This window comes from Aquarana catesbeiana, linkage group LG03, assembly GCF_042186555.1.
Source record: "Aquarana catesbeiana isolate 2022-GZ linkage group LG03, ASM4218655v1, whole genome shotgun sequence".
Taxonomy (NCBI): domain Eukaryota; kingdom Metazoa; phylum Chordata; class Amphibia; order Anura; family Ranidae; genus Aquarana; species Aquarana catesbeiana.
In genome coordinates this window covers 705,477,993-705,622,171 of record NC_133326.1, presented here as the reverse complement: position 1 = coordinate 705,622,171, position 144,179 = coordinate 705,477,993, and the positions used below count along the sequence as shown (strand labels likewise).

At 44.7% G+C, this 144,179-nt stretch overlaps 1 protein-coding gene across 1 annotated transcript; it reads left to right on the top strand.

The window, feature by feature from the left end:
* The first annotated feature begins 50,852 nt into the window (after positions 1-50,852).
* On the top strand, positions 50,853-141,751 carry LOC141133614 (proteinase-activated receptor 1-like). Its single transcript, XM_073623091.1, has 3 exons — positions 50,853-50,999; positions 118,704-118,730; positions 140,311-141,751. The coding sequence occupies exons 1-3, from the start codon at positions 50,864-50,866 to the stop codon at positions 141,288-141,290; spliced, it is 1,143 nt and encodes a 380-aa protein (XP_073479192.1). The 5' UTR covers positions 50,853-50,863; the 3' UTR covers positions 141,291-141,751.
* Positions 141,752-144,179: the final 2,428 nt, after the last annotated feature.

Here is a 144,179-nt window from a genome sequence, read left to right as displayed (position 1 = left end):
CCATTAGTACAGACCCCCCCATTAGTACAGACCCACACATTAGTACAGACCCCCCCTTCATTAGTACCGACCCCATTAGTACAGACCCCCCCATTAGTACAGACCCCCCTCCATTAGTACAGACCCCACAGGACAGACCCCCTCTCCATTAGTACAGACCCCCCTCCATTAGTACAGACCCCCTCTCCATTAGTACAGACCCCCTCTCCATTAGTACAGACCCCCCTCCATTAGTACAGACCCCCCAGGACAGACCCCACTCCATTAGTACAGACCCCCCAGGACAGACTCCCTCTCCATTAGTACAGACCCCCCTCCATTAGTACAGACCCCCAGTACAGACCCCCCATTAGTACAGACCCCCCCTCCATTAGTACAGACCCCATTAGTACAGACCCCCTCTCCATTAGTACAGACCCCACCTCCATTAATACAGACCCCCCCCATTAGTACAGACCCCCCCAGGACAGACCCCCCTCCATTAGTACAGACCCCCCATTAGTACAGACCCCTCCTCCATTAGTACAGACCCCATTAGTACAGACACCCTCTCCATTAGTACAGACCCCCCTCCATTAGTACAGACCCCCCAGGACAGACCCCCCTCCGTTAGTACAGAACCCCCCCATTAGTACAGACCCCCCATTAGTACAGACCCCCCTCCATTAGTACAGACCCCATTAGTACAGACCCCCCTCCATGAGTACAGACCCCCCTCCATTAGTACAGACCCCCCTCCATTAGTACAGACCCCCCCATTAGTACAGCCCCCCATTATTAGTACAGCCCCCTCCATTAGTACAGCCCCCCATTAGTACAGACCCCCCCATTAGTACAGCCCCCCATTAGTACAGCCCCCCTCCATTAGTACAGACCCCCCAGGATGGACCCCCCTCCATTAGTACAGAACCCCCCCATTAGTACAGACCCCCCATTAGTACAGACCCCCCTCCATTAGTACAGACCCCATTAGTACAGACCCCCCTCCATTAGTACAGACCCCCCTCCATTAGTACAGACCCCCCCCATTATCAGTACATCCCCCTCCATTAGTACAGCCCCCATTAGTACAGACCCCCCATTAGTACAGCCCCCATTAGTACAGCCCCCCTCCATTAGTACAGCCCCCCTTAGTACAGACCCCCCATTAGTACAGCCCCCATTAGTACAGCCCCCCTCCATTAGTACAGCCCCCCTCTATTAGTACAGCCCCCCTCCATTAGTACAGCCCCCCTCCATTAGTACAGCCCCCCCTCCATTAGTACAGTACAGACCCCCCCTCCATTAGGGTACATAAATACACCTGGGCGGCAGCTGGAGAGGAGAGGACAGTGTGCAGCCAGCCGTGCCACCCGGGTGGAGAGCAGAGCAGATCAAAGCAGGCAGGAGTGGGAGACACAGAGAGGAGAATGTGTCAGGCACGGATCGCTCCTCCGCTCCCCCCGCGCGACATCACTGTGCTGCTGGTCTCTCTCCATGCAGAGACCAGCCGCTCTGCTTCCGATGTCATCTCCGGCTGGCAGCTGCTCTCTTTCTCTGACAGGAGGAGGGACTTGAGCAGCAAACAGCGGCGCCTTTCTTCTTGGAAAACCGCCGGACACAATCAAGAGGAGGAGGAGGAGGGAAGGGAGCACTCTGGTGCTTCAGTGCCCCCACCTCTCTGGCGCCTGGGTGCACTGCACCCCGTGCACCCCATCTAGGATCGGCCCTGCCTCCATGGACTCGGGCAGGGCCCCCCCATCTGCGAGCCCAGAGAAGAGGGTTGTGAGTCTAGGTGCCAGGAGCTCTATATGCTGGGCATAAAACTCTGTGGGTAGGTCGTCCACACCTGGGGTCTTACCACTCTGCAGACTTCCTATCGCTGCCTGAACCTCCTCCAAAGAGATATCCTCATCTAGTTGGGTCCTGTGGACCTCAGACAAAGTCGGGAATGGGACGTTGTCTAAGTATTCCTGCAATTCAGGTGGGGTGGTACAGGTCCTCGAGGTGTACAGATCCTGGAAAAAGCTAAAAAATCTAGAGCTGATATCCTCAGGAGAGGACAATAACAACCCTTGGGCATCCCGAATATTCGCAATGTGTGTGGAACCCTTCCATCCCTTAGCCAACCAAGCCAGAAGCCTGCCATTTGTATTACCATATTCAAATACCCTCTGCTTGGAGTACAACATGGACTTTTTAGTTTGTTTCACATTGTACAGGGATAAGTCTCTCAGTGCCCTCTGCCATGTCACATGACCATCTGCACTAGGGGATGCAACATATGCTGCCTCACACCTTGCCGCCTCCCCCTCCAGTTGTTCCAGGGACCGAGAAGCCTCTCTCTGCAACAATGAAATGCGGGATATGTATTCTCCCCTTATCCAGGCTTTAAACGTGTCCCACAGGGTTATAGCATTAGCTGAGTCCACATTTGAGAGCCAAAAATTACATATAGCCTCCGTCACTAAGGACCTTTTAAACCCTCTAACATTCCAGGAGTTAATTGAAATGTTAGTCATTAAAGCGGGGGGTCCACCTACATCAACCTAAAAAAAAAATATTAAAAGCCAGCAGCTACAAATACTGCAGCTGCTGACTTTTAATACATGGCCACTTACCTGTCCCAGGGTCCAGCGATGTCGGCAGGCGACGCCGAGAACCCTCTTGGTTCTCGGCAGCTGCCGCCACCATCCTAGGTGAGGCAATCAGAAAGTGAAGCGTTGCGGCTTCACTTCTCGGTTCCCTACTGCGCATGCGCGAGTCGCTTCATGCGCATCGTAACTGGTCCATCGTAACTGGTCCCCGCTATCTCCTGGGAGCTGTGTGTTTCCCAGGAGACAGCGCGGATGACAGGAAGAGGCATAGACCCCCATGGGAGTCTATGCCGGAAGTGGGTGCAAATACCTGTCTTAGACAGGTATCTGCACCCCCCTCCCCCCTGAAAGGTGCCAAATGTGACACCAGAGGGGGGGAGGGTTCCGAAAAGCGGAAGTTCCATTTTTGTGTGGAACTTCGCTTTAATTAGCAGGTGATGGATAAATAGCCATGATCCGCATGTCCCCTCCTCCCACCAACGGGACCCAAGAGGCAGAGATCCGACCCAACAGACCTCCACATACCTAGCGGACCACCATAATCTGTACGGCAACATATTATAGAAGAGCTTGTAAGAGTAATCATGCACATAGGATATCGCATTTCTCCAGCAATGGTAAAGCAACTCCAAAAACATTAAAGTTAAAACCCCCAATATCTGCAATGGCAGAAAACCTTGCCCCCTCCCCGCATCCCCCACAACAATTGGCGATGCATACTATCCCTTAACCCCAACTGTTAGAACTGTTCAGAGGACGTGAACTTAAAGCAGAGAGCTGTTGCCTAACAGAACAACAGAGATGCTGGTTAGATGTTGTGTCAAAGTTCTCCTGGTTGAACCAGGGGTATATATCTTAGTTGCATGTAGAGACGTGGAACCTAATATCTTACAGTTATAGTTCAAGTAAACCAGGTTTGTTGGCCCGCTTCAAAGCCCAGATTATAAATGCAATTTCACTCCATAACCAGGGGAGGTGTTGCTCCAGCGTTAATGTCTGCCTGCAAGAGAATAAACCGCTTCTCCGATGGTGGCCATCTTATGGTCAGTCAGGGCAAGGATAAGACCACCATAGGGCACATAGACTGTCCCCCAATAGTTAGCATCTTATGGCTATAATACACAGCCCAGACAGGACTGCAAACCACCTGCATCTGTATAGTTAATAACCATCAGCCGCTTGCAAGTAAGGGGCATCTGAGATGACGGCCATGCATTAGAATCTTGGCCCCTTGATCGTTGATAACTGTAAGAGCCAGGAGCAGACACAGTCTCCGTACCTCACAGCCACAAACAGCATAAGCAAAACAACAAAAGAAAGAACACAGTGCATTCGGCGGCCCCGCTAGGGAGTCAACTATGCTGGATACTGTCAAAGCGGGGAGCACACACTGGAGCGACTCCATTTAGAGAGGAGCAAACATGACAGTGTACATTGAGATTCAAAGCAGGCATCGCAAAACAAAAAAAAATTTAAAAGGGTCACATGGCACAAGTAGGTTCCTAAAGGATCAGCTGAATCTTTCCCATTAATGGAGGGGAGGCAGGGACTCCAGCCACGCAGCAGCTTCTTGAGATGAAGTAAAGAATTTTACAGATTCTCCATCCTGCACCCTCAACTTAGCTTGGGAAGAGGACGCTGTATTTGATATTTCTTGCCCGAAGCCCCACTTTAACCTGATCAAAGGACCTTCTTAACTTCTGGGTCTCAAGGGAGTAATCCGGGAAGAATAGCAGTTTCCCATTTTGATATTTCACCTCACCCGCTCTTCGAGCTGCCCGAAGTATTTCATCCCGGTCCCTGAAGTTTAACATTCGAAATATTAGGGCGCGGAGTTAGATCCAGGTGGTCCAGGGACCGGAGGGATCCTGTGAGCGCGTTCCACAGTGAAGTAGGGGGAGAACTGGGCATCCGGTAGTATGGCTCGCAGGAGCTCCTCCACAAACACCGTCAGAATTTTCCCCTCCACTCCCTCCGGGATACCCACTATCTGGAGGTTGTTCCTCCTGTTTCTGTTCTCCGTGTCATCGAACTTGTATTCCAAGGCTCGGACTTTAGTTTGTAGGGTGCGGATGGACACTGCATGCTCTCCCATGGCATCCTCAGCCTGGCCGACTCTCTGCTCCGTATCCGAAACCCTCGAGAGGAGCTTGTCAATGTCCTGCCGTATGAGGCCAACATCTAATTGCACCGCCTCAGTCTTGTTGGTCAGGGTCGCCTGACAGGAGGCAATCACCGCCATCACCTCCTGAAAGCCGAGCTGGTTCTCCGTCGTGGAATCCTGCATCACTGTCTGTGACGCCATGCTGCGTACAATGCCCGACCGGCCCGCCACGTGGGGAGACTCTTTCAGGGTTATAGCCTCCTCAGTCTGTGGAAAACTGAGCTTTTTCCCCCTGTGTCTTGTCCTGTATGACATCCGGAACAAAACTGGGTAGATTTAAGGGCAAAAGATCAACCGGGAGCAGGATAAGTATAAGATATCCAGCAGAGCTGGTTGCTGCATCCTCTCAGGTTGCCATCTTGGTCACGCCCCCAGCACCAGCACTTTAACTCAGTGGCACCTTCTGCTCACTGTCACATCTATGTCCACATTATTCACTTTATTTTATGAATATCCGATTTTATTTATTAGGTCTAATGCACTTCCTGGTGTTTCTTTATGTTTTGGTATAATTCTTTGATAGTACCTTTTCACTTTTTTGCATGCAACTTTTTATTGCTAGTATTTATTATTGCATTTTTTATTTATTTTTTTGCACATTCACATTTTTGCACTATTGTACTTTAGCAACTCTTTAGGGGATGAAGATGCATGCATATCGCATGATCCCCCCTTTCACTATTGTGTTACTTTGCACCTCCATCACTTTTTATCACTTCCCTCACTTTTCCTGGGCACAGACACTTTGATTAGAGCCCAAATAAAGTTATAATCTGAGGGGATATTTATTTTCTCCAAATAAAATCATGATGTACAGTGATATATATATATCTTTAGTAATCTGTACGAAATAAACTAATACATACACTTTTTTAGTAACTTTTATAAAAAATTTAAAAAGAAAGTTAGAAAATTTATTTTCTTCTTTCTCTCCTGAAATAAATTGCTCTTTGCTTCTTACTCTATATATAAAAATGATATGCATTTGGGTTAGAGCATTGATATAATCTAATACATTTCAATACATATACAATATACTAATTTTTATCCTCATCGTAACTTTCAGGTGCCCTGTTTCTCCTTTTCCCTCCTCCGGCCTTGTACGTGGGGGGCACCTTTTATCTGTGACCACTTGCAAGCCTCACGGGTCGGTTTTGCCGCCCCATTGAGGATGCAGGTAGGGAAGACTTTTCAGCAGAATCCAGGATCACAAGTGGGGGAATCTTCTGTTTTCTTTTATGCTATTTTAAAGAAGTCTCCAGATAAACGAGTCCACACGGTATAGATGGTAAATATAAAGTGACTACCTCAGATTAATACATGTATAAGATATATTAAATAATACTAAAATGTTGTTTTTTCTGATGTACTCATAGAAATATAAGGACCCCCTGAGGAAGACCATGACCCAATAAGGTCAAAATGTATTGGGGCTTTTTCCAAACATCTGATAATATAACCATGTTCAACATTGCAGGTAGCATCGTTAGATGCATACCCCCTATAATAATTTTCAAACATTACTAATTGTCTGATCTGTTATCCAACCCATTGTGTCTCGTATCTTGTAAACCGAAGCTCATGTTTTAAATCTTTGTACTGTTTAATCTATGTCCAGTGTATTTTGTTAATAAAATCTATTTTTTGTATAAAACTCTTTTCGATTTATATTTGCTGCTAAAAAACCCCAAGGGGAACCTTCAATCTTTTTTGCAAATATCTGTCTCGGGGTGTGCAGCCTTATCTGACTCTTTATAGATGTCATCCTATGTTATCGACACAATTCTAATCTTTTTGGCTCTATACACCACCGCAATGGATTTGAAATGAAACAAACAAGATGCGCTTTAACTGCAGACTTTCAGCTTTAATTCAAGGGTATTTACATTGAAATCAGGTGAACATGTAGGAATTACAACAGTTTGTATATGTGCCTCCCACTTTTTTTTTTTTTTTTTTAAATCCAACAAACTTTTATTTAGTTTTCAAAGGTACATTACATGCATGTTTCTCCTTGTTATTTGCATTGAATCTTGACACCAACATGTTTTATTAATACATTAATAAACTCCTGATATTGTAGCCTTTCAGAGACCCGTTTATCTGTACGGTCTACAGGTCTAATATCTCACATTCCTCTTTATTAATGCACATATCACCGTCTCATCCAACATTTATTCCCAATAGTCTGTCTGCTACCAAATCTACCGGGGCCAGTCCCGGTACGTCCAACCACAGTACCCACAACCTTTCAAACATATGCGAACTACCTCTATGTTGGTATATCATTTTTTCCTTTTTTAAGCACTGCACCTATATTCTCAATCCATTCCTTCGTATTAGGAGGAGCCTCAGACCGCCAATGTATCATGATTAATTTTTTCGCCTGGAATAAAACCCTGTGTATTGCCTCTCTACAGTGTTCTTTCCATTCGTATTCCTCCAGAGCACCCAAGAGGCAAGCTCTCGGGTCCTGTGGGAGGGACACCTTAAATACCGAGTTAACTGTATTTACTACACCAGCCCAGTAGGTATGTAGTTTGGGACAGCGCCATAGCATATGAATAAGACTCCCATGATCTCTTTTACATCTAGTGCATATGGGATCAAGCTGAGGGTTCATCAAGTGAAGCCTATGTGGCGTGTAATACGTTCGTAAGAGAATGTACAATTGGGTCAATCTTTGGACACACTCAATGAACCCACTGCCTGAAAAATTTCCTCCCACTGTTCCCCGTCTAATTGCCGGGCATCTGCTTCCCACCTCTCCCTCACCCTCAAAGGATGCTGCCTCATCACGGATTGCAACAGGATAGCATAGCATTGGGAAATAAATCCTTTGGATGAGGCCGCATCCTCCAGAAGGCTGAATACAGGAGTCTGGGATAGGTGCCAGTCAAAGGAGCGACCCTGCGCCACCACTGCGTGGCTAAGCTGCATGTTTTGAAAATACATTGAGGATGGGAGGCCATATATTGCCCTCAGATCCTCAAAGGGGCGTAGCACCCCATTACGAAATATTTGTTTGAGATGTGTAATTCCAAACTGCTTCCACCTGGCTCCATTCTGCAATTTGGCCAGCTCAGTATACGTATCATTCAGCCATATGGGACTATAGTCTGTATAACCATCTGCATTCTGAATGTATTTAGCTTTGTTCCATATATTTTGTATTAAGCTAAAGGTTGGATATTTTTTATGAGGTTTTGTAAATGCCAAGGCTTCCAACGCCATGGGAACAAACAGGTCCCCTACCTACGGTATGCAGTAGTAGTTTATGTGCAGAACTCTGTACCCGGATCCCTGCCTCCACTGATGGTGGAAACATGCCAATGAGGTGCTGTAGCTGAGACGCCAAATAATACAGCCATGGGTTCAGCAATGCCAAGCCCCCGCTGTCTTTAGGGCTCTGCAAATGTTCCAGTTTTATCCTCGGATTTTTATCTTTCCATATGAGGCTACGAAAGATGGCATTAACAGTATGGAACAATTTCAGTGGTATAACAATGGGGGAGTAATGGAGAAAATATAATAGTTGGGGCATTAGTATCATCCTAATTAGATTTACCCTCCCTGCCACCGAGAGGGAGAGTGATTTCCAAGTTTTAACCTTGTCCCGGAATCCTAATAGCAGGGGAGAGACATTCTGATGTAGAAAGTCCCTTGGATTAGCTGTAATTTGAATCACCAGGTATTTAAAGGACTTAGCTAAGAGTAAAGGGCAGGCTGGATTAACTATCTGCGTGTCGTCCCCGTCCAATAGGAGAAAAGCAGACTTTGACCAATTAATAAGTAGGCCCGAAAATCCTCCAAATCTAGATATGGTGGACATGGCCTCCCTAAGGGAGGTATCCGTGTCCCCCAGCAGAAGAAGAGTGTCATCCGCATAAAGCATGACCTTCCCCTGCATGCCACCATAGCAGAAGCCTCTAATGTGTTGATTTGCCCTAATATCGGCTCAATTGCCAGTGCGAAGAGGAGGGGAGACAGGGGACAACCCTGCCTCGTTCCCCTCCTCAGCGCAAAGTTCCGTGACAAGGAGCCAAAGCTCCTAATGGCTGCCTGTGGCTGACTGTATAGGAGCTTTACCCACGAGATATCATTTGGACCAAACAGTATTGACCAAAGGTAGTTCCAGTCTATGCTGTCGAACGCCTTTGTGGCGTCCAGTGACAGCAGCGCTCTACTGCCCATGTTGTCTGCCCGTGATTGCATATTGAGGAACAGTCTCCTCAAATTGATTGCGGTAGATTTATTGGGCATGAAACCAGCTTGGTCATCATGTACAATAAATGTTACCACTCCGTTTAGGCGTATTGCCAATGCTTTTGCTAAAATCTTAATGTCCCTTTGAAGCAATGAAATTGGGTGGTACGCCCCAGGGTCTACAGGGTCTTTGCCCGGTTTTAGCAGTAAAACTATATTTGCTTTGGACAAGGAGGTGGGAAGGATAGCACTTTCTCTGGCCTCATTGAAACAAGCGTGGTAACAGTTCCTCAGAGTAATGTTTATACACCTCTATGGGTATCCCATCCTCCCCTGGAGCCTTGCAGTTGGGGAAAGTGCCAACCGCCTCCTGCAACTCTTCTACTGTCAGCGGGGCTTCTAACTGTGCTCTTTGATCTTCGAACAATACGGGGAAATCAATGTAGTTCAGGTATAGATCCAAGTCTTCTTGGGTATATGCCGTGTCAGGACTATATAAAGTCTCATAAAAAACAGTTAGTTCCTGCATAATCAGTTCAGGCTGACTCACCAAATTACCCATTTGAGATCTAATAGCTCCTATTACAGGCGAGCATTGGTGGGAGTTCGCAATCCTCACCAAAAGGCGACCAGTTTTATCACCCTCCTCAAAGAACGCCTGTTTTGTGAAAAACCTCTTCTTCTCGGCCGAGGAGGAGAGCAGGTGTTGATAGGCAGACAGTGCCACCTGCCATGCCTCCTTGGTCAAATCAGAAGGATTGGCAATATATTCTTGCTCCTTTGTCTGAACCCATGCCTCAACTTCCACCTTAAGAGTGGATGATGCATGTTTTACCTTGTTCATTTCCCTTATCAATATTCCCTAAGCCTTAAAAATGTCCCATTGTTCTACCTTAGAAGCATCCTGATCCTGGGTGTCAAAAAACTCTCGCATGCTTCGCACTATCCCCTCATGTGAGCGGAATAATTTCAGCCAATAGGCATTGAATTTCCAGGGGGCCTTAGGAAATGTGGATGGCGGTGCCACCAGGACCTGGATCACCAAGGGAGAGTGGTCCGATACACTACGGAGTCTATGTATAATATCAGCTACAAACGGGAGCATGCTCAAGTTTCTGACCCCCAGGTCAATTCTGGACAGACATCCGTGTGTCTTAGAAAAGCATGTAAACTATCTGGCCCCCGGGTTACGATGCCGCCAGATATCCACCCAGCCCACCTCTTGCAACAACCGCACCAGGGGAGTACTCCTGGAGAGGGCAGAGGGTCTAGGGCTATCCGCCACCTGGTCCAAACAGCAATTGAAATCCCCAATCACGAGCAGTGGCACATCCGGCCTGCCGTCCAAAAATGTTAGGAGGAGCAGTAGTACAGCTGACGTGAACGGCGGAGGAATGTATACACATGATAGCACACATATCAAGGTATTAAGTCTGCAATGGATAAACACAAATCTCCGTTCCGTGTCTATGACACTATCAAACTCCTGGTAGTCCAGGGCTCCATGAATTAGTACACTTACCCCCTAGAAAAGGAGGTATGTGTAGAGAGATAGGCTTTCCCCACCCAGGAGTATCTCAAAAAGCACACTGTCTCTGCTGTCAAGTGGGTCTCCTGAAAACATATTACTCCGGGAAGGAATTTCTTCAAGCACATAAAAAGCATGGTGCATTTCAAGGGGGAATGTAGGCCTCTTACATTCCATGATGTTATAGGGACCTTAGCCATGCTTGGTAGTATCAAAAGTTACTTGACAGGATGGTTGTGCGGTTAGGCATACATACATTCTCCTGGGCAGGAATATCTTCATCTTCCTCTGGTTGTTTTCTCTGAAAGTTCCAATGTGAGAGTAGGCTCTGCGCCCGTGTCTGTTGCAATGCACCTTTTTTGGCCAATAACTTGCCAAAGGGAAAAAAAGGGGTGGACTATAACAACAGCCCCAACTGGTCTACGAACTTCGCTTTCTGCCAACAGGGCAGTCACAACTTTTTTGGGCGACATGCCATCGCCTGCACTGTCAAAAAACAGCTTTTGCATGAACAAATTGCAATTTGTATTCGCTCTCCTCATATTATGCAATATATTGTCCCCCAGCCAGGGAGTATCCTCTTATCTTGAATGCAGGGAAATTCCCCTGAACTAAATATACGTAGCAAAGCTACTGACAGTTTAATTGTGTGTACCTCTATGACCATTCATGTTTCAGACATCAGTCTTCATCCTCATGTGCTCTTCTTTTTAATTCATGCTCATTACGTTCTAGCCATGCTGAGGCCTCTTTTGCTGACTCAAAGAACTGTGCTTGGCCCCTAACTGCTATCCGGAGCTTTGCAGAGTAAAGCATGGCATAGGGTAGTTGCAGGATCCTATGCCGGCGTTTGACGTCTGTAAATTTGGCTCTGCGCCTCTGGACTTCTGCTGAAAAATCTGGGTAGAAGGACACCCTAGTTCCATTATGTTGAATATTCGCTTGTTCTCTCGCTTGACGCAGCACTGTCTCTCTGTCTGGGTAGTAAAATAATGGTGCCAGAATGGACCTGGGAAGGCCCCCGGCGGAGGCGGACGTGATGGCACCCTGTGTGCGCGCTCCACCACGAAGAAGGGCGAGAATGCATTTTTGCCAAATATTTCAATCAGCCAGTTCTCCACATAAGCAGTGGGATCCCTACCTTTCACCTTCTCTGGCAATCCCACTATACGGACATTATTACGTCGCAAACGGTTTTCTAAATCTTCAGCGTGATCGTTTGCATCACGCGCCATCTGTAGCACCATTTTGGTATCTTGGGCTATGGGCTGCATATGGTCCTCCATGTCGCTGACTCTGCTCTCCACAGCAGTGGTACGTTCACAGATTTTCTGGAGGTCCTGTCTTAACAGAGACACGTCCTCCCTGAGGCCCCCAAACTGTTCCTTTAAAGTGTTAATGGACGCTGTGCAGATATTCACCGCTTTAAGAATGTCAGCAAGTGTGGGCTGTGCTGCGTCTTGTGCGTCTGGGGTCAGGGAATCTTCCAACATGGTTTCTACCTGCTCCCCCTCCTCCTCTCCCCAGTGATCAGGGGCCAAGGCTTGCTGCATGCTGGGCTGTTTATGCTGTGTATCCCCCGAGCGGAATAACTGCTCAGACCCCAGGCTCCCAGCTAACTTCTGGGTATAATAAACTATGTCCTTAGGGGGATCTTTTCTGGGAGGTTTGGGCAGCTTACTTGCTTTAGAGGTCTGTTTGTCCTGGCCTCATGGTGTCCCCTTCACAGAGAGCGCGGCAGCGCCATCTTGGAGCTCCGGTCCGGAACTTTCTCCCTGTCCTTTGCAGGTCATTCCTCTGGTGCAGAGGGCTGGCGGCGGTTCCCCAGGGTTCTCTGGGTCACAGGCTTGCTGCATGTATCAATTACAACTCGATTGGGTGGCTGGGGAAGGATCGGTAACGGATTAACTCCGGGAGCTGTGAGAGATGCTTCCTCTCACATGCCTGTCCTGGCCACGCCCCTGCCTCCCACTTTTTAAGGGACCAAAAGTAATGGGACAGATTAACAATCATCCATCAAACTTTCACTTTTTAATACTTGTTTTCATATCCTTTGCAGTCAATTACAGCCTGAAGTCTGGAACGCATAGACATCACCATACGCTGGGTTTCCTCCCTGGTGATGCTCTGCCAGGCCTCTACTGCAACTGTCTTCAGTTTGTGCTTGTTCTTGGGGCATTTTTCCTTCAGTTTTGTCTTCAGCAAGTGAAATGCATGCTCAATCGGATTCACGCCATGACACTACCACCACCATGCTTCACTGATGAGGTGGTATGCTTTGAATCATGAGCAGTTCCTTTCCTTCTCCATCTTCCCATCACTCTGGTACAAGTTGATCTTGGTCTCATCTGCCCATAGGATGTTGTTCCAGAACTGTGAATGCTTTTTTAGATGTTGTTGGGCAAACTCTAATCTGGCCTTCCTGTTTTTGAGGCTTACCAATGGTTTACATCTTGTGGTGAACCCTCTGTATTCACTCTGGTGAAGTCTTCTCTTGATTGTTGACTTTGACACACATTCACCTACCTCCTGGAGCGTGTTCTTGATCTGGCCAACTGTTGTGAAGGGTGTTTTCTTCACCAGGGAAAGAATTCTTCAGTCATCCACCACAGTTGTTTTCCGTGGTCTTCCGAGTCTTTTGGTGTTGCTGAGCTCACTGGTGCGTTCTTTCTTTTTAAGGATGTTCCAAACAGTTGATTTGGCCCCACCTAATGTTTTTGCTATCTCTCTGATGGGTTTGTTTTGTTTTTACAGCCTAATATGGCTAATGGCTTGCTTCACTGATAGTGACAGCTCTTTGGATCTCATATTGAGAGTTGACAGCAACAGATTCCAAATGCAAATAGCACACTTGAAATGAACTCTGGACCTTTCATCTGCTCCTTGTAAATGGGATAATGAGGGAATAACACACACCTGGCCATGAGGAAAGAAAAAGATCCTGGATGGCCGCACACCATAGAAGGCATCTTTATTTAATGAAGAAATGAAATCTAAATGCAGTCACCTCATGTACAGGGAGGAACAGGAAAGATAGCTAACATGTTTCACGCCCCATCATGGCGCTTATTCGTAGCTGAATGATTAAAGTTTGATCATGGGTATATATAGGGACTTCAGGTTTTGATAGCCAATCCAGAGACGGTCTCAAATAGAGACCTGCCCACATAATCAAACTCTAGAATGACACCCAAGAGATAGGAGACATCTGGGATGTGAAGTTGAATCTTAAATCAAAAATTGAAGACAAGATAATATGACAATATAATAATGCCTATAAAGGTCCACCAAACTAAAAAAAATTTTACTAAGTGAACCATTGCGCATATATATATGTATATACATGAGCTAGACACATGATTATTTTTAATGTTTGCATTATTCAACTTCTCCCATTGTGTACATCCATAACATAAAATTTACAGGACAACATGAACCAAAATCATTTTGAATCTCTATATAAAGCCCACTGCGGGTAATACTCTTCTGCGTGCAGACTCTAGCCATCCGACCCATACCATCAAAAGTATTCCAATGGGCCAACTTCTAAGGCTGAAAAGTCTATGCACCAGACAAATAGATTTTGAACAGGAGGCCATACATATGTCAGCTAGATTTGAAGCTAGGGGTTACCCCAGGTCAGCTATCAATAGGGCTTTGTCCATTGCAAATAAAACACCTCGTGCCAATTTGCTAATGGACAAACCCAGTAACCACAGTAGACGGAATCGATCAGAAAAATCCCATTTTGTTCCAACATTTTCCACTCCGTACAGTGCTGAATTTCATAAAATTAAGAAAATAGTCACCAAATATCTGCCGGTGTTGTCTAAGGCATACGTATGCTATCAAGGAAAGCACCTTATTTAGGTGGACTTTTGTCCCCTAGCCTTTACATTAGCAAAAAACAAACTGCTCATTGGCTGCAGTTTAAGGTCACATTGACTCCCACAATATTTCACATATATGTGTGTCTATCTTGATACTTAGCCTAAATTTATTCAGTATATGACGTAATGCTCCCTGGTTTATATTTGTCAGTGGCCATCTCTCACTTCGATTTTTTGTTTTTTGTTCTTTGTTCTTCCGATTTGCTATCAATTTTGTATTTTTCATGTTTTTTTTATTTTATGCGATTTTTTGTGATTTTTTTGTGATTTTGCGACTTTTTGCGATTTGTGCATTTTTTATGGGTTTTTTTTTTATTTTTTGCGATTTGATACATATTTGGTGAGCCATTGCTGTTTGTGATCTACTTAGAGCCTGGAAGTTTAAATTATCGCTTTTGTAACAAAATTATCATCTTAATCATGTTATTGCACCAAGTATAGAGAGACTATGTCTCCTACACATCTACCCACACAATATCTGTTGATTTTCTAGGGTTCTTTGAGATACAACTGGAAAAATCAGTACCGTGACCACCTTTCCCATCAATTACAGATACAACGAGATCATTGCTCTTTGTTTACTGTTCCTTGCATAGCCATTCAGGTAATATTTATAGATCTCTATAAATTTTGGACCACCGTCTGAAGTTTACGTTAGTTAGCACATATAGCTAGTCTATTAAAAAGATGTTCACGTAACTCCTTTAGGGTCCCTCTTTATTTTCCCACCTTTTCCATGCACCATTTAAATGCTTCCCCATCGGATGATGATTTTCTGTCTTTTTCTTCTCTTTTTTTCTTGGCCGTTTGTTGCAAATTTGAGATATAGTTTTTGTTTATGAATCCAATATGAATGGATTCCAGATGTTGTCGAATGGGGTTTGCGTTCTTCTTGAGTGCATGGATTTATGTGGGAATAATGATTTATACATAATAATTTTTAAACGAAAAATAAGGTTTTATTTACACAATTTCAAATGTAATTAGGTTTATACATGTAGCAGGGACACATTTTTGATGTAACTTAATGTTAGTGTTATATCTTATCCTCTGGCGCCATCTAGCGGCCAAAGTACAAAAGGACTGGATCTTTAGTTTTTTTTTTTACTGTTCAGGAATTTGACATGGAAGTGTTCTGTTTGTTTCCATTTGGACATTAATTTGACCTACCCACAATGCTCAGTGACTCCCACAAATCTCAGGGAACAGAACTACATTGTGGGGAGACTATAAAAGGGCTGGGAGCGGCCATCTTAGGTCTCTTGGACACGCATGGCCAGCCTGGAAGGATCTGTGTGAGGTCTCCAGCACAGCGCGGCCTACCTTCATTGGAACAGAGATCCAAGCAGCGGTATTGTGACATCCCACAGAGCTGGACTGACTATGGGGCAAGACTGGGAAGGAGCCAGAGGAGCCCGTTGTAGTCATCTGGGAGTTCCGGAGTGTCTTGTGGAGAGAAGCGGAGCATGGCAGCAGTGCCGGCCGGCCGGAGACAGTACCCTACACATCAGAACGGAGTCTTCTGACAACACTGTCCTGGTTGGGTGAGAGGGCTGTTGCCCACAAGTTCCTTGATGCACTTTTATACACACGTGTACACAAGACAGAGTTGCTGGGATCCATAGTCCCACAAGCAGATTCAAGAGGAATTAGTACTGAGTCTTTGGCATCAAAGTTAGTTAAAGTGCCATGGCACCAGAGCCTGGCTTTCATCTTTTCAGCATACTTTGATAAGGAATCATTAACCCTTGGATTACAAAATTACCTTGTTGCTAGCAGAAGAAAAGAAGATAAAGGAGGACTGTTGAGTAACACATAAGGCCTTGGGTTATTTTACTATATCAGGGCAGTGTGATATTACAGGGGGGAGCTCCCTAGTGTTGTATTATACTTGATTAAGTTAGTCATTTGATTTAGTACAGCTTTAAGCGTGCAGGAAATAGGACAGTTCTTAGAGTGAGATACACTCACTCTGACAGTATCCTATTTACTTTGTTATACCTCTCATATATTACTTCAGACATTATACACCTGTATTGTACCTTTGTAAAGTTTAGTTGTCTGTCAGACTATGTTGGTCTGATAGTACAACCATTGTAGTTTAACCTTTCTAATACAACAACAGTAAATACGGTTATTATTTAAGTACAACTGTGTGAGTGTTGTTCTACTCTTCATCACCAGCCAAGAGGAGGTTAAGGTAACTACAAACAGGTATATTATATTGAGCATTGTGGATTTGCCTTTAAGACTTTGGTTTGACTGCACACTATCACACCAAAGCTGTGTCAGGGGGACTGAGATATTCAAGGGGGTATAAAGCAGAGTACAGGCCCAAATTACTCAGCAGCTCCTTCGGGGGTCCATGCTACATACATTTCAGGATGATGTGTATAAATATATGCAGTTACCAAGACATTATTGATAGTGCTGGGAATAGGATTATTGGTATTTTCACATCAATTTCATGTATATGTTATTTTGCGATTTTGCGATTTTGTATGGTTTCAGCATGTTTTACATTTTTATGAATTTTGTTTATCATCATTTATACACAAGTTTTCCTTTGAGATTATTTATCATTTATGATTTGAAAATTAGCGTTGTTACTTTGTACTTTGTTAATGTTTAATATTGTTTTAGTATTTATCATGGTCTTTATCTCAAGCTTATGGATGTACACAATGGGAGAAGTTGAATAATGCGAACATTAAAAATAATCATGTGTCAGAGGGCGTGGTTTGGTGCCACTCCAAGATGGACGCGTAGTTCTGGAGCTCCCATCCATGAGGTCCAGCTTCTTTGGCATACCAGCACATGAGATCCCACTGCTATGGTGAGAACATCCCACAGTGCTTCAGCAACCAGGTCCCGATCCCCACGGAGCCAAGAAACCCAGCTTGACAGGCACATTCCTGAGATCTTTCGATCCCGGCCTAGAGGAAGGATGCAGGCCTCACATACAGCCTCCTCAAATACGGCATACTCCCCGAGTGACAGCCCCCACCGCTCCGGAGCCCAGAGCCCATCAGGAACGGGGACAGAACGGAGACACCCCCCCCGCTGTAAACCTTGACGATCTACACAGTGTGGCGGCTGATATTAGGAACACTCTTATGGCGGCCATTTCGGACATGAGGTCTGACCTACAGGCCATTTCACTCGGGGTAGAAGAGGTAGAAGTGACGCAGGCACGCCAGGAATCATCCCTTTGCCATGTACAACAGATCACTGAGTCCCACGCCGTTTATCTGAGAGACATTAATCATCATATGGAGGATCTCGATAACCTCCGGGTAAGGGGAGTCCCACAATCGATCAAACCCAATCAACTCTCTCAAACGGTCGCATCCATCTTTAATGACCTACTTGAGAGACCTCAAGACACTCCGGTCGCTTTTGAATGTATTCACAGAGCACTACGCCCAAGGGGAAGAGACACAGACCCCCAGGGACACGGTCTGCTGTCTAAAAGATTTCTCACTTAAGGAAGAAATCTTGCGAGCATCCAGAAACCGCAACCAACTATCCTTCCAAGGCTCAAGCATCAAGATATACCAGGACCTTTCAAATATCACTCTGCCACGGAGGCGCGAACTAAGGCCATTGCTGAACATACTAAGAGCCAGATCTATAATCTACAGATGGAAGTTTCCATTTGGTCTTGCAGCATCACACCTAGGCCGCACAGCTCTTCTTAGGGTCCCAGAAGACCTGGAACATTTTTGTTCCACTCTGGATATTCCAGCGGTTGCCCTGCCCGACTGGTATAGCAAATTCCGTTTCCCCCAGATGCAAAGAGCCACATCAATGGATGGCATTGCCGAGGTGGGCAACTTCAATCTTGGTCGCTGCCGCCCTCATCCAGCGCCTCCCCATTCTCCACTGCGAGACCCAGGTATGCCACGGAACGGTAGCCCCACGGCCTCCCCTGCACACCGCAGGGCCCGTATCACCTAAACGGGCAACCATGCCTCCTTTCTTCGGTAATACATGACGCAGGAAGGTTAACACCAAGTTCTACACTCCTCTTTTTATACCACAGATGCCTGTGAGAGACAAGACGAACTGCTGCCAAGCACTCTAATGCTACCTCGTGATCCCAGATAATATCTTTATTCCGTTCACTGGAGATATACCCACCTGTCCCTTTATCACCAACCCCATAACTCAGCCGGATTGAGACATTGACATTGCACTCTTAAGCAGTTAACCTTGCACTGAGAGAAGCTACAATCCCCAGCTTTCGTTCTACCTCCCTCCTTCACTTCCACTACAAATTGAGAGACATACATCCGACACCGGACACAAAAAGCAACTCAACGTTCCCCACTAAAGAAGGAAATATACGGACTGAGTCAATCACCCTGTTCTGTCCATGTCGTTTTAGAACATAATTTGACCTCCTGCCGAACAGGAGGATGGGAAGATGGGTTTTTTCAGCTTCCAACAGTTTTATACCTATCCATGGTTCCAGACAGCAACAGCAATAAGGACGAGAGTTCTCCTTCGAAAATTACCTCAAGGACATTTGGAGTACTTAAATATCCATCTTCATTTCTCCCTCTCCCCTTCCCTCTTTTTCTTCCTTATTCCTCTATTTCTTCTCTTCTTCCTGTGCCCCCTTCTTGTTATCTCTACTCTGAAACGTCTCTTCACATCTGCTACTGCCATTACCCACATCTCTTCTGCCGTTCTTAATGCTTCTCTCAACAGTGTAATCTAGAGCTATCACAATATGCTCAATTGGCATGCATTTACCCTCCCTCTTTCTCCTGTTCTAGATATCTCTATCAATTACCACTAAAACCATGGACTGGAAGCCGAGAGGGACATGCTCAGGTAAGAAATTTGCATCAGCACAACTCACCCTCACACACATATTGTCCAGAGGACCTAATTCTTCCTCCTAACCAGAACACAACGCACATCCTCACACTCGATTCAAGGGGATCTGCAAACAGAGTGAATCTCACTGGACCAAGACTGAGCATGTCCCCCTCGGACCCAGAGATGTCCAGTATAGGATTTTCTATTATTCTCACAGATATCCCTTTAATTCTTATGCATTTAATTCTTAATTCTTAATGTTACAGTTGAATTTGCAAGTTATATTACAACTTATGCCTCTCACCCCACCCTGTGTCATGTAGACTGTAAACCCCCAGTTAGTGCTCACAATTGTTAAACACCCTACGTCTCAGCTACTTAGTTAAAAAGTAGTAATCTAACACCTGATGTAACTCGATCTGACTCCACTGAATCACCTAATTGGGTCTGGAGGGCAAACGAACCTGTTGAGAATAGATTCCATATTTTTAAACATACATGCGGGAATGTACAGAGGGGAGATATAAAATAGATAGAGCAGATAGAGAAATAGATAGAGCAGTTTGGGGAGAAGGATCATTTTGACTAAGTTAATGCGGCCCATAACTCCCAAGGGGAGTCTGGACCAAATTTGTGTTTTGTTTTTAAGGAGATTGTAGATCGGTTCAATATTGAGAGGTGTGTATTCAGGGAGGGAACGTGAGCATTGTATACCTAGATATTTGAAACTGCTAGTCCTTACTAGGGGGAGGGCCGCTTCTTCGGGCGTGGGGGCAGAAAGGTTGATGGGGTGAATCAGGGATTTGTCCCAATTGACTTGCAGCCCAGAGAAGCTACCAAACCGTTGAATCAAATGTAATGCCGCTGTCAGGGAGGGGCCTGCATCCTCTAAATATAGAAGCATATCGTCTGCATAAAGGCTAAGTACTTCGGTCACCTGTCCAAGGCGGAGGCCCTTGATGTTGGGATGTGCCCTAATGGCGATAGCCAAGGGTTCTACGGCTAACGCGTACAGTAAAGGGGATATGGGGCATCCCTGGCGGGTTCCGCGGGTCAGGGTAAAAGTATCAGATATCTTGCCGTCGACCTGGATCTGGGCGGTGGGAGCCTGGTATAGGAGTTGGAGCCACCTGATGAAATTGGGCCCAAAGCCGAATCTGCAGAGACATTCCCACAGGTAGCTCCACTCCCTGGACCCGAAGTTGTCATGTGTGGCTTGAAGATTCATGAACAGTCTCCGAAGGTTAAATGCTGTATTTTTGTTAGGCATAAAGCCGGTCTGGTCAGCGTGTATGAGGCTCAATATCACTTTATTGAGCCTTAGGGCAAGAATTTTTGCTAGTATTTTAACATCCAATTGTAAAAGGGAGATGGGGCGATATGATTCAGGGTATAGAGGGTCCTTGCCTGGTTTCGGGATGAGGACAATGAGGGCTTCGTTCATGGAACATGGGAGAATACTAGAGTCAAAGATGTGGGAATATAGGGCCTGTAGCTTAGGGAGGAGAATCTCTTGGAATTGGGTGTAAAACTCTAGGAGTAGGCTGTCCGAGCCGGGAGCCTTGGATGCAGGGAGACTCGCCATCGCCTCCTGTATGCAGTCCTCGGTGATGGGTGCCTCCAGAAGCTCAATTTGGGTTTCAGTTAGGGAGGGAAAGTGTACAGTCTGTAAGAAGGAGCACAATTCGTCCTGGGAATAGTTGGTCTTTGATGTGTATAAGTCCACGTAAAATCGTCTGAATTCCTGAACTACTTGTGCAGAGTCTGTAAGTGTGGATCCAGACTCCGAACGGAAATGAACCACCACAGGGGGACTATGATCTAAGTGGGCCATGTAAGCCAAAAGCTTCCCGGCCCGCTCACCATGTTCGAATATTTTCTGTTTACTAAAGAATATTCCTCTTTTTGCTTTTTCAAAATGCAAGTGATCTGTAAGCCTAGATTGTAAGCGAAGTTGGGCGCAATTAGAGGGCGAGGGGTCTGTGAGAAAGAGCTGTTCAAGGGAGCCTAGCCGTTCCTTAGCCTGTTGCAGGAGTATTTTAGAGGAGGCTTTGTGTCTGTTGACCCTTATAGAGAGGATTGAGCGGGCATGCAATTTGAATGCCTCCCATACAAGCCCGACAGACGCCGACCCCGCATTGGAGAGAAAATAGTAGGTCCATTCTTGCTGTATGGCCTCCAAGTCTGGAAGAACTGTGAGCCAGAAAGGGTTCAGTCTCCACATGCGGGTCGGAGGGGCCGAGGGCAGGCGGAGGGTGATCCAGTAAGGTGAATGGTCTGATAAAATCCTGGCCCCGAACCCCGCTTCAAGGATGTCCGGGATCAGGGCAGAGGAAACCAGGATCATGTCTATGCGGTACATGGCAGCCTGCGAGGGGGTGAAGCACGAGAATGCAGCAGTGGTGGGGTGTTTGAATCTCCAGGTGTCCGTCATTGCAAACTCCAGGAGAAATCTCCCAAACCTAGTCGGTGTGGAACGGGCGTGTGTTGTACCAGGTGGGTGGAATCTGTCAAGGGGAGGGTCTATGACCATATTGAAATCCCCAATCCACATGGTGGGCACTGTAGGATGTTGAGCCATAAAAGCCAATCCATCCTTGAGAGCAGCAAATTCAAATGGCGGGGAATGGATTAACACATCAAGCCCCCCAATGGTGGCGTGCAGGAACAGATACCTGCCCTGCTGATCTGACCGCATATTGTGAAGTTGAAATTGGACAGTTTTAGCAATTATAATGGCAACCCTTCTCGAGTTATTGGTGTAAGGGGCTTGGTAAATCCAACCAATCCAAGGCTTTTTAAGTGCCAGCTGTAATTGGCCCGTAATGTGACTCTCTACGAGAATGGATATGTCCGCCACATTTGTTTGAGTTGGGAGAGGACGGCAAGGCAATTGGGTTTAGTCCGCAGCCCCCGCACATTCCAGGTGACCAGCTTTAGAGATGCCATGTTGTCAGTGGAGATATGAGAGCATGCAGCCAGATCAGAGGGGGTAGACCGCCCCCACACCCACAACAGTTCAAATGTCCACACACAAGAATATGCATATAGACAATTATATTACAACCTTTGTGCTGGGTCACCGCAGGTAGGGTCACAGGAGCCACAGAGCAGCTGTGTGAGACCGGCGGTGAGCCATACCAAGAAGGACTTAAATAAACACAGTACATTGCAGACAGGAGTACAAAAAGTGCAACAGTAAGTATATCAGGTACCATATTGATAAGAAATAAAAAGAGAAAAAGAGAAAAGAAACTAAAAACAGAAAATACTTGAACCTTGGCAACGCTGGACCAGCATGGCTTAATAAACTTGTGGCAGTCCTCCACGGCCGTGGGGACTGTAGCTGGCCAGGGAAACAGTTCTTGGGGGGCAGCGAGGTGCACCAATGTCGACAGGGGAGAGGCATTGGTGCGGTCCCGACTGTCCCTGGGGACGAACAAAAGTCATGAGAAGTGCAATTCGATGCTAAAAAGACCAGTATCTGAATATGTGGGTAAGTGCGAACATCATTCTCCTATGTGGCAGATCACAAATATTTTGCGGGGACACAAGGCAGATTTTCAGGTGTCCAGAGTGACGGCATGTACAATACATGGCGGGTAGAGGAGGAAGATGTCAGACCGCATATAGTGATCACCAGGGGAACATAGTCGAGATGGAGGGGGGCAAGTATGCAATAGAACATGACTCACTGAAAGTGAAGATGTCATCAAGGGTGAAGGACTCGGATTCCCAGTTCCAAATCTTGCAGCTGTAAGGGAGATAATCTGGAAAATTAAGACGGTGCAACTGCATCTAGTCGCTCCAACCATGAAATGACCGCGAAGGGGTCCTCAAAGAAGTGGGCTTTTCCGTCCCGGATCACTCGGAGACGTGCTGGAAATAACATGGCATAGGGGAGATGGCGGCTGCGTAACTGGCGCTTGGCTTCCGTAAATTGTGCCGCTTCTTTTGGACCTCAGCGGAAAAGTCCGGGTAAACCGCAATGTGCTTGTCTACAAATTTGATGTTGCCTTTTTTGTGGGTGAGGCGTAAAATTGTGTCACGGTCACGATAGTTAAGGAGCTTTGCAATGAAAGTCCGCGGGGGGGCTCCAGGCGGCGGGGGTCTCGCAGCCAGTCGATGCGCCCGCTCCACCACAAACGTGGAGGAGAATGCCTCCCTGCCATAGTTGGTAATGAGGAGGTTCTCTAAAAATGTAGGGGGATCCGATCCCTCCGCTCTCTCCGGTAGTCCTACGAAGCGGAGGTTGCAGCGGCGGAGTCTGTTCTCCATGTCGTCCTGTTTGCTGAGAACGACATTTAGCTGGTATTGAAGCCTTTTGGTGGTGACCTGCAATGGAGAGATGTCGTCCTCCGCCTGCCCAATCCTGCGCTTCGCTTCAGACACCCTCTCCCGCAGTTTGTGAACATCCTGGTGGATCAGGGAGATATCGACCTTGACCTCCTCTATTTTAGAGGTGAGGGTAGTCTGGCAGAGGGAGACGGCTTCGAGAATGCGCGCTGTGTCGCCTGTGAGAGGAGCCTCCTCCGCGGCCGAGGATGGAGCGCCATCTTCACCAGCCGCGTCCCGCTCCTCGTGGCGATATTTGTTCAGCTTGGCCAGTGCTCCCGGGGCTCGTTTCGGCGGTGACATGGGCACAGGGGGTACACTGCCAGGTGAGGGTGTTGTGTGCCAAGTAAGGAAGGTGATATTGTCCCAAAGGATTGCTATTTAGGATGTGGTTAAGCCGGAGCTCTTAGTCTGCACTCCCTATTCCATGCAGCTTCAGGCTACGCCCCCTTCTGAGACACTATTACATAGATTCTCAGTACCCTTAGTACCTCATACCCTATATGGACTCTCCACATCTGACTTCCTTCCCCAATCCACTGACATATTCCCTCACCATAGTAAGCAAATACACTCTTATTGTCGGGAACACCCACTGGGAACCTTATCCTGCCTATCGAAACCCAGACAAAATAACCAGGAAATTACCCACTTAGCCTATTCGACCTCTCTGGGACACAGGACTTCCTCCTCTGGTTGAACGACACTTACCACCCCCACCACCAGTGGACTCAGGTAGATACCGCTGATCCATACCGGTTCCCTCAGACTCTGTAAGTCGGACTGCAGGCCAATTCCCACAACCGGTACAACCCCCGGATTACCCCTTTCATACTCAACACCCACACCCCCGCCTTACATTACCCTCTCTCTCCCTACCCTCTTCCCTATAACTCTCCTCCCCCCTCCATCCTCTGCCCTCTCCTTACCTGCCCCCTCGTCTCTGACTTCCCCGTTGGAACTCAACAAATCCGGTAACCCGCAGCTCGACTAGGAAACAATGGCACCCCTCCGAACACCGACCGCTACTCTCTCTTTTTGAAAATACTTTCTCTTGAAGTGAAAGGATTAAATATCCCTGAAAAGCGCTCGCAGCTGCTAGCCCACATGCGCAGCGCGAAGGCAGATGTAGTTTTTCTTCAGGAGACCCATTTCTGCTGTAAAAAAGTTCCTAGACTGACAAACCATTCTTTCCCCCACAGCTATCATGCTACTTCCCCAACCTCAAAAACTAAAGGAGTTTCCATACTCCTTTCCAAAAATGTACCCCTGCAAGTTACGGACACCCTTCTAGATGATCAGGGCAGGTTCATCTTCCTTAAAGGCACACTTAGAAACAGGCCAATCACCCTTGCAAACATATATAGCCCCAACACTTCCCAAGTCCCCTTTCTCCGAACAGTGACAAGAAAGCTGACAACCTTCCAGGAAGGTCTCTTAGTTTTGGGGAGTGACCTCAATGTCCCCTTAGACCCTCTAATAGACACCTCCACAGGCAAATCTCATTTGCCTTACCGGGCTCTGAAGCAAATCAAGTGCTGCCTCCAAGACCTGTCTCTCCACGATGCATGGTGCACTCTCCACCCAAAAGACAAAGACTTTACCTTCTTCTCTGCCCCTCACAACAAATAATCCTGCATTGACTACCTGTTTATCTCACAACAAGACCTCCCAACTTAGAAAGCAGCAACCATAGACCCTATGACACTCTCGGATCATCATCCCATCTCCATGACACTCACTTTTCCAGATACACTTAACCGAACGTACATATGGAAGTTAGCTCATACACATCTAGCCATGCAGTTACATTTAACATTCTATTATATGATCTGGGTCTCTGACACCTATCTGTTAGCATGCAATAGAAATGTGTATTCTCAGAATATCCCCCCCCCCCCTCATACACAGACCATACACTCTCAAAAAAAAAAAAAAAAAAAGGGGGGAAAGTTTAACCCTACCATAATATGTCTTATTCCGCGTCTCTTACCATCTCTCCTTCTCTGACCAATTGTGAGGAGGTACTATACTCTGTCCATCTAGACCAGTGTTTCTCAACTCCAGTCCTCAAGGCGCACCAACAGGTCATATTTTCAGGATTTCCCTCAGATGAAATGGCTGTGGTAATTACTAAGGCAGTGATACTGATTAAATCACCTGTGCAAAATAATGGTAAGCCTGAAAACATGACCTGTTGGGGCGCCTTGAGGACTGGAGTTGAGAAACACTGATCTAGACCATGCATTAGCTGACTGATTACTCAATCCCTCCTCTATTACCTTTCTCTCCTCCATGGCACGCATCTCCGCCATCTCACTCTCCCATTCCATCATAGAGGGCATATTTGTCTTTTTCCATTTTCTGGCTATGCAAGTACGTGCTGCTGTCAAGAAATATTTTAATATACCTTTCTTTATGCTTTTCAAAGAGCCCGGTATCATAGACAAGATCGCTATTTGTACATCTGGGTAAAGATCTTTATCAGTCATATCTCTGTAGATTTCAAAGATTTTTTGCCAGAATGGCTGTATTTTGGGACAATAATACCATATGTGAGACATTGTGCCTCGAGCTGTATGACATCTCCAACATTCCTCATTATTGATCGTGCTTATCTTATGTAGATCCACAGGGCATTTGTACCATCTGGCTAAGATCTTATAGTTCCTTTCTTGATGTCTAATAGATAATGATAATTTATGAGTTATTGTAATAGCTTTATCCCATTTGCTCTTAGGAAACTCCATACCCAGTTCTCTTTCCCATTTCTTAGTATAGGGTATATCTTGGTTTTGACCTTCAATATTCAGGATCCTATATATCTTTGATAAGACATGTGTCGGTCTCTCTGATTGAATAAGAATTTTTTCTAATGAAGTTAAGGATCTGTCCAAAACAGCTTCTTTTGTTAAGGACAAAATGTATCCATGGCGTAGGCCATGCAGCATCCATTTATTTTTATGTTCTTCTCCCATATTTTCTAGTGGGAGAATTTTTCCCCCCTCCATCGTTTCCACTATCCTAGTGGCTTGATCACTTTTCCATTTAAGAAATGGCTTAACATCCCTAGTAAGTGGGAATTCTGGGTTACTAAATAATGGGGTCATAGGCCCTCTAAGGGTTGAACCATATCCCTTTTTTAACATTGTATCCCAGGCTTTCATTGTCGAGACTACTAAGAGCGGCATATGTCCTTCCAGCGGTCTTAATTCCTTTTTAATCCATGGCAGAGATTTCAATTTTAAACCTGTTATCTCTTCTTCTAAACTCACCCATTGCTTATTGTTACCATTATGAAACCAGTCTACTATTCTGGTAACCATTATTGCTTTAAGGTACATTGCTATATCAGGGAGGGTAAGGCCCCCATGTTCTTTGGGTTTATTTAACACTCTTCTACTGATTCTAGGCGTCTTGCCAGCCCATATAAATTGCCCAATTATCCTACGGAGCCTATTCAAGATGTTTGAAGCCGGAAATATAGGGATTGTTTGCAGGATATATAATATTTTGGGGAGTATATCCATTTTTATAATATTTATCCTACCCATCCAAGAAAATGTGCCTTTTTCATATTGCTGGAGAGTTTTCATTATTTTATGCATTATTGGGACATAATTAAGATTCTCTAGTTTCTTCAAATCGTTGGGGATGAGTACGCCGAGGTATTTAATGGCACATTCTTGCCATTTAAAGGAAAAGTTCTCTTTAAGCAGCTCTACCACGCTCTTTGGCATATTGATATTCATTATTTCTGATTTAGTGTAGTTCACTTTAAAATTACTTAACGTACCAAAACGATCAAATTCTGCTATTAGATTAGGTAGTGTTATCAGAGGATTTGTAATATACAGCAAGATATCGTCTGCATATACAGACATCTTATACTCTATTTCCCCCACTTTTATTCCTTGTATATCTTTATTACCTCTAATCGCTCTTAATAAGTGCTCCATTACAAGTATGTATAAGATTGGAGATAGTGGGCATCCTTGCCTAGTTCCATTTGATATACATATTTCTTCCGATAGGCCCCCGTTCACCCGAATCTTAGCCGTTGGATGCTGGTAAAGGGCCATGATTTTATCCAACATTACAGAGCCCACCCCCCACTGCATCAATGTCCCTTAGCTCCTACATTTTTAACGGACGCACTAAACGTACAAGAGATTCGTTCCTGCTTAAGGGACTATTTCTTCGAAAACTTCACCCCAGACACATCCACCCTGACACAATTGGAGGCTCATAAATGCGTCATATACGGAAAACTGATATCCCTAGCAGCCTCTGTCAAGAAAGCGAAGAAAGCTAAACTATCCAACTTATTCACAAAACTGAAGAAACTTGAGGCCCTACATAAACATACTCTCAACAAACTCACTCGAAACTTACTGAGACTCGCACACTTATTAAAGAGGAACTGCACCACAATTTAAAGAAAAAATTCATTCTATCTCACAAACTCTTTTACGAGTTTGGAAAAAAGAGTGGCCACCTTCTTGCACTAGCACTACGTAAGAAAAAAGCCAATAACACGATTTACCAGTTACACTCTACTACTGGAAAACCTCTCACACACAATGACGACATAGCAAAGGAATTTGAAAAATATTATTCCTCCCTCTACGACCTTCGCACTTCCGACCCCACCTCGATCCCAGCCTCCTTTGAGATATAGAAACATTGACTCGTTCTTAGAACAATATGCCCCAGGGAAAATACCCCATGATACAGTAGCAACCCTTGATTCGCCGATCACCACCACAGAATAGGAACAGGCAATTAAACAGCTTAAACCTGGAAAGAGCCCAGGCCCAGACGGTCTTTCTGCAGTATACTATAAGACATTTTCCAACACTCTCCAAAACCCCTTCCTTAAAACCTTCAACTCTCTCTCCCCTTCAAATCCCCTCACAAGGGGAATGCTGGAAGCTCACATTGTGGTCATTCCCAAAGAAGGTAAAGACCCTTCTCAAACGGGAAACTACAGACCAATCTCACTGTTAAATGTTGACATAAAAATATTTTCCAAGATACTAGCCAATAGATTGTTACCCCTCCTTCCCTCCATCATTTCCCAAGACCAAGCAGGATTTATCCCTGGACGCGAAGCTAGGGACAACTTCAGTAAAGCAATCAACTTACACCATCTGATAACCCAAACAAAGCAAAGCGGCTTCTACCTGTCACTAGATGCGGAGAAGGCGTTTGACAGAGTGTCCTGGGATTACATGTCGGCAGTTCTACAAGCCATAGGACTTGGTCCTCGTATGACTGAGCTGATCCTATCGTTATATGGAAGTCCCTCCGCTAAAGTGAGGGTCAATGGCACTCTGTCAGACGCCTTTCCTATCCGCAACGGAACAAGACAGGGCTGCCCCCTGTCACCTATTCTCTTTGTACTTACCCTCAAACCCTTCCTCCGCAAACTCAAACTTAACCCAGTCATAAAGGGAATCCAATCACCAGAGAAGGAGTACAAATATGCCGCATACGCAAATGACATACTGTTGTTCCTCACACAACTACATTACCAATACTATTATCCGAATTTTAAGCACTTCCAAACCCTCTCTAACTTAAAGATTAATCTCACTAAATCTTTTGCACTAAACATATCACTACCCCAACGCCAAGTAGACCAATGCAAGGAGAATTTTCCTTTTCAATGGAAACAGGATTTGATCACCTACCTAGGCATTCAAATCCCCTCCAAACTTTCAGACCTATATACAAAAAATCACCTCCCCCTCTTAAATAAACTAACTTCAGACCTCAAAACCTGGAACAAACCAATATTTTCCTGGTTCGGTAGGGCGACCATACTGAAGATGAATGCTCTTCCAAGAATCTTATACCTATTATAGACGATCCCGATACAGTTCCCCCTTCCTTCTTCAAAACATACAGACAGATATGCTCCAATTTCCTGTGGGGAAAACACAGACATAGAATTAGTAACAACCAACTCACCCGCCCGAAAAATCTAGGAGGCATAGGCCTTCCGAACATCCTTCACTACCACACCGCCACCCACCTTGCCAGGATAGTGGACTGGAATGTCCACACCCAACAGAAAGACTGGGTCTCTTTAGAAGCCTCCTTCACGAAATTACCCCTGAGCTCACCCCCTTGGACAGTTCTCTTCTGGAGTTCCTGGTGGGAAGGACAAACAGGCTCAATAAAAGAGTTAAATGCTGAAATGAACCTCACCCTTGTGACAGGAAAGTTCTTCCATCGGGCACAGGGTGGCAGGCTGGTCCATTCCTGCAAATCAGGGGACAAAAAAGAGAAAGAACACATGCTGCAACTTCCCAGCAGTCTATGTGGCTCATTCCATGCATTCTGTGACTCCTCACAGTCCTCTTTAGGCATAGAAACGAGGATCGGGCAACCTCATGGTCCCCTCCTTCTTCCCTGGAGACCGAATAACACTGCTTTGGCCGACCCACCCTGAACACAAGTACCCGGTCTCTATAAATCGATCTCCCAAGATTCCATTCCTCATGAATGTCTCAGTCTTGCAACCGCAATGGCTTGGGAATGTGTAGGTAGTCCCAGACTAGGTTGTCCTTTCATTCCTCCCGGAAGCTCTCTACTATGTTCATAGTCTAGGAAGGGACATATGGGAAGTCCAGGCCCCACTCCAGGTAACTTGGTAACTCTTTAGGATTCCCTGTTCCCTGAAGAATGCAGGTATCTGAGGCCCTCACAACCCACTGATGTTAGGTGGGCGCTCTGGTCTGGGTAGTGGAAGGCCTGTTTAGAAAGAGCTGCCGGCTACTTGTCAGGGTTCCTGTGGCTTGCTCAGGCCTCACTGCTGGCTCTGGCCCTTCTCCACTGTCAAGGACTTGGGATTCCCCAGTTTACCACTCCTCTTTAGAGTCTTCGCTAGGGGACGACCACTCCACCAACCTTTCAAGAGACCCAAGCTTCTCCTGCACTCTGGGGGAACCCCAATCAATGACCCAGCCCTTGCTTTCCCCGTCCAGCTCCCCTAAAGGCGCACTTTCCTCTGGCAAACGCTCCCCCCGGACAGGGATGGCAAGGGACTTATAGCTGGCCGGCTCTTCAGGGGTTGCATCTGGCTCCTGCATGGCAGTACTTACAGTCGCTAGGCCCCTGGCCAGGCCACAGGTCACAACAGTCTCTCCTCCATCAATGTCCTCATTATTCATGGAGGGGTCTCCAGGCCACAACTCCACTCAGCCTTTAGGGGGTGATTCCAGGCCCTCTCCGGCCTTCCGGTTCTTCCGCGGCTGTATACTACAGAGTCCAGATAGCAGGTCTACAGTGTAGTACTGTGGCTCTTGCTGGATGGGTCCCAGCCATGTGAGTGGCTCCCCACAATGGCCACACTGGGCCCAAGCAGTGACCACCACGGCCAGAATCCGGCAAAATGGACAGAGCAGGCAGAGTCACTCCGCTACATCAATCACTCCCAGGGCGAACTCTCCACAGTGCTCCAGCTGGACACCGGTGTCCACCAGTGCCCACTCCTGCATATCAGGCAACCATCGTAGGGTAGGTAGCAGCCGACTACCCTCCGCCATCTTCCTCTGCCCCGTGGTGTCGGCTGCTAGCAGGAAACTTTTGGTCTTCTCCAGGGCGTGGCACCGCCCCCTCGCTTCCAGATAGGCTGGTGCCTGTGGAACTGATAGGCAGGCTCCTCCCTGGGCACACAGCTGTAACCCCTTGTTGAACATACTGAAGCTGGCAGGCATGCTGACACTAGCAGGACTTGTCCAGGCATGTCGCTCGGCACCGACTGTGCCCAAGCAACTAAGGGCAGATGACCGCTGACTTGTCCGGTGGTTGCCGTTAGCAACAGTAAAGATTGTAGCCAATGCCTCCCTGTAGAGACCTGGTATAACATAGGCACCCGCAAGCTTCTTCTGATCACCCCCGGGCAACAGTGGACATTCTCAGGCTTATTTTACTGTCTTTATCAGGGGTTTGGAGCAAAGTTCAAGATGTCGAGCATTAGCAAAAAGAGAAAGCAAAAAAGTACTCTTGCGCACAGGTGTGTTGGCTAGAAAGTCCCAAGGGTTCAAGAAGGACTATGGATTTCGGCCTTGCTGCTCTCAGAGGATGGGATTGTCCTAGTATTAAACGAAAAGAAAAAAGAGAGCGCACCAGCCTAGTGCATTATCCTTGACAGATTTATTTAATTAAAAGCAAAATAAAAACTACTCACAAAGGTCGAAGAAAAATTCGCATAGCAATGGCGCAGAGGCAATTATTTCAGTGGTAGCAGTTTTCCAGGTCCCAGGAAGGAGGCATACGGACTACTGCTGGCTAACGCGTTTCGAAGGTAACCCTTCTTCATCAGAGCCTTCGCAGCATTAGCAAAACGCTGGACGTATTTGTAATCCACAGTGAAACGTCCAGTAATAGCAGAACGCTGGACATATTTGTAATTCATAGGCACGGTAACCCGGCGTGGTTTCCACGGGTAAAAGCACATAGTGAACAGTTCCTAAATTGCAGGATTGGTACAAGTGTCCGTCTCAGCACCGGTTGGGGCAACTGGGTAGCAGGAACAATAAGTAGCGACAGTCCTTGCTGGTTACAATGGATATTGGCACTTGTTACAGCACTAAAACAGTATACAGAGCACACAAGTCCTTCCCTTGAGTTCAACCCTCAATGGTGGCAGAGCAAAAAGTTCCTCGGCTCGGTCAACCTCAGTTGCTAGGGGCAATAACTGGCAAATTACCTGTTAACAGGTGGTCCCAGGATGAGCCCCCAAATGTAGCTGTACCCCCATAGGGGTGGCTTAGTGATGTGACCCACCTGTCACCCTGCCCAGCCAGGCATTCGCTTCCAGACACTCCAAGACAATGAACAAGTCCATCAGCTTTTTTTTTTGTATTTTATTGAGGGATTAGAACTTGGATGGGGTTAAGGAATTCATGGGATGCCCAGAAAAAGATTCTTGCATGGTTTGGAACATTTTAGAACTCTCCTCCTGCACAACACTTGCTGCAGACTATCTCTCCTTCTCCCTCTAGCACAATTCTTCAGGTACAGCTAACACATGGTTAGGCATGATAGTGGTTTCAGCCAAGCCTTAGCAAAAGTGCCTTATTACAGGCAGGGTCCGCGGGCCCCTATTGTTTAGCAAATTAAAGTTCTGATGTTGGCTGCCATCTTTGGTGGACTACTGCTCCTAGGCAGTCCTCTTCAGTCTCTGACATCCCTCCTGGCTGCAGTTGCCTGCTTTCACCGCCCTTGACACCACAGTCCTTACTGGCTCTACATCCATCTCAGTTTGTATCCTCCCAATCCGCTCTGGCATGCCTCCCCCAGTGTTCCTGGCTGTGTATCACCCACCAACACCTGGTGGATCCCTCCTGGAGACTTGCCCAGCAGTATTCCCCGCTGTCCTCTCCTGTTCCTGTTCAGGACACCCCTTGGGTTGTGTGGGGTTCCTGTTCAGCTGTGAGCCCCTGGCCCAAGGTCACCCCCCCAGACTGGGGGACTTCCTCAAAGGCCTCGACAGCCTAACACTCCATCTCCAGTTCTTTCACCTCAAACAACTCCTTCCCAGCTGGGCTGACCCTAGGTATTTAAGGAGGCCTGCCCCCTGCCAATCAAGGTTGGGGATTGGTCAGTGCTCCTTAGAACACCCCAGATAGCCACACCCTTCTTCCACTCCTTCCTTCTAGAAGCCTCTAGAATCAGAAGGGAGGTAACCGAAAGATGAAGCCAGCTTTCAGTCACCAGCCTGCTCCCAGCCCTACAGATCAAAACAATCAGGCCTAGCTTTTGGCTAGGTCTGCTTAATCTTACCTGCTCTCTCAAAAATCTCACTCAAGCACCTATACTAGGTAGAGGGTGCTACACTACCAATAGTTTAATGTTCATGTAACACTGCTTGTACTACAAAAAAGTGTATGGGGACCTGGGTACTGCCCCCAGGGGACATGTATCAAAACAAAAAAAATAGTTTTTAAAACTGACATTTTTTCAGGAGTAGTGATTTTAAGAATGCTTAAAGTGAAACAATAAAAATAAAATATTCCTTTAAATATCGTGCCTGGGGGTCCCCTTAGTCTGCCTGTAAAGTAGCACATTTTTCCCATGTTTATAAAAGTACTGCAGCAAAATTACATTTCTAGAGGAAAAAATTTACATAAAAAATAATTTAAAAAAACTGTGTGGGTCCCCCCCCCCAGTCCATACTAGGCCCTTTGGGTCTGGTATGGATATTAAGGTGAACTCCACGCCAACATTTAAAGAAAAAATGGCGTGGGGGTCCCCCCCAAAGTTCATACCATACCATACAAAAAAACGTCATGCATTTCTTAATTCTGTCACAGGGCTCCCCTTAACCACTTCAATACACTATATTATATATTGTTCACTGCACTATATACCCTGCACTGTATTATATATACTACACTGAGTGCACTATATACTCTGAACTGCAGTATATACAGTGCCTTGCAAAAGTATTCACCTCCTTGACATTTTTCGTGTTTTATTCCCTCACAACCTGGAATTAACATGGATTGTTTGAGGATTTGCATCCTTTAATTTACAAAACATGCCCACAATTTTTTTTATTGTGAAGCAAACAACAAACAGGACAAAATAACAGAAAAAGTCAATATGCATAACTATGCACACCCCCTAAATTCAATACTTTGTAGAGCCACCTTTTTGCGGCTATCACAGCTCCAAGTCGCTTTGGATAAGTCTCTATGAGCTTGCCACATCTTACCTCTGGGATTTTTGCCCATTCCTCCTTGCAAAACTGCTCCAGCTCCTTCAAGTTGGATGGTTTGCGCTCGTGAACACAATCTTTAAGTCTGACCACAGATTTTCTAATGGATTGAGGTCTGGGCTTTGACTAAGCCATTCCAACACATATGACTAAAAAACATAAAAGTCTTGTACCTTTTCAATTGTCCACAAGATGGCACTATATCAACTTATGTCCTTTATAACACACATATGACTAAAAACAAAAGTTGTCAGTGCTACATACTCCCCCTGCTCTAAATCTTTGGTCCCCAAAGATATGTAAGACCTTGTTTCTGCTACACATCTTAGCCTCTAAACGAGTGCACAGGACTGACAGAGGAGCCTCCCACCAATTCTCAGGTGTTGGAAAGCTATTCTGTGTACCCACAACTGTCACCTTAGTATCAGATACAGATGTGTCAAGGGGTGAAACAGGGCTCTCATTGTCCAGATTGACTGAAGAGGAACTAGGCTCATCAACTTTCCTTTTGCTGGTAACCTTTGTTATCTCAGAACACTCGCCCAAAGTATCATAGGTTAGTCTCTTGGGTGGGCAAATGTTCCTCTTTCCCCTTTGTTCTTTTGGTGTGCCCTCTATTTCTGAATGAGCACTGTTTTCTTCTACTTCAGAGGGAGATAAACACTTTTCAGCTCTTTTGGACAATGGTACAAACTCTGGAGCTTCTGGCCTAAGAGCCTCACTACCCTCCTCGGTTGTCGGGGAAGAAACACTCTCTTCAGCTTCGGGTATATTAGATGACCACAACCAGCTAATGTCAATCTCTCTCTCTTCACTATTTCCAGTTGTCAAAGTCCCAGACTGAGACCTAGTTACAGGCCTTTGTGCAGCCTCTGATGTAGATAACTCCTCCTCGGGGATTATCCTGACTGCATCAGTAAGGGGCAAAAGGTGATTCCGATGCCAAGTCTTAATTGGTCCAGCACTTCCTTCTGGTCTAATTTCAAAGTCCTGGGAGCTGTCTACACACAATGTATGGTTGTGACCTCCAGTGATTCGCCAACTTGTGGAATGCCCAAATTCCTTAATAGGACTCGGTCACCAGGCTGTAGATCATGAATCCTTATTTTGAGGTCAAAGTTCCTCTTATTTCTACTCCCTCTGCTGTTTGACATAGTCCGAGCCTTCTCATAAGCAATCTTCAGACTTTTCCTCAGCCTATTTGTATATCCTCGATGAGAAGCCTCTGAGGTGTGGTCCAGAGAAGTTCCGAAAGCCAGGTCCACTGGTAATCTAGCCTCTCGCCCAAACATCAGCCGATAAGGTGAATATCCTGTGACATCACTCTTGGTGCTGTTATATGCATGTACTAAAGCGGCAATATGCTTACTCCAGTTGGGCTTTTGCTCAGAGGTTAGTGTCCCCAACATATTAAGAAGAGTTCTATTAAACCTCTCCGGCTGAGGGTCTCCTTGCAGATGATAAGGTGTAGTTCTAGACTTCTGAATTCCCAACAGATCCAATAATCTCCTGATAAGCGTACTCTCAAAGTCTTTTTCCTGATCTTAGTGAATCCTCTGTGGTAAGCCATAATGGACGAAGAACTTCTCCACTAGTGTCTTTGCCACTGTGACTGCCTTCTGATCTTTCTTGGAGAAAGCTTGAGCATATCTGGTAAAATGGTCTGTGACTGCCAGAATATTTCCTTGCCCACTCAAGTCAGATTCTAGACACAGAAAATCTATGCAAACTAAATCCATGCGACCTTGGCTTTATAAATGACCCATCGGAGCTGCCCGTTGCGGCAAAGTCTTTCTCTTGATACACCTATGGCAGGAGTGACAGTAACTCTCCACTTCTTTCCTCATGTAAGGCCAGTAGAATCTATCTCTTATCAATTGAAGAGTTCTTTCTGACCCCAGATGTCCATGACAATCATGTAGAGCGATTAATACTGTCCCTCTGTGCTTTTCTGGCAGAAACAATTGCCACTTCTCCTCCTGATCTTCAGAGGGGCCCCTTCGGTAGAAAGGTCTTTTTTTGATAACTTAGGTAGACCCTCTGCTGCAATCTGGGACATTACAGTAATACCTGGGTACTCCAGCTGTAGTCACTCTAATCTCTTCAGCTCTGGCCCCACCTTTCTCCTGCTTTTCTGCTCCTTCACAAAGGGCTCTTACCCCTTCGGGGGCAAGCTGAGTCCAATCCTCTTGGGAGCTCAGGGGACTGTGGAGTCTTCTTGACAGCGCATCTGCAACTCTGTTGCCCACTCCTGGTCTGTATTTCAAGCTGAAGGAGAATGTTGAAAGGGCAGCCAACCACCTATGGCCTGTGGCATCCAACTTTACGGTGGTAAGCAAGTGGGGTAGTTCTTCTCAGCGGGAGACAGACTCCGGCTAACATAAGCAATGGGCCTTAAATGTCTATCATGATCTTGGTAGAGTACTCCCCCTAGTCCATCTCGGCTAACATCCACGTGCAGCTCATAGGGCTTGGTAGGATCCGCATAAGGTAACACTGGAGCAATGGTAAGGCTCCACTTCAAATGTCTGAATGTCTCCTCACATTGCGGAGTCCACTGATCCAGGATAGACTCCTTTTTCTTCTGAGGCCCTTCCTTTCACCTCCCAGGTTCCTCCGAATCCACATTAGCCCCTTCCTGATTCTTCAGTAGCTCTGTGAGTGGGTGGGCTATCTTCGCAAACCCCTCCACAAACCTCCGATAGTAGGAACAGAATCCTAGGAATGACCTGAGCTCAGTCACATTCGTGGGCTTGGGCCAAGAAGTAACAGCTTCCAGCTTCTCAGGGTCAGTTGCTATCCCTTCTTCAGACACAATGTGCCCCAAATAGTTCACCGAAGATTGATAGAACGGACATTTCTCCATTTAAAGTTTCAAGCCCTCATCATGTAATCTCTTCAGAACCTTTTCCAGTCGCTCTTCATGCTCTTCAAGAGTTTGGCCAAATACTATGATATCGTCTAAGTATACTAAGACCTCAATCAAGTTCAAGTCGCCTACTGTCTTTTCCATGAACCGCTGGAAAGTTGCTGGGGCCCCAGACAAACCTTGTGGCATCCGGTTAAATTCATAGAATCCCACGGGGGTAATGAAAGCAGTATTCTCTTTATCCTCAGGACTCATGGGGATCTGATAATAACCACTCTTCAAATCTAATATACTGAACCACTTCTCCCCTGACAGGCTCTGTAGGGCATCTTCTATACGAGGGGTAGTGTATTGATCGGGAATGGTCCGTCGGTTCAGGGTCCTATAGTTGATACACAATCATAGTGACCCATTTTTCTTCCTCACTACTACTATAGGGGAGGCGTATGGACTCCTGGACTCCCTGATAATCCCAGGCCTTTTCAGCTCAGCCAGCTGTTCTCGGAGGTCCTCAAGATCTCCCAATGGGAGTCTCCTAACCCTTTCTCGAAAAGGTTTGTCTTCTTCCAGCCGGATCTTGTGCTCTGCACTCTTGGCATACCCCATATCAAACTCCCTCCTTGAAAAAGCCTCTCTCCATCTCATGAGCTGGGCTTTAGACCTTTCCATCCAAACAGGAGTAAGGGAGGTGTTCTTCGGGTAGAAGTCCTCTATGGGGATCTCCTCTTTGGGTCCTCTTTTGACATCACTTGGTGAGACCGGGGTTGCTTGATTCGCCTGTCCGAGCAGCATTCTTGCTGGTATCTTCACAGGCAAAGCTGTCGTGTTCCGGACACTGACTGAGACTCTCTCCCTCTGCTTCTCTTAAGCGCCTTAGTTGATAACACTTTTGGGATTATCTCCAGACCCACACCTTCTTCTCGAGTGTCCGTCTCCAAGACAATGAAAGGACCAGGTTGTCTCCAACTCAACTTGACAGAGGCCCTCATGCATATCACTTCACCTGGTTGTAGCAGTTCTTCACCTCGGTCTAAACGCCAAACTTTTCCCACCCCTTCTAGTGGGGCCCTCTGTTCGTGTACTATATCCATGTATGCTTGGGTTAGCATGGGGTGTACCTTCATGGCCGGGGCACTTTCCTTCTGTACAAGCATTGTCAGGAGTCTTCTGACCAGATCAGTATTTGTTCCAATGATAAGGGAACTTCTATGAGCCCCAGGGGGCCGAGGACACACTACTGCCAGGGTGTCGAAAGTCTCCGCCTTTCCAGCCACACTCGGGTCAAAGATGAGTTTGATAGGGATATATCCCTCGTAAGGAAAGTTCTGGGTACCCAGGCCCCATATCTCTAATTCTTCCAACTTTTGCAGGGGCAGATGTTTGAGATGCTTCATATAGAAATCTTTGTATAATAAGGTCACTTGGGCTCCGGTATCCAGCAGTGCTTTGGCGTAGATTCCTTCTACCTGGATTGGGATGATCGGAGAAGGTCCTACTAGATTGGGAGGGAATCCACCATGAATGTTTGGCTTAATTTGCTTGTTAGTGCGCATCTGTTACTGTTACAGGGCACCCAATTGACTCCTTCACTGGGGCCCTTTGAAGTTTTCCGCTGGCTTTTGGCGTTGTACTGCTGCCCTTGGGCTCGGGCACACTTTTCCAAAATGTCCAGTCCCTCCACAGTTAAAACAGAGTCCAGATTCCCTTCTAAGGGTGAAGTCTGATACTTTTTCAGTTTTTTTAATTCCTCCGTCAGGTGGAATAGGGAATCTTGTGGTCAGCAAAGCCATCATCTCCATTAACCACTTGAGCCCCGGACCATTATGCTGCCTAAGGACCAGAGGTCTTTTTCCAATTTGGCACTGCGTCGCTTTAACTGCTAATTGCGCGGTTATGCAATGCTGTACCCAAACGAAATTTGCGTCCTTTTCTTCCCACAAATAGAGCTTTCTTTTGATGGTATTTGATCACTTCTGCAGTTTTTATTTTTTGCGCTATAAACGGAAAAAGACCGAAAATTTTGAAAAAAAATGATATTTTCTACTTTTTGTTATAAAAAAAATCCAATAAACTCAATTTTAGTCATACATTTAGGCCAAAATGTATTCGGCCACATGTCTTTGGTAAAAAAAATGTCAATAAGCGTATATTTATTGGTTTGCGCAAAAGTTATAGCGTCTACAAACTAGGGTACATTTTCTGGAATTTACACAGCTTTTAGTTTATGACTGCCTATGTCATTTCTTGAGGTGCTAAAATGGCAGGGCAGTACAAAACCCCCCCAAATGACCCCATTTTGGAAAGTAGACACCCCAAGGAAATTGCTGATAGGCATGTTGAACCCATTGAATATTTATTTTTTTTGTCCCAAGTGATTGAATAATGACAAAAAAAAAAAAAAAAAAAATATTTACAAAAAGTCGTCACTAAATGATATATTGCTCACACAGGCCATGGGCCTATGTGGAATTGCACCCCAAAATATATTCAGCTACTTCTCCTGAGTACGGAGATACCACATGTGTGGGACTTTTTGGGAGCCTAGCCGCGTATGGGACCCCGAAAACCAATCACCGCCTTCAGGATTTCTAAGGGTGTAACTTTTTGATTTCACTCTTCACTGCCTATCACAGTTTCGGAGGCCATGGAATGCCCAGGTGGCACAACCCCCCCCCAAATGACCCCATTTTGGAAAGTAGACACCCCAAGCTATTTGCTGAGAGGCATATTGAGTCCATGGAATATTTTATATTTTGACACAAGTTGCGGGAAAGTGACACTTTTTTTTTTTTTTTTTTTTTTTTTGCACAAAGTTGTCACTAAATGATATATTGCTCACACAGGCCATGGGCCTATGTGGAATTGCACCCCAAAATACATTTAGCTGCTTCTCCTGAGTATGGGGATACCACATGTGTGGGACTTTTTGGGAGCCTAGCCGCGTACGGGGCCCCGAAAACCAATCACCGCCTTCAGCGTTTTTAAGGGCGTGAATTTTTGATTTTACTCTTCACTGCCTAACACCGTTTCGGAGGCCATGGAATGCCCAGGTGGCACAAACCCCCCCCAAATGACCCCATTTTGGAAAGTAGACACCCCAAGCTATTTGCTGAGAGGCATGGTGAGTATTTTGCAGCTCTCATTTGTTTTTGAAAATGAAGAAAGACAAGAAAAAACTTTTTTTTTTTTTCTTTTTTCAAATTTCAAAACTTTGTGACAAAAAGTGAGGTCTGCAAAATACTCACTATACCTCTCAGCAAATAGCTTGGGGTGTCTACTTTCCAAAATGGGGTCATTTGGGGGGGTTTTGTGCCACCTGGGCATTCCATGGCCTCCGAAACTGTGATAGGCAGTGAAGAGTGAAATCAAAAATTCACGCCCCTTAGAAAGCCTGAAGGCGGTGCTTGGTTTTCGGGGTCCCGTACACGGCTAGGCTCCCAAAAAGTCTCACACATATGGTATCCCCGTACTCAGGAGAAGCAGCAGAATGTATTTTGGGGTGTAATTTCACATATTCCCATGGCATGTTTGAGCAATATATCATTTAGTGACAACTTTGTGCAAAAAAAAAAAAAAAAAAAAATTTGTCTCTTTCCCGCAACTTGTGTCGCAATATAAAATATTCCATGGACTCGACATGCCTCTCAGCAAATAGCTTGGGGTGTCTACTTTCCAAAATGGGGTCATTTGGGGGGGTTTTGAACTGTCCTGGCATTTTATGCACAACATTTAGAAGCTTATGTCACACATCACCCACTCTTCTAACCACTTGAAGACAAAGCCCTTTCTGACACTTATTTTTTACATGAAAAAGTTTTTTTTTTTTTGCAAGAAAATTACTTTGAACCCCCAAACATTATATATTTTTTTAAAGCAAATGCCCTACAGATTAAAATGGTGGGTGTTTCATTTTTTTTTTTCACACAGTATTTGCGCAGCGATTTTTCAAACGCATTTTTTGGGGAAAAAACACACTTTTTTAAATTTTAATGCACTAAAACACACTATATTGCCCAAATGTTTGATGAAATAAAAAAGATGATCTTAGACCGAGTACATGGATACCAAACATGACATGCTTTACAATTGCGCACAAACGTGCAGTGGCAACAAAATAAATACATTTTTAAAAGCCTTTAAAAGCCTTTACAGGTTACCACTTTAGATCTACAGAGGAGGTCTACTGCAAAAATTACTGCCCTCGATCTGACCTTCGCGGCGATACCTCACATGCATGGTGCAATTGCTGTTTACGTTTGACGACAGACCGCCGCTTGCGTTCGCCTTAGCGCAAGAGCAGGGGGCGACAGGGGTGCTTTTTTTTTTTTTTTTTTTTTTTTCTTTATTATTTTTTTGCTTTTTTATCTTATTTTTAAACTGTTCCTTTCATTTTTTTTTTTTTTAAATCATTTTTATTGTTATCTCGGGGAATGTAAATATCCCCTATGATAGCAATAGGTAGTGACAGGTACTCTTTTTTGAAAAAATTGGGGTCTATTAGACCCTAGATCTCTCCTCTGCCCTCAAAGCATCTGACCACACCAAGATCGGTGTGATAAAATGCTTCCCCAATTTCCCAATGGCGCTATTTACATCCGGCAAAATCTAAGTCATAAAATGCTCGTAGCTTCCGGTTTCTTAGGCCATAGAGATGTTTGGAGCCACTCTTGTCTCTGATCAGCTCTATGGTCAGCTGGCTGAATCACCGGCTGCATTCTCAGGTTCCCTGTTGAGACAGGAGAGCCAGAGAAAAACACGGAAGACGGTGGGGGGGGGGGGCATTCCCTCCCACGGCTTGTAAAGGCAGTCTAGAGGCTAATTAGCCGCTAGGATTGCTTTTACATGAAAGCCGACCGCTGGCTGAAAAGAATGATACCAAGATGATACCTAAACCTGCAGGCATCATTCTGGTATAACCACTCAAAGTTGTGAATGGCGTACCTGAAGACAAAAAAATGGTTAACAATAAAGCACAGTAAACAATAAAGTATAAATAATTACATACCTGAAAAACAAACATGATAAAACATAATAACAATAACAATAACAATAACAATAACAATAACAATAAAACACTGCAGAATAGAATACAGTAAAAAAAGAGCAGAACAATAGAGAGAGAGAATAGAGAGAGAGAACAATAAAACGACAACTATTTTTTTTTATTTTATATATATTTTTTTTTTTTTTACACTTTTTTTGTAACTAACTTTTATAACTGTAACCGGTTCCAGGTTCGGGTCTCTCAAAATGCGATGGCATCTTGGGAGACCCTGTGAAAGTGTGCCTAGTCTGTGCAATGCTGTACCCTACGCTAATACTCAACTAGTGAATGGTAGCGTTCAAAACATTCACCAATGCAAAGACCAGGATTGTCAGGACAGAAGGGACAATAATAGCGGGTGTCACGCCTATATCCGCGCTTGCTGCAGACACAACATCTTTTTGGGGGGGGTTCGTTGGGTAGGGGTACTCAGGAGCACATAAAAATGCCTCTCATGCAGCCGACTGCATTTCGTTGGGGGATGTGAATGGGGGAAGTACGGGCGCTGCAGAAGTGGTGGGTTCCCAATTAGGATTGGCGAATGCAGCAGGAAGGGCACTATGGGCACGACGGGCCTGTGTTTGTCTTTTTGGTGGCAGCGGGACACTACTTGTGCTTGTCACCTCACCAGCTTGAACTGCACTTATGGGACTCGCCACGTCACCAAGTGTTACTGCAGTGCTGGTTTGACTACGACCGGGGTGTACTAGGCCGCTGGTGCTTGCCAGTTCAATAAAAAGCTTCCAAAAAAACTGTTAGCGATCGCAGGGATCAGGCCTGACTCTGCGAACGCTGCAGTTATGCGTTTAGTGTTTTGTAAGTGACAGTGATCGATCGATACTGCACTTGGGTGGGCTGGACTGGGCCGGGCGGAGGGGCAAAACGCAGGTGCTAGCAGGTATCTGGGCTGATCCCGCTAACACTGCGTTTTTGGGAACCCTAAACTGCTGGGGACGCTAGTATAGATCTGATCTGATCGGATCAGATATTGATCCGTTCAGATACTATACCACTAAAGGAGGCGTATGCTGCGTGCGTGGGTGTTAGTGGTACTGGCGCTAACCTGACGCTGCCTGGGGCCGGTGCTTGCTAGTTCACCAAAATGCTACCAAAAAAACTGTTAGCGATCGCAGGGATCAGGCCTGACTCTGCGAACGCTGCAGTTATGCGTTTAGTGCCTTGTAAGTGTCAGTGATCGATCGATACTGCACTTGGGTGGGCTGGGCTGGGCCGGGCGGAGGGGCACAACGCAGGTGCTAGCAGGTATCTGGGCTGATCCCGCTAACACTGCGTTTTTGGGAACCCTAAACTGCTGGGGACGCTAGTATAGATCTGATCGGATCAGATATTGATCCGATCAGATACTATACCACTAAGGGAGGTGTACGGTGCGTGCGTGGGTGTTAGCGGTACTGGCGCTAACCTGACGCTGCCTGGTGCTTGCTTGCCAGTTCACCAAAATGCTACCAAAAAAACTGTTAGCGATCGCAGGGATCAGGCCTGACTCTGTGAACGCTGCAGTTATGCGTTTAGTGTTTTGTAAGTGACAGTGATCGATCGATACTGCACTTGGGTGGGCTGGGCGGAGGGGCAAAACGCAGGTGCTAGCGGGTATCTGGGCTGATCCCGCTAACACTGTGTTTTTGGGAACCCTAAACTGCTGGGGACGCTAGTATAGATCTGATCAGATCAGATATTGATCCGATCAGATACTATACCACTAAGGGAGGCGCATGCTGCGTGCGTGGGTGTTAGCGGTACTGGCGCTAATCTGACGCTGCCTGGGGCGACGCATATCACCGCCGGGCGATCAGGGGGCTAAACCTTTATTAGGTAATAAACGGCGGGTGCCCCGACACTATAAAAAATAAACGAACTAACCTGCGTCACCCGTAACGGTTATACGGTGATCAGTGGTGAAAGGGTTAACTAGGGGGCAATCAAGGGGTTAAAACATTTATTAGGTAGTATATGGGGGTCCCTGACGCTATAAAACGCTGACGGCGAACGTAAATATTTACCTCACTAACTAGCGTCACCAGCGACACTAATACAGCGATCAGAAAAATGATCGCTTAGCAACACTGGTGACAGGGGGTGATCAAGGGGTTAAAACTTTATTAGGGGGGGTTAGGGGGGTACCCTAGACCTAAAGGGGGGTAATACTCACTGTCCCAACACTGTAACTGTCACAAACTGACACTATGCAGTAATCAGAAAAAAAAAAAAAAAAAAAAAAAAAAAACCTGCTGGTGTCAGTTTGTGACAGGGGGGGGGTGATTGGGGGGGGATCGGGGGGCGATCGGGGGGGGGATCGGGGTGTTTTGTATGCCTGGCATGTTCTACTGTGTGTGTGTGTGTTGTGCACTCACATTGATGTCTTCTCCCCTCGGCGCTGGAACGGAAAATACCGAGCCGAGGGGAGATGACATCATTTCCTTTGCTGCTGTTTAGCATACAGCAGCAAAGGAGTGTTCCCATTGGCCGGCGGCGATCGCGAGGGGGGGGCCACGAACGGATGGCCTCCCCCTCATCTCGGATCGCCGGGGAACAGAACGGGACCGCTTCGGGCACCGGGGGGGGGTCCGATCGGACCCCCCACCCGCGAGAGGCAAATCACGTACATGTACGTGATTTTGCCTGCCCGTGCCGCCTTGCCGACGTAAATCGGCGTTAGGCGGTCCTTAAGTGGTTAACTATGCCACCTGAGTCTTAAGTAGCTCAATCTGAGGATCCTCTTCCATCACACTAACTGTTCTGACTCCAACAGTGTGTTTTGGTTCTTGAATTTTTTCCTTCTTCCTCCCGTACAATCTGAATTAGATATGGGTACTTCAATATGCCTGCATCTTGACAAGTTCTTAATTGGAGAGTGATGGGGTCCAAAGGCTGGGCACCTCTTAAAACTTGCTTGGCTCGAATTTCATCCACCTCACGAGGATCTATTCCCTTCTTTAACAAGATCTGGTGAATGACCTTGTCCAATCGTCTCATATATTCTGACAACTTCTCTCCTGCTTCTTGATAGGTGTGTTCTAGTTGATAAATTAAGTCGGAAACCTTTTCAGTACATCCGAACACATCTTGCAAGATATCTAAGTGATCTTGGGCTACACAATTCTGTTTGCTGAGCTTCAGATTTCGAATAGCCTCGGAAGCAGGCCCTTTCACCAAAATTTCCCAGGGCTGTGAGGAGTTCTGGCTCAATTGCAGCCGGTTCTGACTGTGATGGAACCTTGATTTCTGCTGAACTCAGCTGGGGGAAGGTGGCAAGATTCTCCCCTTCCTCCCTTGGGTGGGTCAGATAAAATTTGGTCTTGTCAGCAAGTTTAACACTTGCACCCTTGAAATTTTCCGGAACTCCCTTCCTCCACTCCAATAATGCATAAGTGTGGAATGTCTCATGATTGGGTCTTACTGCGACCACCTTGGCTCTTTGTTCTAGGGATAGTGTTTTTACCACCCAGTTAATGTGTTCTTTTTCCCAGATATCTCCCCAGAGTTCCATGGCCACGCTCGCTTCTGAGCGGGTGCCTTCCACCTCACACCACTGTGCCACAGTGGGGGGATCCATTCTATGGTTCTTAAGGGGGTGCTTGATTTCAGAGTGACAGTTATCCCGGACGAGCCCCCACATGTAGTAATAACTCTCGGTGGAGCTGCTGGTTTATTATTGGACCTGTCCTCTATTCTCTTCACCCCTCTTAAGTTGTTCAATCGCCTTGACACAGCTGTAGTGCAGTGTTGTAATGATATTAGTACCAACTTTACCCACAATATACATTTATATTTATATTTACCTCTACCTGGGTGCTTGTAGCTCCACCTGCAGGAGAAATAACAACACTGCACACAAACTTCTGTAATAACCAAATGACTTCTTTCTTTGGGTAAATGATATATTTTTTATAGAAAGTTATTACAGTGACTACACTATCACACCAACGTAGTGTAACAGCATAGTAAATAGTTATGACAATATTGATACTATACACAGAATATACCTAAATATATATTTATACCAGGGAGCTCCCCCTGCTCTAAACCATAAAGTCACTACTCTTTGTAACTAGATGCAGGGCCCTGCAATAAAAAGAGTTATGCCGCGTACACACGGTCGGATTTTTCGTCTACAAAAGTCCGACAGCCTGTCCGACAGACTTTCGGCGGACTTTTGGCGGACTTGAGGCGGACTTGCGGCAGACTTTCTTACGAACGGACTTGCCTACATACGATCACACAAAAGTCAGACGGATTCGTACGTGATGACGTACACCGGACTAAAATAAGGAAGTTGATAGCCAGTAGCCAATAGCTGCCCTAGCGTGGGTTTTTGTCCGTCAGACTCGTACACAGACGAGCGGATTTCTGGGTCCGGCGTAGTTACGACTTAAAGATTTGAAGCATGTTTCAAATCTAAAGTCCGTCAGATTTGAGGCTGCAAAAGTCCGCTGAAAGTCCGGGGAAGCCCACACACGATCGGATTGTCAGCCAGCTTTAGTCCGTCGGTGTCCGTCGGACTTTTGTAGACGAAAAGTCCGACCGTGTATACTCGGCATTAGTCTTGACGTCTTCAGTCTTCGCTAGCTAATAAATGGTAATTGTAATCCACAGAGAGTTTCTTCTGAGTTGTTGAGAAGTGTAAGGTAATACACAAAGGCAATTGTAATCCAGCAAACTGATTAAGTGTTCTTATACGAAGAAGACAAACATCTAGTGTCAGCTCTTGAATATTGTAGTCTATGCAAATGTAATATTCTCCAACTCAACTTGTTCCATGGGACTATCTGTCCCAGCAACAATCTGTAAAAGTTCTAAGTGTGTGTATAGTATTATACAAACTTCCGGGTGTTAACCCTCTCACCACACGGGATCTGGGCAGATTTATGTCTCCGTTTCAGCAGTTCTCAGTCCGTATGGAGTCACCATCACGCCGTCACACTGTTCCGTTTGCTAACGACCGGGAGTTACCTCCCCCACGGGTCTCTGGAACAATCACTTCTGCTGCTTCAGCACACTGTGATACGATGGCAGGATCCTTGCTGCTGCTCTGCTCCTTCACAAGGTAGGCACACACACACCCACAGAGTCCTGCTGGCAGGCCAAGCGTCCCAGGAACAAGAGAGCTAAGATGGCCGCTCCCAAACCTTTTATACCCACCCACAATGCAGTTCAGTTCTCCTCTGGTCCATATGCATTGTGGGTAGGTCATAGTTAATGTTCAGAAGTAAACAATCAATCACTTCCATGTCACTTCTCTTAATGCTGAAACATAAAAGTCTTGTACCTTTTCAATTGTCCACAAGATGGCACTATATCAACTAATGTCCTTTATAACACACATATGACTAAAAAACAAAAGTTGTCAGCGCTACACATGTTTCCCCTTAAACCACTCAAGTGTTGTTTTAGCAGTGTGTTTGGGGTCATTGTCCTGCTGGAAGGTGAACCTCTGTCCTAGCCTCAAATCACACACAGAGTGGTACAGGTTTTGCTCATGAATATCCCTGTATTTAGCACCATCCATCTTTCCCTCAACTCTGACCAGTTTCCCTGTCCCAACTGCTGAAAAACATCCCCACAGCATGATGCTGCCACCACCATTTCACTGTGGGGATGGTGTTCTTTGGGTGATGTGATGTGTTGGGTTTGCGCCAGACATAGCGTTTTCTTTGATGGCCAAAAAGTTCAATTTTAGTCAGACCAGAGCACCTTCCTCCATACATTTTGGGAGTCTCTCACATGCCTTTTCGCAAATTCAAAACGTGCCATTTTGTTTTTTGCTGAAAGTAATGGCTTTCTTCTGGCCACTCTGCCATAAAGCCCAACTCTATGGAGCGTACGGCTGATTGTCGTCCTATGTACAGATACTCCAGTCTCTGCTGTGGAACTCTGTAGCTCCTCCAGGGTTACCTTAGGTCTCTGTGCTGCCTCTCTGATTAATGCCCTCCTTTCCTGGTCTGTGAGTTTTGGTGTGCGGCCGTCTCTTGGCAGGTTTGCTGTTGTGCCATGTTCTTTCCATTTGGTTGTGATAGAATTGATGGTGCTCCTAGGGGTCATCAAAGATTTGGATTTTTTTTATAGCCTAACCCTGATTGTACTTCTCAACAACATAGTCCCTTACTTGTTTGGAGAATTCCTTGATCTTCATGGCAGTGTTTGGTTAGTGGTGCCTCTTGTTTCGGTGTTGCAGCCTTTCAAAAAGGTGTGTATATGTAATGACAGATCATGTGACACTTAGATTGCACACAGGTGGACATCATTTCACTAATTATGTGACTTCTGAAGGTAATTGGTTGCACCAGAGCTTTTTATGGGCTTCATAACAAAGGGGGTGAATACATACGCACATGCCAATTATCAGTTTTTTATTTCTGAAAAATAGTTTTATGTATATATCTTTCTAATTTTACTTTACCAACTTAGAATATTGTGTTCTGATCCATCACACATAATTCAGATTAAAAAAAACATTGAACCAAAGGCTGTAATGTAACAGAATAAGTAAAAAGCCAAGGGCGTAAATACTTTTACAAGGCACTACGTATATATAAATATATATATATATATATATACACACACACACACTCTAGTCTGACTGTCTGTATATATATATATATATATATATATATATATATATATATATATATATATATATATATTATTATTATTATTATTATTATTATACGAGATTTATATAGCGCCAACAGTTTACGCAGCGCTTTACAATGTATAAGGGGGACAACACAATTACAGTACAGTATGAATGCAGAGTATATATATATATATATATATATATATATATATATATATATATATATATATATATATATATATACATATATATACATATATATATATACATATATATATACATATATAGAGATTATGAAAAAGATCCTGCTGCTGTGCTCTATAACCCCGATATGATGGCACATAGAACAAATGTAGAAATAGGAAGTGCAGCGCTGGACTTGTGACAAAAACACATGTGAGCAATAATAAATCAGTTATTCAATCAATTAATCAAGGTAGTAAACCACATTAAATAATATCCAACCATTGATCGGAGATCAACAACAGTTAGGTGCTCAAAAATATTAAGTGTTGAAAAAAACAGATAAATCAATAACGTAAAGTTCGAAATTAGTGATGTGTAATACTGTATGTCTAGATTGTATCCTTGAATATATCTTCAGTCTATCTGTTGATGGGTAAGCTGGCTTTGTTAGACCCTATTCCATTTTTTGAATTATGCCCCAACCCTTACCATCTATTGCTATTAGTATTAGCTTACATCTATATTTTTCTATTCTGCTGATACAATTTAATCTACTTATTTACATACCTGAGGAGATTTCCTCCCATGGGCCGGCAGACTATAGATGACCTCTGATCTCTTCCTTCACTTTACTCTGTATGTTAGTTTTTTGCCTATTGGGGTAAGTAATGACCTCTTGTACATGTCATGGTTGGGGCTAATTACTCTTTAAAGGCTGACTAGTAGGGGGGTCATGTGTCCCATAACAATATACATGAGGAAAATATTGAATCCTATATGGATCTGTACTAATATATTTTGAAGATGTAATATCTAATTGAATATTTTGTGTTGATTACCCCCCCCCCCTTTGTTGTACATCTGTTCTTACTCTGTAAATAGGCTTTTCCAATATACAAAATTTTGCTGGTCCTGAAGAAGCAGACTTTCCGCAAAACCCTGCTAAATTATTTAGTATGACTAATATTGACTAACATTTTATGTGGACAATAATATATATATATATATATATATATATATATATATATGTTTGTTGTATTTTTTTCTGTACTGTATGAAATAAAAGACAAAGCTTTTAGATATTTTTTTTCTATTCCCGTTTGTGATTATAGAGGTATGTTTAAAGTCCCAATATCAATTCACATTTGACCTTCTTAAACACATTGGGGTTATGCCTCTATATCACAATTATTATTAGAGATACACTCCATTCCACAAAAAACGAGTCCCTATTTCTTTATTTGTAATTGTTTTAGTCATGCCCATTGTAGAATATTCTTCTAACTCCCATGGTCATATTCATCGCTGTTGACTCCTATACTCACCTTAGCTAATGCTAATAATTTCTCTACAAGTATCATTTTTACCCATGTGCAGCATTAGTCTTTGTGTGCTGACCCCATCCTCCAGCTCACCATTGTATCCTTGTGTGCTGACCTCATCCCTAAATCACCATTGTATCCTTGTGTGCTGACCTCATCCCCAACTCACCATTGTGTCCTTGTGTGCTGACCTCATCCCCAACTCACCATTGTATCCTTGTGTGCTGACCTCATCCCCAACTCACCATTGTGTCCTTGTGTGCTGACCTCATCCCCAACTCACCATTGTATCCTTGTGCCCTAGTCCAGATCCTACTTTACCCAGTAGTCACTTTGGACACAGTAACCCTATAAAGATTTTATTTTGCCTAACATTTTTTTCTTCAGTACTAATCCTAGTCTTTTTACTTGTTTTTACTTTTACTAGCCCCTACTATAATTAGTTTTGGTTCCTGGCATAATGGTCCTAGCTGAGCTACAACCTCTAACAACACTTTGTCTTTTTACACTTAGCTTACATCTGAGCATGACTGCCATCTATATCTCTTTTTGCTTTACAGAGGATGCCTTCATACGTGAAGATATGCCTCTAGAATCCTGGGTTACTTCACTTGGACATTCATTTACCTCTGAGGAAGTGATATTGAGGATTACTCCCAAAGTGAGTCTTGTGCTTATGAATGTCAGTATTCAGGCCTTTACACTGGATTTTGGAATAGGTAAGCCACATTAGGGTGACAATATTGACATTTGTTATGTAGTATTTTACCTACACCTTTAGCTCATGGTGATCTGATCTCACTGTTGTAGATGGGATTATCAAACTGCAGAATTCTCTCATTAAGTTGTTTATTACATTTTCTTTTTATTCATAACAAATGTGCTACTTTTCGTTAATATTACAATGTCAGGGGCACAGCATTTTCTGATGTAGGGTTTGTGTCCCGACTCTCTCACCTTAACTAAACCTTCTCCCATCCACTGTCTACACCACCCAGAGGAAACCTGGAGCAAGAGTCATTAATGACCTTTCTTTTGAATATGCTGTTTGCCTAGCTGACCAGCTATTCAGTATTTCAAGTACACAGACCCTGAACAGTTTACAGATCAGTAGTTTTATCCTTGATCTATCTTTCCTTGCTGCATGCTAGTGCTAAGTCAGTCACCAAGGAAGACCAAAACCCAGAAATAACTAACATTTTCAGAACTCAGCTGCAGCATTCAAAGTATTTCTATTTTTAGGAGAGCTGCACTCTCCTCCAGGGCATTCTCTGACATATAAACCCTTCTTGAAAGAAAAAGCATAGAAGTTGCTGGGATAGGTAATCAGTGGACAGCACAGTTCCCAGTTACCTAATGGAAAGCTCCAGACAGGGCCGATCCTAGGGTCACAGGTGCCTGGGTGCAGAAATATTTCTGGCGCCCCCACATGGGCGTGGTAATTTTAGTAACTCCTCCCCTTTACAAATATTTCTATGGCAACGACTCAACCACAGAGATGCTCCACCACGAAGTCTTCATTAACTTTAGCAAACAGAAAACAAAAACTCCTGCGCACAGGTGGATCACCATATAGAGATGCGTCAACACAGGCCTTGCTGCCCTCAAGGACGGGAAACCCTAGTGCAAACCGAGACAAAAGAAAAACAGGGGCGCACCAGCCTAGTGTATTAACTTTTATAAAAGGATTTATTTAAAAATGATTAAAAGAAACAACTCAATTGCATTTATAAGGAGTGACTGCTGAAGGAGGTATCTTTGCATAGCTCTGATGAAGAAGGGATTTTCCCTTCGAAACGCGTAAGCTGTTGTGATATGTATGCATTTCTCTACGATTTTTGGAAGGCATCGCTCATCCTATAGTCGCATGCTGGCTGTCGGTACACTTTGTGTTGTGCCTCTTCCATCCATTGCTTGTGAGTTGTTTCTTTTAATAATTTTTAAATAAATCCTTTTATAAAAGTTAATACACTAGGCTGGTGCGCCCCTGTTTTTCTTTTGTCTCAAAGTCTTCATTACCCTGGGATCCTTACAGGTACAATAAACAAAATACAGGAAGAGAAGCAAGAGTACTTTATTGGGACCTGGAGGGGGGCCTCTCTGATGGAGACAGAGAGCGCTTCTGTTAGACAGTCTGTTAGAAAGGGCCCCCTGAAATACTACAGACATGATACAGGAGATGGTCAGAGACTGCAGACATAATACAGGAGATGGTCGGAGACTGCAGACATAATACAGGAGATGATCAGAGACTGCAGACATAGTACAGGAGATGATCAGAGACTGCAGACATAATACAAGAGATGGTCAGAGACTGCAGACATAGTACAGGAGATGGTCAGAGACTGCAGACATAATACAGGAGATGGTCAGAGACTGCAGACATAGCACAGGAGATGGTCAGAGACTGCAGACATTATATAGGAGACGGTTAGAGACTGCAGACATGGTAAAGGAGATAGTCAGAGACTGCAGACATAGTATAGGAGATGGTTAGAGACTGTAGACATACTACAGGAGATGATCAGAGACTGCAGACATGGTACAGGAGAGGGTCAGAGACTGCAGACATAGTACAGGAGATAATCAGAGACTGCAGATATATTGCAGGAGATGGTCAGAGATTGCAGACTATGGATGAGCTCTGGCGTGTTCACAAGCTGCACGTGCAGAGCCCACCAGGAAGTCGGCAATGCGCTGCACTAATCGCAGGCAGTGAGACATTTCCCGATCTCTGCAGCCGCATATTGGGAATTGTCTCACTGCTTGTGATTAGCGCTGTGCAGTGCCGAGTTCCTGGCGGGCTCTGCATGTGCAGCTTGCGAACACGCCGGAGCTCATCCTTACTGCAGACATGGTACAGGAGATGGTCCATTAGACCCCTTTCACACTGGAGGCATTTTTTAGGCACTTTAGTGTTAAAAATAGCGCCTGAAAAAAGCCTTATCTGCAATCCCAGTGTGAGAGCCCGAATGCTTTCACACTGGAGCAGAGCACTGGCACGACGTCCAAAAAATTCCGGCAAGTAGCTTCTTTGAGTCGCTTTAGGAGCGGTGTAAAGCACCCTTGCCCATTGAAATCAATGGGCAGTGCCTGCAATGTGCCTCCACAGTTGCGCCTTTGAACCCTTTAGTGGGGGTTATATGTACCTCTAAGGTACCACTAAAAGTAGCGGCGCATTACCGCCAACGCCCCCGCACTGTCATTGTGAAAGGGCTCTTAGTACATCCAATTATACATCACATCTGTAGATGGACTACTGAGGTGCAGGAAGGGACAGGGGCTGTGTATCCTATGTAATCTATCATGCCATAAAACATCTCCTAATAGGGGCAGCCCAGAGCACATATAAAGGTGTGCTGGGGATGCCATTCCTACACACTACCAACTGAACACTGACTCACCTCGGTTCTCTCTCCTTGCAGCCCAAGATAGAGATGGGAGGGGGAGGCATTCCAACTGGAGTTGGTGGAGACAGTGCGGGATCCCAGTGTGGGGAATTCATTCCCGCACATCAGCACTCAGCAGCCACTGACTAGAACCCTCATGTCAGGAAGAGGAGCGCCCCTCCCCCCAGCACTGCCAGGCTGGATGGGCTGCCCTATGCTCACACTAGTGTTCTGGACGGACACTGACAAGGAGAGAAGGAGGGAGGGGAGAACTCTGGCTCTTCGGCGCCCCCACCTCTGCAGGCGCCCGGGTGCAAAGCACCCTGTGCACCCCGGGTAGGATCGGCCCTGGCTCCAGATTGCTAGTTGTGATTTAGAGCCTTCCAATTATGTAACCACGGCAATAGTGAATCACGGGGCTAATATGATAATAAAGCCTGCCCCACCTCCTGGCATCAGAACCCCCTTAAAGGGCAATGGAAAATGGAAAAATAGCATTATCTTATTGGTATTGCTGTCCTAAAGCATTCATGTTGAGCTAACAAATCTGGTATCAGGGCAGATCAGCAGTATCAGCAGACCAGAGGATCTCCACAGTCTCCTTGGCTTGTCGTGTAATGTGGCAAAAATTCAAATTGAAGGACCTCTCCCCTGCTAGGTGGTGGATGCCAAGCCAGCTACTGACAAGCTCTGTGCTTGTAATCACATTGGAAAAAAATAACATCTTCTAGTCTTTCACATTGTTGTCAATCAAGCCCTGATAAAAAGGGGTGTTTTGGGGCCCCCAAAACAGGTTGGCTACTTTTTGGATTGTCCCCTGGCTTTTATTGCAATAAAGTTGTATCTGGACCCCTTAGCAGTGGTGTGGTGTGGAACATTTGTGAGGTCAGGTACTGATGTTGGATGAAAAGAGCTGGCTCATTATCAGGGTTCCAACTCATCCCAAAGGCATTCAGTAGGGTTGAGGTCAGGGCTCTGTACAGGACACTCTATGGATCTGGCTTAGTGCAGTCATGCTGGAAGAGAAAAGAGCTGTCCTCAAATTGTTGTCATAAGTTTGGAAGAGCACAATTGGCTAAAGAGTCTTTGTATGCTACAGCGTTAACAGTTCCTCATACTTTTGGTCATATAGTATTAGGAGATAGATAGCTATATACAGTAGATAGATAGATAGATAGATAGATAGATAGATAGATAGATAGATAGATAGATAGATAGATAGATAGATAGATAGATAGATATAGTCAGGAGTGTACAAACTGTAAACAAAATTAACAAAAAAAAAGTTTGTCTTTAACTGAAAACTAAATTGTATTTTCTTTTGTATTATCCAACACAAACTTTGCAGGGTGCAGAGGGAACTCAGATGTCACTGGTAAGTAGCTCATCATAGAATTCAATTTACATTTTAGTATATTGTATTTTTCACTCAAAGTTTGTAAGATTATGTAATTGTCAGGGACAACAATATACCTGGATAAGATTTATGCCCAGTATGTTGAAATGTCCTCAAAATTCAGAAAATACAAACTTTTCTCCAAAAGTGTATGATGGTTTATCTTGGTATTCAATGCATTATTTTTGAGGGGCAAATATACAAACTATTGTAAAAAAGATGCATAGGAAGCCAGACACTGCCATTGGGGGTACTGTATGCACCAAAGAAAAGCAAAACAAAACCTCACCCTGTGCACTCAGGAGAGCATTTAGTTTGTATGCAAAACCCAAACTCCATTAAAATCAGTGGGAGACAAATCTGTCATTTTAAAAATGCCCGTTTTCTGGGCTAACATGCAAGGGGCATGTTGAAAATTGTGGCAGATACGCCCCTGCCTGGGGAACATGTACAATGCAAAAAATGTTTAAAAAAATCCCACTTGAACAGGGGTAATGATTTTTAAATGCTTAAAGAGAAACATAAAAAATGTTCAATTCCTTTAAATGACATGTCTGGTGGGTGTTCTAATCCTGCCTGTGAAGGGGCATCTCTGTGATGTACAGAAAGTGCTGCAGCAGTGCTGACATTTAGAAGGGAAAAATGTTTTAAATTTGTCGGCAAATGACTTTGACAGCTGTCATTGACAGCTTTGTTTGTTTTAAAAAAAAAAAAAAACACACAGACCTCTCCAAGCATCTGCTATGTATTATGGGGGACCTTTGGAGGGATCTGTGTACTTTTTTAGAAGCTGACAATGAATGTCATTTGTTTACAATTTTAATGCCCCGTACACACGGTCGGACTTTGTTCGGACATTCCGACAACAAAATCCTAGGATTTTTTCCGACGGATGTTGGCTCAAACTTGTTTTGCCTACACACGGTCGCACAAAGTTGTCGGAATTTCCGATCGCCAAGAACGCGGTGACGTACACCACGTACGACGAGACTAGAAAAGGGCGGTTCAGAACCAAGCGCGGCACCCTTTGGGCTCCTTTTGCTAATCTCGTGTTAGTAAAAGTTTGGTGAGAGACGATTCGCGCTTTTTCAGACTCGTGGCTTTCAGATGGTTTTCTGCCATTCAGTTTGTGCTTGTGGGTTTGTATCTGCTCTTCAGTGCGTGCAGTGAGTTCGTATCAGAGTTTTCTGTGCGATCTTGCCCGCTCGTTGCTGTTTTTCAGGTCACTCTTCACAGGCCTTGCTGTTCTTCAGTGCGTTCCGCTACTTCGTTCTGAGCAGCCGACCATTTTCTAGCCATGTTTCGTATGCGTACTCCTCGTAGAGTTCGTGCTGTGTGGGGGCTTGGTGTTGGGGTCCTGACCTTGACACAAGTCCAGTCCATGAACAGGGTGGGGAGGAGTTCATGGACCAAGAATTGGTTGCTTCAGCGTGACCAGTTCTGTCATATGCCTTTGCTCCGTGAGATCCGTGAGAATAATCCTGATGATTTCAGGAACTTTCTCAGGATGACGGACCCCGTATTTCACCGTTTGTTGGCTTCGCTGACCCCCTATATCAGCAGGCAGGATACCTGCAAGAGGCAAGCCATCACTCCGGAGCAGAGGTTGGTCGCTACCTTGCGGTATTTGGCCACAGGGAGAAGTCTGCAGGACTTAAAGTTCTCGACAGGCATCTCCCCCCAGGCTCTGGGGATCATTATCCCAGAGACCTGTTCTGCCATCATACAGGTCCTGCAGAAGGAGTATATGAAGGTAAGATTTTTATCCTTTTATATCACATTTTATTGTATTGAATGTTTGATAATATATTGTATTTCTTCCCTCATTCCCTAATTACGATGATTGTAATATGCTGTGAATGTCCCCTTTGTTCTCATGCATGCTGGATTTTTAGGTAATTATTATTTTATGTCCTTCATACATATTTGCCCTTCAATAACCTCCCCAGCATGGTCTTTCCTGGCCTATATTCACCTCATGTAGTCACTTAACAATGTATTTTATCAGCTCCATAGTAGTGCTTTACCCCAAACACCCCCTAAAATGTTTGGAAATGTTATTTTTGATTTAAATTCAGGCAGAGTGCCAGAGGTTTTTTTTTGTGGTGTCCCCAAATTTTTTTTAACCCTCCCTCCCCCAACTGCTAAGTCAGCTGATCCCAATTCTCTATCCTCAATCATCTATCTGCTGACTTTGCCAAACCCATACACACTATACCCACCTCTTTACTGGTCAGATGTATGGATGAATTCCCCAAAGCATGTAGTGCAAGGTCCTGCCTATATACTTTCCAATGGTACTGTTTAAAGTTTTTGTATTCTATTATTATCTTGATAGGTAATAGCAGAATGTTCAAATGTCCTCAAATGTGTACAGTGTGTATTTATATCTTTGTATTATGACACTTCTTACCTGTCCAGTGGTCTGCCAATAGTGTAACTAAGGAGGGGCTGTTCCAAGTAATACCCATTATTTAGGCATTCATCTCTCAATGAAGTGAAGAGGGTTACCTGTCCAAGAGTTCCCCCCCTATAATGTTAGAAATGGCCCATGAGAGGGGGGGAGGGGGAATATGATAGGTGTACCTTATACTTTGGCCTTGTTAAATTCCCCTTAGTAAATGCTATCTGGAGGTTGCCCCATAATGTTTGTGTCTAATCTGCTTGCCATGTATCTTTGAAAAAATAGTAATGTTTATTGTTTTTTCCTCAACAGTTTCCTTCAACGCCACAGGAATGGCAGACTGTGGCCTCCCACTTTGCCCAGCGGTGGGACTTTCCTAACTGCGGAGGGGCAATTGATGGGAAACACGTCCACATCGTCCCACCACCCAACTCGGGGTCGTACTATTATAATTACAAAGGGTTTAATAGTATAGTGATGTTGGCGGTGGTGTCGGCTAATTACGAGTTCTTGTATGTGGACGTGGGGAAGAATGGCCGGATGTCCGATGGTGGAGTGATCACTAAGACGGAGTTCTACAGGCGTCTCCAGAATGGCAGCTTGGACTTGACACCTCCAGAGGACAATGTTGAAGGTCTCCCATTTGTGTTCGTTAGTGATGAAGCATTTGCGCTGGGGGACCACCTGATGCGGCCATTCCCGATGAGGACCCTCACCCCGGAACAGAGGGTTTTTAATTACCGGCTGGCCAGAGCCTGAAGAGTGGTGGAGAACACATTTGGAATCCTGGCCAGCCGGTTCCGATTATTTCTGACACCCATCCATATGGCGGAGTATAAACTGAACCATATAATACTTGCCTGCTGTGTTCTCCATAATTTTTTAAGAAAACATTCAGCCAACTATGCTGGCTCAGTTGGGCCTGAGGCCGGAATCCCTAATCCATCAACACTGACGGCACTTGAAAGTGGCCGTCCTGGCTTGCCCTCCCTGAATGCCCGTGATGTCCGGTTACGCTACCTGGAGTTCTTTGCGGGTAGGGGGGCTATCAATATGCCAGACAATCTGTGACACCTTTTTCAAATAAAAAACAACCAAAAGAAATTCTTTGTGGACATTTACTGCTTGTGTTTGTTTTAGCTGACCCTGACAGAAATGTGTTGAGTGCAGAAAATGTCGTGATTGGGTAACCTTATAAAAAACACTGTTGGCTGGTACTTCCTAAATGCAAAAACACATTTCACTACAAGTGCACTTGCAACTGCACTGAACCTGCACTTGTAGTGCAAAGTGTATTTGCCCTTAGGAAATAACCCCCATTTTTGCATAAAACAGCAATTACATCACCCCAAAAGTGTTGTAGTGTTGAGACAATAATCCACACATTCTTGAGTAAGGCACTTTTTTATACCTGCACAATCACATGTGCATTTCCCAAAGGTTTTTAAAACAAACCAACATGTTTGTTGTATAACAATGTTTGCAGTAGCTTTATCAAAAATCGAAATATCCATTTCAGATAAAACAGGCCTGTGTAAAACCAACAAGAAAGCCAAAAAACTTGAACTTACAAAGTTCACATTAGGTAAAACCTGAAGGCTATATCAGACATGAGTATTTAGGAACTGTGTTTGATATAGCGTTCAGATGGGGGGAAATCACCCCTGGAAAAGCCAAATTTGGAAGATGCACACCAATTTACGAATGTCAACATGTGCTATCTGCCATCAGGGGGGATCAAGGGACGTGTTTTGGGGGAGCAAGCCCTTCCTCAACGCGACTTTATAATTGAGGAAGGGGTTGCACCCCCAAAACGCGTCCATTGATCTCCCGTGATGGCAGATAGCACATGTTGGCACACTGTGTGCATCCTCCAAATTTGGCTTTTCTAAACATTGAAAAAATTAAAACAAGTGATTTTGTGGGGTTTAAATTCGCCCCAAAACATCAATGATGTTATTATTTTTTTTAATAACATCAGTGATTTGTTGCTGGATGTTTTGCAATTGGAGATTACACCCCATGATCTCCCCGATGAGTATCTGGGCACTTTCAGATGTAAAGCATTCTGGATCATGATCACCTAAAAAGAGATAAAGAACAAAAAAAAAGGTCTCAAAAATCTGCCACCATCCATCTCTTTTACCTAAGCCTGTGGTCGCAGACACTCACCTGTTGTGGTGCCAATCTCCACCACGTCTTCTTCTTCCTCCTGCTCTTCTTCTTGGGTTGGTATTTCCCCTTCCTCCAGAGGGGGGGGTCTCTGGTCTCCTGGGATGAGGGGTGTCCGAGTCTTTTCTCCCCTATGTAAAACAAAAATGGTATACTTAGCACACAGATATTTGAAGGCAGAACTAGAAATAGGAAACATTGCTTGGAAGTGGGGTACAATTGTCTATTTTAGCCGAGTTCCAAAATGTATATTTTTTAGTGTCCTTTGTCAAGCTGCAATACTTTACCTGTTTAGTACAAGCTTCACAGATGTAGCCCCCCTATAGTATACACTGGAGCACCTGTGTGGGCCCCCCTAATAAAAATGGTGTTCTGGGGTCCCACACTAGTGCTCCAGTGTCCAGATGTGAAAAGAGCTGCTCGGTGTCCTCTCCTTACACACAATTTAGTTTGCATTTCATTCTAGTAACAAAGCCATCTACACAAACAAATATTTGGCATCCAAGTAGGCCCCCAAAAATGTGTGAAAATGCATATGGCCTAAACAATGGTGTTCTAGAGGCCGAAAGAAAAATGTTTGATACGAACGAATAATGGGCCCATGAACATTAAAGTTGACCTTTTTAAACGTTACAATTAATAAAAGCATATGGAGCAGAACGGAATAAAGACAGAAAGAATAGGAACACAGCACAACTACTTACTTTTTTGCAGCACTCTCCGGATCTTTCGGTACTGCTCTGGCTCTCTCAACTTCAGGTCCGGCCACCGCTTCCTGAGCTGATCTTTTGATCTTCGTACCCCAAAATTCCTCTCAAGACTCCTGACCACTTTCACCATGATCTTGGCCTTTCGGATGTTCGGGTTGGGGTAAGGCCCATATTTTCCGTCATAGTCGGACTTCCTCATGATGTCGACCATCTCCAACATCTCCCCAAACGACATATTTGTGGCCTTAAAACGTCTCCTTCTGGATCGGGACGTGCCTGGATCCGGCCTTTCCTCCTCCTCGTTGCTAGAATTAGCACGCACCTGCTGTAACTCCGCCATGTGCTCTTCACCCACTGCGCCGAACGAAAAGGGGCGGGGAATACACTAGAAAGAACGTCAGGGGCGGGCGGTGTTACACGCATGCGCAGTGTGTATAAAGCGTAACACGCGTGCGTATTACGTACGATCTGTGAGCGGAGGAAGGAGCATTGGACGCGCCGATCGTAAGAACGAAGGTAAGAGACAAACTTGTGCCTATACTGCTTCTAGATTGAGGCCTATATTGTAACAATATTAGGAGAGTTTTGTCTGACATTAGGCTTTGTCTTGTGTTGTGTCTTGCAGTGAACATGGATATCTTAATGAAAGACAATGACTTCATGTCAGTATTCATAGATATGCTAAGTGAGCTGCCCTGTCTGTGGGAGATTACCCACCCCCATTTCAAGAACCAAGCAAAGAGGAAGGCAGCACTGGAGCAATTGTGTGAAATTGTGAAGCAGGTGACCCCCACGGCAGACATCACCTATTTAAAGATATTAATTGGTGGTCTGAGGAGCACATATCTAAGGGAGCGCAAGAAGGTCCTGGATTCACAGAGATCCGGAGCAGCAGATGACATCTATGTCCCCAGGATGTTGTACTATGACAGGCTGCACTTTCTGGCAGGCCAGACTGAACCCAGGCCATCCCTCTCCAGTCTTCCTTCCACGCTTCCTTCCCCCCCGGCTGAGGCTTCTGACGCCCAACCTGGGCCTTCCAGGCCACATGTGGAGGAGCCCAGATTGAGCCAGGTATAGCATTCCTCTAAATATTTCTGCTTGTCCAATCAATGATGTTAACTAGATGTTAGTTGGGAGTACTAATTTAGGATTGTGATTGATGATGCAAAAGCTAAAACTATGTCCCTTTTTCATACACAGGGAAGTCTCAGCCAGGAGGTGGCCGGGCCGAGCCGGCTGGCTGATATCAAGGTCCCTCCACCCCCCCCTGAAAACAGAAAGTGGCAGTAGGAGGAATACCCTAGAGGAGGCTGCTATAGCATTCTTTTGGAGGGCTACAGAGGTCCTGGGAGCACCACACACCATGCAGGAGAACATTGCTGCCTTCATAGCCTATAAAATGCAGAGGATGGAGGAGGGCCAAAAAGCCTTGTGTGAGGCCCTCATATCGGAGGCTCTGGAGAAAGGTATGAGGGGCCAAATTACACCTCACACACATCTTTGGGATGGTCCTCCTCCTCCTCCTGCAGGTCCTCCTCCTCCTCCTCCCTCTCCTCCAGGTCCCCCCAGTCCTCCTCCAGGTCCCCCCAGTCCTCCTCCTCCTCCAGGTGCTACTTCTTCTCCTGCCACATCTCCAACAGCACAGCCACAGCCCGGAATGAAGCGTGGAAGGAAGACCAGACAGTGATTGCCCTGGGTTCAGTCTGGTCGGCCAAAAGATGCAGCCTCTTGTGGTACCACAGCCTGGGGACACAGATGTCATCTGCTGCTATCCGGATCTCTGCGAATTCTGGACCAGACTGCCCTCCCTTACATATGGACTCCTCAGGCCACAAATTTTGATGTTGAAGAATTGATGTCTGCTGAGGGGGTCCCAGGCTTCGCTAATTTCTCCTGTTGATCCAGTGTTGCCTTCCTCTTTGTTTGGTTCTGATCCCTTAATAAAGGATTTTTGTTTTGAATTATACTCTCCTATGTGTTTTACTTAAAAAATGACAGTTGGTTTGTGAGGATTCAGGTACATTTCAAATATACAATGTGAAATGAACAAGGGACACCAACACCAAACAATCTCCTGGAGATTAAATAATAAAAGATATCAATGGTGTTGGGGTAACTTGACACACAAAACACACCCAAAAATATTCTGGAGTAAAAATAAAAATAACATTGAACAAAGATCAGCCTTGGAAAAAATCCAAACATTAAAGAAAAAAAAAGGCTTAAAATCCAAAATAAAAAAAAATTAAAAAATATAAAACTGTCAGATGTGACAACTAATAACAATATATTCAGGGAATCCCACTAAAAAAACACAAATCAAAGTTTGTGAGAAGTGTGTGTGAATATGAGCAGCAAAACTACTTAATTTTTGTCACATTATAAAGAAGAAGAGAGTGCGCTGTATTAAACCATTTTTAACATTGCAGCGTGACAAAAGTGCTGTATCCATTGCGAACGCTAAGTTTACCAGAACGAGCTGTCCCGTGTCGGAATTTCTTCTGAGCATGCGTGGCACTTTGTGCGTCGGAACAGGCCACACACGGTCGGAATTGACGCAATCAGATTTTGTTGTCGGAAAATTTTATCTCCTGCTGTCCAGCTTTGTGTGTCGGAAAATCCGATGGAAAATGTCCGATGGCGCCCACACACGGTCGGAATTTCCGACAACACGCTCCGATCGGACATTGTCCATCGGAAAATCTGACCGTGTGTACGGGGCATAACTGTGTAATTTTTCTTCCTCTGTAAATTTTTGCTTAGGGATGGGCCGAACGACCCCCTGTTCGGTTCGCACCAGAATAAAGCAAAAGTTCGAAACCGAATAATGAACCCCATTGAAGTTTATGGGACCCGAACTGTAAAAATCAAAAGTGCCCATTTTGAAACCTTATATGCAAGTAATTAGACATACAATGGTTATGGGGGTCCGGGCACTTCCCTGGTAGACATGTATCAAGAGATTTCATCTTCTGCAGCCTCTGTGGGGATGAGTTCTGAGAGTTTCCCCTTGTAATGGAGGTCAATGAGGGTTGCCAACCAATAGTGATCCTTCTCCTTGATACCACATATTCTTGGGTCCTTTCACAGGCTTTTAAACATGAGGGAGCCCATGCATCGCAAGTTTGCGGAGGCATGAGAAGCAGACTCCTCGGGGTCACTAAGAATTATGGTATGTGGAACTGCCTTATCCCAGCCACGTACAACTTCCAAGGGTTCTGGGGATGGAAAACCATCTCTTAAGGTTTGACGTATGTCTTCCTCTGCTTCAATGCATCCAAAACTGCCAGAATCCTCCTCCCTCTCCTCTTGTGTGTTCTGTGGCATAGGAACAAAGTAAAATGGGTCTTGAGAGGAAAGGAAGTCCTCCTCTTCCTCCCGCTCCTCTGCCTCGATTGACCTATCCATAATGCCACGCAGAGTTTGCTCCAGCCGGAACACACCAGGAATTGTGTCACTGATGCATGCATTGTCACAACTTACCATATTTGTGGCCTCCTCAAATGGTGACAGTACAGTGCATGCATCCTTTATAAGCAGCCATTGGCGTGGGGAAAAAAAGTTGAACCGGCCTGAGCCTGTCGTCGTGCCATACTCACACAGGTACTCAGTGACGGCCCTCTGCTGCATGGGCAGCCACTGTAGCATTGCCAAAGTGGAGTTCCACCTGGTGGGCATGTCAGAAATCAGGCTTTTATGGGCAGATGGAATTCCCACTGAATTTCAGCCAACCGAGAACTGGCACTATATGACTGCCTGAAATGGCTACAGACTCTTCTGGCCTGCTTTAGCAAATATTCCAACCCTGGGTACCTATTTAAGAAATGCTGCACCACCAAATTGAGGACATGTGCCAGGCATAGTACATGTGTAAATTTTCCCTGTCTAAGGGCAGACAGGAGGTTTGTGCCATTATTGCACACCACCATTCCTGGCTCCAGCTGGCATGGCATGAGCCACCTCTGGGGCTGCCCCTGCAGAGCTGCAAGAATCTCTGCTTCAGTGTGTTTCCTGACCCCTAGGCACACAAGCTTAAGTGCTGCATGGCACCTTTTAGCCTGACTCATTGAATAGCCCCTTAAACGTTTAGGGGGTACTTGTGGTTCACAGGACAATTATGCAGAGCAGGCCATGGAGGAGGAGGAGGAGGGGGTAGAGCTGACAAATCTTGCATCATCACCACTAACTGCATGGAAGCGTGGGGGCAAAACAAGCTACAGCACTGAGCCCTGTCCTGCATCCTTCTGAGTTGCATGCAGAGTTACCCAGTGTGCTGTGAATGAAATATATTGTCCCTGACCATACTTGCTGGACCACGTTTTCAGCAGTAATGTGGACTTTGCGGCTGACTGCCTTGCCCAACGATGCCACAACATTGCCTTCCACGTGATGGTACAGAGCTGGAATGGCCTTACATGAAAAGAAGGGCCTGGGAACCTGCCATTGTGGTACAGCATATTATGCAAATTCACGGAAGGGGGTAGAACCTCCCAGCTACTCTACTACCTGCTGGCGACCCGTGCTTCTTCGTGCCCAATACCCGCTGTGCCATTCCCAGAGGGTATCGTGCACCTAGCTGCAAGGGGAGCCTCTCTCAGCAACTCGGCCTTGGTGAGTACCTGACACCACCACTGTTCCCAGTCCAGTGGTCTCTGAGCCAGGGTGGTACGGGAGGTCTCCCTCCGCACGTCAGGCTCACATCCAAGGTACGTTACACTACCTTTGTATCGAAGCACTCGATTCCGCTGCAGCTGCGTGACACTCCACTTGCCATTGAGGCTCTTGATGGGAGACCTCTACAGCCTGCCTGTGTGACTCATGTTCCGTTGTCCATGGCTGTAGGGGCTCTTCACCATGGGATAATCCAATTCCAAGTTATTTCCTCACCTAAGTTTCCGCTTTTTATTGTCTCCATGCTGAGGTTCTCTCCTGGTTGCCACAATGCAGTAAGATATGCTTCCAGAAGGTAGCCAAGGTCCTGTGCACTTCTCTCTCCTCTCTGCCAGAGGAGTACTGTGATTTTAGCGATGTCTTTGACCGAGGTCAAGTCGCTAGTTTGCCTTCACACTGGTCGTATGATTGCACAATTGGCCTTTAACCTGGTGCAATACCCCCTCATGCCCGGGTTTACCCTTTGTTGGTCTTGGAGGATAAGGCCATGTAGGAGTATGTTGCAGACGCACTTTCTCGAGGTTTCATCCGCAAATCCTCGTCTCCTGCTGGTGCTGGTTTCTTCTTTATGAAGAAGAGTGGTGAACTGAGACCTTGTATTTATTATAGGGGTCTCAAATGTTTCACGATTAAGAATACCTATCTGATTCTGTTGATTACGGAGTTATTTAACCGCCTCAAGGGAGCAACGAGTGGAAAACTGCGTTTAATACCAGAACAGGCCATTATGAGAACCTTGTAATGCCTTTTGGCCTTTGTAATGCCCCGGCAGTTTTCCAGGAATATATAAACAATGTCCTCCGAGATTTGTTGCAGTTATGTGTGGTGGTTTATCGCAACAATATCCTCATATTTTCCAAGTCCCTGGAGAGCCACCACACAGATGTCTGTCGTGTGCTTAAGAAACTAAGAGAGAATAATCTTTATTGTAAATGGGAGAAGTGCGAATTCCATCATGAACAGGTTAAATTCCTGGGTTATGTAATTTCCACTGCTGGTTTTTCGATGGACCCAGAGAAACTTTTAGCAGTCCTACAGTGGCCCCGACCCATGGGTTTACATCCTCTGCAGCATTTTCTTGGCTTTGCCAACTATTATCGGAAATTTACCCTGACTGATATGACCAGAAAGGGCGATAACCCACAGAGTTGGTCTCCGGAGTCCATTAAGGCCTTTGAGAGTCTCAAGGCTGCCTTTGTTTCTGCTTCTGTGTTGACACATCCTGATCCTACGTTACCTTTTATCCTTGAGATTGATGTTTTGGAGACTGGAGTTGGTGCCCTTCTGTCTCAGCGTCATACCTCTAAGAGTGCTATGCATCCTTGTGGTTACTTTTCCAAGAAATTGTCACCTGTGGAGTGCAATTATGAGGTTGGTGACAGAGAGCTGTTAGCAATTATTTTAGCCCTGAAAGTATGGTGACATCTCCTCGAAGGTACCACTGTGCCGGTTCTCATTCTTATTGACCATAAGAATCTCACATTCTTGTCTGAGGCTAAACGCCTCTCTCCCAGAAGGGCGCAATGAGCTCTTTTCTTGTCTAGTTTTGATTACATTGTCTCATTCTTACCCAGTACTAAGAATGGAAGGGCTGACGCTTTGTCACGACAATTTTCCTCCACTTCCAAGATGGAGCTCCGGTTCCTGTGATTCCTCCTGATTGTATTCTGGTTATGGCTCGCACCAGTCTCACTTCTTTGGGTGACAAAAGTCTTGCTGCTCAGGTTCATGCTTCTCCTGAGAAACCTTGTGACCGCTGCTTTGTTCCAGAGAGTCTCCGTACTGCCGTGCTCCAGACTTACCATTCTCCAAAGGCTGCTGGCCAACTTGGGAGGAATCAACTCTTTTGGGCCATGTCCCAATAATTCTGGTGGCCTAGTCTACGTACTGATGTACAGTATCTCACAAAAGTCAGTACACCCCACACATTTTTAAAAATATTTTGTTATATCTTTTCATGTGACAACGCTGAAGACACTTTGCTACAATGTAAAGTAGTGAGTGTACAGCTTGTATAACAGTGTAAATTTGCTGTCCCCTCAAAATAACTCAACACACAGCCATTAATGTCTAAACCACTGGCAACAAAAGTGAGTACACCCCTAAATGAAAATGTCCAAAATTGGGCCCAAAATGTCAATATTTTGTGTGGCCACCATTATTTTCCAGCACTGCCTTAACCCTCTTGGGCATGGAGTTAACCAAAGCTTCACAGGTTGCCACTGGACTCCTCTTCCACTCCTCCATGACGAAATCACAGAGCTGGTGGACATGGGCGTCCGCAGAACTTTTTTTAGGGGGGGCATCATTTTAAGGTCACTCATGCTCCGCCCCTTTTCAACGATGTAATGAATGGGGGGCTTAGTCATTATCACAAAAAGCGCAGACATGCAAAGGTTTGAGAAACCTGATGCAAAAGCTTCATAGAAGGATCAAGCTGCCATCTGAATAAGTATTTCTAATTTGCACTGGAAAGATATATGTGTTATATAAGAGATAATTCATCTTCACTTTGTATTGGAAGTTACTATAAAAATATATAAATAGCCTAGAGAATGTAGATCTTTTTACATATATATGTTGTGGGTGCCCATATTTGGTCTTGATGAAAGCATCTATACTGTATGAGTATTAGAGCCAGTGTACTGTAAAAATCCATGGAGAATCAAGCTCATAACCTAGAAACCTGGCTGGTGAAGGGTTAAGGGAATCCCTGTGTCCTGGAGCAAACAGTGGCTGACCTTATGCAAAGCTTAAGTGAGCTGAGATAACAAGTGGATAGATAAGAGTTGCAGAGTCTGGAAATGCATACACAGTCACTCCATTTAGAATCTGTGTAAACACTAGATGTGCCTAAGAATTCATCTCCAGTTCAGCAGACCCCCTCCTTGTTCTTCTTCTTTTGCCAGTTCACTACTACTTCCTATTTCCTCTACATGTGTACATTCTGCTTCTACTGTACACCTTCACTTACTCTCCTGATGCCGCCCAGTTTTAAAAAGACTGCGTTTCCATCATCCAGAGGCAGGAGACATGGCCGCTGCTGATCCTTAAAGGCTGGCCACACCCTCTTCCCTTATTCCTGCCAAATCACTGCCTTTCTCCTCACAGAAGGCGCCATTACATAGCAGAGAGTGCCCAATTGTTAAGCTGCGGGGTGGAGGGAGGGATTTGTGCTGTGCCCACATGATTGATGTTTTTACAGACAACGATCCTGCCCAGCCAAGCAGTCTAATTTGGAGGGGGACATACGGTGGGGCAAGGGATAACCTGAGCATCACCACTCCACTTGTGGGTGGTGCTTGCTGGATCTACATCTTCTTGACTCACTCAACACAGTGGGGTAGGGACTGGAGGCGGAGCCGAGCGGCCGAGCAAGTGAGACTGAGTCAGATCATATCAGAGAGCAGCAGCAGTCAGCAGACTCAGAAAAAAGTGTGCAGGGGGCGCATGCGCGGCGCCAAAGGAAATGGACGTCTGACACAGTAGCTCCGCTCCACCCGGGCCTTTCACGGCATCCCGAGGGCTATTAACTGCTCAAATATCCTCGTTTCTTGCACCCCTCGAGCCACTTAACACTGGTGCATGCCGTCGAAGAGAAGGAACTCCCGTGGTTCCGCTCAAAATACCCTAACTCACTATCTCCTCCGCACGCGGGATCGTTACAGTATGTCCCAAGATGGCGCGGCAGGGAAAGGGGACGCTCCGGCTCAAACTCCTACATCGCAGCAGACGCCATCCCGGTCTACATACAGCACGAGTGAGTACCACACTACCCTCTCTAAGGCTGACCTGGACAGCAGTTTGGAGGCTATGTATTCCAAACTGGCCTCCAAATTCCAGATGGAACTGCAGAAAACCTCCCATACACTATCACAAGAAATTGCGGCCTTAGGCTCACGTACCGAGCTCCTTGAGACCAAGCACGATGAGCTGACTCTGGCCTACAACGACCTTAGTCGGGAACATGACTCATTAGCCACAGCTCTATCTGTGATCCAAACCCAAGTCGAAGATCTCGACAATAGAAACAGGCGCAACAATTTGCGCCTGAGAGGTATCCCGGAATCAGAGACTGAACTTATCCCTGCTGTTATTCGTTTATTTAAATCACTGCTCCCAGAGTGCGACTCCTCTGCTTTTAAATGTGATCGCATTCACAGAGCGCTTCGCCCAAAGCCTCCTGATGACAAACCACCCAGAGATGTGATCCTCTGCCTGAAGGATTTTCTCATCAAGGAGGATATCCTAAGGGCTGCACGGAACAAGCAAAGGATTATGCTGGACAATCATCAGATCCAGATCTATCCGGATATCTCCCCTGCCACCCTTGACAGACGCAGAGGCTTAAAAGAAGTAACCACCGCACTCCAATCCGCCCACATCCGCTACAGATGGGGCTTCCCGTTTAAGTTGCTGGTCCCCCACAATGGCACCACTTTTTCAGCCACTTCTCTACTTGAGGGCCAAGAAATCCTGGTGAAACTGGGCCTGCTTGATGCAGCTGCCATCCGTCGTCCACCGCTGACCCCTCGTCCAGCCCCCATCTGGCAAACCCCTCCATCACGCAGAGAAAGAAGGAGAATCCGTTATGATGTTGGAGAGGGCCCCGCAGAACTTCCACGGTGACATTCCTGATACCTACCACTCCTCCACCTATATGACGCATGACACTGTTTCTCCCACCACCTTATTACAGGCGACAGTCCCGCGGAGCCGTGGCATGTCCTCCCCACCCAGCAAAAGTTCCGTTTGAAACCACAGGCTACGTACTGGTTTGAATTTTTTCTTTTCCTGTTTTTTTTTTTTTTTTTTTTTTTTTTCTGCTTTTTTGCGAGCCTCACAGGTTTTTCCCCATAGTGGGAATTAGTAAACCAGCTGGGTACGAGACCGAGTTGTCTCGCTAATAAAGGTTTCTTTTATTAGTCTTTACTGTTAACAGGTAAAGTTTCGTTTACCTGACCCTTTTTTGATACTAGACTTCATGTCTAGCTATACAATTTTTGATATTTTTTTTCGTTTTTTCATTCAATGCTTTTTTACAGCTATTCTCTTTTTATTTGGTCAGTCACCTTACAGTCTGGAATGTTTGCTCTCCCGATATTATGCTAATGTGATAGAAATGTTCTCCCCTAGCATTGGCCTGAATGTGAATTTTATGTACCACTTTCTCCACTTGATGCTTGATTTAATGACAGCACCCCTGCTGGGCCTGGCTTGCTTGGTACACAAGCCCTCTTACATGCATAGTTTGGTACCTTTTCTGCCTGACTACACGAAATTGACCTACCATGGCAATCACCTGTATTTCACATAATGTTAAGGGGTTTAACTCCCCTATTAAAAGACGCAAGGCATTTGATCTTTATAACCGTCTGGGCACCAAGATTCTCCTACTCCAGGAGACTCACTTTTCCCACTCCTCACACCCAAAATACCTTCATAGAAGCTTCCCACAATCATTTTGTTCCCTCCACACATCCAAAAGCAGGGGTGCTGCCATTCTATTACATTCTTCAGTTCCTATGGAAATTAAGCAATGCTTCAAAGATAAGGAAAGCAGATTTGTTATAATTAAAGGTGTAATGCATAATAGGGAAATCACCATTGCCAGTATTTATGCACCCAATGATGCCCCTGCCTCCTTTTTTAAAATGTTTTTTGACAAATTAGCCTCCTTGGAGTCTCCCCATATGATTATAGGAGGGGACTTAAACCTAGTAGCTAACCCCACATTGGATAGATCCTCCTCCACTACTGCTACCAAAGCCTTCCCCAGGTCTCTAACCCAGGGTCTTTTGAACCACCAACTAGTAGATACCTGGAGAACGCACAATATGGGCATTAAAGAATTTACCTTCTACTCACACCCACATAAAAGTTATGCCAGGTTAGATTATGTGTATACTACCCCCATCATTTTAGCCAATTCCACTGGTGCCAAGATCCACCCATGTGTTTGGTCAGACCATCACGTAACCTCCTTCACCACTGACTTTATCAGACTTGCCCCCACTCCGTATACCTGGAGACTTAACGAGGCTTTGCTCTCAGACTTGGTTGTAGAGTCAGAGGCAGCCAAGTCCATTGACGAATATTTCTCACTTAATGCTCTCCCTGAAACCCCGCCCTCGATTGTCTGGACAGCCCATAAGGCAGTGCTGAGGGGCAAATTAATCAGCCTCGCCTCCGCTCATAACAAACTCCATAGACAGAGAATTGTAGACCTCACAAAAGACCTTGATAGGCTATACAGAGACGCCGGTTCACTGGCCTTGGAGTCCACTAGACAGCTTATTGACCAAAAAAGCCTAGAACTAGACTCCCTTCTCTCTTCTAAAACGGAGAAGGCACTTAGATGGTCGAAAGCGAAATTTCTACTTCATAACAATACCGCCTCGACTTTATTTGCCAGACGGCTCAATCAGTCCTCCCGCCCTCCACATGTCTATAAACTAACACAGAGCTCAGGGTTACCCACTTCCCATCCCAAAGAAGTACTCCAACTTTTCAAACAATTTTACTCAACCCTTCTGGCTCCTACCCAAAAGCCTCCCACCCAAGCTGAAACTGACTGGTTCCGAGAACTACCTATGCCCTCCCTCACCCCATCTCAAACTGAGAAACTCAATGCCCCCATCACTACCTCAGAGGTACTTAGGGTTATTAAATCTCTAAAGTTAGGCTCTGCTCCGGGCCCAGACGGCTTTTCAGCCATTTACTACAAGAAATTTGTCAATCTTCTGGCCCCTAATTTAGTACAATTATTTAATTGGGTTCTACAAGGAGGAAGCTTCCCTGAGGAGATGCTCCTGGCCAATATGTCCATGATTCCCAAACCAAACAAAAACCACTTACTCCCTCAGAATTATAGACCAATCTCGGTAATAAACAACGATCTAAAAATCTTTAGTAGAATCCTAGCTGACAGACTGGCACCCATTATCTCTTCACTTATTTCCCCCTACCAATCAGGATTTATACCCCATAGATTCATTACTGACAACATACGCTTAGCCACTAACGTTATCCAGGATGCCAACCTAACCTCCCGGAAACTGTTTATGCTTAGCCTGGATATACATAAGGCATTTGACAGCGTATCCTGGAACTACCTTTCTACCATCCTACAACGAATGGGTTTTAAGGACGAATTTTTCCATGCATTCCAAACTCTCTATTTAAACCCCAAAACCCGCATTAAGATCCCAGGTTGTAGCTCAGACTTTTTCTCCATAGGTCGGGGCACAAGGCAGGGATGCCCACTTTCCCCCTTAATTTTTGCCCTTGCCCTAGAACCACTCGCTATAGCAATACTTACAAACCCAAATATTTCTGGCTACACCAAAGGCCCCTCCTCTTACAAGTTTTGTATGTACGCAGACGATGTCCTCATGTTCTTGACTAACCCCCTCATATCTCTACCTAACCTCTTACGGACTCTCTCGGACTTTGCAGGAGTCTCTGGCCTCAAAATTAATGTCTCGAAATCTGTTGCCCTCCCAGTAGGTTTTTCACAGTTGGAAACCCAACAACTGAAGAATGCTTTTCACTTTGTGTGGGCCACTACTCACCTACAATATTTGGGCATCGAGCTGACTGGAGACTTCTGCAGACTCTTTGAGGCCAATTATCCCCCCCTGACCACAAAACTTAAAAAAACTCTTAAACTTTGGAATCATCTCCATATATCCTTCCTTGGAAGAATCACGGCCCTCAAAATGACAATACTTCCCAGGCTACTCTATCTGTTTCGTTCCCTCCCTATTAGAGTGTCCAGATCATACCTACTTTCTCTTCAAGCACACCTCAATAGATTCATTTGGCAGGACAAACCCCCGAGATTCGCTAGAGAGACCCTTTACCGTTCCTCCAAAAGGGGTGGGCTGGGAGTCCCAAATATTTGGCTGTACTACATAGCCAGCAGATTTGCACAGCAAGCACAATGGAACATTAGAGGTTCCAAGGTCCCATGGGTTAGGTTTGAACAGGACTCCATCGCCCCCCTCTACCTACCTGGCCTACTTTGGTCCTCACACCCTTCCATCCCAGACCTTTCCACCCGAAACCTGGTAGTGACAGCCGGTTTGAAACTTTGGAAAATGTATAAGACCAAATACTGTCTCTCCTCTCCAATATCCACTGGAGCCTCATATCTCGGGGACCCTAGATTCCCCCCTGCATATGACCACCCGGAGGCCTTCCTAGAGTGGACCCAAAATAATCTGATTACTCTTGGGGACTTTCTAGTCAACTCCACATTTACCACATTCTCGGCACTTCAAGCCAGATGCCAACTACCTAACAGTGAATTTTACCGTTATCTCCAAATAAGACATTTTTTTCAGCTACACTACCCCAACCCTAATACAGACTCCTCGACACTCTATGAGGACTTGTGCCACACATCCCCTCGTCAAAAAGGCCTTATCTCTTTAACCCATAGTATGCTAGAATCATCTAATGACCCTCCTACCTTAAAATACAGATCACAATGGGAACAAGAGCTAGCTCTTGACCAGGAGGAACTAGACTGGGATAAAAACTGGCAGAACATTCGCAAATGCACAAAATCATTAACTATCAGGGAGACAGCCATCAAACTTACAACAAGATGGTATTATACCCCAACCCGTCTCCACAGGTTTTATCCGCAGGTGTCTCCCAGGTGCTTCCGTGGTTGCACCAACTTAGGCTCATACCTACATATATTCTGGGAGTGCGATAAACTACAACCCTCTTGGAAGGAGGTTTTTAAAATGATTGATAGATTGGCAGAGAAACCCATTAATCTCACATTCCACCACTGTATTCTTTTCCAAGACATCCCAGAAGTGACTAAACCTATGATGAGATTAATACACTCTATCTGTATTGCTACACTTTGGGTCATTGCACTACACTGGAAATCCTCTACGTTCCCCTTTGCACAAATTATCTCACGTATAGATAGTATGATGGTGTCTGAGAAAATATTCCATACCCTACATGATTCCATTCCGACATACGATGCCAAATGGAATCCATGGTTTTTATTCAGGCTCCAAGACTGACCACTCTTTGATTATATAGACTGACTATTAATAATCTACTATTTGTTTCATCTGTTTTGAAAATCCCTTTTTCTTTCCTATTCCTTCTTTTATTATTTCACCAAAGTAGATACCCTTCAGGGTGATAATTTCATGTGAGTCATGAACAGAATGCATTGGGCTACTGTGATCTCAGGACGGTCTTATAGCCTATCATACCTACACCATATCATATTGTTTAAAATGATATCCCTATGACTCTGAAGGATGTACATGTATATCTATTTTGTGTACTGATTTTGTTACTCTCAATAAAACTATTTGAAAACAAAAAGAAAAAAGTGTGCAGCGGACCGCTCAGCTCACGGACACCCACTTGTCTTGTGCGGACACCTTGCTGATTCCAGGGGGGGCACTTGACCCCCCTTGCCCCCTGCTGTGGACACCCATGCTGGTGGATGTTAGAGTCCTTGCGTTCCTCTACCTTCCGTTTGAGGATGCCCCACAGATGCTCAATAGGGTTTAGGTTCTGGAGACATTCTTGGCCAGTCCACCACCTTTACCCTTAGCTTCTTTAGCAAGGCAGTGGTCATCTTGGAGGTGTGTGTGGGGTCGTTATCATGTTGCAATGCTGCCTTGCGGCCCAGTCTCCGAAAGGAGGGGATCATGCTTGGCTTTAGTATGTCACAGTACATGTTGGCATTCATGGTTCCCTCAATGAACTGTAGCTCCCCAGTGCCAGCAGCACTCACGCAGCCCCAGACCATGACACTCCCACCACCATGCATGACTGTAGGCAAGACACACTTGTCTTTGTACTCCTCACCTGGTTGCCACCAAACACTCTTGACAGCATTTGAGCCAAATAAGGTTATCTTGGTCTCATCAGACCACAGGACATGGTTCCAGTAATCCATGTCCTTAGTCTGCTTATCTTCAGCAAACTGTTTGCGGGCTTTCTTGTGCATCATCCTTAGAAGAGGCTTCCTTCTGGGACGACAGCAATGCAGACCAATTTGATGCAGTATGCGGAGTATGGTCTGAGCACTGACAGGCTGACCCCCCCACCCCTTCAACTTCTGCAGCAATGCTGGCAGCACTCAAACATCTATTTTCCAAAGAAACCTCTGCAAGTGACGCTGAGCACATGAACTCAATTTCTTTGGTCGACCATGTCAAGGCCTGTTCTGAGTGGAACCTGTCCTGTTAAACCGCTGTATGGTCTTGGCTACCATGCTGCAGCTCAGTTTCAGGGTCTTGGCAATCTTCTTATAGCCTAGGCCATCTTTATGTAGAGCAACAATTCCTTTTTTCACATCCTCAGAGAGTTTTTTGAGGATGAGGTGCCATTTTGAACTTCCAGTGACCAGTATGAGAGTGAGAGCAATAACAACAAATTTTTTTTTTTTTTCAAATTATTTTTTATTGAAGATTTTTAAATACAAAACATAGTACAAGTTTTTTTTTTTTTTTTTTGTTCATTAACGTACATATAATAGGAACATACATTGATCAAAGACAGGTTCAGAGTTTACATTGTAGAGGGTAAGTAATTTTTACAATGTTATTATCTTATTTGTTATATATGATGAAACATTGATTTATTTAACATAATGTATTTCCATAAAACATAAAACAGTAAGGTGAAAATGTAGCAAAGGATAGAAGGGGGGGGGGGGGAGTGAAGTAGGTATGTTTATTTTCATTAACCATACAAGTTTAACTGAGAAATAGCGAGGGGTATATATTTCATTTCAGATATCTCTAGTTATCTCTAAACCAATCCGACCATATTTTCCAATGTTTGTCAAAGGTAGGTTTTTGTTCAGTTCTAGCTGCTATTAATGATTCAAAGATGTAATTGGTTTGTGTTATTGCGAGGGCTTCTGAAACATTGGGTGCAATATTCGTTTTCCAATATTTAGTAATCAGTGATCTAGCAGCCAGGAGCATATGTGTGATCACTGTACGAAAGCAAGGAGGGAAATTTTCAATACCCAAGTTTAACAGTGCCAAACCTGGGTTTGGTGGTTTTAGTATTCCTGTGATACGAGATATACACTTGAATATATTGTTCCAAAAGCTGGTGAGATGTTTGCATGACCAGAATACATGTAAGATATTGCCCACCTCCCCACATGTTCTCCAGCATAGTGGTGAGTTGGAGAGGGAGAATTTAGATAATCTATAAGGCGTGAGGTACCATCTCTGAGCCATTTTTAGGGAAAGTTCCCAATGATTTACACATCTAGTTGCTTTGTACGTGGTTTTGAGTGCAGTTTCCCATTGATTATTGGTGTAGGATTCTCCCAGCTCCAACTCCCACTTTAGGAAAGGTGGGAGTTTCGTAAAAGAAGTTTTGTTTTGGAGGAAATTGTAAAATAAGGAAATGCCTTTAGGTGTAGCAGGGGTTTTTTTTGTAAAATTGCCATATTGATTCGTGTATAGGTATATGGATTGATTTTAAAGATTTTAGAAAATGAACCAGCTGTCTATATTTAAAGTGGTCCGCTAGGGGTAGTGAGTATTCCTCCACTAGTGTATTGAATGTTTTGAGCGTATTGTTAATATATAGGTCGGCGATCAGAGATATACCTCCTGTGGACCAATTCGAAAAGTTGGAGTATGGTATGGTGTGGTTCAAGATTGTGATTGGAATAGGGATGTTTATACTTTTAGTTGGGGGTGGGGGAGATTTGTGTAATTCCCTCCACGCTAGTAGGGAGGCCTGAACAGTTAGTGGTAATGATCTTAAGGGATAAGGTTTCTATGTGTCAAGTAGTAATAGTAGTCGGAGATCTCGGGTTGGGCTGAGGGCTTGTTCTATGTTGTGCCAGAGGATGTCTGGGGATGGTGATTGGAGATGAGTATTCTTAAGTGGGATTGGTAGTGTTCGAAACACATACAGAATTTGGGGGAGTAGGAGCATTCTGAAGGATGCTAATCGTCCTGACCATGATAATTCTACTTTGGTGAGTCTTTTTGTTTCTTTCGTGATTTTATCTATCAGCGGGTCATAGTTGGCATCTGCTAATTTTGAGGGGTCGGCCGTTATTTGTAGTCCCAAATAGGGGATACTGGATGAGTTCCATGTATAAGGGAATCGTTTTTGTAGATCTACTTGAAGAGATGGCGGGATGTTTAGGCCCAAGATTAGGGATTTTGAAAAATTTACTTTATAGTAGGACACTTGACTAAATTTTGTAAGAATATCATGGGCACAACTTAGGGACTTAGTTGGTGAAGTCAAAAGAAGGATGATATCATCTGCGAATAAGTTAATGTTGTGTGATTTACCTAGTAGGGAGAATCCGGGTGCATCTGGGTGTGCTCTAATTTTTTCCGCTAGAGGCTCTATAAGGAGATTGAATATAGAAGGGGACAGGGGGCATCCCTGTCTGGTGCCATTGGTAATTTGAAAGGAGAGGGAAAGAGTACCTGAAGTGTAGACCTGTGCACATGGTGAAGAGTACAGGGCCAAAATAGCTGAGAGAATGGGGCCCGCGAACCCAAACTTCTTTAGTGTCTGTGTCATATACCCCCAGTGGACCCTGTCGAATGCCTTCTCCGCATCCAAAGAGAGCAGCAGAGAAGGCACCCGACAGGACCCAGCGCGACAGACCATGTCAATAATCCTCCTTGTGGCATCAGATGCTTGTCTACCCTTGGTAAAACCCGTTTGATCTGGGTTGATCAGAAGTGGTAGGAGTGTTATAAGTCTATGTGCTAGGATCTTGGCGTACAGTTTAACATCTGTATTTAATAGGGAAATGGGTCTGAAATTAGCAGGTGTAATAGGGTCTTTCCCAGGTTTTGGAATAGTGACAACATATGCTTTGAGCATCTCGGCAGGAAATGAGGCAGAGGACATTGCTTCTGAGTAAATTTCTTTGAGTGAGGGAGACAAGATTTCGCAAAACGCTTTATAGTAGCTGTTTGGTAGTCCATCTGGTCCTGGAGATTTACCAGTGGGCAACGTTTTAACTGCTCTGCGGATCTCACTCTCTGTTATGGGTAAATTGAGCTGTTCTAATTGTGAAGCTGAGAGGGAGGGTAGTGTGAGATCTGCCAGAAATGATTGAATGGCATCATCTGAGGGTTGTGGTGTGTTTGTATCTTCTTTTAAATTATAAAGGGAAGAGTAATATTCAGCAAAATTATTTGCTATGTCTTTAGGGTTGAATATTTTGCTGTTATCTGAGCTACGAATTAGGTAAGGGATCTTCATTTGAATTCTACGGTCTCTCAGTCTCTGGGCCAAATATTTGCCAGCTCTATTACCTGAAGAGTAATGATTTAGTTTTAGGTACCTAATATGTTTGTCATATTGTTCTAGCAGCATGAGCCTGAGGTCCGATCTCAACTGGTTTAGTTTGTTTGCTATGTTTGGGTCAGATAAATTTTTGTTTTGAGCTTCCAGAAGTTTTATATCTTTTAGAAGGGAATCTAATTTTTGTGTCCTCTGCCTCTTCATCCGCGAGCTGATCTGTAACAATATACCTCTAATATATGCCTTATGAGCACACCACATAGTAAAAGGACTGTTAACAGTTTTAGCATTAATTTCAAAATAATCTTTTAGATGTTTGTTCACCAGAGCAACCTGGGAGGACTGTTGGAAGATTTGAGGGTTGGCCCTCCAAATGTAAGATGGTGCTGATGCGCATCTCTCCTCTACCGTGAGAGACACAGGAGCGTGGTCCGACCACGTAATGTCATGCACGGCAGAGGAGGACACTTTCTGAAGTAGAGTTCTGTCCACTAAGATTAGATCTATGCGTGAGTACGAATTGTGTCTAGAAGAGTGAAAGGAGTAGTCCCGTTCATTGGAGTGTTGACACCTCCAAGCGTCGTACATCTCTTCTTTGTGTAGTAAGTTTTGGATTGAGGGAGGAGGGCGTCTTGATTTGGAGGTGGTGTCCATTTTGTAATCCACTGTGGCATTGTAATCTCCACACATTATAACTGCTCCCTGTTTGATTGAGTTGATGTTACGGAACATCTTTTTCAAAAAACTAAGTTGGCGTGTGTTTGGCACATAGAGATTAACTAGCGTGTACAGATGGCTGTTGAATTCTCCAATTAGGATTAGATACCGACCCTCAGGATCTACGTGGGTCTCCCGGATTGAGAGAGAAACAGAGTCTCTAATGGCAATAAGTACGCCCCTCTGTTTTTTAGGAGCTGATGCCTGAAAAATGTGAGGGAATTTATGGTGGGAGAACTTGGGGATTGCTGAGATTGCTCAATGCGTCTCCTGCAAGCACAGGATATCAGATTTTAGTTTGAGGGCCTCTCTCCACACTGAGGCTCTTTTAGCAGGGTGGTTCAGTCCATGGACATTAAAAGAGGTCACTCTAACCGCCATATGTAATTTGTGGAATGATAGTATGTTGGTACCTTATGTGTTCCTGGGTAGGCTTCTGTTGGTCTTAGTTGTAGTTTTCCTTCTTTCTGAATGAGAAGAATTTCTCCAATGGTATGATCTTGCAGTCCATCACCGATTTGGGGGGTTAAGGGATGAGGAAAAGAAGAGATAAAACAGAGAAAAACAACAATCAAAAATAGAACTGATGTGTAAAAAAGGTGAGATTCCTTCCGGAATCTGGTGGCAGGTGTACTGCACATTCTTTAGGAGGGGAACTACGTGGGGTGTTAGCTCCATTAGATGTCAGGAAAATCTTAGTTGTGGGTTGCTTATGACATTCGAGGCGAATATTTGTTGCGGCTTTTCTGCTGCTTTTTGTATGACACAACCTTCCACTCGTTTTGGTCATCTAGTTTTGGGGATGGGGAAGGCCCTGGAGAGGGTTGTTCTGGTAGAATGTCCCATGTGCGTAGCATAGCTAGGCCGTCTTCCAGGTTGGTGACCACCGAGGTCTTGTCATCATGGGTGATGATAAGTTTTGTCGGGTAGCCCCATCTGTATGGGATGTTGTGATTGCGCAGTGCCTTAGTCACAGTTAACAGTGATTTACGTTTTTGCATCGTAAACTGTGAGAGGTCTGCGAACATTTGGATATTTGAGTATTGCTCAGGAGGTTGTGAATTTTTCCTAAAGGCTAGCATGAACTGCTCCTTAACATGGAAAAAGTGCACCCGCATCAGAACGTCTCTAGGGATGTTGTCTGGTAGGTGTGCAGGTTTAGGAAGTCTGTGGATTCTGTCGATGACTAGCTCCGAAGAAGGGGTAGATGGTAGGTAGATTGACATGAATTCCTGGACGTATTGACGGAGTTGTGAGGGTTGGACACTTTCAGGGACTCTGCGCATTTTTAAATTGTTTCTGCGTGATCTATCTTCGAGGTCCGCGACTTTTTCTTTAAGCCATGTTACCTCATCTGATTGGTCATTATGAGCATCTACCAGGGTATTGTATGATGCAGCATAATCCCCCATTTTTTTCTCCACGTGGTCAACTCTACCTCCCAGCTCTTTCACTTCTGTTTTAAAGTTCCGCATGCATTCCATCATGTCTGCATGTAATGAGCTGCGTAATGAGACTAACATGTCTCTAAGTGTTGTGTCTGAGAGAGGTTGGTTTACAGTGGGGAAGGAGTTAATGGAATCAGCAATCTCTCTCGTGTCTTCTAGAGAGTCATGGCCCGTACTGACCTTTTGGTTGGTCGAATCATTCGACATGCGGGGTTTCGATTTGGCCGGGCTGCCAGAGAGCGGAGTGGAGGCATCTGGAGAGCGGGAGTGTAAGTCCTTTTCGGAGCTCGGGCTTGGTGTGGTCGAATGCGATCCGACTGATGTGACCGGAGAGCAGCCGGCGGCGCCATCTTGGATCTCGCTGTGGTTCTTAGGGGGAAAGAAATCATTCAATTTCTTCGGTTGTGAGGAGTTCTGTCTCTTTCTAGTCATCTCGAGAGGTGGTGCGGATCTTTAGGTAGGTGCTGGTACCAGAAGGAGCAGTCTGGATCGCCTCGAATTTCTTTAAATCCTGCCGTCAGAGCAGAGCTAACAGTACATGCGTCTGTTCTCTAGCGCGGTAGCCACGCCCCCCTCGCAATAACAACAAATTTAACACACCTGCTCCCCATTCACACCTGAGACCTTGTAACACTAATGAGTCACATGACACCGGAGAGGGAAAATGACTAATTGGGCCAAATTTGGACATTTTTAATTATGGGTGTACTCACTTTTTGTTTCAATAGTTTTTATTGATTTTCACAGAAATAACAGAGGAAACAGTATCTGTCACATAACAAAACTGAGAAAAGGTATACAGCAATTGAATACAGATGTCAAAATCATGTATGTTGGAAATCGATAGGTGCATTCAATTACTTGTTTAGAAAGAGGTGTAGGTTATCGTCTCCTACTGCAAGCACCCTATATTGGGAACACACTGTGTCTAGCAGCGGAGATCACTCCCCCAACCCCTATTGATTCTTTCAAAGGACAAGATACTGGAAGGAAAGGAGGGAGAACAGGACAGTATCAGCAATTGTAGTAACAATACAGGAGTTTAATAATGTGGTGTACATTAGTCATAGGTTTAACGTTTTCCATTTAGTCCACGGTTGCCACTTGTGAGTGAATTGTTTTAGTTTGTCTGAGTGAATTGCAGTGATTTGTTCATGGGCATAGTGTAGTTGGGTTGATTCTATCACATCCCGTATGGTGGGAGGGTCTGGATTTTTCCATTGTTTTGTGATGGTAAGTTTGGCTGCTAGGAGGATATGGGTTGTTATGTGTTGTATGTGGTAAGGGAGGGTTTTGATTTCCAGATATAGAAGTGCTAGGGTAGGAGAGGGAGTGATGCTGAGTTGAGCAACTTGGGATATGAGTTTGAATGTGGATGTCCAGAATCAGTTTAGGGCATCCCCAGAAGATATGGAGGAGGTCGCCTTTGTGGTCAGTGTCCCCAGCATAAATCAGAAGTGGTACGGTGGAATTGAGAGATTCTGTCAGGGGTTAAATATCACCTGAGCAGTAGTTTAATGGTAAGTTCCCATAGGGTAGAACAACTGGTGACTTTAAATGTGGCATTACAGGCTGTAGTCCATTAAATGTCGGTATAAGTGCATTTTAGGTTGTCTTCCCATTTGAGCAGGTGAGCGGTTTTAGTAAAGGTGTGTTTTTGCTGTAGAATGTTATAGAACAGGGGTATGCAATTAGCGGACCTCCAGCTGTTGCAGAACTACAAGTCCCATGAGGCAAAGCAAGACTCGGACAGCCACAAGCATGATACCCAGGCAAAGGCATGAAGGAATTGTAGTTTTGCAACAGCTGAAGGTCCACTAATTGCATATCCCTGTTATAGAAGATCGAGATTCCTTTAGTATGTAGTGTACTGGTGGTGTAATATATCCAAGCTGTTGAGGGGATTTTGTATGGCCATAGGGAGTGTTGATATGCAATGTTTTGTACAAATGTATTTGTAGAGGTCCGAGTTTGGGAGATGAAATTCATGTTGGATTGTAGGAAAGGGTCTGATGTTGTCATTGCTGAAGAGGTCAATGTAATTTATCCCTTTTAATTGCCATGCTGTGAAGGATATTGAATCCATGAGGTGGTGGAGCGCTGAGATAGGGATCTTTAGAGTGGTGGAATGGGGGTGGGAGTGGGCTGATTGGATTAGCATATTCCAAGCTTTAAACAAGGCTTTCATGGTAGGAGGAATATACGTAGGTATTCTAGCTCTCAGCACTGTGCTAGTGAGCCAGGGGTAGAGGGAGTGACCTGGTACATAGGACGCTTCTATGGCTCCCCAGATTGTGGTAGGGGAAGCTAGGAGCCATTCCTTAAGTTGTGTTAGTAAAGAGGCTAGGTAGTAGTCAGTAAAATCAATATAACCTGCTCCTCCTACTGAGGGATGTTTGATGAGCTTTGCGTGGGCGCAGCAAGATTTTTTACCTTGCCATATAAATTTGGTGAGTATAGATTGAAGCGATTTAAAGTAGGTAGACTCAGCATAGTGGATGATATTGATTATGCGACGTGTTGCATCAGAAATTTGTCGCCCCTTAGTGAATCATGATTGGTTGGGAGGATTAGGGTTGGGAGGATATCTATCAATCTTGCTGCTATGAGTTTTGCATAGATTTTTCAATCAATGTTGAGTAGGGATATTGGTCGGAAGTTTTTTGGTGTTGTAGGGTCTTTGCCTGGTTTAGGTATCGTCACTACAAGTGCACTCAGCATTTCGGAGGGGAAAGAGGAGGCAGCATTATTATAAACTTTACATAGAAGTGGCGCTAGAAGGTGCTGGAATTTCTTGTAGTACTCGCCAGTAAATCCATCTGGGCTAGGTGATTTGGAGTCTGTTAATTTGTGGATAACTTGCAGGATTTCTTGGTTAGTGAATGGTTCATTGAGAATAGAGAGTTGTTGCTGGGATAGGGATGGGAGTTTGATATGATTGAGGAAAGCTTGGATGTCCTCTTGGGAGGGTTGATGGGTATCATGGTCATCTTGGATGTTGTATAGACTACTGTAGTACAGGCTAAACGCGTCATAGATAGCTTGGGGTTTGAGGATTTTTCTTTGGTAGTCAGGTGATAGAGGAAGTGAATTTTAGATTTAAGGCTTTGCCCTTTCATTTTTGAGGCCATAGCTTTCCCCGCTTTATTGCCCGTGGAATACATTTTAGCTTTAAGCTTCCTTTGGGATTTCTCGAATGACGCTAGTAATAGGGATCTGAGTTCCTGGCGTAGGGATAAAATTTTATTTTGGAGAGGCAAGGAAGGATTTGTTTTGTTAAGGAATTCTGAGACTGCTAGATCAGCCATCAGTTCGTTTAAGCGATGTGTCCTCTTTTTCTTTGCTCGGGATCCTAATTGGATAAAGGTACCTCTGATTACTGCCTTGTGTTCATTCCACACTGTTGCTGGGTCTAACACAGAATCAGCATTAAGAGAAAGAAAATCTTCCAGGTTTTTGAGGAGCATAGAGGCGTGCATGGGGTCTTGTAGAAGGAAGTTATTGGCTCGCCATAGGTATGTGTTAGGATGGGAAGGTTTGCTAGATAGGGTAATGCTGATAGGGGCATGGTCTGACCAAGTGACAGTGTGGATTGCGGAGGCTGATACTTTTTGCAATAACCATTTATCTGTTACAAAAAGATCTATTCGTGAGTAGGTGTTGTAACCCGGGGGATAGATATGTGTAGTCTCGTTCGTCAGCATGACAACACCTCCACACGTCGTACAGATCATTGGTAGCCATATAGTTGCTCAAGGGTCTGAGGTTGTGTCCATTTTGTTATCTGGTACTAGATTAAAGTCTCCACAGAGTAGGAGATGGCCCTATTGGTGGATTTTTGCCTTCTTAATGGTCTGTCTTAAGAATGGCATTTGGCGGTGGTTAGGAGCGTATAGGCATACCATAGGGATACCAATGTGTATTGAGTATTGTCAATAGAGCATATTAAAATAATAAATCGACCTTCCTGGTCTGCAATACAATTGTGTAGTTGGAATGAAACAGTCTCGAATAGCGATAAGGACTCCTCTGTTTCTTCGTGTAGGAGGATTTGAATATGTGGGGGAAGTTTTTTGTGGGTGCAAGAAGGTGTCGCTGCTTGGTCATCTTGAATACAAAGGATGTTGCATTTAAGCGATAAGGCTGTTTTCCACATTGAAGCTCATTTGGCTGGGTGGTTGAGACCCTTTGCGTTGAATGAGAGAACAGTGAGAGTCATGATCTGGAGTTTGGAGGGCAGTGTGTAGTCGAGGAAGGACTTACGGTTGCTGAGCTTATGGAGGGAAGGCTTCCAGGTGGAGGGGAGATGGTCGCGAGACTATCCGTGTTGAAGGAGTTCCAGAAGAGATGTGGAGGGGATGATCAGGCGGCAGACCGTAGTATGGAGGATGGAGATTGCGTTGGATTAGCACTACAGAGAGTAGTAATGTGCAGTGCTGATATATGTTAAAGGCTGGGTCTTGATGCTCTTGTTGTCTTGTAAGGAAAAAGAGAGAAACAAATTGAAACAAAACAAACGTGGAGGGAGGAGAGAAATGGTCAGCAGTGAAAAACTCTGAGAGTCACTGTGGGGGAAAGTTCAGTAACTGTGTGGATTCAAGCATTTGGCCGAACAGGAGATTAAGTTGACTAGGAACGTGGTAGACAGGAACATTCAAGACAACACAGGAGGGACAACTCTGTGAATGTCCTAGAGTGGCCTAGCCAGAGCTCTGGCTTGAACCCTTTTGGACATCTCTGGAGAGACATGAAAATGACTGCCCACCGATGGTCCCCACCCAACCTGACTGAGCTTGAGAAGATTTACAAAGAAGAATGGTAGAAAATCCCCCAATCCAGGTGTGCAAAGCTTGTTGTGTTGTATGTCGTATCAGGCTGCAACATAACAAAATTGAAAAAAAATGTGAAGGGGGTATGAATACTTTAGGAAAGCACTTGTTAACAGATGATAGTAGGTTGTGGACATAGATAGGAGTTAGTTAGGACGAATCTCCCAATCCCTAATTATAACCAAATAAAATGAAAGTTGGGATTCTTTCAGAAAACTGGGATTTTTGTAGGGAGATATTACGTCTATTTTCCAGTAGGCATGAACGAGTGAGATAGTTAAAATATAATTTTTATTTAATTGTAATAAAAAAAGAGAAGTATACAAAGCAGATATAAATATATATACACAAATATGACCATCTAGTATTGTGTTCAAATTTCATTCGTGCCTGTCAGCCAACATGTTTTGCAGAGAACTAATTGCTTTATCAGGGCATAAATCGGCATCACTGGTTCATTTAAACTACTGGTGCAAGTCTAAAATTTAAAGCACACACCACCATTGCCAGGCATCAACCACTGTACCAACTGGTGCAAAAAATCCAAGGGTGCCAGATCCCAACCGGATAGTACCAACAGAGGAACTGGACCACACAATGACAGGAAGAAGTCTGCTGGGGCTAAAGAATCATAGCTCCTCACTCAACAGAGTCTCCTGTCAGTAAAGACAGGTCGGGGCCGAGTGTGTCTAAGCTTGTTGTGTTGTATGTCGTATCAGGCTGCAACATAACAAAATTGAAAAAAATGTGAAGGGGGTATGAATACTTTAGGAAAGCACTTGTTAACAGATGATAGTAGGTTGTGGACATAGATAGGAGTTAGTTAGGACGAATCTCCCAATCCCTAATTATAACCAAATAAAATGAAAGTTGGGATTCTTTCAGAAAACTGGGATTTTTGTAGAGAGATATTACGTCTATTTTCCAGTAGGCATGAATGAGTGAGATAGTTAAAATATAATTTTTATTTAATTGTAATAAAAAAAAGAGAAGTATACAAAGCAGATATAAATATATATATACACAAATATGACCATCCAGTATTGTGTTCAAATTTCATTCGTGCCTGTCAGCCAACATGTTTCGCAGAGAACTAATTGCTTCATCAGGGCATAAATCAGCATCACTGGTTCATTTAAACTACTGGTGCAAGTCTAAAATTTAAAGCACACACCACCATTGCCAGGCATCATCCACTGTACCAACTGGTGCAAAAAATCCAAGGGTGCCAGATCCCAACCGGATAGTACCAACAGAGGAACTGGACCACACAATGACAGGAAGAAGTCTGCTGGGGCTAAAGAATCGTAGCTCTTCACTCAACAGAGTCTCCTCCTGTCAGTAAAGACGGGTCGGGGCCGAGTGTGTCTAAGCTTGTTGTGTTGTATGTCGTATCAGGCTGCAACATAACAAAATTGAAAAAAATGTGAAAGGGGTATGAATACTTTAGGAAAGCACTGTATACAGTGCCTTGTAAAAGTATTCATACTCCTTGAAATTTTCCACATTTTGTCATGTTACAACCAAATATGTAAACGTATTTGATTGGGATTTTATGTGATAGACCAACACAAAGTGGCACATATTCGTGAAGTGGAAGGAAGATGATATATGGTTTTCCAAATGTTTTACAAATAAATATCTGAAAAGTGTGGCGTGTGAAATTTTTGCCCATTCTTTCTTGCAAAATAGCTCAAGCTTTGTCAGACTGGATGGAGAACGTCTGTGAACAGAACTTTTCAAGTCTTGCCATAAATTCTCAATTGGATTTAGATCTGGACTTTGACTGAGCTATTCTAACACATGAATATGCTTTGATCCAAACCATTCCACTGTAGCTCTGGCTGTATGTTTAGGGTTGTTGTCCTGCTGGAAGGTGAACCTCCGCCCCAGTCTTAAGTCTTTTGCAGACTCTAACGGGTTTTCTTCTAAGTGTTGCGCACTACTCCCTTGGGAACTGCAGTGTTGTTCATTACCTTTATGTCAATTACTCCCGATCTTCCTTCCCATGCAACTTTAAAACACCAGACAGTCTTTGTGCTTAATAAAACTGTAACTTTATTCTCGAACTCCAATTGAGATAACAAGTGAATAGAGGATATGAGATGCCTCTATGATTTCTGGTTCCTGACTTGCATGTTTATATTACCCATATGTGAACTGGCTAGCATCACTCTGAATAATGCTGCGGATAAAAGATTCCAAAGTCCCAGGCCTCCACCGCCTAATTCTGGACTCTTGTAATCAATCTCTGCAAGTTCTGGGAAATGTTTCTTGCTAGGTACTTGGACATATAGCAAGTTTATGGATAGCACTACTGGGTTGCACTCCCTTTGCTTACTCCCAATCAACAGTCCATGGTACTCAAAGAAAGTCGATTCCCAGTTTCCTCCATCTTCTTTACAGATACTTCTTCCTCCTCATGGTAGAACTCTCCTTCTGCTATCCAGCACTGGGGTCTCTGAACCACCCAGGCCTTCAAGCCTCCTCCTGCACCAGAACTTCTCCTTCCATCCAGCACTGGGGTCTCTAAACCACCCAGGCTTTCAGGCCTCCTCCTGTTGCACTACATGATTGCAGCTTCTGGATCTCCTTATAGTCCCAGATCCTCTCCCAGGAGAGGAGAACGACCCAAATCCACCAGCTTCTACATGCTGACCTCCTCTGCTTCCAAACTTCCCAGACAGACTCCCCCAGGAGCATGTGACCTCAGCTTATATGCGAGTCCTGCCCCTGCCAATACAAAATTAATGATTGGTCCAGAGCTCTCCATACAATCTGCCTGCCACTCAAGTCTTAAATCCTGCCTCTCTTCCAGAACAATTCCACTGGAAGAATGAGGGGACATCCTTGAGCCAGAGTGTAGGTGGCCACACCCCCCTCTATTCTAACACTCACACCCAAAAATAAACAACCAGGCCTAAAGGAAAAATGCAAAGCCTTGGCCAAATTTACCTATTACTAATTACAGAAACACACTAAGCATCCACTTGAATGGGGTGGGTGCTACATAAGATTGCCCTGTATTTGGCTCCTCCTCACAGTTTTCAGCTAAAGCTACAAGTTAGTGTAGTGTGTCCTCCTCACAGTGTTCAGCTAAAGCTACAAGTTAGTGTAGTGCGTCCGCCTCACAGTGTTCAGCTAAAGCTACAAGTTAGTGTAGTGCGTCCTCCTCACAGTGTTCAGCTAAAGCTACAAGTTAGTGTAGTGTGACCTCTGCATAGTGTTCAGCTAAAGCTACAAGTTAGTGTAGTGCGTCCTCTGAACAGTGTTCAGCTAAAGCTACAGGTTAGTGTAGTGCATCCTCCTCACAGTGTTCAGCTAAAGCTACAAGTTAGTGTAGTGCGTCCTCCTCAGTGTTCAGCTAAAGCTACAAGTTAGTGTAGTGCGTCCTCCTCACAGTGTTCAGCTAAAGCTACAAGTTAGTGTAGTGCATCCTCCTCACAGTGTTCAGCTAAAGCTACAAGTTAGTGTAGTGCAACCTCTGCACAGTGTTCAACTAAAGCTACAAGTTAGTGTAGTGCGTCCTCCTCAGTGTTCAGCTAAAGCTACAAGTTAGTGTAGTGCGTCCTCCTCACAGTGTTCAGCTAAAGCTACAAGTTAGTGTAGTGCAACCTCTGCACAGTGTTCAGCTAAATCTACAAGTTAGTGTAGTGTAGGGATGAGCTTCGATTTCGAGTCGAACTCATGAACAAGTTCGACGAACAGCGAACAATTTGGGGTGTTCGTGGCAAATTCGAATGCCGCGGAACACCCTTTAAAAGTCTATGGGAGAAATCAAAAGTGCTAATTTTAAAGGCTTATATGCATGGTATTGTCATAAAAAGTGTTTGGGGACCCGGGTCCTGCCCCAGGGGACATGGATCAATGCAAAAAAAGTTTTAAAAACTGCAGTTTTTTCAGGAGCAGTGATTTTAATAATGCTTAAAGTGAAACAATAAAAATGTAATATCCCTTTAAATTTCGTAGCTGGGGGGTGTCTATAGTATGCCTGTAAAGGGGCGCATGTTTCCCGTGTTTAGAACAGTCTGACAGCAAAATGACATTTCAAAGGAAAAAAAGTCATTTAAAACTACTCGCGGCTATTAATGCATTGCCGGGCCGACAATCCACATAAAAGTTCATTGATAACAACGGCATGGGAATTCCCCACAGGGAACCAAAATTTAAAAAAAAGACGTGGGAGGTCCCCCTAAATTCCATACCAGGCCCTTCAGGTCTGGTATGGATATTAAGGGGAACCCTGGCCAAAATATAAAAAAAATGACGTGGGGGTCCCCCTAAATTCCATACCAGGCCCTTCAGGTCTGGTATGGATATTAAGGGGAACCCCAGGCCAAAATTTTAAAAAAATGACGTGGGGGTCCCCCTAAATTCCATACCAGGCCCTTCAGGTCTGGTATGGATATTAAGGGGAACCCCGTGCCAAAATTAAAAAAAAAAAACGGCGTGGGGTCCCCCCAAAAATCCATACCAGACCTTTATCGGAGCACGCAACCTGACAGGCCGCAGGAAAAGAGGGGGGGACGAGAGAGTGCCCCCCCTCCTGAACCGTACCAGGTCACATGCCCTCAACATTGGGAGGATGCTTTGGGGTAGCCCCCCAAAACACCTTGTCCCCATGTTGATGAGGACAAGGGCCTCATCCCCACAACCCTGGCCGGTGGTTGTGGGGGTCTGCGGGCGGGGGGGCTTATCGGAATCTGGAAGCCCCCTTTAACAAAGGGACCCCCAGATCCCGGCCCTCCCCCCTGTGTGAAATGGTAAGGGGGTACAAAAGTACCCCTACCATTTCACTAAAAAAGTGTCAAAAATGTTAAAAATGACAAGAGACAGTTTTTGACAATTACTTTATTTAAATGCTTCTTCTTTCTTCCTTCATCTTCTTCTTCTGGTTCTTCCGCCGGTATTCTCGTCCAGCATCTCCTCCGCAGTGTCTTCTTCCCTTCTTCTCCTCGGGCCACTCCGCATCCATGGCATGGAGGGAAGGCTCCCGCTGTGTGACGTTTCTCCTCTTCTGTCGGTTCTTAAATAACGGGGGGCGGGGCTGGGACATGACGGGACTTCCTTGTGGCTTTCCCCGTGAGGCCACAGGGAAGTCCCGTCAAGCCACCGTGCGTCAGAGGGGGAACTAAGAACTGTCAGAACAGGAGAAGCGTCACACAGCGGGAGCCTCCCTCCATGCATGGATGCGGAGCAGCCCGAAAAGAAGATGAAGACAAGAAGATTATGACAAGTGCGGGAGCCTCCCACCATGCCCATATGGATGCGGAGCGGCCCGAGGAGAAGAAGGGAAGAAGATGCCACGGAGGAGATGCCGGACGAGAACAACGGAGGAAGAACCAGAAGAAGAAGATGAAGGAAGATAGAAGATAGAAGAAAGAAGAAAGGAGAAAGAAAAAGCATTTAACTAAAGGAATTGTCAAAAACTGTCTCTTGTCATTTTTAACATTTTTGACAGTTTTTTTAGTGAAATGGTAGGGGTACTTTTGTAACCCCTTACCATTTCACACAGGGGGGAGGGCCGGGCCCTTGTCCTCATCAACATGGGGAAAAGGTGTTTTGGGGGGCTACCCCAAAGCATCCACCCAGTGTTGAGGGCATGTGGCCTGGTACGGTTCAGGAGGGGGGCGCTCTCTCGTCCCCCCCTCTTTTCCTGCGGCCTGCCAGGTTGTGTGCTAGGATAAGGGTCTGGTATGGATCTTTGGGGGGACCCCACGTCATTTTTTTTTTTAAATTTTGGTTCGGGGTTCCCCTGTGGGGAATTCCCATGCCGTTTTTATCAATGAACTTCTATGTGTATTGTCGGACCGGCAATGCATTAATAGCGAGTAGTTTTAAATTACTTTTTTTCCTTTGAAATGTCATTTTGGTGTCAGACTGTTCTAAACACGGGAAACATGCACCCCTTTACAGGCATACTATAGACACCCCCCAGGTATGAAATTTAAAGGGATATTACACTTTTATTGTTTCACTTTAAGCATTATTAAAATCACTGCTCCCGAAAAAACGGCCATTTTTAAAACTTTTTTTTGCATTGATCCATGTCCCCTGGAGCAACACTTTTTATGACAATAACTTGCATATAAGCCTTTAAAATTAGCCCTTTTGATTATTCATGTTCGTGTCCCATAGACTTTAATGGTGTTCGCGTGTTCAGACAAATTTTTTGCCTGTTCGCATGTTCTGGTGCGAACCGAACAGGGGGGTGTTCGGCTCATCCCTAGTGTAGTGCACCCTTTGAACAGTGTTCAGCTAAAGCAACAAGTTAGTGTAGTGCGACCTCTGCACAGTGTTCAGCTAAAGCTATCTGTAGAAGGTTGGTGGTGTTTTCCTGATCCTATCACTACCGCAGGCAGCTACATTATTTACATGTTAGTCTAGTGCGACCTCTTGCACAATGTTCAGCTAAAGCTATCTGTAGAAGGTTGGTGGTGTTTTCCTGATCCTATCACTACCGCAGGCAGCTACATTATTTTAACATTAGTGTAGTGCGTGTTCAGCTAAAGCTACAAGTTAGTGTAGTGCGACCTCTGCACAGTGTTCATCTAAAGAGAGGCAGACAGTCACAAGCCAATAAAAGTGGGCAAGCAGGCTCTGTGTCTATAGGCAACAGTGCTGGTCGTGGACACGGTGCATCCTCAGCAGCACGTGGGCATGGGACACGCTTGGTCTTTTTTTCGGCAGCTGGCCGTGTTCAGCTGCAACATGCGGAAGACTTGGTCGAGTGGATGACCAAGCCGTCCTTATCTTCCTCATCCTCTCTCACCCATCCTCAGGGTACTTTGTCTGGCAAAGCAGCTGCCAACGCGGCCTCTTCCCTCGGCTCAATGGCATCAGTGACTCCTTCCCTAGCCCCACCATGTCCTCCTGAGGAGTCCCTCGAACTGTTTGACCACAGTGTTGGGTACATGCTCCAGGAGGATGCCCAGTGTTTAGAAGGCTCTGATGATGATACTGAGCTAGATGAAGGCAGTAACGTGAGCACGGACAGAGGGGGTGCCCAAGAAGGACAGCAATCTGGCAGTCATGCTCCCCCTGCTGCAGCATACTGCCAGGTTTGCTCCAGTGATGAGGAGGGAGGGGATGATGAGGTCACTGACTCAACGTGGGTGCCTGATAGTAGAGAGGAGGTGGAGGAGGAGGAGGCACATCACCAACGAGGCAGGATGCCCTCCAGGGGCCAGCCTAAGGGCAGCAAACTGACTGAATCACACCGCAAAGCTCCACATGTGCAGAGCGCTGCTGTCTCTGCGCGTTATTCCAAAAGTTCTTTGGTGTGGGCCTTTTTTGAGACGAGTGCATCAGATCACACCGCTGCTACCCTGTTTCCCCGAAAATAAGACCTAGCATGATTGTCGGAGATGGCTGCAATATAAGCCCTACCCCCCAAATAAGCCCTAGTTAAAGTCCTTGTAGGTCTTGATTTCAGGGTAGGGCTTATTTTCAAAGAAACATTGTAGGGCTTTTTTGGGGGGTAGGGCTTATATTGCAGCCATCACCGACAATCACGCTAGGTCTTATTTTCGGGGAAACAGGGTATTTGCAACATATGTCTCAAGCATATCTCGTGTGGCCAAAACATCTCCCGCTTGGGAACCACATCCTTGACCAGACATATGTTGACCTGCCATGCAGTTCGTTGGCAAGCGTATCTAAAAGACCCACACCAAAGAACAAAGAGGACCTTTCCTTGCTCCTCATCAGCTGAGATCTCCAACCCCACTATACCTTCAGTCCTCTCTAAGACCTGCACTGAGAGGAATGAAGGTGTAGAATTAGGTGTGTCACAGCCAAGTACTTGTGGGCAATCTGCTTTCGGTACACCGACATCAGATTGTACCAGGCAAATTTCCCTGTCCCAGCTGCTGCACCGCCGAAAGAAGTTCGCTCCCAGCCATCCACATGCCCAGCGGTTGAATGCTAGCTTGGCAAAATTGCTAGCACTTCAAATGCTACCTTTTCAGTTGGTAGACTCTGCCCCCTTCCGTGAGTTTGTGGAATGTGCGGTTCCTCAGTGGCAGGTACCCAAATGCCACTTTTTCTCATGGAAGGTGATTCCGGCTCTCTACTGGCATGTGGAAGGCAATGTCCATGCCTCGCTGGACAGGGCGGTCAGCGGTAAGGTGCATATTACCGCTGACTCATGGTCCAGCAGGCATGGACAGGGACGTTACTTAAGTTTCACGGCGCATTGGGTGACTCTGCTGGCAGCTGGGAAGGATGCAGGACAAGGTGCATTAGTGTTGGAGGTTGTTCCGCCACCACGCCTCCAAAATGCCATTACTAATGATTCTGATTCACCTCTCTCCTCCACCCCCTCCTCTTCTTCTTCCTCCATGGCCTCTTCCTGTGCTTTGTCCTTGGAACCAGCGGTGCTCCGTAGGCTTTCAAGGGGCTATGCAAGTATGCAGGCCAAAAGATGCCATACGGTGCTTGAGCTGGTGTGCTTGGGGGGACAGGAGCCACACTGGGGCAGAGGTTCTGTCAGCTCTGCAGGGGCAGGTTCAGAGGTGGTTGACGCCACACCAACTTAAGGCAGGAATGGTGGTTTGCGACAATGGCACCAACCTCCTCTCCGCCCTCCGACAGGGACAACTGACCCATGTGCCCTGTTTGGCTCACGTCCTTAACTTGATGGTGCAGCGGTTCTTGAGCAGGTACCTGGGCTTACAGGATGTCCTGAGGCAGGCCAGGTAAGTCTGTGTGCATTTCCGCCGGTCATATAATGCCAGTGCTCGGCTGGCAGACCTCCAAAAGGAATTTAACCTGCCCAAGAACCGCCTAATCTGTGACCATGATCAGTGATGCATGCACTGTCCTGTCACCCTTTAAGAAGGCCATGAGGATGGTGAGCAGTGACAGTGCATGCATCAGTGACACTGTCCCCCTTGTCCACCTGTTGGAGCACACACTGCGTGGAATAATGGACAGGGCACTTGAGGCAGAACAGAGGCAGGAAGAGGAGGACTTCCTTAGCTCTCAAGGCCCCCTTTATCCAGACAGTGTTCCTGAGTGCCCGCCAATCACACAGGAAGAGGACGAGGCGGAGGAGTAGGAGGATTGTGTCAGTATGGAGGTGGAGCCTGGCACTCAGCATCAGCAGCAGTCTTTAAGGGATCATATACAGTCCCAAGAAACACATGGACTTGTACGTGGCTGGGAGGAGGTGGCTGCGGATCATGTCGTCCTTAGTGACCCAGAGGACTCCAGACCGAATGCCTCAGCAAACCTACGCTGCATGGCCTCCCTGATCCTGCAAAGCCTGCGGAAGTATTCTTGTATTCGTGGTATCAAGGAGAAGGAACAATACTGGCTGTCAACCCTCCTTGATCCACATTACAAGGGTAAGGTTGCGGACCTAATCTTGCCGTTGAAGAGGGAGCAGAAGATGAAACATCTTCGGGAGTCCTTGCAGAAAGGTCTGTGCAACGCGTTCCCAGAGACTGGGAGGTTACAAACTCCTGTTTCTGGATGTGTTGCTGAGGCTTCGATCAGTCAAAGAAGGAGCGATGGAGAAGGTGGCCATCTGACTGATGCGTTCAGACAATTTTTTTAGTCCGCAGCCCCAAGGTATGATCGGTTCCAGCAACCATCGCCAGCGTCTGTTTTACATTGTGCAGGAATACCTAGTCGTAAGATCTGACTTGGACACCTTTCCCACCGAAAATCCTCTGGGTTACTGGGTCTTGAGGATGGATCACTGGCCAGAGCTTGCACAGTATGCAATTGAGCTGCTGGGCTGTCCTGCATCCAGCGTTCTTTCGGAACACACATTCAGTGCTGCTAGAGGCTTTGTAACCGATCACAGGGTGCGTCTGTCCACCGACTCGGTCGATCGACTGACCTTCATAAAAATGAATCAGTCTTGGATCACCACCAGCTACCAAGCACTTGATGCTGATGTAACTGAATACATTTTTTTGAAAGGTCAGATCTCTTCAAAGACTGCCTATGCTGATGCTGAGTGACTATCCTGTTATACTGAGTAATTATCTTCTTCCTCTTCAATGATTATGATGATAGCTTGTAAGACCATTTTTGGTTCTGGGTGCTGCCAGTCCCGCCACCAGTGCCTAAGGCCCAATTTTTCAGCCCCTGTTTAACAGGGACATGTAATTACAATTTTTCTTGCAATTCTTTGCAGCAGGGCTAGTTCCTGCGCTCCAACTAGAGTATCTGTGAGGGGTTGCAGTGTTGTGGCACCAGCACCAGTGCCTAAAGCCAAATTTTTCAGCCCCTGTTTAAAAGGGGCGTGTAATTACAATTTTTGATGCAATTCTTTGCAGCAGGGCTAGTTCCTGCGCTCCAACTAGAGCATCTGTGAGGGGTTCCAGTGTTGTGGCACCACCACCACCAAAGGCCCAATTTTTCTGCCTCTGTTCAACGGGGGCATGTAATTACAATTCTTGATCTAATATTTCACAACAGGGCCCGTTTCTGCGCCCACCAAGAGTATCTGTAAGGACTTTCAGTGTTGTGGCACCAGCACCACCACCACCACCACCAAAGGCCCAATTTTTCTGCCCCTGTTCAACAGGAGCATGTAATTACAATTCTTGATCTAATATTTCACAGCAGGGCGTTTCTGTGCCCGCCAAGAGTATCTGTGAGAACTTACAGTGTTGTGGCACCAGCACCACCACCACCAAAGGCCCAATTTTTCTGCCCCTGTTCAACAGGGGCATGTAATTAAGATTCTTGATCTAATATTTCACAGCAGGGCCCTGTGAGGGCTTACGGTGTTGTGGCCACAACAACACCTAAGGCCCAAATTTCTGCTGAGTATATAGGGCAGGCCCCTACTTTCAAACATCCAACTTACAAACGACTCCTACTTGCAAACGGAAGGAGACAACAGGAAGTGAGATAAAATCTACCCCTAGGAAGGGAAATTCTCTCCTGTAAGAGTTAATATGGGAAAAACTTTTCTCCTTTCCACTGATACTTTATCACCAATCCTTGTTTCATCAAAAAAAAACAAATTTTCAAAAAACATTTGTCATTTACTTTAAAATCACTTCTCCCGAAAAAACGGCCGTTTTTAAAAGTTTTTTTGCATTGATACATGTCCCCTGGGGCAGGACCCGGGTCCCCAAACCCTTTTTAGGACAATACCATGCAAGTTAGCCTTTAAAATGAGCACTTTTGATTTTGAACGTTCGAGTCCCATATACGTCAATGGGGTTCTAACATTTGTGCAAATTTTTGGTCTGTTAGCAGGTTCTGGTGCAAACCGAATAGGGGAGTGTTCGGCTCATCCCTACTCCTGTAGGCTCCATGGGCGCATACAGTACCTGGTGCATTGGAAAGGGTTTGCTCCGGAGGAATGCTCTTGGGTCTCATCCTCGGGCGTACATGCCCCTGTCCTCCTCCATGATTTCCATAGATGTTTTCCCCTCAAGCCTGGTGGTCCTCCGAGGGGGAGGGGTCATTGATGAGGGAGTACTGTCAGGGCTGGGCTCAGCCCTTCCTTCTCTGAGCTGGCCACTCAGCTGTCAGCTAATTGCCAGCTCCTATCTCTCCACAGTTACTCAGCTGTTGATGATATCCCGCTCATCAGTCCTGCTTACTTAAGCCGTCGAGCCCAGAGGATCTCTGCCTTCGCCTTAGTCAACTATACAGAGACAATCTCCTGCATTCCTGTTAAAATACTTGCTTGGCTGACATCCCTTCTGGCTGCAGATCCTGCTTCCTGTTTTACTACGCTCATCTCCGGCTCCCTGACATTTAGTTTGTCTGACTATCCGTTCCGGTTCCTGAACTCTGGCTATGTTTTGACTACGTTTGTTCTATTTACTTTTATTATTACACAAGTGTGATTTACCGGTACTTCTGTCTCAATCTGATTTCATGGTTTCTGACAATGATGCACTACTCCCCCTGAATATGGGGCCAAACAGGATAATGTTTGGGCCCAAAAAGCCAAAGTTCAGTCTGAACCTAGGTTTGTACCAAACCGTCAGCTCATCCCAAGCTGGTATTTATAATAGTGACCAGGGTAAGAGGGCCTATAATGCTATGTGAAAAGAGAGGGAAGGAATCAAGCAGTGGGATAGCTTGTTCCAGGGTCCCTCAATGGACTATTTTCTTAAACGTAATGGTCTGTTGGAGTCATGGGGTTACAAGAGATATGAGATTGTGGCTTGATTCGGCTAAAAAAAAAGCCAGGATGCAGAATGCCATCTCATGTCTATCTGTTGACCTTAGACATAAGGTGCTTTTAGATTTGGCAAAGTTAAATATTTGTGTTTATATTAAAGCAGTGAGCTCTTCCATTCTTTGGGACAAACATGTACATTATTCCTGAATTTGCAAAAAAAAACTTTTTTGGATAGTGAGAACAAATAGGTGGGTTCCCAAATATTTAACTGTCATCAGTAGTCTAGAGGATGAATTAATAAACATTTTTCTAAGTTTACAAAGTATTAAAAGTAAGAAAATATATAGATAGAGATACAGTAGGTCTGATGAGTCCCAAATTGTGTGGAAAGAATGGGGTTGTTGTATGGAGCACTGTGCCACCCTCATTTTCCACAAAATACACATTCATTCCATTTGCCAGCGCAGGGTTTTCAAAAGACTTCATATGATCCCCTGTCATAAATGTTGATGTCATAAACAGCCTAGAGAGAGCAGTTTGAGCAACACACATCCATGAGTCAAATTGTTTATGACAAAACACGGGACTCGCATTGAAGATGCCATTCATTTGAACGACACCTCAAATCATGGTTCGGGTCTGAGCGATTGTCACGCAATAAAATCGCAGCAACCCGCATCGCGGGACGCATGTCACCCAAAAATAGTTCAAGAACTACTTTTGGGTGACATGCGTCCCGCGATGCGGGTCAAATGAATGGCATCTCGAATGCGAGTCCCACGTTTTGTCATTCACATCTCGGCACTGTCAAATCGCGGGCAGATCCACGGCAAACCTGCCCTCGATTATTTATTAATATTTAATATTATTTATTTATATTCCATAACTTCTAATGTAATTGAGATACCTTCCTAAAAAGTGAGTACACTAATAAGGAGATGCCAGTCACACACCAAACATATTTACATTGCAAGGTCCAGAAGGCTAATAAGACCCTTTAGATTGTCTTAGAAACATATACACAGTATTTGGTATCTGGAAATTCGTAATTTTAAAATAAAACTGTTACCTTAGCTGCTCTGAGCTTTGGTTTGACATCAAAACCACCAAGGATAGTGCAAGTCACATTCTGGGGGTCAGTGACTGCCATATCAGATAGAGCTTACTGTGCAAACAACTAAACTCTGTACGGAGCCAAAGACCAGGCAAACCCCATTTAACTATTTTTCTCTTCAAACCTTATTTTATTGTTGCTTATATCAATTTCATAACATCAATTTTTTTTTCCATGTAAAAGTTTCCTGCACTGTTTTTCTCTCCTTTTAATTAACCCTTTTTCTACCAGAGCCATTTTTCCATTTTTTAGACACGTAGAAAAATGCACATTTTAGGCCCAACGATTAGTGAAAACCTTAAAGTAGAACTATAGGCAAAGCTTTTCTTTCATTTTGGATAGAGCAAGGGAGGGTTATAATCCCTGTCTTATTTTTTTTTCGCCCTCTGTGTCCCATTGTGGAAATTTGCCTTCACTGTTTTGGCTATGGGGCAGGAAGTGAGAGTAAATCCCTGCAAATTAAGGGAATTCCTTGGGGAACCTCAGGTCACCAGAACTAGTGTCCCCATTGGGAGATATCCCCAATATTACTTTTCTGGGGACAACCCAAAATTTGGGATCTTCTTTTACTTTCACTAATAATGGTAAACCAGACAAATAGTGAGGACGGATCTCTGTAACGGGGACACAGACAGCAATAAAAACTGACGTGTTCTAATCTCTCTCCACTCCATCCAAAACTGCCTTTAGTTACACTTTAAAGAATAAAGAGGTGGCAATTACACATTCTTATGTTACATGATATTAATGTGCATGTTTATCAAATCCATATGTTCAGTAAAAAATACAAAAAGGTAGTTTTAGTGTACAAATACAATACATTACATTTTTTTTAGGTAAAATATAAACCATGAGATTGTCATAAGTATATAGATACCAAAACATGTCAAGCCTTAGAGCTGTGAGCGCTTGTGAAAATACAACAAACTACAGTACCCAAAATTGTCCAAAGTGATGCTTTAAAAGCCTTTACAGCCCATCAGCTTCGATCTAACCATGATTGATATTCCCAGAATACCTGCTCTCACTCTGGCATGTGAAGTGATACTCAATCATCATTTTACTTTTTTTTAACACACAACACACATGTTTACATTTGTCTGTATGTGGGTGTATGTGGGGACAAGGGGCTTTAAAAAAAATTCTTGGTCTTTTTTTAAATGTTAGCATGGAACCTAATATTATGGCTATCATACAGGGGGCTTACAAGGGGTGGGGGTTGGGTAGGGTGGGTGACACCTTCCAATACAGTCATCCAAATCACTTTCAACACAAAACCAACAGTCGGTAGAACAAGTGTAAATACAGGCAAAATGTGTCTAAAAGCACATATTCCCACTGACATAAGCCTTACATTGGTGTGATTGGTGGCAGCAAAAGGGTTAAAAAAATATTTTAAAATAGTTAAAGAGAAACTGCAGTCAGCTCACATAATTTGTAATAAAAACATCTTTGCCATTCTGAAGCTTCCCTCCAACCACTTTGCATATTATTTTATATATACTGTTATTCTGCACTTGCCAAATATGCTGCAGAAATCTCCCTCCACTGAGTCTGGCTGCAGCCATTTTAACTGTGGGCAGCTGAAGCTGCTGCCTGTTCACTTCCTGGATTTACACAGAGGCACACCTCCAAATCTGCAACTTTCATTGGCCCTCTTATTACTCACCCCCCCCCCTTCCTGGCAAACTCTCATGAGAGAGAGAGAGCTGTGCATGATGTCATAAGCCTAGTCTAATGACCAGACAAGAAACAGGAAGTGGGCTGTATAAGGGATTTACTGGTAGAAAAAAAAAATTTACTATCCAAAGTTAAAACAACAAGTGCAGAAGATTTAATAGATGGAAAGTTGAAAAAATGACTGAAGGTTCGCTTTAAACTGAATCTCTGAATGTTATTATTAGAAATTCAAGACATTTTTCCTCTTTGTAGAAGCTACTGTAGAGTAAACTGTTACATTGCTGTCTGGGTGTGACAGATTTTTTTTGCAGGTCAGAATTGCAAAAACAAATGCAGTGAATGGTGAACATTTCTGTATAACATGTGTTGGTGGCTACTGTGTCTGTGTAAAGGATAAAGTGCCCAGATAACTTGCCCCATGATGATGTTCATTCTCATATACCTTCCAACTTTTTGAGATGGGAACGAGGGACACCTATTAGCAAAAGTACTGTATGTAGGCTTCAGTGCCGTAGATTATTTTTTGTTCTGGGGGGGGGTTCAGCATCAGGTAGGCACAACACAACGGCAATTATAGAAGACTCAGCCCAGTGCCTCAAACAACAAACTTTGCCAGCAGTTCCCACAATCTCAGATACCTAGTTATAGTATGAATCAATGACAGGAAGTAATTCTGCACTGCAGTTTTAGCCTGAGACGCGCATATATATATATACAGTGGGGATGGAAAGTATTCAGACCCCCTTAAATCTTTCACTCTGTTATATTGCAGCCATTTGCTAAAATCATTTAAGTTAATTTTTTTCCTCATTAATGTACACACAGCACCCCATATTGACAAAAAAACAAAGAATTGTTGACATTTTTGCAGATTTATTAAAAAAAGAAAAAATGAAAAATCACATGGTCCTAAGTATTCAGACCCTTTGCTCAGTATTTAGTAGAAGCACCCTAAGCACAACTAACACAGCCATGAGTCTTTGTGGGAAAGATGCAACAAGTTTTTCACACCATGATTTGGGGATCCTCTGCCATTCCTCCTTGCAGATCCTCTCCAGTTCTGTCAGGTTGGATGGTAAACCATTTTTAGGTCTCTCCAGAGATGCTCAATTGGGTTTGAGTAAGGGCTCTGGCTGGGCCATTCAAGAACAGTCACGGAGTTGTTGTGAAGCCACTCCTTCATTATTTTAGCTGTGTGCTTAGGGTCATTGTCTTGTTGGAAGGTAAACCTTCGGCCCAGTCTGAGGTCCTGAGCACTCTGGAGAAGGTTTTCAACCAGGAGAAGGTTTTTGTCCAGGATATCCACATTCATCTTTCCCTCGATTGCAAGCAGTCGTCCTGTCCCTGCAGCTGAAAAACACCCCCACAGCATGATGCTGCCACCACCATGTTTCACTGTTGGGACTGTATTGGACAGGTGATGAGCAGTGCCTGGTTTTCTCCACACATACTGCTTAGAATTAAGGCCAAAAAGTTCTATCTTGGTCTCATCAGACCAGAGAATCTTATTTCTCACCATCTTGGAGTCCTTCAGGTGTTTTTTAGCAAACTCCATGCAGGATTTTATGTGTCTTGCACTGAGGAGAGGCTTCCGTCGTGCCACTCTGCCATAAAGCCCCGACTGATGGAGGGCTGCAGTGATGGTTGACTTTCTACAACTTTCTCCCATCTCCGACTGCATCTCTGGAGCTCAGCCACAGTGATCTTTTGGTTCTTCTTTACCTCTCTCACCAAGGCTCTTCTCCCCCGATAGCTCAGTTTGGCCAGACGGCCAGCTCTAGGAAGGGTTCTGGTCATCCCAAACGTCTTCCATTTAAGGATTATGGAGGCCACTGTGCTCTTAGGAAAAAAATTTTTTTGTAACCTTGGCCAGATCTGTGCCTTGCCACAATTCTGTCTCTGAGCTCTTCAGGCAGTTCCTTTTGACCTCATGATTCTCATTTGCTCTGACATGCACTGTGAGCTGTAAGGCTTTCCTAATCAAGTCCAATCACTATAATCAAACACAGCTGGATTCAAATGAAGGTGTAGAACCATCTCAAGGATGATCAGAAGAAATGGACAGCACCTGAGTTAAATATATGAGTGTCACAGCAAAGGGTCTGAATACTTAGGACCATGTGATATTTCATATTTTCTTTTTTAATAAATCTGCAAAAATGTCAACAATTCTGTGTTTTCTGTCAATATGGGGTTCTGTGTGTACATTAATGAGGAAAAGAATGAACTTAAATGATTTTAGCAAATGGCTGCAATATAACAAAGAGTGAAAAATTTAGGGGGTCTGAATACTTTCCGTCCCCACTGTATAGATATATAGATAGATATATATATATCTATTCCAAAATTTGAAACTGCACTTGGAAAAACATTAAAACCACCAGCGACTCTGCTGTGAGATAATTAACTCAGAATAAATTAAATTTTAAATTGAAAATATGTAACAAAAGAGCTGAGCTAAAATAAGGTGATATTAATAATAATGTTCCTATAATAATCCCGTTTTTAGGGATAACCATACAAAATAAAGTCCAAATACAGAAAGGAATATATAGTGACAAATTGATGTGCAGAAGTAATAATCCTCTTCACAAGTGTTTAAAAACAGCCATATGAAAAGTGAACCTCCATCACCACCATTAACACATCCAAGCTGTGACACTGCCACCTTAATAAAGAGTGCAGGCTTACCGACTTTAATGGACCTTCTAATTAAAGAGGCCTGCAAAACAAATGGCCAAACCACCCGGCCAGGGTTCTCCCAAGATGTTACTAAGGGGCTACTCAAGAAAGGACAGATATATTAAACTCATTAATCATCATCTTCATTGGATAATCATAGGCATAAAACAAAGCTTTGCAGTGTAAAAACCTTGAAGTGGTAGTAAAGGGGTTTTTGTGACTTATACATTTAGGAGATATTTACTGTACCTACAGGTAAGCCTTATAGGCTTACCTGTAGGTACAGTAAATATCTCCTAAATGTGTACTGTTTAGAAGATATTTGCTTAAGCAGCACCAGTGAGGTCACCAGTGAATGCACTCTGTGCTCTCAATGGATGGTTTGCATTCCATTGAGAGAGCTGTGCCACAGCTGTGACTCCCCCATGCATGGAGTCAGGACATCGCATCTCGGCCAATCAGATGCCCACAGCCCGTAAACCCAAAAAGAAGACTAGAGTAAGATAGAAGCCCTGTCAGCAGATGCTGGAGGGCTTCCTTTTCAGGTAAGTCTTCATAATGTGCTAGTATGCAATGCAAACTAGCACACACTAACAAAAAAGAGGGTTTCACTATGTTAGATCAGTGTGATTACCACATCCCTGATAAACAATTTGAGAAAAAGAAAAATCCCCCTTCATTGGGACTATGTAGACAATACACATGTATATATAAGCAAAAAGTAATATTTATTGAATATACATAAAACATACGATCATGAGGTGATCGATATTAAAAGGACATCAAAATGTGGCAAAAGTGTGCAAACATAAAACACAACAAAAACAAAAGACAGCAAGTTACATGAAAAATATGACAGCAAAATAAGTACTCTCCGGTATATATTAATCCCCGGTACCGGGGATTACCAGCACACACTATGCCATTAACTTTCAGGGAGATTTTATTTTGCAGTTTACTACCACTTTAGCCATTTCAGCCCTGGAAGGATTTTACCCCCTTCCTGACCAGAGCACTTTTTGCGATTCAGCACTGCGTCGGTTTAACTGACAATTGCACGGTCATGTGATGTTGTAACCCTAACAAAATTGACGTCATTTTTTTCCCCAAAAATAGAGATTTCTTTTGGTGGTATTTGATTGCCTCTGAGGTTTTTATTTTTTGCGCTATAAACAAAAAAAGAGTGACAATTTTGAAAAAAACGCAATATTTTTTACTTTTTGCTATAATAAATACCCCCCAAAAATATATAAAAAACTATTTTTTTCCTCAGTTTAGGCCGATATGTATTCTTCTACATATTTTTGGTAAAAAAAAAATCACAATAAGCGTATATTGATTGGATTGCGCAAAATTTATAGCGTCTACAAAATAGGGGATAGTTTTATGGCATTTTTATTTTTAATTTTTTTTACTAGTGATAAAAGCGATCTGTGATTTTTATCGGGACTGCGACATTATGGCGGACACATCGGACACTTTTGACACTATTTTGGGACCATTGACATTTATACAGCGATCAGTGCTATAAAAATGCATTGATTACTGTGTAAATGACACTGGCAGTGAAGGGGTTTACCACTAGGGGGCGGTAAAGGGGTTAAGTGTGTCCTAGGGAGTGATTCTAATTGTGGGGGGATGGGCTTCAGCACACAGGACAGTGATCACAGCTCCCAATGACAGAGAGCAGTGATCTATGTCCTGTCACTAGGCAGAACGGGAAAAAGCTTTGTTCACAAAAGCATCTCCCCATTCTACCTCTCTGTGACACGATCCCGGGCACCCGGTGGACATTGAGTCCGCGGGACCCGCGGTCACGGATGCCGCAGCGCGCACGCCCGAAACAGCGCTTCTTAAAGGTTACGTACCTTTATTCCGTTTTGCCTACCAGTGCCATTCTGCTGACGTAAATCGGCTTGCGCTGGTTGGCAACGGTTAAGCTAAGACCAGTAGGCCTAGCATTGCTTGGAAAGGGTCATCAACTTTCTCAGCAAGACTCCAATGTAGCAGCATACATTAAAATAGGGATTAATAACCTCCAGGGCAGCATTCAAATATAACAGCACAGCACTCCATACAGCTAATGCTGCGTACACACGGTCGGACTTTTCATCTACAAAAGTCCGACGGACGCCGACGGACTAAAGCTGGCTGACAATCCGATCGTGTGTGGGCTTCCCCGGACTTTCAGCGGACTTTCAGCGGACTTTTGCAGCCTCAAATGTGACGGACTTTAGATTTGAAACATGCTTCAAATCTTTACGTCGTAACTACGCCGGACCCAGAAATCCGCTCGTCTGTGTGCTAGTCCGACAGACAAAAACCCACACTAGGGCAGCTATTGGCTACTGGCTATCAACTTCCTTATTTTAGTCCGGTGTACGTCATCACGTACGAATCCGTCGGACTTTTGTGTGATCGGATGTAGGCAAGTCCGTTCGTAAGAAAGTCTGCCGCAAGTCCACCAAAAGTCTGCCAAAAGTCCGTCGAAAGTCTGTCGGACAGTCTGTCGGACTTTTGTAGCCGAAAAGTCCGACCGTGTGTACGCAGCATAAGGGTAAATCTCAGAATGTTCCCACTGTTATGTGAATGTGCAAAGATATGATAGCACACACATGGGGAATGAGGGCCTGTTCATTTCTGCCAATCTTTGCCTTCAAATAATAGACGACACATTTTCTGAAAACTACAGGTCAGAGGAAAATTAAATTAAAATTGTATTGTTAAAATATGAAACAGAGCTTTGCATGCACACTGTTGGTCTTATGAAAAACTGGGGTACAGATGCCTCTACTTTTATTTTGACACTGATGTTAAACCTGCTAGAATTAAAGCTTTATACTACACAGTGCACAGAGTGAACACTGCAGGACCTAAGTGATTTTTATAAAATCATTATCCTTGCATACAGAAAATATTGTCAACTCTGGAGGTAAGAATAAATCCATTATACATTCTATTAGAGTTTAATTTTAGGACAACAAGAGCAAAAAAAAGTCCAACCTGCCCTCTGTACTTATATTTAGAATGGCACAGGATTGGCTTTTATAAGAGATCATCAACCTTACACCTATTTTACACTCTGATCTGGTGGTATGCAAGCAGCATCATGCATGAAAGCATCACATGAGTCCTGAGATAATATGAAAGAGTTAAGTGGACTCCAGAACAGAAAAAAAAAACTGAACTCCTAACTGTTCTGGGCTGGCAGCCCTAACTTGGTCCTTTAGTTGAAGACAGTTCAGATCTAGAATACAACACAGAAACACACACACATACAAACAGACAGACACACGCATACAGACATACAGAAACACGCATACAGACAGACAGACACACACATATACAGACAGACAGACACACACATACAGACATACAGAAACAGACATACAGACAGACAGACACACATACAGACACACACACATACAGACAGACACACATACAGGCAGACAGACACACACATACAGAGAAACACACACACATACAGACAGACACACACACACACACACATACAGACACACATACATACAGACACACACATACATACAGACAGACACACACATACAAACAGACAGACACACACACAGACAGACAGACACACAGACAGACACACACACAGACAGACACACACATACAGACACACACATACAGACAGACAGACAGACACACATACACACACACACACACACACATACATACAGACAGACACACACACATACAGACACACATACATACAGACTAGGGATGAGCTTCGAGTTCGAGTCGAACTCATGTTCGACTCGAACATTGGCTGTTCGCAAGTTCGCCGAACAGCGAACAATTTGGGGTGTTCGCGGCAAATTCGAATGCCGCGGAACACCCTTTAAAAGTCTAAGGGAGAAATCAAAAGTGCTAATTTTAAAGGCTTATATGCAAGTTATTGTCATAAAAAGTGTTTGGGGACCTGGGTCCTGCCCCAGGGGACATGGATCAATGCAAAAAAAGTTTTAAAAATGGCCGTTTTTTCAGGAGCAGTGATTTTAATAATGCTTAAAGTCAAACAATAAAAGTGTAATATCCCTTTAAATTTCGTAGCTGGGGGGTGTCTATAGTATGCCTGGTATGGATTTTAAGGGGAACCCCACGTCAAAAAAAAAAAACAGCTTGGGGTCCCCCCAAAAATTCATACCAGACCCTTATCTGAGCACGCAACCTGGCAGGCCACAGGAAAAGAGGGGGGGACGAGAGTGCGGCCCCCCCCTCCTGAACCGTAGCAAGCCACATGCCCTCAACATTTGGAGGGTGCTTTGGGGTAGCCCCCCAAAACACCTTGTCCCCATGTTGATGAGGACAAGGGCCTCATCCCCACAACCCTGGCCGGTGGTTGTGGGGGTCTGCGGGCGGGGGGCTTATCGGAATCTGGAAGCCCCCTTTAACAAGGGGACCCCCAGATCCCGCCCCCCCCTGTGTGAAATGGTAAGGGGGTACTTACCCCTACCATTTCACTAAAAAACTGTCAAAAATGTTAAAAATGACAAGAGACAGTTTTTGACAATTCCTTTATTTAAATGCTTCTTCTTTCTTCTATCTTCCTTCATCTTCTTCTTCTGGTTCTTCCTCCGGCGTTCTCGTCCAGCATCTCCTCCGCGGCGTCTTCTACCTTCTTCTCCTCGGGCCGCTCCGCACCCATGGCATGGGGGGAGGCTCCCGCTCTTCTCTTCTTCTTTTCTTCTCTTCTTCTCTTCTTCATTTTCGGCTCCGGGCCGCTCCGCACCCATGCTGGCATGGAGGGAGGCTCCCGCTGTGTGACGGCGTCTCCTCGTCTGATGGTTCTTAAATAAGGGGGGCGGGGCCAAGCGGTGACCCCGCCCCCCTCTGACGCACGGGACATGACGGGATATCCCTGTGGCATTCCCCGTGACATCCAGGGAAGTCCCATCAAGTCACCGCGCATCAGAGGGGGGCGGGGTCACCGGGTGGCCCCGCCCCCCATTATTTAAGAACCGTCAGACGAGGAGACGCCGTCACACAGCGGGAGCCTCCCTCCATGCCAGCATGGGTGCGGAGCGGCCCGGAGAAGAAAATGAAGAAGAGAAGAAGAGAAGAAGAGAAGAAAAGAAGAAGAGAAGAGCGGGAACCTCCCCCCATGCCATGGGTGCGGAGCGGCCCGAGGAGAAGAAGATAGAAGACGCCGCGGAGGAGATGCTGGACGAGAACGCTGGAGGAAGAACCAGAAAAACCAGAAGAAGAAGAAGATGAAGGAAGATAGAAGAAAGAAGAAGCATTTAAATAAAGGAATTGTCAAAAACTGTCTCTTGTCATTTTTAACATTTTTGACAGTTTTTGAGTGAAATGGTAGGGGTAAGTACCCCCTTACCATTTCACACAGGGGGGGGCGGGATCTGGGGGTCCCCTTGTTAAAGGGGGCTTCCAGATTCCGATAAGCCCCCCCGCCCGCAGACCCCCACAACCACCGGCCAGGGTTGTGGGGATGAGGCCCTTGTCCTCATCAACATGGGGACAAGGTGTTTTGGGGGGCTACCCCAAAGCACCCTCCCAATGTTGAGGGCATGTGGCCTGGTACGGTTCAGGAGGGGGGGGGCGCACTCTCGTCCCCCCCCTCTTTTCCTGCGGCCTGCCAGGTTGCGTGCTCGGATAAGGGTCTGGTATGGATTTTTGGGGGGCCCACGACGTTTTTTTTTTTTTTTGGCGCGGGGTTCCCCTTAAAATCCATACCAGACCTGAAGGGTCTGGTATGGAATTTAGGGGGACCCCCACGTCATTTGTTTTTTTAAATTTTGGTTCAGGGTTCCCCTGTGGGAAATTCCCATGCCGTTTTTATCAATGAACTTCTATGTGTATTGTCGGACGGCAATGCAATAGCCGCGAGTAGTTTTAAATGGGTTTTTCCCTTCGAAGTGTCATTTTGCTGTCAGACTGTTCTAAACACAGGAAACATGCGCCCCTTTACAGGCATATTATAGACACCCCCCAGCTACGAAATTTAAAGGGATATTACACTTTTATTGTTTGACTTTAAGCATTATTAAAATCACTGCTCCTGAAAAACCGGCCGTTTTTAAAACATTTTTTTGCATTGATACATGTCCCCTGGGGCAGGACCCAGGTCCCCAAACACTTTTTATGACAATAACTTGCATATAAGCCTTTAAAATTAGCACTTTTGATTATTCATGTTCGTATCCCATAGACTTTAACGGTGTTCGCGTGTTCAAACAAACTTTTTTCCTGTTCGCATGTTCTGGTGTGAACCGAACAGGGGGGTGTTCGGCTCATCCCTAATACAGACACACACACATACAGACAGACAGACAGACACACACACACACATACAGACAGACACACACATACAGACAGACACACACATACAGACACACACACATACAGACAGACACACACATACAGACAGACACACACATACAGACACACACACATACAGACAGACACACACACATACAGACAGACAGTCAGACACACACACAGACACACACACAGACACACAGACACACACACATACATACAGACAGACACACACATACAGACATACAGAAACACACATACAGACAGACACACACACACATACAGACAGACACACACATAGAGGCAGATGGACACACACATACAAACACACACATACAGACAGACAGACACACATACAGACAGACACACATACAGGCAGACAGAAACACACCTACAGAGAGACACACACACAAACAGACACACACACACACATACATACAGACAGACAGACACACACACACACATACAGACAGACACACACATACATACACACACACACAGACAGACACACACATACAGACACACACGCATACACACACATACATACAGACAGACACACACACATACAGACAGACACACACATACAGAGAGACAGACACACATACAGACACACACTCACACACACACACATACATAGACAGACAGACACATGGAGACAGACAGACACACACACACACAGACACACACACACATAGACAGACACACATAGACAGACACTCACACACACAGACACACACACACACACACACACATAGACAGATAGACACACACACAGACAGACACACACACACAGACACACATACATACAGACAGACACACACACATACAGACAGACAGACAGACAGACACACACACATACAGACAGACAGACACACATACAGACAGACACACACACACATACAGACAGACACACACACATACAGACAGACACACACACACACACACATACAGACAGACAGAAACACACACACATACAGACAGACAGAAACACACACACATACAGACAGACACACACACATATACAGACAAACACACACACACATACAGACACACATACAGACAGACACACATACAGGCAGACAGACACACACATACAGAGAAACACACACACACACACACACACACATACAGACAGACACACACACACACACATACACACACACACATACAAACAGACACACACACATACACAGACAGACAGACACACACACATAGACAGACACACACACATAGACAGACACACACACACAGACAGACAGACACACACACACATAGACAGTCACACACACATACAGACAGACAGACACACATACACACACACACACACACACATATACATACAGACACACACACACATACAGAAACAGACATACATACAGACACACACACATACAGACAGACACACACACATACAGACACACACACACACACACACACACATACAGACAGACGCACACATACAGACAGACACACACACACACAGACAGAGAGACACACACATACAGACAGACAGACACACACATACAGACATACAGAAACACACATACAGACAGACAGACACACACACACACACATACACACATACACATACAGACAGACAGACATACAGGCAGACACACACACATACAGACACACACACACACACACACACACACACACATACAGACACACATACATACAGACAGACAGACACACACACATACAGACAGACACACACATACATACAGACACACACATACAAACAGACAGACACACACACATACAGACTAGACATGTGCATTCGTTTTTGTCCGAATGCATTTTCATCCGAATTCCAGGTATTTTCGTTATCGTTTTAACAAACGATAACGAAAGTGCAGAATCCGAAAAACGAAAGATCCGACATAAACAAATGCTTTATTTTCGTTTTCATTGCTACAACAGTTCGATATAGATAGGAGATTCGACATGATGATGACAATAACAATCTGTGTCCATCAAACCTGTGGTCGAATGTGCCTAACCTTAAATCTATTAGTCCAAGATTATTCTACATAGAGAGAAAAGATTCGACAGAGAGAGAAAAGATTTGACGTGAGAGAGAAAAGATTTGACGTAGGGGAGAAAAGATTCGACGTAGGGGAGAAAAGATAAATAAAAATAATGATGATGATGAATGTTATTGGCTGATTGTAACCAAAGAGGAGGAGCAGTAAAATAGCTAGAACTAAGTACACACATACTTTGGCTTATGGTCTCTGTTGAAAGTTCTAAGAAGATTCGACGGAGCAGGTAAACTATATGGCGTACAGTTTAGCTGCTCTGCCGAATCTTCTTTGAACATTCGACATACACCATCAGCCTTCAATGACAGATTCGACCTTAATTTGGATTTTCGGACGAATGCAATTTTTAACGAAAAACGAAATAGATAAAAACTAATTTTGGGAGTAACTAAATAAATTTATTTTTCGGACGAAAACGAAGTTCCGAAACGAAATATTTCAGCGTGCACATGTCTAATACAGACAGACACACACACACACACACACATAGACAGACACACAGACATACAGACACACACACATACAGACAGACACAGACAGACAGACAGACACACACACACACATACATACATACATACAGACAGACAGACATGCAGACAGACACACATACACACACACATACAGACAGACACACACATACAGACATACAGAAACACACATACAGACAGACAGACACACACACACACATACAGACAGACACACACATACAGGCAGACATACACACACACATACAGACAGACACACACATACAGAGAGACAGACACACACATACAGACACACATGCATACAGACAGACAGACACACACATACAGACAGACAGACAGACACACATATAGACACACATACAGAGAGACAGACAGACACACACACACACAGACATAGACAGACAGACAGACACACACACACACACACACATAGACAGACACTCACACACATAGACAGACACTCACACACATAGACAGACACTCACACACACAGACTCAGACACACACACAGACACACATACAGAAACCTGGTGGTTGGTGACCTGACCTGTGTGTGTGGAAGTCTGGAACTGCAAGCACAGCAGCACTTCACAATTCAGATGATGATCCACATTCCACAATGATGACCTCGGGGGTTGGTCTGGGAGGCACACCGACAGCTTAGCAGCAGCACCCAGGCTCAGCTCCTTCCCCCACGCAGCCAAAGGCAGGAAGCAGCAGAACTGTAAAGAGGCGGAGCCAATATAGATCAGACCAGTCGGTGGGTGGAATTAGGTGCCTGCCACTCCCTGCCGCTCTGCTCTCAGTGGTGCTGTGACAGTCTGTCCTGGAAGCTTCTGCTCTGTTTACTTGGCTGGACAAGTCAAGACATGTCTCTGGAGTCACTGTGGAAAGAAGTGGAGGTGGAGCAGAGAGACCAGACTAGAGGACTGTCAGCCAGACTCACCTCCCTTATTACAAGCCAAGCCTACAGTTCGCCAAATGGTCAGACGGAGTAACAGCAAATAGCAGCATTAAAATAACAGTGTATTAGTGCCGAGTGCGTGCAGCCAGCCACCGGCGCACCAAATTAATCGCAACAGCCTGGCACAACAATTTAAAGCTACACTGATGCTCTGAGGGGGTTTATCCCCACCTTATCTATGTCCCTGGTAGGCTTAGGAAACACCCCCTGCAACACCCCCTCAGAGAATTATACAAAATAATGATTAGTTAAACCCACAAGTGCTTTTTTTACCACTACTATTCCTTTATGTTGGCTTTTGTGATTTAGAAATTGGATGAAAGGTTTAGCACTGGGAAACACTTTTTGATAGTTAAGTAGTGCATTTTATATACATCTATATAGATCAAACCAAAATGAGGGACATTGTTCCAAATCAGGGACAGTCCCCCAAATTCAGGGACAGTTGGGAACTATGTTCTCAGTCTGCTGGGCAAGAGGACCTGTAATGGTATTATGGACATCTTTGGGGTAAGAGGACCTGTAATATTATTATGGACAGGATTGGGATAAGAGGATCTGTAATATTATTATGGACAGGATTGGGATAAGAGGACCTGTAATGTTATTATGGACAGGATTGGGGTAAGAGGACCTGTAATGTTATTATGGACAGGATTGGGGTAGGAGGACCTGTAATGTTATTATGAACAGGATTTGGGCAAGAGGACTTGTAATGAAAGAAAATGTAGGAACCAACAGGTTCCAAACCCGCGCAAATCAATAAGCAAAAAACTAATAAACTACAATAAGGCGCTGAGTGTTGTAAAATGTAAAAACACATATAACGTGAAAAAAACATTCTCTTATATCATAAATTACATATCATCATAGTGATTAAACAATACAGTAAATACAACTTAATTTAAATTATAACAGATACATAAAAATTGTGAAGTCCATGTATAATTCCCACACGTGAATAACATCCTCAGTGAGTACAGGAAAGGTTCCTCTCCACCCGCATGCAGATAAACAATGCACTCACCAGACTTAATTGACCCCTATTACAGGGAGTCAAATTGTGCATATGGGAAAATCCAAGATGTCATACATGAGGTCACAGGAATGAATCCAAACTGCTACTGTCATTCATTTTTATAATATATATATATATACACATACATACATACATACATATATATATATATATATATATATATATATATATATATATATATACACACACACACGCACACAGATCAGCATGTATTGTATAGGAATCACCAGTTTGTGCTCCACCTGCATTCCAGCTGACCAGAAATTATGTATCTCAAACACCATCCAATGCCATTTCATCAGCCTACGTCTGACGTCTTCAGGGGTAACCTCTCCCTCTCTATATGGCAAAACTGGAGCTTTGAATACGTTATCTACATACAGTAGTGCTCAAAAGTTTGCATACCGTGGCAGATATTGTGAAATTTTGGCATTAATATTGAAAATATGATTGATCATGCCTAAAAACTGTCTTTTATTTAAGAATAGCATAACATGAAGCCATTTATTATCACGCCATTTTTTGGATCCTTTTAAAATCATAAAAACAGAAATCACCCAAATGGCCCTGATCAAAAGTTTACATACCCTGGAATGTTTGGCCCTATTACAGACACAGAAGGTGGCACACACAGGTTAAAATAGCAATTAAAGGTTAATTTCCCTAATTTGTGGCTTTTTAAATACAATTAGTGTCTGTATATAAATAGTCAATGAGTCTGTTAGCCCTTACATGGATGCACTAAGCAGGCTAGACACCAAGCCATGAGGATGTAGAAAAGAACAGTAAAAAGACCTGCATAACAAGGTAATGAAACTTTACAAAGATGGAAAAAGATATAAAAAGATATCCAAAGCCTTGAATATGCCAGTCAGTACTGTTTAATCACTTAATAAGAAGTGGAAAAATTAGGGGCTCTTTTGATACCAAGCCAAGGTCAAGTAGACCAAGAAAAATTGCAGCCACAACTGGCGGAAGAATTGCTCAGGATACAAAGAAAAACCCACAGGTAACTGCAGGAGAAATACAGGCTGCTCTCCAAAAAGATGGTGTGGTTGTTTTTAAGGAGCACAATTCAACAATACTTGAACAAAAAGAGCTGCAAGGTTGAGCTGCAAGAAGGAAGCCTTTACTGCACCAATGCCACAAAAAAGCTAATGAGGCATGTCAAGGTGTTGGGCATATTGTAACCAGGCTTTTTTGTGGAACTTGTACTGTACAGTAAAAGCCACACCATCTTTTTCCAGAGCAGCGTGCATTTCTCCAGAGGTTACCTGTGGGTTTTTCTTTGTATGCCGAACAGTTTCTATGACAAATGTGGCTGAAATCTTTCTTGATCTACCTGACCTTGGCTTGGTATCAAGAGATTCCCAAATGTTCCACTTCTTAAGTGATTGAACAGTACTGACTGGCATATTCAAGGCTTTGGATATCTTTTTCCATCTTTTTCAAGTTTCATTACCTTGTTACGCAGGTCTTTTGACTGTTCTTTTCTACCTACTCATGGCTCAGTGCCAAGCCTGCTTAGTGCATCCATGTGAGAGCTAACAAACTCATTGACTATTTATACACAAACACTAATTGTGATTCAAAAAGCCATAAATGTGGGAAATTAACCTTTAATTGCCATTTTAACCTGTGTATGATACCTTCTGTGTCTGTACCAAGGCCACACATTCCAGGGTATGTAAACTTTTGATCAGGGTCATTTGGGTGATTTCTGTTATAATTTAAAAAGGATCCAAAAACTATGTGATAATAAATGGCTTCATGTGATTGCTATCCTTAAATAAAATACAGTTTTTTGTCATGATCAGTCAAAATTTTAATATTAATGCCAAAATTTCACAATTTCTGCCAGGGTATGCAAACTTTTGAGCACAACTGTATATACTGAATGGATGACAGCGGCAGTTTGGATTCATTCCTGTGACCTCATGTATAACATCTTGGATTTTCCCATATGAGCAATTTGACTCCCTGTAATAGGGGTCAATTAAGTCTGGTGAGTGCATTGTGTGTCTGCATGCGGATGGAGAGGAACACTTCCTGTACTCACCGAGGACATTATTAACATGTGGGATTTATACATGGACTTCACAATTTTTATGTATCTGTTATAATTTAAATGAAGAATTATTTGTTTATTCTGTATGGTGATATGTAATTTATGATACAAGAGTGCAGTTCCTTTGTTTCTTTTCGAGAGGGCCTGTAATGTTTTTATGGACAGGATTGTTATAAGAGGATCTGTAATGTTATTATGGACAGGATTGGGGTAAGAGGACCTGTAATGTTATTATGGACAGGATTGGGGTAAAGGGATTCTATGCTGATCAATTAATTTACCCCTCATTGTTCTCTAAACATTAACAGAAAATAACAAGGATAGAAAAAATGATAATTAAAAACATTTAAAAAAGTATAAGGAATTTCCCTGTGGGGTTTTGTATTGCAGCAAAAAATTCAAAATAAATTATAAAAAAGTATATTTTATTACAAAAAGTATTCTACAAAATAGCACGTCAGTGAAAGCATGAGCTTTAAAATCAAAACTGGAAGACACATATAGCATACATTGAGTACAGTGTTGAATCCATACAGTATTACATCAATACAATGAACCTTCAAAAATAACACAGTATCTGTAGAACATCATGTAAAGAGAGCCCCAATGCGTTTCGACCACATGTAGTATAGGTCTTCTTCAGGGGGGGGGAATACAGATTTCTAAAAAATATATAGTATTTGAAGAAATACAGTGGGGACGGAAAGTATTCAGACCCCCTTCAATTTTTCACTCTTTGTTATATTGCAGCCATTTGCTAAAATCTTTTAAGTTCATTTTTTTTCCTCATTGATGTACACACAGCACCCCATATTGACAGAAAAACACAGAATCATTGACATTTTTGCAGATTGATTAAAAAAGAAAAACTGAAATATCACATGATCCTAAGTATTCAGACCCTTTGCTCAGTATTTAGTAGAAGCACCCTTGTGATCTAATACAGCCATGAGTCTTTTTGGAAAAGATGCAACAAGTTTTTCACACCTGGATTTGGGGATCCTCTGCCATTCCTCCTTGCAGATCCTCTCCAGTTCTGTCAGGTTGGATGGTAAACGTTGGTGGACAGCCATTTTTAGGACTCTCCAGAGATGCTCAATTGGGTTTAAGTCAGGGCTCTGGCTGGGCCATTCAAGAGCAGTCACGGAGTTGTTGTGAAGCCACTCCTTCGTTATTTTTAGCTGTGTGCTTAGGGTCATTGTCTTGTTGGAATGTAAACCTTCGGCCCAGTCTGAGGTCCTGAGCACTCTGGAGAAGGTTTTCGTCCAGGATATCCCTGTACTTGGCCGCATTAATCTTTCCCTCGATTGCAACCAGTCGTCCTTTCCCTGAAGCTGAAACCCCCCCACAGCATGATGCTGCCACCACCATGCTTCACTGTTGGGACTGTATTGAACAGGTGATGAGCAGTGCCTGGTTTTCTCCACACATACCGCTTAGATTTAAAGCCAAAAAGTTCTATCTTGGTCTCGTCAGACCAGAGAATCGTATTTCTCACCATCTTGGATTCCTTCAGGTTTTTTTTAGCAAACTCCGTGCAGGGTTTCCAGTGTCTTGCACCGAGGAGAGGCTTCCGTCGGGCCACTCTGCCATAAAGCCCTGACTGGTGGAGGGCTGCAGTGATGGTGGACTTTCTACAACTTACTTCCATCTCCCGACTGCATCTCTGGAGCTCAGCCACAGTGATCTTTGGGTTCTTCTTTACCTCGCTCACCAAGGCTCTTCTCCCCCGATAGCTCAGTTTGACTGGACGGCCAGCTCTAGGAAGGGTTCTGGTCGTCCCAAACGTCTTCCATTTAAGGATTATGGAGGCCACTGTGCTCTTAGGAACCTTAAGTGCTGCAGAAATTGTTTTGTAACCTTGGCCAGATCTGTGCCTTGCCACAATTCTGTCTCTGAGCTCTTCAGGCAGTTCCTTTGACCTCATGATTCTCATTTGCTCTGACATGCACTGTGAGTCAGTATAATCAAACATGGCTGGACGCAAAAAAAAAAACCAAGATGGTGAGAGTGAGTGAAAGTGCACTTTCACTCACTCTCACTATCTTGGGGGTTTTTTGCACTGGTTTGATACCAATTGTTTGTTAGGTTAAAGGTTTTCTATGATCGATTAAATCACTAATAGAACTCAACTCTTAATTTTTGACAGCACTTTGGGACTGCATCTTGGGAATCCAGGGACCTGGTGGTGACGCCCATTTGGTGCGCCTTTCCTGTTGGGCTCGCTCTTTTTGTTCCCCCTTCTCTCTTTTTCCCCTTCCCATCTGCACCCTGGTCTCTGAAACAAATGTGGCCTCTTGTAGGTCTTCAGTTTAGCCAGGTAGGCAATTGTTTTCCCATTGGGTGGATGTCTCTGACCTTGCTGCATGGTTTGGATTAGTGGGCACCAGGCGAGGGCATAAAATCTGGAAGCTACGATGTACAGATGTCAGTGGTAAATATAAAAAAAACTTTGAAATATAACCTCTTTTGGGAACCAATATACTTTTGTTTTTAATATATTTCTTCAAATACTATATATTTTTTAGAAATCTGTATGTTTTTTCCCCCTGAAGAAGACCTATACCACATGTGGTCGAAACGCATTGGGGCTCTCTTTATTTTTGAAGGTTCATTGTATTGATGTAATGTCATGTGCTGACATGTGCTATGTTGTAGAATACTTTTTTGTAATTTTCTTTTATAATTCATTTTGAATTTTTTGCTGCAATACAAAACCCCACAGGGAAATTCCTTATACTTTTTTCTATATCTTTATCGGGGCATGCAGCTAACCATTTGCTCACCTAGAGTATCATCACTCTGTTTTTTAAAAACGTTTAAAAAATGTGTAACAAAAAAATGAAATGTAGGTTCGGATTTTATGATTGTCTAACACTTTACTCCCATACTTTTGCAGATGGTGAATCTACATTTGTCACCCACGGTAAGATACTTATCATACAATGCAATTTAATTTTAAAAACATTACTATCTTGACTTCAAATATGTCCACCCGTTTTGTTAGTTTTTTTGCTCACATTTTCAACTGTCCCCTATTAATAGACAGAATTAAGATGCATTTTTCAAAGTTAACAAAAGTATCAAAGATAATAAAACCAAATAGATAGCTAGATTATAACTAGGGAGATAGACAGACAGACAGACAGACAATATATATAATTACAATGAAAGAGAGAGATATGGGCACTACCCATCAACCCAAAGAAAACAAAACTTGCAGTGTTCCAAAAGAAGAATACTAAATTAGTTCTTCCTTTACATTAACTACTTCTCACCCGCCCATAGTACCCGTACCATGATGTACCAGTATGTCACTTAGTACATGCGCACTGGCACACCCACTGGGGCAAAATAAAAAAGTGTGAAAAATTAAATACCTGATCACCGCCCCCAGAGAAGTACAGTGACACTGAACTACTCTGATGACAGGATGTGAAAAAAAATTGTTTAAGAAAATGGAATAGAAAATATTTTATTTTAAACATACTGTCACCAGTCAATATCCCTGATCTGATCCCCACCAGTAGTATTGGACTTTTTTGTGCTGGCGGCTTTTACACTTTATCATTCATTTTATTCCTTTTTTTAGCGCAGCGTTTAACCCTTGTTTTTTTATGAGTCGTATGATGATGCTGTACTGCACTGGTGACAGGATGTAAAAAAAAAAAAAAAAAAGAGGAAAAAAAATATTTAATTTCTTTGCTTTCCAAAAAAATGATGAAAAATTACAACTTCAAAAAAACTCACCATGCCTCTTACTAAATGCCTCAGACTGTTTACTTTGCAAAAAGGTCATTTGGAGGATATTTGTACCATCCTGGCATTTTAAGGGCCTCAAGAAATGAGATCCATCAATATATCAGGATTGATCAATCTTCAGATATATACCATACAGTAGTTTGTAGACACTATAACTTTCACATAAACCAATTATTCACTTATTGGGATTTTTTTTTTTTAACAAAGACATGTAGCAGAATACCTTTTGGCCTAAACGTATGAATAAATTTGGTTTTATTGGATAAGTTTCATAACAGAAAGTGGAAAATATTTTCAAAATCTTCAGTCTTTTTTCGTTTATATATTCAAAAATAAAAAAACTCAGTGAAAATCAAATAAAACCAAAAGAAAGCTCCATTTGTGTGAAAAAAATGATATCAATTTAATTTGGGCACAGCGTTGCATGATTGCGCAATTGAAATTGAAAGTAGGGCAGGGCTGAATAGAAAAAAATGGCCTGGGGTCTCACCAAGAACCTCAGGCCCCGTACTTTCGATTGGGACCCGGATCTCCTGATTCCAGGTCACCTGATTGCTGTAATAGCCTCTGATTGGCTACCACAGGGATCAGTCACTGTGAAGCCCGCCCCTGTTTTTTTTTCTTTCTGTGAATGGAGAGGATACATTGAATGAAATGGATACATCGTATCTCTCTCTTTATTTGAAGAAAGGGTACTGTCATACCCTCCACACTCCTCTCCTGTACATACTGCCCACTGTCATACCCTCCACACTCAACTCCTGTACATACTGTCCACTGTCATACCCTCCAGACTCCTCTCCTGTACATACTGTCCACTGTCATACCCTCCACACTCCTCTCCCATTCATACTGGTCACTGTCATATCCACCACACTCCTCTCCTGTACATACCGCCCACTGTCATACCCTCCACACTCCTCTCCCATACATACTGTCCACTAGGGATGAGCTGAACACCCCCCGGTTCGGTTCGCACCAGAACTTGCGAACAGACCAAAACTTTGCACGAACGTTAGAACTCCATTGAAGTCTATGGGACTCAAACGTTCAAAATCAAAAGTGCTAATTTTAAAGGTTAATTTGCATGGTATTGTCCTAAAAAGGGTTTGGGGACCCGGGTCCTGCCCCAGGGCACATGTATCAATGCAAGAAAAAAGTTTTAAAAACGGTCGTTTTTTTCGGGAGCAGTGATTTTAATCATGCTTAAAGTCAAACAATAAACATGTAATATTCCTTTAAACTTCGTACCTGGGGGGTGTCTATAGTATGCCTTTAAAGGGGCACATGTTTCCCGTGTTTAGAACAGTCTGACAGCAAAATGATATTTCAAAGGAAAAAAAGTCATTTAAAACTACTCGCGGCTATTAATGAATTGCCGGTCCGACAATACACATAAAAGTTTGTTGCTAAAAACTGCATGGGATTTCCCCACAGAGGAACCCCGAACCAAAATTTTAAAACAAAACTGGCGTGGGGGCCCCCCTAAATTCTATACCAGGCCCTTTAGGTCTGGTATGGATATTAAGAGGAACCCCGCACCAAAATTTAAAAAAAAATGACGTTGGGGTTCCCCTCAAAATTCATACCAGACCGAAGGGTCTGGTATGGGTTTTAAGGGGAACCCCGTGCCAAAATAAAAAAAAAAATTAGAGTGGGGTCCCCCCAAAAATCCATACCAGACCCTTATCCGAGCACGCAACCTGGCAGGCCACAGGAAAAGAGGAGGGGACGATAGAGCACCCCCCCTCCTGAACTGTACCAGGCCACATGCCCTCAACATTGGGAGGGTGCTTTGGGGTAGCCCACCAAAGCACCTTGTCCCCATGTTGATGAGGACAAGGGCCTCATCCCCCCACCCCTTGGCCGGTGGTTGTGGGGGTCTGCGGGCGGGGGGCTTATCGGAATCTGGAAGCCCCCTTTAAGAAGGGGACCCCCAGATCCTGCCCCCCCTGTGTGAAATGGTAAGGGGGTACAAAAGTATCCCTACCATTTCACAAAAAAACTGTCAAAAATGTTAAAAATGACAAGAGACAGTTTTTGACAATTCCTTTATTTAAAGTCTTCTTTTTTCCATCTTCTATCTTCTTTCTTCTTTCATTTTAAACATTTTTGACAGTTTTTTTGGGAAATGGTAGGGGTACTTTTGTACCCCCTTACCATTTCACACAGGAGGGGGCCGGAATCTAGGGGTCCCCTTGTTAAAGGGGGCTTCCATATTCCGATAAACCCCCCCACCTGCAGCCCCCCACAACCACCAGCCAAGGGTTGTGGGGATGAGGCCCTTGACCTCATCAACATGGGGACAAGGTGCTTTGGTGGGCTACCCCAAAGCACACTCCCAATGTTGAGGGCATGTGGCCTGGTAAGGTTCAGGAGGGGGGCGCTCTCTCGTCCCTCCCTCTTTTCCTGCGGCCTGCCAGGTTGCGTGCTCAGATAAGGGTCTGGTATGGATTTTTGGGAAGACCCTATGCCAATTTTTTTAATTTTGGCGCGGGGTTCCCCTTAAAATCCATATGAATTTTGAGGGGGACCACACGTCATTTTTTAAATAAATTTTGGTGCGTGTTTCCCCTTAATATCTATACCAGACCTAAAAGGCCTGGTATGGAATTTAGGGGGACCCCCACGCCAGTTTTTTTTTTAATTTTGGTTCGGGGTTCCCATGCAGTTTTTATCAATAAACTTTTATGTGTATTGTCGGACCAGCAATTCATTAATAGCCGCTAGGGATGAGTCGAACACCCCCCTGTTCGGTTCGAACCAGAACATGCGAACAGGAAAAAAGTTTGTTCGAACACCGTTAAAGTCTGTGGGACACAAACATGAATATTCAAAAGTGCTAATTTTAAAGGCTTTTATGCAAGTTATTGTCATAAAAAGTGTTTGGGGACCTGGGTCCTTCCCCAGGGGACATGGATCAATGCAAAAAAAAAGTTTTAAAAACGGACGTTTTTTTCAGGAGCAGTGATTTTAATAATGCTTAAAGTCAAACAATAAAAGTGTAATATCCCTTTAAATTTCATAGCTGGGGGAGTCTATAGTATGCCTGTAAAGGGGCGCATGTTTCCCGTGTTTAGAACAGTCTGACAGCAAAATGACATTTCAAAGAAAAAAAGTCATGTAAAACTACTCGCGGCTATTGCATTGCCGGTCTGACAATACACATAAAAGTTCACTGATAAAAATGGCATGGGAATTCCCCACAGGGAAACCCCGAACCAAATTTTAAAAAAAATGACGTAGGGGTCCCCCTAAATTCCATACCAGGCCCTTCAGGTCTGGTATGGATATTAAGGGGAACCCTGGCCAAAAATAAAATGACATAGGGGTCCCCCAAAATTCCATTCCAGACCCTTAAGGTCTGGTATGGATTTTAAGGGGAACCCTGCGCCAAAAAAAAATGACGTAGGGGTCCCCCAAAATTCCATTCCAGACCCTTCAGGTCTGGTATGGATTTTAAAGGGAACCCTGGCCAAAAAAAAAATGACGTAGGGGTCCCCCAAAATTCCATACCAGGCCCTTCAGGTCTGGTATGGATATTAAGGGGAACCCTGGCCAAAAAAAAATGACGTAGGGGTCCCCCAAAATTCCATTCCAGACCCTTCAGGTCTGGTATGGATTTTAAGGGGAACCCTGCGCCAAAATAAAAAAAACGGCATGGGGTCCCCCCAAAAATCCCTACCAGTCCCTTATCCGAGCACGCAACCTGGCAGGCCGCAGGAAAAGAGGGGGGGACGAGAGACACCCCCCCTCCTGAACTGTACCAGGCCACATGCCCTCAATATTGGGAGGGTGCTTTGGGGTAGCCCCCCAAAACACCTTGTCCCCATGTTGATGAGGACAAGGGCCTCATCCCCACAACCCTGGCCGGTGGTTGTGGGGGTCTGAGGGCGGGGGGCTTATCGGAATCTGGAAGCCCCCTTTAACAAGGGGACCCCCAGTTCCCGCCCCCCCATGTGAAATGGTAAGCCCCCCGCCCGCAGACCCCCACAACCACCGGCCAGGGTTGTGGGGATGGGGCCCTTGTCCTCATCAACATGGGGACAAGGTGTTTTGGGGGGCTACCCCAAAGCACCCTCCCAATGTTGAGGACATGTGGCCTGGTATGGTTCAGGAGGGGGGGCGCTCTCTCGTCCCTCCCTCTTTTCCTGCGGCCTGCCAGGTTGCGTGCTTGGATAAGGGTCTGGTTTGGATTTTTGGGGGGACCCCACAACGTTTTTTTTTTAAATTTTGGCGTGGGGTTCCCCTTTAAATCCATACCAGACCTGAAGGTGCCGTTTTTATCAATGAACTTCTATGTGTATTGTTGGACCGGCAATGCAATAGCCGCGAGTAGTTTAAATGACTCTTTTTCCTTTGAAATGTCATTTTGCTGTCAGACTTTTCTAAAAACAGGAAACATGCGCCCCTTTACAGGCATCCTATAGACACCCCCCAGCTACAAAATTTAAAGGGATATTACACTTTTATTGTTTGACTTTAAGCATTAATAAAATCACTGCTCCAGAAAAAACGACCGTTTTTAAAACTTTTTTTTTGCATTGATACATGTCCCCTGGGGCAGGACCCAGGTCCCCAAACACTTTTTATGACAATACCATGCATATAAGACTTTAAAATTAGCACTTTTGATTTCTCCAATAGACTTTAAAGGATGTTCTGCAGCTTTCGAATTTGCCAAAATTGTTTGCTGTTCGGCGAACTGGCGAACAGCCGATGTTCTCGAAGCTTATCCCTACTGTCCACTGTCATCCTCCATACTCTTCTCCTGTACATACTGCCTTCTGTCATACCCTCCACACTCCTCTCCCATTCATGCTGCTCACTGTCATATCCACCACACTCCTCTCCTGTATAGGGATGAGCCGAACACCCCCCCGGTTTAGTTTGCACCAGAACCTGTGAACGGACCGAAAATTCACACAAACGTTAGAATCCCATTGACGTCTATGGGACTCGAACATTTGAAATCAAAAGTGCTCATTTTAAAGGCTAATTTGCATGGCATTGTCCTAAAAAGGGTTTGGGGACCCGGGTCCTGCCCCAGGGGACATGAATCAATGCAAAAAAAAGCACTGAAAAACTGCCGTTTTTTCAGGAGCAGTGATTTTAATGATGCTTAAAGTAAAAAAAAAGTGAAATATTCATTTAAATATCGTACCTGGGGGGTGTCTATAGTATGCCTAGAAAGTGGCGCATGTTTCCCATGCTTAGAACAGTCCCTGCACAAAATGTCATTTTTAAAGGAAAAAAGTCATTTAAAACTGCTTGCGGCTTTAATGTAATGTCGGGTCCTGGCAATATGGATGAAAATCAGTGAGACAAACGGCATGGGTACCCTCCAGTCCATTACCAGGCCCTTTGGGTCTTGTATGGATATTAAGGGGAACCCCACGCCCAAATTAAAAAAGAAAGGTGTGGGGCCCCCAGGCCCTATATACTCTGAACAGCAGTATACAGGCGGTGCAAACAAGACAGGGACTGTAGGTTTGTTGTTAAATAGAATCGGTTTGTAATTTTGAACTGGTACATTTTTAACGTGTTTAGCTCCAGCCAAAAAAATCTATTTTAAGCTTTTTGGAAAACCTAGGGAAGGGTTATCACCCCTGTGACATTTGTTTTGCTGTCTGTGCTCCTCTTCAGAAGATTTCACCTCACTTTTTGTCCCAATGACAAATGTTTTTTTTTAAATTTGGGTTTTTTGTGAAACAAGGATTGGTGATAAAGCATCAGTGGATAGGAGAAAAGTTTTTCCCATATTAACTCTTACAGGAGAGAATTTCCCTTCCTAGGGGTAGATTTCATCTCACTTCCTGTTGTCTCCTTCCGTCTGCAAGTAGGAGTCATGTGTAAGTTGGATGTTTGAAAATAGGGGCCTGCCCTATATACTCAGCAGAAATTTGGGCCTTAGGTGTTGTTGTGGCCACAACACTGTCAGCCCTCACAGGGCCCTGCTGGGAAATATTAGATCAAGAATTGTAATTACATGCCCCTGTTGAACAGGGCCAGAAAAATTGGGCCTTTGGTGGTGGTGGTGCTGGTGCCACAACACTGTAAGTCCTCACGGTTACGCTTGGTGGTCGCGGAAACCGGCCCTGCTGTGAAATATTAGATCAAGAATTCTAATTACATGTCCCTGTTGAACAGGGGCTGAAAAATTGGGTTTTAGGCACTGGTGCTGGTGCCACAACACTGCAACCCCTCACAGATACTCTAGTTGGAGCACAGGAACTAGCCCTGCTGCAAAGAATTGCACCAAAAATTGTAATTACACGCCCCTGTTAAACAGGGGCTGAAAAATTGGGCCTTAGGCACTGGTGGCGGCGCCCAGAACCAATAATGTTCTTACAAGCTATCAGCATGATCATTGAGGAGGAAGAGGATAATTACTCAGCATAACAGGATAGTCACTCAGCATCAGCATAGACAGTCTTTGAAGGGATCTGACATTTCAAAAAAAATTATTCGGTTACATCAGCATCAGGCGCTTGGTAGTTGGTTGTGATCCAAGACAGACGCACCCTGTGATTGGATACAAAGCCTCCAGCAGCACTGAATGCAGGACAGGACAGTAGCTTAATTGCATACTGTGCAAGGTCTGGCCAGTGATCCATCCTCAAGACCCAGTAACCCAGAGAATTTTCAGTGGGAAAGGTTTCCAAGTCAGATCTTGCCCCTATGTATTCCTGCACCATGTAAAACAGATGCTGGCGATGGTTGCTGAAACTGATCATACATTGGGGCTGCGGACTAAAAAATTGTCTGAAAGCATCGGTCAGAGGGCCACCTTCTCCACCGCTCCTTCTTTGACTGACCGAAGCCTCAGCAACACATTGTCCAGAAACAGGAGTTTGTAACCTCCCAGTCTCTGGGAACGCGTTGCACAGACCTTTCTGCAAGGCCTCCCAAAGATGTTTCATCCTCTGCTCCCTCTGCGACGGCAAGATAAGGTCCGCAACCTTACCCTTGTAATGTGGATCAAGAAGGGTTGCCAGCCAGTATTGTTACTTCTCCTTGATATCACGAATACGAGGATCCTTCTGCAGGCTTTGCAGGATCAGGGAGGCCATGCAGCATAGGTTTGCTGAGGCATTCGGTCCGGAGTCCTCTGGGTCACTAAGGACGACATGATCCGCAGCCACCTCCTCCCAGCCATGTACAAGTCCTTGTGTTTCTTGGGACTGTAAATGATCCCTTAAAGACTGCTGCTGATGCTGAGTGCCAAGCTCCACCTCCATACTGACACAATCCTCCTCCTCCTCGTCCTCTTCCTGTGTGATCGGCAGGCACGCAGGAACACTGTCTGGATAAAGGGGGCCTTGAGCACTAAGGAAATCCTCCTCTTCCTGCCTCTGTTCTGCCTCAAGTGCCCTGTCCATTATTCCATGCAGCGTGTGCTCCAATAGGTGGACAAGTCACTGATACATGCACTGTCACTGCTCACCATCCTCGTGGCCTCCTCAAATGGTGACAGGACAGTGCATGCACCCCTGATCATGGCCCACTGGTGTGGGGAAAAAAAAACAAGTTCCCCTGACCCTGTCCTGGTGCCATAGTCGAACAGGTACTCATTGATGACCCTCTGCTGCGTGTGCAGCCGCTGCAGCATGGCCAACGTTGAGTTCCACCTGGTGGGCATGTCACAGATTAGGTGGTTTTTGGGCAGGTTAAATTCCTTTTGAAGGTCTGCCAGCCAAACACTGGCTTAATATGACCGGCGAAAATGCACACAGACTTTTCTGGCCTGCCTCAGGACATCCTGTAAGCCCGGGTACCTGCCCAAGAACTGCTGCACCACCAAGTTAAGGACGTGAGCCAAACAGGGCACATGGGTCATTTGTCCCTGTCGGAGGGCGGAGAGGAGGTTGGTGCCATTGTCGAAAACCACCATTCCTGCCTTAAGTTGGCGTGGCGTCAACCACCTCTGAACCTTCCCCTGCAGAGCTGACAGAACCTCTGCCCCAGTGTGGCTCCTGTCCCCCAAGCACCGCATGGCATCTTTTGGCCTGCGTACTTGCATAGCCCCTTGAATGCCTACGGAGCACCGCTGCTTCCAAGGACAAAGCACAGGAAGAGGCCATGGAGGAAGAAGAAGAGGAGGGGGTGGAGGAGAGAGGTGTGTGAGAATCATTAGTAGTGGCATTTTGGAGGCGTGGTGGTGGAACAACCTCCAACACTACTGCACCTTGTCCTGCATCCTTCCCAGCTGCCAGCAGAGTCACCCAATGCGCGGTGAAACTGAGGTAACGTCCCTGTCCATGCCTGCTGGACCATGAGTCAGCAGTAATATGCACCTTACCGCTGACCACCCTGTCCAGTGAGGCATGGACATTGCCTTCCACAAAAAGTGGCGTTTGGGTACCTGTCACCGAGGAACCGCACATTCCACAAACTCACGGAAGGGAGCAGAGTCTACCAACTGAAAAGATAGCAGTTGAAGTGCTAGCAATTTTGCCAAGCTAGCATTCAACCGCTGGGCATGTGGATGGCTGGGAGCGAACTTCTTTCTACGGTGCAGCAGCTGAGGCAGGGAAATTTGCCTGGTACAATCTGATGTCGGTGTACCGAAAGCATATTGCCCACAAGTACTTGAATGTGACACACCTAATTCTACACCTTCATTCCTCTCAGTGCAGGTCTCAGAGAGGACTGAAGGTATAGTGGGGTTGGAGATCTCAGCTGATGAGGAGCAAGGAGAGGTCCTCTTTGTTCTTTGGTGTGGGTCTTTTAGGTACGCTTGCCAATGAACTGCATGGCAGGTCAACATATGTCTGGTCAAGCATGTGGTGCCCAAGCGGGAGATGTTTTGGCCACGCGAGATACGCTTGAGACATATGTTCTAAATAGCAGTGGTGCGATCTGATACACTCCTCTCAAAAAAGGCCCACACCAAAGAACTTTTGGAATAATGCGCAGAGACAGCAGCGCCCCGCACATGCGGAGCTTTGCGGTGTGATGCAGTCAGTGTGCTGCCCTTAGGCTGGCCCCTGAAGGGCATCCTGCCTCGTTGGTGATGTGCCTCCTCCTCCTCCTCCCTTCTCCTATCAGGCACCCACGTTGAGTCAGTAACGTCATCATCCCCTCCCTCCTCATCACTGGAGCAAACCTGGCAGTATGCTGCAGCAGAGGGAGCATGACTGCCAGATTGCTGTCCTTTTTGGGCACCCCCTCTGTCTGTGCTCATGTTACTGCCTTCATCTAGTTCAGTATCATCATCAGAGCCTTCTAAACGGTGTGCATCCTCCTGGAGCATGTACCCAACACTGTTGTCAAACAGTTCGAGGGACTCCCCCAGGAGGACATGGTGGGGCTAGGGAAGGAGTCACTGTTGCCATTGAGCCGAGGGAAGAGGCCACTTTGGCAGCTGCTTTGCGAGACAAAGTACCCTGTGTATGGGTGAGAGAGAATGAGGAGGATAAGGACGGCTTGGTCATCCACTCGACCAAGTCTTCAGCATGTTGCGGCTCAACACGGCCAGCTGCCGAAAAAAAGGCCAAGCGTGTCCCACGGCCACATGCTGATGAGGATGCACCGTGTCCACGACCAGCACTGTTGCCTCTAGACACAGAGCCTGCTTGCCCTCTTTTATTGGCATGTGACTGTCTGCCTCTCCTTGTTGGCCTTCCAGACATACTAATGGCCTACAGTGAGATGTAGCTGCATTAAGCTGGGATATATACAATATATATATATATATATATATATATATATATATATATATATATATATATATATATATATACTGATACTCAGCTAGCAAAATCAACTGCCTGCCTGTAGTATGAGAACACCACCAATCTTCCGCAGGTAGCTTTAGCTGAACACTGTGCAGAGGTCGCACTACACTAACTTGTAGCTTTAGCTGAACACTGTGCAGAGGACGCACTACACCAACGTTAAAATAATGTAGCTGCCTGCAGTAGTGATATGATCAGGAAAACACCACCAACCTTCTACAGGTAGCTTTAGCTGAACACTGTGCAGAGGATGCACTACACTAATGTTAAAATAATGTAGCTGCCTACGGTAGTGATAGGATCAGGAAAACACCACCAACCTTCTACAGGTAGCTTTAGCTGAACACTGTGCAGAGGTCGCACTACAATAACGTGTAAATAATGTAGCTGCCTGCGGTAGTGATAGGATCAGGAAAACACCACCAACCTTCTACAGATAGTGTAGTGCGTCCTCTGCACATTGTTCAGCTAAAGCTACAAGTTAGTGTAGTGCGACCTCTGCACAGTGTTCAGCTAAAGCTATAAGTTAGTGTAGTGCGTCCTCTGCACAGTGTTCAGCTAAAGCTATAAGTTAGTTTAGTGCACAGTGTTCAGCTAAAGCTACAAGTTAGTGTAGTGCGACCTCTGCACAGTGTTCAGCTAAAGCTACCTGTAGAAGGTTGGTGGTGTTTTCCTGATCCTATCACTACCGTAGGCAGCTACATTATTTACACGTTAGTGTAGTGCGACCTCTGCACAGTGTTCAGCTAAAGCAACCTGTAGAAGGTTGGTGGTGTTTTCCTGATCCTATCACTACCGCAGGCAGCTACATTATTTACACGTTAGTGTAGTGCGACCTCTGCACAGTGTTCAGCTAAAGCTACCTGTAGAAGGTTGGTGGTGTTTTCCTGATCCTATCACTACCGCAGGCAGCTACATTACTACAACGTTAGTGTAGTGTGTCCTCTGCACAGTGTTCAGCTAAAGCTAACGTTAAAGTAATGTAGCTGCCTACGGTAGTGATAGGATCAGAAAAACACCACCAACCTTCTACAGGTAGCTTTAGCTGAACACTGTGCAGAGGTCGCACTACACTAACATGTAAATAATGTAGCTGCCTGCGGTAGTGATAGGATCAGGAAAACACCACCAACCTTCTACAGATAGCTTTAGCTGAACACTGTGCAGAGGTCGCACTACACTAACTTGTAGCTTTAGCTGAACACTGTGCACTACACTAACTTGTAGCTTTAGCTGAACACTGTGCAGAGGTCGCACTACACTAACATGTAGCTTTAGCTGAACACTGTGCACTACACTAACTTGTAGCTTTAGCTGAACCCTGCGCAGAGGTCGCATTACACTTACTTGTAGCTTTAGCTGAACACTGTGCACTACACTAACTTGTAGCTTTAGCTGAACACTGTGCAGAGGACACACTACACTAACTTGTAGCTTTAGCTGAACACTGTGCAGAGATCGCACTACACTAACTTGTAGCTTTAGCTGAACACTGTGCACTACACTAACTTGTAGCTTTAGCTGAACACTGTGCAGAGGACGCACTACACTAACATGTAGCTTTAGCTGAACACTGTGCACTACACTAACTTGTAGCTTTAGCTGAACACTGCGCAGAGGTTGCACTACATTAACTTGTAGCTTTAGCTGAACACTGTGCACTACACTAACTTGTAGCTTTAGCTGAACACTGTGCAGAGGACGCACTACACTAACTTGTAGCTTTAGCTGAACACTGTGCAGAGGACGCACTACACTAACTTGTAGCTTTAGCTGAACACTGTGCAGAGGTCGCACTACACTAACTTGTAGCTTTAGCTGAACACTGTGCACTACACTAACTTGTAGCTTTAGCTGAACACTGTGCAGAGGTCGCACTACACTAACATGTAGCTTTAGCTGAACACTGTGCACTACACTAACTTGTAGCTTTAGCTGAACACTGTGCAGAGGACGCACTACACTAACTGTAAATAGTGTAGCTGCCTGACTGTGGTACTAATAGGATCAGAAGAACACCAGCAATTTTCTTCACGTAGCTGCACTGTAACAACACCTGCCTGCCTGTCAGTAGGAAGATAATAACAGGAATGGATCTAGCTAAACTGAATACAGTGTGTGTATATATATATATATATATATATATATATATATATATATATATATATATACACACATACAACACCTGGGATGCATATATTTACACAATACACTGTAAGTGCAGCTAACCGACTGACTGTCCTGCCTAATCTATCTAACTTAAATCAAATGACACTGTCTCTCTGTCTCTGTCTCTCAACGCCAGAACACACTACACAGGGCCGCCGTGCAGGTGGCCTTATATAGTGTGGGGCGTGTACTAAACCCCCTGAGCCATAATTGGCCAAAGCCACCCTGGCTTTGGACAATTACAGCTCTCTCTACAGATGGCGCTGTGATTGGCCAAGCATGTGGGTCATAGTGCATGCTTGGCCAATCATCAGCCAGCAATGCACTGTGATGCCGCAGTGAATTATGGGCCGTGATGCGCCACACGAATTTGGCGCAAAGGGACCATATCGTTCGCAATTCAGCGAACGTTCAAACAGCCGATGTTCAAGTCGAACATGGGTTCGACTCGAAACACGAAGCTCATCCTAGTGGCCGCATATGATTGGCACAAGTGGCTGCATATGATGGGGCACAAGTGGCTGCATATGATGGGCACAAGTGGCTGCATATGATGAGCACAAGTGGTTGCATTTACTGGGCAGAAGTGGCTGCATTTGATGGGCACAAGTGGCTGCATTTAACAGGCACAAGTGGCTGCATTTAACAGGCACAGTGGCTACATTTGATGGGCACAGTGGCTGCATTTGATGGGCACAATGGCTGCATTTGATGGGCACAGTGAGGATGCAATTGATATGGGGGTTCAGTATTTTTCAGTGGGCACAAGTGGCTCATTTGATGGGCACAAGTGGCTGCATTTAACAGGCACAAGTGGCTGCAAATGACGGGCACAGTGGCTACATTTGATGGGCACAGTGGCTGTGTTTGATGGGCACAATGGCTGAATTTGAAGGGCACAGTGAGGATGCAATTGATATGGGGGTTCAGTATTTTTCAGTGGGCACAAGTGGCTCATTTGATGGGCACAAGTGGCTGCATTTAACAGGCACAAGTGGCTGCAAATGACGGGCACAATGGCTACATTTGCTGGGCACAGTGGCTGTGTTTGATGGGCACAATGGCTGCATTTGAAGGGCACAGTGAGGATGCAATTGATATGGGGGTTCAGTATTTTTCAGTTTGTTTGCGCCCCCCCCAAAAAATTTTAAGCACCAGCCGCCACTGAATATAAGGCATAGCAGCTGCCAGTCTTGCAAACAGGGAGCCACGGGAAAGGAGCCCCATTATTTAAAAAATGCACATGCTGTTTCTCAGAAACTACAGAGACAACAAGAAGATGGACTACATATTCTAGAAAGGTAGGATAGCAGCAATAAAAATATGCAAAGAAGTTGATGCCCGGGGTTCAGCTTTAAGCGTAATTTTTTCTGGTGCCCTTTAAAATCCCTGCCACCGTTCAGACTTTTTTCTATATACTGTACGTATAGAATGCAGAGTTCAAGATTGTGCTATATACAAAGTGCAGATTTTAGGAGTGTCCTATGTAAAAAATTCATGGTTCAGGAGTGTGCTAGGTACAAAGTGCAGAATTCGAGAGTGTCCTAAATACAATGTTCAGGGTTCAAGAGTGCTCTATGTGCATAATGACATTTTCAGGAGTACTCTACATACAGAGAGCAGGGTTTAAGAGTGTGTTATGCAAAGAGTGCAGATTTCAGGAGTGTGCTATATACAGAATGCAATTTTCAGAAGTTTGCAACATATAGAGTGCAGTGTTTAGGAGAGTGCTATGTACAGAGTGCAGAGTTCAGGAGTACACTACCCAAAAAGTGCAGGGTTCCGGAGTTTCCTACACACAGATTTCAGGTTTCAGGAGTGCGCTATGGGCAGAGTTAAGGATGTAGAGTGTGCACAGTTAAGGAGCGTTAAAGAGTGTGCTACACAGAGTGAGCACAGTAAAGAGAGCACTATGTACAGAAGTAAGGAGTGTAGGACATACAGTGTGCAGGGTTCAAGAGCGTGCCATGTACAGAATACAGAGTTTAGAGATTTGCCATGTACAGTGTGCAGTGTTCAGAAGTGTGCTATGTACACAGTGCAGGGTTCAGGAGAGTGCTATGTATAGAGTGAAGCATTCAGGAGTGTGCTATGTATATAGTTCGGGGTTCAGAAGTGTGCTATGTATATAGTTCAGGGTTTAGGAGTGCTTTATGTACAGAGTGCAGAGTTCAAAAGAATGCTATGTACAGAGTGCAGAGATCATGAATGTGCTATGTACAGCGTGCAGTGTTCTGGAGTTTGCAACGTACAGAGTGCAATGTTCTGGAGTTGCCACGTACAGAGTGCAATGTTCTGGAGTTTGCCACGTACAGAGTGCAATGTTCTGGAGTTTGCCACGTACAGAGTGCAATGTTCTGGAGTTTGCCACGTACAGAGTGCAATGTTCTGGAGTTTGCCACGTACAGAGTGCAGGGTTCTAGAGTTTGCCACATAGAGAATGCAGGGTTCTAGAGTTTGCCACATAGAGAGTGCAGGGTTCTGGAGTTTGCCACATAGAGAGTGCAGGGTTCTGGAGTTTGCCACATAGATAACAACATAACCCCAAATTCTTACATTTCTATTGCTTTTGTATAACAAATATTAGGCTCGGTTCACACTACCGCGACTTGGGATCCGACTTGTCAGACCTCAAGTCGCCCCAACTTGCTTGACATCAGAAATTGCATTCAAGGTAATGAGAGCCGTCTTAATGTACGCTACTGAAGTCGCTCTGACTTCAGAAAAGGTTCTTGTACTACTTCAAGGCGACTTCTAGGCGACTTGTACCCATAGATTTCAATGGAAGTCGCCTACAAGTCGGATCGTGGTCTATAGTGAAGTGACTTAACAGGAAGAAGAAAAGATTTTACCCAGGTACTCCCCACTGCAGGCAGCCCCGTCCTTCCCACAGAGTACTTCCTGGATTATCTCTGTGTATACTAGTGAACAACCTGTATACACAATGTCGACCAGAGTCCACAGGGAAGTCCATCACAGAGAGCCAGTTGACAATGAGTCCTTAATAAGACTCGTGAAGCAGCGTCCCTGTATCTATGACAAGACTGATCTGAACTACAAAGATCAATATAAGAGGGATAGTGCCTGGCTGGAGATCTGTTGACTGACTATGGAGAATTTGGACACATTGATGACGACCGAACGTAGTGACAAATGTAAGTTTAACCTTTTATTTAATTTATGTCTGTTATCCATGTGTTGTGCAATTCAGGCACTGGCATAGTTGACTAGGCATGATGGGAATTGTAGTTCTGGAACAACTGGAGGACCAGAGTAAAGCCCCTTTCACACTGGGGCGGTTTGCAGGTGCTATTGCGCTAAAAATAGCGCCTGCAAACCGAGCTGAAACTGCCGCTGCTGTGTCTCCAGTGTGAAAGCCTGAGGACTTTCACACTAGAGGGCTTTCACACTGGAGTGGTGCGCTGGCAGGAGCAAAAAAAACCTCCTGCAAACAGCATCTTTGGAGCGCTCCTACATCGCTCCTGCCCATTGAAATCATTGGGGCAGCGCGGCTATACCGCCGGCATAGCGCCGCTGTAGCGGTCCTTTGCGGGCAGTTTTAACCCATTTTCAGCCGCTAGCGGGGGTTAAAACAGCCCTGCTAGTGGCCGAATACTGCCACTAAAATGAGGGTAAAGCGCCGCTAAAAATAGCGCCGTTTTACCGCCGGCGGCCCCACCGCCCCGTGTGTGAAAGGGGCCTATGGAAACCCTGGTGCAGTCTTTCACTGATGTATACTTCTATTGTTAATAAATGTAGATAATGAATGATCAATATCAGCCAAAATAATGATTGCTTTATTATCACAGTTTATGTAAAATGTAACCAAAAAATAGTATTTAAAACATTAACGACAGTATAACATAGCATGACAAAATTAGAAACTCAATAAACTGCAGGCTCTACAACTTTACAGATAAAGCAACAGCAGCAAAATATATATTTAAGGAAGCAATCAATGCAGTTAGGAAATGGCGTCCATTTGCCATTCTAATTCACCAGCCGGTGAAAGGAAGTACAAAGCAAATTGCTCTTGAACAGTGGCACCATCGCGGGATCCCCTTGTAGCAATGAGGTGTGCACTTTCCATGTCATGCATAAGGGAATCCTCGAAACGGTACCCGTCACGTATCCGGACATAATTGTGCAGCACGCAAGCTACTTTAACAGCAGTAACTGCATTTTCAATGTTTAATGCAATAGGCGTATGTAACAAACATCATTTATTGGCAAGAATTCCAAAACTGCATTCAACCTTTCTTAGGAGTAGTCATGTTCCCATTGGACTAAGGCCTTGTTAGGTGTTCTCCCAATGCAAAAGCCTCATCTCCGATGAACACATAGGGTAATGGGGGTTCAGTTGTGCCAGGAAGAGGACAGTTCTCAGGAATATCTAACCGATTATCCCGTAGCCTTTCACCAAAGGAGGAATCAGCAAAAATCCGTGATTTGCAGCTACTACCGTAGGATCCTATGTCTATATAGGTGAAGCAGTAGTTTGCATCGGCCAAGGCAAGCAGTACAAAAGAGCAATATTTTTTGTACCGTAATTGAAGTACATACTTCCGCTACCAACAGGCTTTATAACACGCACATGCTTCCCATCTATAGCTCCAATGCAATTGGGGAAATTGCATCGACTCCAAAATAGTTTTGCAATATCCCACCAATTCTCTGGTGTAGGCCTCTTCATAACTATGGTGTTAAGCACATCCCATAAGATTTGGCAGGTTTCTTTGATGATGTAGCTGATTGTCGACCTGCCCACCATGAACTCATATTGTAGGCTAGTTAGGGAATGACCGGTTGCCAGGTATGTGAAAAACAAAATACATAATTCATTATGTTTCTATTTATGTTTTGCAGTATCCATATTACAAAATAGATGGAAGGGATTGAGCGACTGCTTCAAGCGGTACCTCCGAAAAATTAATGATGCCAGGAGTGGATCTGCAACAAAAAGGGTGGTACCCTGCGTACACGCAGACGAACTGGAGTTTCTGAGGCCTTTCATGGATCTGAGAGAGTGAGATAACATCTTTCATATTTGTAAAGTGATACTATACAATTCTATAAAGAAGGGGGTGCCTTAACTGTGCCTTAACTGTATTATATGTTTAATGCAGTCCAGTTGGGAAGTGCGTGATGAAGGGCAGGAGGAATCTCAAGAAGCTGCAACTCAAGAAGCAGCATCCCAAGAAGCATGAGGGTCGCTGTCGCTGGATCATTCTCTACTGGAATATTCTGAAGCAGCACAGGAGAGCAACCAAGGAGAGGCTTCATCAAATATACAGCAGCCGGCTCAGCCTATCCAACTCAGTAGTAGCAGACCACCAAGGGGAAGGCACAGTCATAATATGGACAGATTTACGGACCTTGTAGAACGAATGAACCAAAAATGAGAAGATCTACAGTCAGAAGATCATGGCTTTAGTCTAATGTTCACAGGAATGCTTCAAAAAGTTCCCCAGGAGAGCAAGCATGATATCAAGAAGGCAGTGATGAACCTCCTTGAAGCCAGTATGTGCAATGAGCCATCAATTCCCAACTCACCCATGTTTGGACCACCACCACCATCTGGTCCCTACTATACATACCCTAACCCTCCACCACCCAGAACCCACCCCTACTATCCCCCTCACTTCCGTCCATACTCTGATAAGTATGACAATGCCATGAATCCCGCCCATCCACCAATCCCCTATCCGTCTTCTTCCCCAATTCCATCAACAATTGGCGCACCAGGGTACCAACCATTCAGTCAGCATTCCAACAATTTCCCACCAACACCCTCCCCAAGGCCTTCCACCAGCTCTGCAACCTCCGGCTACGAACCAGTTTACGAACAATTGTAAATTTAAAAAAAAAGTTTCTGTTTTAGATATGTATATTAGATATTATTATTATTATTATTATTATTATTCACGATTTATATAGCGCCAACAGTTTACGCAGCGCTTTACAATGTATAAGGGGGACAACACAATTACAGTACAGTTCAATACAAAAGGTACAGGAGGGCCCTGCTCGTAGAGCTTACATTCTAAAGAGAGGGGGTGGTGGTACAAAAGGTAATAGCTGCAGAGAATGATTTGATGGGGGTGGCTCGGGGACAGTTGTTAGGTGGGTGTGGGATAGGCTTCCCTGAATAAATGAGTTTTCAGGGATCTCCTAAAGGTGGACAGGGTATCGGCTGATCGGTCATACTGGGACAGGGAGTTCCAAAGGATGGGAGAGTCTCTGGAGAAGTCCTGAAGGTGAGCATGGGAGGAGGTAACAAGGGAGCTAGAGAGCAGGAGGTCCTGGGAGGAGCAGAGGGGTCGATTTGGGCGATATCTGCAGATAAGGTTGGTGATGTAGATGGGGGCAATGTTGTGAATTGCCTTGTAGGTTATTGTTAGCATTTAGAATTTTACGCAGTGGGGTAAGGGAAGCCAGTGAAGGCATTGGCAGAGAGGAGCAGCAGTCATGGATTGGTTAGTGAGGTGTATTAGTCTAGCAGCAAAATTTATAATAGACTGAAGGGGGGATAGCCTGCTAAAGGGTAGGCCATTAAGGAGAGAGTTGCAGTAGTCAAGGCGGGAAATAATCAAGGAGTGAATAAGTTGTTTTGTAGTGTCATTAGTCAGGAAGGGTCGTATTCTGGAAATTTTTTTGCGGAGGTTAAGGTGGCAGGATTTAGCCAGTGATTGGATGTGGGGGCTGAAGGAGAGGTCAGAGTCAAGGATTACACCCAGCACCCTGGCATGTGTGGAGGGACCAATGGTTGTGTTGTTGATATTAATGGTGAAGTCACAGGGGGGACCGTGAAGGAGGAAATTATATATATATATATATATATATATATATATATATATATATATATACACACACACACTATAATAATAAAATTTTTGTTATTCAAAAATTAATGGATGTTGTGTGCTAAATTTTGCAATATTTATTCAACGGTATGTTTTTTTTTGAATAATCATACTTACCTAGGTGGATGTAGCATCGCACCGATGCTGCATCTGCCCACTGCCGCATCTTCACACAGAACCGAGTCAACAAACATTGTCGATGGCTCGGTTCTCTACCCTCCACGAGCTGAGAGCTTCTGACTGTCAGCCAGCTGCTCTGCTCCTCCACGCTCATTGGAGCGCTGAGATGTGGAGGGGCGGAGAGCAGCTTGCTGAGTGGCTGGCACTGCTATCAGTCCAGGCAGCTGGTGGATAAAGAACTTTGGAAGTGAGGATGATGCGCTGCCTCAACTGATCTTGGGGACGTCTGCACAAAGCGGACTTCTGATCACTCTCCACTGAAGGAGGCGCAGGAGTGCAAAAAAATTGCACTCATGTGACCCGTTGGAGAAGCCCAGACAAATGAGCTCAGACTGGACTTTACTATAATGTTGCAAATATAATACTAATGTGCATCAAAAAATAGATAGTTTACCTTAGTGTAATAATCAGTATTTCAGTAGGTAAGATACTCCTCCTATATGATTCTGTCGCTCCAGATGAATGTAAACCAGACGAAGCAATTCATCGAAACTGTAAAATTAATAAAAAAGCTAATTTACTATATTGAAAATAAGAAATATCAGCCATTTGTAGCTACACGTACACATTACCACTTTAAGCCTACCATATGCAAATATGAGGCCTCTAATTGAAGGGGTTCTGCTGGGGTGATGCATGCAAGTTCAACCAACCACCCCAGTGACATTGATTAGAGTGGATGGTCGGCATTAGGTAGATAACAACCAATTCAGCTAAATAGCAACATTCGCCATTTTATTCTCTAGGGTCAATGATACAAAATATATATCTAAAATTTGGGGCTGAAAAAGACTTTATATAGCAAAAGATACTTATTAAAAAAAAATATATATGAAAAATAGGCTAGTTCATATGTGTAGATCCACATATAGCATATGTACTTGCCTTGCGATCCACATCTGGGTATAGTTGAAAAACTTGTCCTCAAAAACATGCAAATTCTCATACATGGCCCAGAACTGGCCTCTGCTATCTCTATTAGCAATAATAGGATGGATCCAGTAGCGATGTCTTCTTCTCATCCTCATCCTTCGCTTCCTCTCTTCCTCTTCTTCTTCCATCAATACTGCCACACCAGCTGTTACGACAACTGTCATTAAATAAATTAAATAACACAAAGTGAACATTGTGGTCACAGAACACAGGGAACAGGGAACCAGGAAGAGAACAGGAACAAGAATGATGTCACAAGAGCTGATTAGCTCTGGTTGGCCACAGGCAAAGTCGCCTGTCCTGGAGGCGACTTTAAGTCACTCAAAGTTGCGCTGAAGTCGCCTCCAAGTCACCTTGCTAAGTCGCGCTGTAAGTCGTGTTGCCCCCGTGTGAACTGAGCCTTAATGTATAAACTCTTAACAAGCCTGCTTGAAGCTATGAAAGTGTTACCAACACGCTAAAGACTAGAGTGGCTGTGCACATCCCCCACACCGTAGTCTGTTGTCATAGGAAAGTTCAGGACAGGGAGGGTTCTGTGTGTGACACTGGGAGAATGCTGTCCCTTGTAATCATAGAAGCCAGGCTTCTGAACAACTAACAAAGGGCCAGCGCTGGAGGTGGCAGAGCTTTTTTTTGCCATATTCCGATAGAAAAAAGCCCTGTATATATATAGCTATATAGAGGAAGAAGGGCTCTGGTTCATAGTGATTGTTGGGTTTTTTTTGTTTGTTTTTTCTAAATTTTACCTTATATGAGCTATTCATTTTTTATTTTTTAACCACAGTTCTGCTTTAAGAAAAGTTAAATGTATCAAGTTTATTTACTGTATTAATACTAATACTGGGTGTTTACCTTCCAGATTTTCATTACGAAATCTTGTGTATTTTAAGACATTGGAGTGTTGCCATACTTGTCCCATCGATCTATACTGTTGTGTTCCTCGTGGCTCTTCCTCTCAATATCATGGTGGTCATCATGTTTCTGATGAAGATGAAGGTCAGGAAGCCAGCAATGGTCTACATACTGAACCTCACCATAGCAGATCTCCTCCTTGTTTGCGTCCTTCCTTTTTATATTGTCTACAGATTCTTGGGAAATAACTGGATCTTTGGAGAACGAATGTGTCGCTTTGTCACAGCAGCATTTTACTGTAACATGTACTGCTCCATCCTGCTCATGACAAGTATCAGCGTGGACCGTTTCCTGGCCATCGTCTACCCGGTGCGGTCTCTTCCCTGGCGTACAGTGACCCGAGCCTGGCTGGTGTGTGGTGTCATCTGGGTCATCTCATTGGCCAGCACTGTGCCTCTTCTCATAATAAAACAAGCCTGGTATAAAGGCAGAGACATAACAATGTGTCATGAAGATCAGCATTTAGGGACTTATTTCACTTTTAATTATGTTTACTTCCCCACTGTGTTCTCACTTTTTAATTTCTTACCGTTATTCATTTTAACTTTCTGTTACATCGGAATCATCCGCAGTCTCAGCAGATCAACATTCGATCGCACACATAAAAGATCACGAGCTATCCGTCTATCTGTGATTGTACTGAGTGTCTTTGTCTTTTGTTTTGGCCCAACCAATGTCATCTATTTAATTTACTACAAGCAGTTTCCTAATAATGATGATCTCTATGTGTATATTCCCTACATCATCTTTTCCAGTATCAGTAGTATAAACTGTTGTCTGGATCCTCTTATCTATTATTTTGCATCCTCCCAGTGTCAGAGATACGTCTACAGCTTGATGTGGTGGAAGAAAAATGATCGCCCTCCAGTACACATAGAGCTGTCACCCTTGAGGACTCATTGTGCTCAGCTCACTAAGAGTGAATGATTTATTTTAACCCCTTTCTGCCCAGCCCTGGGATCTCTTTAACTGGGTCTATACACCCAGAAAGAACTGCCCAATTACGTGACCACTGTCATTGGCTGTCACAGTGGTCACATGATCAGAAGCTCATCCCTCCAGCTTCCGATCATTGCTAGAGACTGTGAGCTGTCTATGACAGCTCCATCGCTGTGGAAAGAGGGCACAGTGAGTTTAAGGGGCACTGATAAGGCAGTACAGCCAGCCCTCCTGTACTGGGCCTGGGCCCCATCAGTTCAAAAGGGGGGACCAGGCACCTGCTGAGCAGGAGGGCCGGCTGTACTGTCTTATTGCAGACACTGATCCCCTTCTGCCTCCCCCTGAAGCACTGGCAGATTCTCCTCCACTCCCTCCCTCAAGCTGGGATTGGTTCTAGCACATGTGCCCCCTCCATCTGTTGTCTGGGACCCCCTGTGTGCCCCTTTCCCCACACAGTGGTGCCGGCTCCCCTCCTTTCCCACCGGCAGATGCTGTGGGCACACAGGGAGATTTTTCAGAATGGAGAGTAGGGGAAGGGGCTTGTAAATATTTTTTTTACTGGCCCCTTCCTTTCCTGAATGAACACAGTGAGTGATCAATACCAATCACTCCTGTGTCCATTCATCACTGAAGCATAGTAAACTATGCTTACTATGCTTCAGTTTGTGAATGAGCAGGAAGCCTCACAGCGCTTCCTATTCATGCGACTGTACAGTCACTTCCACGTCACATTTATGTGCCACTTTGTGTTGGTCTATCACATAAAATCCCAATAAAATACATTTATGTTTTTGGTTGTAACATGACAAAATGTGGAAGATTAAGGGTATGAATACTTTTTCAAGGCACTGTATTGTTATTTACATTTTTTGTTTGGTCTTTGTATTTTCTCAAAGTTTATTTTTTATTTTTTTGAGGGTGTGGGTGACTGACAGTATAGTGGACCTCTTTTTAAAGTTTAAGTATTACATAATGCATACAAACATGTAACTGGCTGGAAGCCTTATAAACGACATTATTTTGTCTAATGAAGTTTTGTCTTATAATCACCTTACATGTCTCCTTTCCTGTCGCATCATGGCAACATACACCTATGGGTTGTGGCTCCGCCCCCGCAACCTGATAGGACCGCGTAGCTATTAAAGTCTGAGAGAACCCCTGCCCCAGCATTCTCCTTTTTTTTTGACCGCATCTCTTTGCTACTCTACCCAGCTGTTCTACCCTGTCTCTCTCTTGCTATCTCCACGCCCAGGTAAGATCTATGGTGTTTTTTTCTTTGCTTGTTTACTATCTGCTATCCCATGCATGCTAAGCCACCTATATATTATAGGTTGATTCATCACCTTTCATGGAGACCGTTGCCCAGGTAGACCATCGCCAGCCTACTAGGTAAGAGGGGATGATGGGTAAGTATGAAGAGGAAGAAAAAAGAGAGCCCTCACTAATGCTGTTTAAATTGAACAGCCCCACCAGGTCTTCCAGATCGTCACATTCAAGACGAGGGGAGCCTTCAAGAAGGAGCCGCTCAAGCCACAGGCAGAGTCGCTCAGAGCACGGCAGAAGTCGCTCAAGTCGCAGAAGCCGCTCAAGTCGCAGGAGGAGCAGATCAAGTCGCAGGAGAAGCCGATCAAGATCAAGGCATAGTCGCTCCCACCACAAGAAATCCCCTGCGCGCAGGAAATCTCCTGTCACCCAGCCTTCCCGTCCACCCGGGAACTCCTGCTGGATTTGCGGTGCTACAGCACTTCCAGACAAACTAGCCTGTCGCACATGCTTCATTGAGGCAACTAAGGAAAGAGAAACAGAGGCAAGAGAACCAATCGAACCATCACCACAAGTCGCAGAGCCAGAGGCCAGCAGACCTATACAAAGTACCTCATCCACTGCCCCATCATCATCAAAGACGTCAGACCCTCTCTCTGACACTGATGATCTAGAGGCATCCACCGGCTTCGACTTCTCACTGATCGACCCATTTGTGAAGTCAGTAAAAGAGGCGATCGACTGGGTGGAAGAAAAAGAAACTCCTCAAAAAGTGAGGAAATACTTTCCAAATCTCAAAAAAAACCCAGAGAACTTCCCATTCATTGAGGAACTCGAGGATCTAATTAAGGATGAGTGGCAAAAGCCAGAGAAAAAAACTGGCCTCAGCAACAGATTATCAAAGCTCTATCCACTTAAAGAGCCTAACGTCAACCCACTAATATCTCCTCCAGTGGTCGACTCTTCTCTAATGCGCCTCGCCAGGCACGTAACACTTCCAATAGAGGATGCAGTCACATTCAAAGATGTCCTGGATAGAAAGATCGATCTGGATCTTAAGAGAACCTACCTCTCGGCAGGTGGCGCTTGCAGGCCAGCAATATCATTGGCTGCCGTCGGTAAGGCTATCTCAAGCTGGTCCACGATGGCCAAGAAGCTGGTATCAGAAGGAATGGAGCAGGAGAACGTTATCTCAGCCCTCCAAGAACTTAGTCTTGCAGGCGACTTTGTTGCAGAAGCCTTTGTGGATATAATTAAAACCACTTCAAGAGCAATGTTAAGCTCAGTAATGGCCAGAAGGGCGCTCTGGTTAAAACCCTGGTCGGCAGATCCCTCCTCAAAATCCAATTGGTGTAAAATACCCTTTGATGGCGTAAACCTTTTTGGAGAAAAACTGGACTTGGCTATTTCTAAAGTCACGGGGGGAAAATCGGGACTCATCCCTTCAGATAGGAGGCCCAGACAGCAGAGACCACCAGTTTCTAGAAGAAATCTGCCAGATAAATACAGAGAGGCAAGATCCTACAGGCCCGGAAAAGAGTATAGGAGGAACTGGAAGAATCCCCAGTCATCATTCCTCAAGCTCCAAAAGTCTAAGACCCCTGCCACAGGGGA

What these genes read in the sequence shown, in the direction of transcription:
- LOC141133614 (XM_073623091.1), top strand. Translation starts at nt 50,864, where the DNA reads ATGCCTCTAGAATCCTGGGTTACTTCACTTGGACATTCATTTACCTCT. An exon ending in TACACTGGATTTTGGAATAG is followed by an intron (nt 51,000 to 118,703) that starts GTAAGCCACATT and finishes ATACTTTTGCAG; the next exon opens with ATGGTGAATCTACATTTGTC. An exon ending in ATCTACATTTGTCACCCACG is followed by an intron (nt 118,731 to 140,310) that starts GTAAGATACTTA and finishes TTTACCTTCCAG; the next exon opens with ATTTTCATTACGAAATCTTG.